The sequence below is a fragment of the Myotis nattereri genome (genome assembly GCF_964212035.1).
Source record: "Myotis nattereri genome assembly, chromosome: 3".
Lineage (NCBI taxonomy): Eukaryota > Metazoa > Chordata > Mammalia > Chiroptera > Vespertilionidae > Myotis > Myotis nattereri.
This window is the reverse complement of record NC_138077.1, coordinates 38,487,434-38,631,612: the sequence shown is the minus strand read 5'-3', so window position 1 is coordinate 38,631,612 and position 144,179 is coordinate 38,487,434. Positions and strand designations below refer to the sequence as shown.

The window sequence follows — 144,179 nt, the reverse complement described above, 5'->3', positions numbered from 1 at the left end:
AAAAATGTTGCAGGAGAGCTTGAATTAGAACCCACTTATATGTACGTCCAACTTGTGTCCGTCTTTGCCTCTGCAAAGAGAGAAACTGCTTCAAATTACTCGTGTCCCTCAGCTGCACTGAAACACACCGCCCCCCAAATCAAAAGGGGTGCCTGAGCACCCTAAAGAGGCTTACACCACGGGCTGCAGCTGCAGGGCCCGGACCCACGCCTGCTCGCTGCGGCCGCGCTGCAGGCGCGAGCTCGGGGATGCGCGGCCGGAGGGTCGCCCTGCCGCCTGGCGGGGCCCGTGGCCAGCGTGGCACCCACGGGCGTCGGCCAGAAGCCGCGGGACCTGCCCGGCCCCGCCTGGGCCCGGAGACTAGCGGGGACTCCCGAGCCCCGATACTGAGGGCCCGGGGAGCCGGGTGGCGGCGTCGCCAGGGGGTGGAACTGCTGCGCGATGGGGGAGGGGACCGCCATCCCGCCGGGAAACGAAGGCAGCGTCTCGGTTTCCCGGACGCCATCCGGCCTTTCCCGCCTCCCCGGGTTGGGAGCTGCGCCCGCACGCGGTGCCCCGCGCCGCCCGGCCGCCCCTCCCGCACTCACCGGTCCCCGGGCCCGCGGGCCAGCCGGGGCGCAGCTCGCAGGCGGCGGGGGGATGGCCGGAGGGACCGCGCAGCTCCGCCCGCGGGCTCAGGGTGGCGGGCGCCGCCGCTCAGGCCCCGGCGCTCCCGGGCGCCCCGCCGGGCCGGCCCGCTCCCTCCCGCGCGCCCCACACCCGGCCGCCAGGCCCCGGGCCCAGCTCCGCGGCCGTACTCACCGCCCCGCTCCGCGCCTGCGCCGCGCACCTCGGGGCCCCGCCGGGAGGGCGGGAGGTGACAGGGTGAGGGTGGGGGCAGGGGACCGGGCCGCGCGGCTGGCTCACCGGCCTGGGAGGGACCACCGGCCTCCAGCCCCGGGGGAGGCCCGGCGCCCGCGCCCCCTGCCGGCACCTCTGCGCCGCCGCAGGCCCCGTCGGCGCGGGGTGCCGCCCCTCCTAGCGGGGCGGGCGATCCATCCCCGAGAAAGGCTGCCCGCGAGGCCGCGCGGGGAATCGCCCTGCCCGCGCCCAGCCCTGCCTCCCTCCCTCCCGCCCCGGAAAAGTGGGAGAAGCGCATCGCGCCAGCGGCCCTTGCCCACCGCCTCCCCCGGGGGACGTGCGAGAAGGATCCTGCGCGGGTGAGGCTGGGCACGTGGCACTGCAAACCCCTGCGGGTGGCAGCAGCCCGCGGGGAACAACGGAAAGGGCAACCCCCGCGTCACGGTGTTACTGACGTTGGTCGGCGAGCCTCACGGGGCTGGAACGCTGTCCCCGGCCGCCCGGGGTGAAACTCTGGAAGATCGCGAGTTATTATTAGGCTGCAGCCGGATCCCTTGGCTCCCGAAATCTTGGTGGAAATAAACATGCAATTATAGGGATTGGATCAGTGGTGGCGAACCTATGACACTGCGCACTCATTTTTTTGGTTGATTTTTCTTTGTTAAATGGCATTTAAATATATAAAATAAATATCAAAAATATAAATCTTTGTTTTACTATGGTTGCAAATATCAAAAAAATTCTATATGTGACAGGCACCAGAGTTAAGTTAGGGTTTTTCAAAATGCTGACACACCGAGGTCAAAAGGTTCGCCATCACTGGATTAGATGATTTGATTCCTTTTCCTTAGTTTCTATGAGCAGATATAGAGAGGATTAAACTAAATAAGCACAAACAAACTTGTGGATACGGGTTCGAAAATGAAGATGTCTGGCCCGGCTGGAGTTGCTCAGTGGTTGAGAGTTGCCCCACGAACCGGGAGGTCGTGGTTAGATTCCCGGTGGGAGCACATGCCCAGGTTGCAGGCTCCATCCCCAGTAGGGGTTGGGGGCTGGATTCCCAGGAGGGGTCCTGCCAGGAGGCAGGTGATAGATGATCCTCATCATTGATGTTTGTATCTCTCCCTCTCCTGAAATCAATAAAAACGGGCTTTTTTTTTTTTTTATTTTGTTTTGTTGTTGTAATCCTCACCTGAGGATATTTTCCCATTGATTTTTACAGAGAATGGAAGGGAGAGGGAGAGTGACATAGATTGGTTGCCTCCCACAGGGGCCCCAGGCCAGGGCCAGGATGGAGCCTGCAACTGAGGAGCCTGCGCTTGACCTGAATCAAATCTGAGACCCTTCAGTCATATGGGCCATTGCTCTCTCCCCTGAGCCAAACTGGCCAGGTCTAAAAACATTTTTTTTTTAAATGAAGATTTCTGTCCAAGAGTGGCCATATATTTAATCTTTCTGACAAGTTGAGATGGTTAGTTCCAATTTACAAATTAGGAGAGTGAATTTATGAGGGTCTAGAGCAGTGGTTCTCAACCTTGGCTGCACATTAGAATCACCTGGGAATCTTGTTAAATTCAGCCAAGGTTGAGTCTAGGACAGGGGTGGGCAAACTACAGCCCGCGGGCCGTATCCGGCCCGTTTGAAATGAATAAAACAAACAAAAAAAAAGACCGTACCCTTTTATGTAATGCTGTTTACTTTGAATTTATATTAGTTCACACAAACACTCCATCCATGCTTTTGTTCCGGCCCTCCGGTCCAGTTTAAGAACCCATTGTGGCCCTCAAGTAAAAAAGTTTGCCCACCCCTGGTCTAGGACCTAGGTCTTACTCATTTTTGTAGCCTCAGCACCAAATTGTTAAGTGGATGAATGATTCCCATGTGGATTATCAGGTGCTCAAGGTCACTGGGATAATCAGGGCTATAATCCGGCTCATTTTATCCACATCCACATCCACAGTGCTTTTTCTGATTGCCACATAGGTACCAACCAACAGCTGGATAGTAATAATCACAGACCTTACTCCAGAATCCCTTCAACTATCTCCCAGGAGGTAAAGCCATAGTTGCAAAACACTAGTTTGTGAGGTTCAACTCTTATGGCCTCATAACTTCTATGTGTGCTCAGCCTAAATAAATGAATATATACGCATGCTGGCAAGGCCTGAATACAGTAGGAAGAGATTTAATGGCATTTTATCCAAGTCTAATTAGTACCTGGCAGAGAATAGGGAATGCACACATGTTTGCTGAATTTATAAAGAGAAGTATGTATGTATCACTCCCTCTTCTTGGCTGGTTGGGTTGTTGCCCAATCTGATACAGTGGAAGCCACAAGGGGGTGTAATGGGACCATTTTAAATTACTGTTTGCTCATTGTAGCCAATGCCAAACAAAACCTTCACATTCTAAGGTTGAAGTTTTATTCCAAAACATACATTTCATAGTGAGAGCAAACACCACCCTCATTATTTAAACAAACAAGCCCACACTATTTACCCAACAAAGTAAATAAGGGCATCCCAGTGTTTACATGTCATTAAACATAATCATGAATCAGAGGCAACTTGAGATTCTGTGAGTATGTTTTTCAGTTTGATTTTTAAATCTTCCTTTTTCTATTCTTCCTCTTGAGAATGGTGGCTGTGAGGATAAAACCCTCAAATCTCAAGAATACCAGTTTGTTACTCTTTCCTATATTCTATTTTAGAATATATACTGAGTGGCCAGATTATTATGACCACTCCATCAGTACAATGAAGTGAATTAGTTATGCAAATGATAATAATAATAATAATAATAAAACCTTAAGAGTATTTGCTTAGGAAGTTTTCAATATTCAGTATTTTTGGAAGTGTCAATGAAGTACTGATGGGGTGGTCACAATAATCTGGCCACTCAGTGTATTTTGTTATATTCTGTTATAACTTTGACTGAGGGGATATTGAATCATCATTCTTTCAACTTTTGGCAACACTTTGTAGTACAGCTTATTTTTTTCCTGATTAGAGAAAGGATGCATGGTTATCACATAATGGAGACAATGGAAGGATATGAAGAACAAAAAGAGAGGTATATGAAGAACAAAAGAAAAATGTATCAATTCTACAACCCAGAGCTAACCACTGGAAACATTTTGCTCAATATGTTCCCCTTATTTTTATATCTCTATCCATATAGATTTGTTTTTTAATTAAGATTTTATTGGTTTATATTATTTTGTAACAGCTTCCCCCCCTCCCCCCATTTCACATAGCATGAACATTCGTTATGCTCTTAATGCTAATTGCACCTTGGGATTCCAATATAAGTGACCATACAGTTAGATAGTGGACAATTAAGTTGCTTCCATCTCTAAAAATGCTCTGCTGCCCTGGCTGGGGTTGCTCAGTGGTTGAGCATCAACCCTACCTATGAACCAGGAGGTCATGGTTCGATTCCCAGTCAAGGCACACACCCAGATTGCGGGCTTGATCTCCAGTGTGGGGTGTGCAGGAGGTAGCTGATAAATTATTCTCTCTCATCATTGATGTTTCTATCTCTCTCTCCCTCCACTTTCCTCTCTGAAGTAAAGAAAATATATTTAAAAAAATAAAAAATCCTCACTCCTTGGGTGAAGACAAAAAGAAATGCTCTGTCAATTTGCTAAGTAAAATATACTATTCCATTTTAATTTGTATTTCTTGTTTTTTTGTGAACTTGAATATTTTCTCATGTGGTTATTGCCATTGTATTTTTGTGTGTGTGAATTTTCAGTTTGTGTCCTTTGCCCATTTTTCTAGTTTTTTAAAAATTAAACTTTTTAGCTTTTTGTCTGAGATATATGTTGTGTATATTTCTTTCTAGTTTTCTTTCTATTTTTTTACTTATTGATTTTGAGAGAGGGAGAGAAAGGCGGGGAGAGAGACAGAGATAGAGAGAGAGACATTGATTTGTTGTTCCACTTATTTATGCACTCATTGGTTGATTCTTGTATGTGTCCTGACCGGGATCAAACCCACAATCTTAGCCTATGGGGACAACATTCTAACCAACTGAGCAACCTGTCCAGGTTCAAGTTTGTTTTCTTTTTAATTTTGTTAATGTTACAAATATTTTAAATTGTTGCAAAAGCAAGCCTATTAATCTTTCCCTTTTCAGGTTCTATTATTGGCTTTATGTTGGAATAATGTTCTTCTACCCATTTTTTACTTTAACTTTTTATTTATCTGTAATTTATTTTAAGATATGAGATAAGAAGAATGCTCTCTTTCGTTCTGTCATAATCCTTTTTTCTTATCTTCCTTCAATTGTATACCAGCCTGAAATTATATTTGTAGTAATAAAATAGCTCCATCTGATGCTCAAGTAACTTTCTTTTTTTTATTTAAGTATGTTTTTATTGATTTCAGAGAGAGGAAGAGAGAGGGAGAGAGAAACATCAGTGATGAGAGGGAATCATTGATGAGCTGTCTCCTGCACACCCCCTACTGGGGAGCAAGCCTGCCACCCAGGCATGTGCCCTGACTGGAATCGAAATGAGTTAGATCTCCTGGTTCATGGGTTTACGCTCAGCCATGGAGCCACACCAGCCGAGTTCAAGTAACTTTCTAGTATTGATTTTCAAACTTTAACTGCACCAGACTCAAAGCTTTTCCTACTCAACCTCAGAGTTTCTAACTGGATAAGTTTGGGCAGGAGCCTGAGGGGCTGCATTTCTAACAAGTCTTCAGGTGATGCTGGCCTCAGGCTTTCCCCATCCCACCCCACGCTAGCCAAGAAGTCCTTCTTACTGTCCCACAGAGAGGCTCTAGCTCTTTCTCAGCGTGTTTCCTCCACCTACAGTCCCTTTCCTTCCTCTGGGAAATATCACACTCATAATTTATCCCTTTGATGAAATCTTTGACTTTCCCAGCAGAAATCTCTGATCATTCTTCAGAGATTTCACAGTATTCGGTACCTTAGTCCACTTGTCACCAGAGATGCATCTACAGTGAAAATACCGTGGCTTAAACTTCAAGTCCCCTCAATTGCATGAACCTCTTCCAAGATGAAGTACTTAATTTTGCATTTATAATTTTATATTATTGCTCCTAAGTTGGCCCCCTTAGTTTGTATAAGCTTCTGTCCTCACAAAATTTGGCCCCACTCCTGTTTATTCTGTTGTGTCTCCACTGACTGTGAATTCTGGTTTTATTATATTACAGTCTTGCCCCGTCTCCCTGCTTAGCACAATGACTTACTAGTACATAGAGCCTCATTCATTTAAAAAAGTGTTTTTAATTTATTGATTTCTTTTTAGAGAGAGAAACGTCGATTTTGTCGCTTCGCTTACTTATTCGTTCATGGGTTCATTCTTGTATGTGGCCTGACCAGGGATACAACCCGCAACCTTGGCATATGGGGAGAATACTCCAACCAGCCAAGCTACCCAGCCAGGGCCCTTCATTTTTTAAGTAAAATATTTATTGCATGTCTACCTATGTTTGGCACTGTACTAGGTACTGGTGATACAGTGTGAGCAAGATAGACATGGTCTTTGCTCTGCTGGTCATTACCATAGGCTAGACAAGGTAGGGAGTGAAACAGCAGTAGAATGTGATGGCTAAGTTGATGTAAGCTAAGAGTCTATGGAAGCACATGACAGGCAGCCTAGCATGGTCTAAGGAGGATGGGGCAGGTAAAGAGTCTAAGCATTCCACTTGTGGAATGAAGTGATCAACTCTTTCCTGACCACTTACCTTGCTGGCACTAATGGCAACCTACTCCTGACTCGGAGATAAAGCAGCTGCAAGATCTAACTGTGATAGCCACTACGGAGGAGGCAATACAAAAATATGTTTTTAGTTACTTTTTAAAAAATATATATTTTATTGATTTTTTACAGAGAGGAAGGGAGAGAGATAGAGAGTTAGAAACATTAATGAGAGAGAAACATTGATCAGCTGCCTCCTGCACATCTCCCACTGGGGATGTGCCCACACCCAGGTACATGGCCTTGACCGGAATCGAACCTGGGACCTTTCAGTCCGCAGGCCAACTCTCTATCCACTTAGCCAAACTGGTTTCGGCAATTACTTTTGTGGCAGTCTTGTCAGGCCACACTGAAAATCCACGTAAACCTGTGAGAACTGTAACTTTTTGTTGTAAGTTCTCATGTCTTACACCAAGGGTGCCACATACTCAGTGGTAACCATGGGAGCTGCTTTTGATGAGCAGGCATATCCAGAAGTTTACCTTTTCCAAACTTTGACTAACTCAAACTGAGTAGCATTGCTTTCTCTGTTTGGGGCAACAGGGAGTCAAAAAACAAAAAGTCATTGTGGACAGAATGAAAGGGGTTCTATGGAAAGTAACCTCACAGGGTGATCAGATCATAAATTCCGAACTGGGCAGGTCATGGTGGGCAGTCACACCCCAGGCATCTAACTTTTTAGTAAGAAGTTTATCTTTACCTTAGGCAAGCTTTGTCCATTGTTACTATGCATCTAGGTTAATACACCTTAGAAATAAGCCCAAACTACCCTCAGGAGAGCACCTAATTTTGTTTACTATCCTGTCATCCATTCCCCGCTTTGCTTCCCCTCACCTCTATGTAATCTTCCGTAGTTCTTTCCATTTCTAATGCACAAGAGAAACTGTTATTCTCCTGAGCACTTGAGACTTGCTCCCCAGCGCATGATGTCAGTTTGGCTCAAATAAACTCATAAAAATTCTCTCCAGGTTTGGACGTTTCTTACATTGACATCACAATTATTTGTAATTCTTGTTAGTCACAATAAAAGTGGGAGGATAGGGTCTCTGTGTCTTCCCCAGTACACTGTATACTTTGTGAAGGTAAGAGTCTGCCTTGTTGATGGCTCATCCCCAAAGCCCTGCACAGTGCTGGCCCAGAGTAATCACCTAACACAGCAGTTCTCAACCTGTGGGTCACGACCCCTCTGGGGGTCGAACGACCCTTTCACAGGGGTTGCCTAAGACCATCAGAAAACACATATATAATTACATATTATTTTTGTGATTAATCACTATGCTTTAATTATGTTCAGTTTGTAACAATGAAAATACATCCTGCATATCAGATATTTACATTACGATTCATAACAGTAACAAAATTACAGTTATGAAGTAGCAAAGAAAATAATTTTATAGTTGGGGGTCACCACAACATGAGGAACTGTATTAAAGAGTTGCGGCATTAGGAAGATTGAGAACCACTGACCTAATAGTTATTGTATGAATGAAGGACAAAAGGAAAGGATGCAAGAAATTTGTATAATATTTGTGTAAATGTGTACAGTGTTGATATTTGTTCAATGTTTAGTCCATTTTGTGTGTTCAGAGTATGTTTAATAGCAAAGGCTTACTTAGTAGGTATTCCTTCTCATTTTTAATTCCCCCCCTAAATATGTTTTGAAATGTGAAATCTTATTTTTTCTTTTTCCAAGGCACAGGCCCCCCTCTCAGGGGCCGAATCCATTCACAAAGAAAAGAGAACTCTTCCTGGGCTCCCGCTGGCTTCTGCATATAGATTGCATGACCTCACTGGTGAAAGCCATTTTGAAATAGAAAAATTGATGTGGAATCTTCAAGGGGAAGGGTAACATCAAAGCAAGCTTAGCTTAGTTACTCTTCGAGCTACAGGATTTTTCAGCTATTTTGAAACCATTAAGAAAAGAAAAAAGATTTAAGGAGGAACATCAGAAGGAATACCGGTCTTGATTTTTCAGTCCTTCCCAGATATAAAATTCCTTTATTGAATGGTTTTAAAATGGATTATGTATCATTGATCTACTCATTAAAATGATGAAGTTTGGTATATTCAAAGGGTAGTTTATTTGGACAGTAATCTCACTAAATTGTTTCCACTTTTAGTCTTCATGCCTTTGGGTATTTTTCATGGCTTTTATAAACTTTTTCAAACATAAACAAGAATGGAATCATAAATGAATTCTCATATACTTATCATTCTATTTTCAAAAATTACCAAACCATACTTTACTTGATTTATTTTTTATTTTTTATTTTTCCCCTTTTGTCCTTTCCCCCTCCTTTCTTCCCTTCTTTCTTCTTATTCTCTCTTTTCTAAAGCATTTTAAGAAAATCCGAGGTCATTTCATTACTACATAATGCTCTATAAAATATGGACTTTATTTTTTAATGAACACAATTTTATTTTTACACCTAACAAAAAGAACATTAATTTCTTAATATCTTCACAGACACAACTTTCACATTTTTTTCAGTTATTTGTTCAAAACAAAATCAAACAAGGTTCATAATTAAATCTATTTCTCATGTCTTTTTAGTTTCAAGTAAGCAGAAAAAATCTTCTTCCTTTTTCCATGTCATTATTTGTGGAAGATGAATTTCTTTACTTTTTTTTTTTTCTTTTGCTCCCTTTTTTATTGTTCCTTTTTTTTTTTTTGCATGCACTATTTTTTTCTTGTGTAAAATTAATTTAAATTTTTTACATTTAAATGTTTTAAATTTATTGCAAACAGAACTCCAAAGATTTGCACTTTAAGGAATCTTGCATCTGTTAGTCTTTGCTAGCTTACAAAAAGTAGGCAGTTTCAAAACAAAATAACTAGCTTTATGAGGGTGAGGGGGAAATTATTCTGCTTTTATTAATCTATTTGAAAATTACTCTGTATATGTTAATTTATCTGGATCCTTAATATTAAACAGATTTAGAGGTCTCATTTTCCAAAGCAAAACAATACATTACTGAGTACAACATAAGTACGTCAGTCACATTTTCCGAGTTTATCACTTTGATACTTGTGGCTTCTTCGCCTGCTTCATTTTTAGCTGTAAGGACTTCTGAAAATTAAAGGCTATATGAAAATCAAGATAAACTGTTAAGAATGAGACTTCCAGCCGAAACCGGTTTGGCTCAGTGGATAGAGCGTCGGCCTGCGGACTGAAAGGTCCCAGGTTCGATTCCGGTCAAGGGCATGTACCTGGGTTGCGGGCATATCCCCAGTAGGAGATGTGCAGGAGGCAGCTGATCGATGTTTCTCTCTCATCGATGTTTCTAACTCTCTATCTCTCTCCCTTCTTCTCTGTAAAAAATCAATAAAATATATTTAAAAAAAAAAAAAAAAAGAATGAGACTTCCAGTTCCCTATCTAGTGTATATATTACCTTCTTTCTTGTGCACCATATCCTGACTGACATAAACATCAGAGTTGTATTTTAATGGTGACTTCTAGCAGCCACAGTATGGTTGCTTCCCTGAACGCAGAGAGAAGAATCTGAAGCTATTGCATTGTTCTGGGTGACAGGTGATAAAGACTTAGAAACAGGGCAGTGAGTGTTAAGGACAGAGGAACATGGTAAGTTTAAGAAGAATTTAAGAGGTAAAATTGTCAGAATTTGGTGATAATAGACTGTTTGGAAGTGAGGGAGAGGGAGTAGTATAGAAAGGATTCCCAGTGTCTGGCTTGTGTGACTGATAAGAGATAAATTAACTGGCATACGGACTGCAGGAGGGAAAAGAGAATGAGTTAAATTTTTGTCTTGTTGAACTGAACATACAATTGGAGTTTGTTAGGGAGGTCTAACACTAGGTAGAAGGGACTGGGTCTGGGAATATACATATATGGTCATCATTCAAATGTCATGGCTCCTATGCCTAATATAGGAGACTAGAGACCCGGTGCACAAAAATTTGTGCACTTGGGGGGGTCCCCTCAGCCTGGCCTGTGCCCTCTCACAGTCTGGGACCCCTTGGGGGATGTCTACCTGCTGGCTTAGGCCAGTTCCCTGGGAGATCAGGACTAAGCCAGCAGTCAGACATCCCTCTGGCAGCCTGGGAGCCCTCGGGGGATGTCCACTTGCCAGCGGGGAGCAGGCCTAAGCTGCAGTCGGACATCCTTAGCACTGCTGAGGAGGCAGGAGAGGCTCCTGCCACGACCACTGCTGTACTGGCAGCCATCAGCCTGGCTTGTGGCTGAGCAGAGCTCTCCCTGTGGGAGTGCACTGACCACCAGGGGGTAGCTGCTGCATTGAGCATCTGCTCCCTGGTGGTCAGTGTGTGTCATAGTGACCAGTCATTCCCAATCATTCTGCTGTTAGGGTCAATTTGCATATTACCCTTTTATTATGTAGGACTAGAGGCCCAGTGCACAAAAGTTTGTGCACTCGAAGGGGGAGGGGGGTCCCTCAGCAGGGCCTGTGCCCTCTCGCAGTCTGGGACCCCTCGGGAGATAACGACCTGCTGGCTTAGGCCTGCTTCCGGGTGGCAGAGGGCAGGCCCAATCCCTAGGTGCAGCCCTTGGTCGGGCTCAGAGCAGGGCTGATTGGTGAGTTGGGGCGCCGCCCCCGTCATGCACAGAGCAGGGCGGATCAGGAGGTTGTGATGCCACCCTCAGTCACGCTCAGGGTAGGGCCGATTGGGGGGTTGGGGCACCGCCCTCTGTCACACTCAAGGCAGGGTCAATGGGGAGGTTGCGGCGCCACCCCCTGTCATGCACAGAGCAGGGCCAATCAGGGGGTTGGGGCGGTGCCTCCTGTCACTCACACAGCAGGGCCCATCAAGGGGGTTGGGGCTCCGTACCCTGTCACGCAGAGCAGGGTCGATCTGGGGGTTGGGAAGCTCCCCCCTGTCACTCACAGAGTAGGGCCGATAAGGAAGTTGGGGCACCGCCCCCTGTCACCCGTAGAGCAGGGCCAATCAGGGGGTTGGGGCACCGCAACTCTCACACTCAGGGCAAGGCCGATGGGGAGGTCATGTCTCTACCCCATCACACACAGAGCAGGGCCCATTGGGGGTGGGTGGGGAGGTGGGGTGCCACCCTCTATCACCCACAGAGCAGGGCCGATCAGGGGGTTATGGAGCCGCCACTCTCACACTCAGGGCAGGGCCAATGGGGAGGTTATGGCTCTACACCGTCACACACAGAGCAGGACCCGTGTGTGTGTGTGTGTGTGTGTGTGGGGGGGGTTGGGGCGCCGCACCCTGTCACACACAGAGCAGGGCTGATCAGGGGGTTGGGGCGCTTCCCTTGTCACGAACAGAGCAGGGCGGATAGGGAGGTTGTGGCCCTGCCCCCTGTCACACACAGAGCCGCAGGGCGATCAGGGGGTTTGGGCACTGCCCCCTGTCACGCTGATCCCAGTGCCGGGAGGCATATTACCCTTTTACTATATAGGATAGAGGTGACTGGAGCTCCCAACTGCTCCTTTTTTTCTTTTGTTTTTTAATTCTGGGCCAGCTTTAGCTCTGGCTCCAGCTCTGAGGCCTCTGCTGCTGAAAGCAGGTATCTGGTTTGTTTGGGTTCTATAATCGAAAAAATGTATAACTCCGGCTCTGAGATCCCGGCCGGCTGAAAGCAGGTTTCTGGGGTTTTGTTTCGCTTCTATATTTGTTACAATGTTTCAAACTGCAAGCTCAGAGGCCGGCAAGGCAGGCGGGGAACGTTGGAGACCTCCATCACTGAAGCAAGCAAGCCCATGTTAGCTTGAAGCTGCCTGGCTGCCGGCCGCCATCTTGGCTGGCAGTTAATTTGCATATCGCCCTGATTAACCAATGGGAAGGGTAGCAGTTGTACGCTTATTACCATGTTTCTCTTTTATTAGATAGGATTATATAGGATGCTATGTTAGATTCATTCATTCATTTACTCATTTATTCTTTTTATAGTGTATTTTCTGCCATTAACACTGTCAAGAATCTGATGTGAGACTGATGTATTTCAGAGGGAAGGGTGTGAGTGGGAAGAGATTAACCAAAAAACTTATCCTATCTAATAAAAGAGAAACATGGTACCACCGCTACCCTTCCCATTGGCTAATCAGGGCGATATGCAAATTAACTGCCAGCCAAGATGGTGGCCGGCAGCCAGGCAGCTTAAACTGAACATGAGGATTGCTTGCTTCAGTGACGGAGGACTCCAACATTCCCCGCCTGCCTTGCCGGCCTCTGAGCTTGCAGTTTAAGAAACATTGTAACAAATATAGAAGCTAAACAAAACCCCAGAAACCAGCTTTCAGCCAGCCGGGATCTCAGAGCTGGAGTTATACATTGTTTCGATTATAGAACCCAAACAAACCAGACACCTGCTTTCAGTAGCTGAAGCCTCAGAGCTGGAGCCAGAGCTAAAGCTGACCCAGAATAAAAAAAGGAAAAAAGGAGCAGTTGGGAGCTTCAGTCCCAACCTGAAAACAGCCCTCAGCCCCTCACCCAGACTGGCCAGGCACCCCAGTGGGGACCCCCACCCTGAAGGGTGTGTGACCAGCTGCAAACAGCCATCATCCCCTCTTCCAGGCTGGCCAGGCACCCCAGTGGGGACCCCCACCCTGATCCAGGACACCCTTCAGGGCAAACCAGCCGGCCCCCACGCGTGCACCAGGCCTCTATCCTATATAGTAAAAGGGTAATATGCCTCCCAGCACCGGGATCAGAGTTGCCGCAAGGCCTCCTGGCACTGGCATCAGCGTGACAGGGGGCAGCGCCCAAATCCCCTGATCGCCCTGTGGCTCTGTGTGTGACAGGGGGCGGGGCCACAACCTCCCTATCGGCCCTGCTTTGTTCCTGACAGGGGAAGGTGCCCCAACCCCCTGATCGGCCCTGCTCTGTGCCTGATAGGGGGGAGCTCCCCAACCCCCTGATCGCTCTGCAGCTCTGGGTGTGACAGGGTGCGGCGCCCTCGCCCCCCCCCCCCCCATGGGCCCTGCTCTGTGTGTGACTGGGTAGAGCCATAACCTCCCCATCGGCCCTGCCCTGAGTGTGACAGTGGTGGCGCCCCAACCCCCTGATCGGCCCTGCTCTGTGTGTGACAGGGGGCGGTGCCCCAATTCCCCTATTGGCCCTACTCTGTGAGTGACAGGGGGGAGCTCCTCAACCCCCTGATGGGCCCTGCTCTGTGCGTGACAGGGGAGAGCTCCCCAACCCCCTGATGGGCCCTGCTCTGTACATGACAGGGGGGAGCTCCCCAACCCCCTGATCGGCCCTGCTCTGTACGTGACAGGGGGTGGCGCCGCAACCTCCTTATCGACCCTGCCTTGAGTGTGACAGGGGGCGGTGCCCCAACCCCCCAATTGGCCCTACCCTGAGCGTGACTGAGGGTGGCATTGCAACCTCCCAATCCGCCCTGCTCTGTGCATGACAGGAGGCGGCACCCCAACTCCCCAATCGGCCCTGCTCTGAGCCCGACCAGGGCTGCACCTAGGGATTGGGCCTGCCCTCTGCCACCCAGGAGCAAGCCTAAGCCAGCAGGTCGTTATCTCCCGAGGGGTCCCAGACTGGGAGAGGGCACAGGCCGGGCTGAGGGACCCCCCCTCCCCCCCAAGTACACAAATTTTTGTGCACTGGGCCTCTAGTCTATATATATATAAAAGTCTAAGCAAACGAACGAACGGCCGAACGACCAAACAACTAGTCCACCAGTTGCTATGATGCACACTGACCACCAGTGGACAGATGCTCAATGCATAGGATCAGGCTACCTCCTGTCTGGATCGGGCTTGTGGGGATTGGGCAGAAACCGGCTATTCGAAATCCCCTGAGGGGTCCCAGATTGCGAGAGGGTGCAGGCCAGGCTGAGGGACCCCACCGGTGCACGAATCCATGCACCTGGCCTCTAGTATACCTATATGCTTAATGCATGGACAGACAATAGTGAGGTGAAGTCCTGTGGTGGGGGCAAGAGCAGGGTGAAGTAGGTCAATGGGGGGAAGGAGACAGCTGTAATGCTTTCAACAATAAAATCAAATTTAAAATAAAAAGAACCTGTTGCAAGTGATAGAAATCCAGTTTGAACAACCTTAGGCAATAGAGTATTGGTTCACAACAACAGGGAAAGAGAGAATGCAACCTCAGAAAAAGGGGTCAACAATACCACGGAACTGGAAAGTAGACACTCAGGAATGGACTAACTCAGAAGACCACAGAAAGCTGACTTCTGTCCACATTCACCAGCCCAAGATCGCCAGGAACACACTTGGAGCTAAATAAATTAATACCTGCTTAATTTCCTGAGCAAAGGAGAACACACCCGGAGGAATCTTGGGAGCATCTCAGTGAAGGAGAATCGAGGAGGAATTCTTAAAGGGACGGGGTTGTGCTGCATGATTCTAAGGAGGGGTTAGGGAAGCAGTGTATCACCTCTGAATGGGATATAGTTGAGAAATGGGGGAATTTCAGCAATTGGATATCTCAGAAATAATTTTTGGGGGGCACTGAAGGAGTAAAACCAGACTGGGGATGTCATTGTCAACAAAACAGCAATCATTTGAAGGAAATATTGTTAGTCATTTTTGCAGCTGTGGTATGGCCTTGTTTATGTGACCTTGTCCAGGTCCCTGGAAACATTGTTTATGTTCAGTTAGGAATATCACAGCCTGATTCCCAGCAGGGCTGATTTTTTTTTTCTTTTTCTCAGATCTAACTGCCTGAGAAGAGGGTAAGTCCAAGAAGCCAGTTTTCAGACTAGTATCCTAGAAAGGCTCAAATAGGACAAAACAGGCATTGGTATGAGTTTGATTAAAAATTTGAGAAATTCTAAATGAAAGTCACTATAAGAAAGCAGTTAGGCTTATTACAGGCCGGTTGTTTGCCCCCCACCCCAAATTCTTCATGGGTTGAAGTCCTAACCCCTATATACTGTTATTAGCAGGTGGAGCCTGTGGGAGGTGATTAGATCATGAGGCTGGAGCCCTCATGTTTGGGATTAGTGAGTGTCCTCATAAAAGAGACCTTAGCCATGGCCAGTGTGGCTCAGTGGGTTGGGTGTCATCCCATGCAACAAAAGGTTGCTGGTTCAATTCCCTGTCAGGGCACATGCCCCAGTTTCCTGCTTGATCCCCAGTAGGGGGCGTGCAGGAGGAAACCAATTGATGTTTCTCTCTTACAGTAATGTTTCTCTCCCTCTTCCTTCTTTCTCTAAGATCAATGAAATTAAAATAAATAAATAATAAGACCCCAGAGAGCTCCCTGTCCCTTCCATTATGTGAGGACACAGTGAGAAGATAGCTGGGTGAAGAAGCCTAATAAAATGGTTTAACTTAAAACATGTACATATGTTACTTTTAAAATATATATATATATATATATATATATATATATATATATATATATTATTGATTTCAGAGAGGTAGAGAGAGGGAGAGAGAGATAGAAACATCAATGATGAGAGAGAATCATTGATTGGCTGCCTCCTGCATGCTCCACACTAGGTATTGAGTCTGCAACCCGGGTATGTGCCCTTACTGAGAATAGAACCGTGACTTCCTGGTTTATAGGTTGACACTCAACTACTGAGCCATGCCAGCCGGGCACAAAACATTATTTAAAAAATCATAATAACTGAGAAAGTAAGGTAGATAGGTGGAAACAACTGGAACCATGGAAGCTCGCTCTCTCTCTCCTGTATTTCTCTGTGTATCTGATTCATATTCCCTCACTGTGGATCAGAGTTATTGGTGCTCGGTGGGGTGGAGGGACTAGGGAGGGTGGTGGTTACCAGCAGACACATCCTAGCTAGGCATGGCTCCTAGCACTTCGGGACTCATTATTCTCATAGCTTTGCCAATTGAGAGCAGAGAACTTTCCCTCAACCTTAGTTAGTATAAGAAAGACTTGCATTTTTTGCTCTCTGGCTCTCTTCTGCATCTGTGAAGGCTACTTTAGTGTCCTTTGGACCCTTCCTCCCAATGTGGATGTGCTTAGTGATTATGAAAACATTTGTAAATAAAGATTTTATTTGCTTGTATTTGCCAACATTTCATTTTTCAGAACAACTTGGAACCTCATAATGCTTTCCAGTGGTAGCAGCTACTATTGCTATTTTGGTAAGGAGATAAAAAAGAAAAAAAACTAGCCCTAGGCTGGTTTGGCTCAGTAGATAGAGCAACATCCTGCAGCCCAAAGGATCCCAGGTTCGCTTCTGGTCAAGGGCATGTACCTCGGTTGCAGCCTTTTCCCAGGCCCAGGCCCTGGTTGGAGGACATGCAGGAGGCAACGAATCGATGTGTTTTTCTCATATTGATGTTTCTGTTATGCCCAGATTTCAAGATCCCCAAGAGCCCACCAGGGAGCCAGTGAGTCCTATGCAAAAGCAGAGAGTCTTTTATTCGAACTAGTTCGGCTCCCCGACCACACTCACCGATACAACGATGCAACAGTAAGCCCAGTGGCAGAGAGCTCGCCCGTGGGAAAAAATGGGGTTTTAATAGGGGGGTGGAGTGAGGGGAGGGGAGATGACTGTGGGCCCTGCCGATTGGCTAGGTGCAAGTCGGGTATGTGGTCATCTCCATGGTGCGCACGTCCCCTGATTGTCAATGGTTAGTTTAAAAAGATTCTGGGCGTGGCCAGCAGAGGCCTGGGCTTCCAGGAAGAAGGTACTTTCCTGAGCACATGGCTGCTGCCCCAACATGGAGGATACGGGGCAAGATGGAGGGCATAGCCCTTGCCCTTTCAGTTTCTGTCTCCCCCCCCCCCCTAAAAATTAATGGAAAAATATCCTTGGGTGAGGATTAATAAAGAAAAGAAAAGAAAAGAAAAGAAAAGAAAAGAAAAGAAAAGAAAAGAAAAGAAAAGAAAAGAAAAGGAAAGAAAAGGAAAGAAGTAGATCAGTGACTAGGTTTCTTTTATACATGTTAGCAAAACACCTTACATGGTACCACATCCTTTCTTGGCAGGAGTTGGTCTTTGTTATTCATCTGAGATCTTGTTAGAAATGCAGAATCTCAGGCCCCAGAATGTGAGAATCATTGTGCCAGATCTAATTTAGGTAGTGGGAGCCACTTCCCAGGTGATTAAGTTGTTAACTAATAATCTGAGCAAATGAATCATAATTCTATTCTTCCTTCTTTATGTTTGTGACTGAGTTAACAGTCAGTGCTTCTCAAAAATTTGTATGCATGTAAATCACTTGGGTTCTTATATTTAAAACTTCTTATGTTTAAATAGTTCTAGAGTTGAGGAGGAAACTGGTCTTGCAAGACTTGTTATCTAAATGCAGAGGCCATGGAACTGTGACCAATGCACTGCCCTGGGTGGGGGAGGGTTGTTGTGCTGGTGCCAGGACGGACCATCGGATGTGGCCTGACACCTGGGGGCCTTCCTGCAGGGCCAGGAAGCGGGCAGGGGGCATATCTTCAAGACAAAGACCCCAGCGGGGGATGGATATATATATCTCTCAACAGGCTCTCTGCATGTTTCTTCACTCTGATTTGGAAATTATTCCCGGAGTCCACTAGTGTTAATAAACAGGGTCCCTCCCTTTCTCTAGGAAGCGGGCTTGGTATTTCTTTGGTCTTTTGCAACATAGTCACAGGAACCAGCAAAGACAACACAGAGGCGTCCTGTGTATCTTTAATGCCGCTTCCCCCAATGGTTACAGTTTGTGTAATTTCAGTACAGTATCAAAACCTGGAAGTTGATATTGGTTCAATGTGTTTGTATAGTCCTATGCCATTTTATCACCTGTGGAGGTTTCTGTAACTATAACCAAAATAAAAATACAGAACTATTTCATAATCACAAAGAACTTCCTTACGTGCATTCATTTGTGTGTATTTGTGTCTGTGTGTAGTTCTAGGCATGTAGATTTATGTGATCAACACCACAATCAAGATTCTGAACTATTCCATCACCACAAAGATTTCTGACTTGCCTTTTTGCAGCCACACCCATCCACTTCCCTCTTCCACTCCATCTCTAGCCCCTGGCAACCAGTAATCTGTTTTCCATTTCTATAATTTTGTCATTTTGATAGGGGGAGACTTATAATCTGATAGGGCACCTGAATTAATCTGAAAAATAATCATATTATTCTATATCTTAGAACACATATACTTATGTTAATAGGGGGTAAAGTTTTTCTTGAGTTTCCTTTTCAAGGCTTGTGCAAAGCGATTGAGGAAGTGACTCAGCTGTGAATGCAGCAAGCAGAACCGATAAGCATGGTCAGGTCAATTCACCAAGAGTCAAAACATCATCTCATCAACATCATCTCATCTCCTGATGACTACAATAGCTGACGTCTGCAGACCCCCAGGGCTGCACGTAGCACCCTAGGCCCTTTCCCCTTTATAATCCTGTTCCCTGCACCTTAATGGGGAGACAGGATTTGATGCCTGTAAGTGTCCTGTCTTCTTGGTTGGCTAGCCTTCTCAATAAATGCCTAATATGATTCAACCCTGCCTTTGTTATTGGACACAGCGACAGGCAGCCCGCGTCCACCAAGGGGTTTCCCAGTAACAATTTGAAGAATGTTATATTAAAAAGTTAAAAAAAAGTCCAAAAAAAAAACACAACCCAAAACCAAAAACACACTCATACACAAACAAAAAGATAAAAAAGAATGTCATATAAATGGAATCATGCATATGTATGAGATTGGCTTCTCCCCTCCCCACTCAATATAATGCCCTTGAGATCCACCCAAGTTGTTGTATGCATCAATATATTGTTCCTTTTTATTGCTGAGTGGTATTTCATGGTATTGGAAGTGCTATAGGTTGCTTAATAATTTATGCATTGCAGAACATTTTGCTTTTTTTTCCAGTATGGGGCTATTACAAAGAAACCTACTATGACCAATCATGTACAAAAATTGTTTTTAAAAAGCCTATTATCTAACCACTATGCTGTATGCCTGAAACTAAACAAAATAATACTGAATGTGAACTGTAATAGGGAAAAAAAATAAAACAAAAGGAAAGAAAAGTCTAGGCTCTAGACTAAATAAATCAGAATCTCAGGGGTGAAGTCCAGGCATCAACATATTTAAAAAGTTTCCCAGCCCTGGCTGGTTTGGCTCAGTGGATAGAGTGTTGGTCTGCCGACTGAAAGGTTCCAGGTTCGATTCTGGTGCAAGGGCATATGTCCTGGTTGCCGGCTTGGCCATGCAGGAGGCAGCAGATCAATAATTCTCTCTCAACATTGATGTTTCTATCTCTGTCTCCCTCTCCTTTCCTCTCTGAAATCAATAAAAATGTTTTTAAATAAATAAATAAATAAATAAATAAATAAATAAATAAATAAATAAAAATTTCCAAGATAATTTCCATGTGCGTCAAGGATTTCTAAAACCTGATTTTGCTTTAGAAGTCTGAAAACATTATTAGTAACCATTGTTATGCATCTGCCCGATGCTAATCACTGTACTCGTTTAAGCCTCTTAATAATCCTATGGGATATTAATTATTATTCTTTCTTTTTATATCAGAATACTGAGGGGTGGGCAAAATGGATGAAGATGGTGAAAGGCATAAACTTCCTGTTATAAAGCAAGTCTGGGGATGCAATGTAAGCACAGTGACTATAGTTAGTACTACTATATTGTATATTTAAAGCTTGCTAAGAGAATAGATTTTAGCCAAAGAACACGCAGGCATAACCCACAGACACAGATGACAATGTGATGACCAGAGGGAAGGGGGCAAGGGCTGGGTGGAGGTGGGCAAAGGGTGGGGGAAATGGGGACATCTGTGATAGTGTCAACAATAAAAATAAAGTTAAAAAAAGAAATTTGTAATTATGACTGGAGGAGAGGAGAGGAGAGGAGAGGAGAGGAGAGGAGAGGAGAGGAGAGGAGGGGAGAGGAGAGGAGAGGAGAGGAGAGGAGAGGAGAGGAGAGGAAAGGGAGAATGAGAATGATGGCTTCAGCTTCTGCTTGTAAATTCAAAGTTTGAGCCTGCTGGGCCTTCCTTTCCTGACTGCCTGTCCTATGGGTTTTGCTTAGATAGCCCTCATAACTGAACAAGCTAATTCCTTGTAATACATCACACACACACACACACACACACACACACACACACACACACACAGAAATGCGAAGGACTAGTGGAAGAAACACTTTTGGGAGTAGGAATCAGGAATCCTCTTTTGGGCATGTTTAATTGGAGATCATTTAAACCTCCAAATGGAGGGGTCAAGTAGGCACTTCATGGCTAATAAACACAAGAGCTGGTGACATAAATGTTGGGAGTCATGATAACAGAGATGCTTATTTTAAACCATAGATCTCATGAAATCAGATGGGATCACCAAGGGAGAGGGTATAGATAGAGAAAATGAGGGGAACCATGACTGAGCCCTGGATGGTCCAGCACGTAGAGCTTCAGCAGAGTGGGGGAAACCAGAAAAGAACACGAGAGAGGAAAGTGGTCCCCGAGGAAAGGGACCAGGGAAGTGTCATGCCATAGAAGTCACGAGAAGACAGTGTTTCCAGAAGAGAGAGGCCATGCAGGTAAACTGTTGAGGACAGTAGTTGGCCAACGAATCTAATAATAACAATAGCTTAGTGTTGACATGGTTCATTTTGGAGCACTTTTATAAATTTTCCCCTCATATTTATGGTCATTACTATCCTTTTTTAAATGAAGAACCTAGGCTCAGATTTCTGGAATTGCTCAAGATTAAAGTAACCACTATGGCAGACCTGGGTTAGAACCCAATTTCTTCATTCCAGCTCAGTTCTCTGATTCTAAGTCCTGGTTGGTATAGGAACCACCTGTGGAGCTTTCTAAACCTACAGACACCCGGGACCCACCCCAAATATATCTCATCAAGGAACTCTGGGATAAGAGACAGGGAACAAGCATTAAAAAGAAAATAAGTACAACTCAACGAGTAGTTCTAATGATAGGAAAGGATTGAGGCTCACCCAGTCTACAGTCTGCTCTGAGCACCATTTAAGTTGGACTTCCTAGGACTAAAGTCTATGCACAGTTTGGTTAACCTAGTTCAGCTGAAACTTTCTTGAACTTTCTCAGGGTGAAAATGCTAATTAACCCAATATGTTAATGCCTCAGTTCAATGTGCTAAGGTGTTTTCTTATAATTAGTCTCCAGCCTCCGCATGGAGAAAGCATTTCCCAAAAGACGTGTTTTTTTCCCTTTGCGATTGAATTTCTAAATTGCACTTCGTTTTATCATCAGGTGAATTTCCATGACCAGCTCCCCCAAGTTGAGAATCACGTAGTGTAGTGAGAGATGGAACTGACGGGAAGGTGTGCAGATAGTCATCTGTACGTTTATGAAATGAAGAGAGTTTCAAAAAAAAATGAGCATGTTTACATTTTACAAAAGAGAAAATTGTGCTACATAGGTAGTTTATACCAGGGCCTCAAACTTATTAAATTATGAGGTTTTTAAAGCAAATTTAGCTGCGCATGTTCACTCACCGACGGGCACTTCCGGTCCTTCTCTAAGAGGTCCTACTGCATCTCTTCTTCTTCCTGGGAGTAGTCAGTCCAGACCAGAGCAACCACAGGACCAACCCTTAGACAGGGCCCCTTAGCAGGATGCTCTTGCATGTGCCTATCATTTGTTATTTTGTCTTTGCCCTCCTCTTCCTCTAAAGAGCTGACTGTACACTAAAATCATCTGTGAGCTTAAACAAAAATTGGTGCCTATGCCCCTATCTCCAGGAATGTAATCTCAACTGCATGGGTTTGGACTTCCACCTCCCCACCTTTAGTCTCTTATCAAACTAATCCATCCTACATATTCCTGACAGGTTAATCCCCCTAAAATCCATCTTGATGAGTTTAAAAGATTGAAGATTAAATGATCTTCTGGTCCTACACAGTTTGACTCAGTGGATAGAGTGTTAGCCTGTGGACTGAAGGGTCCTGGGTTCAATTCTGGTCAAGGGCACATAACTGGGTTGTGAGCTTTGTCCCAGTAGGGGGCATGCAGGAGGCAGCCAATCAATGATTCTCTCTCATCATTGATGTTTCTCTCTTCCTCTCTCTTTCTCTCTGAAATCAATAAAAATATATATTTTAAAAATAATAATTTAAAAAATGATTTGCTTTTTCACACCATGTACAAAAATTAACTCAAAATGGACCAAAGACTTAAATTAAGAGCTAACCCTATACAGTTCTTAGAAGAAAACATTGTGACCTTGGGTTAGAGAATTATTTCTTAGATATGACACAAACGCACAAGAAATATATATATATATCAGCATTAAAATGAAAGATTTTTGTGCCTCAAAGGATACCCCATTTCTCACAGGCTGAAAGACATTTTTTTGTAAATATACATCTGATAAGAGACTTGTATCTAGAATATATAAAGAGCTATTACAACTTAATAATATAAAGATAAATAGGCCAATTTAAAATAGGCAAAGAAAGAGGCATTTCTACAAAGATAGACCATGGCTAAGATGCACATGAAAAGATACTCAACAACATTAGTACTCAGGGAAATGCAAATCAAAACCACAACGAAATATCGCTTCACACCCATTTGCATGGCTCCAATAAAAAAAGATAGATGGTAAAGATGTGGAGAAATTGGAACTCTCATACATTGCTGGTGGGAATGTAAAATAGTTTAATAGCTTTGGAAAATGGTCTGACAGTTTCTCAAAAACTTAAACATAGAGCCATATGACCGAGCAATTTTACTCTCAGTATATAGAAAATTAAAGACCTACCTACATCCACACAAAAAACTTGTACCCAAACATTCAGAGCAGGTTATTCATAATAGCCCAAAATGTGGAAATAACCCAAATGACCATCAGCTGATGAATGGATGAATACAGAGTGGTATATCCACACAGTGGAATGTTATTCACCAATAAAAAGAAATGATGTACTGATGCATGCTACAACATGGGTGAACTTCAAAAACGTTATTCTAAGTGGAAGAAGACAGTTCCAAATGACCATGTATTGTATTATTGCATTTATCTGAAATGCCCAAAATAGCCAACTCTATGGAGATAGAAAGTAGATTAGTGGTTATCTAGAACTGAAGGGGGAACGATTACTGATAGGAGTGTGGGGCTTTGTTTAAGCCTGCAGCAGTTTTCAACCTGTGGGTCTCGACCCCTTCAGTGGTCGAACGACCCTTTCACAGGGGTCGCCTAAGACCATCCTGCATATCAGATATTTACATTATGATTCATAACAGTAGCAACATTACAGTTATGAAGTAGCAACGAAAATAATATTATGGTTGGGTCACAACATGAGGAACTGTATTTAAAGGGCCAGAAGGTTGAGAACCACTGGTTTAAGGGTAATAAAAATGTTTTAAAATTGATTGCAGTGATGACCAACTCTGTGAATATATTAAAAGCCAGTGGACTATACACTTAAAAAAATGACCTTCTAAGTGCTGGAGTGCCACAGCCTGTCTTTTTAAAATTATCTACTAATTAAGGCTTCTCCTCTATTCAAACTTCAGTTTTATCTCCTTTTATTTTCCTCCCTGTACAGTATTAGATGACAGCCAAACTGAACTACTCAAGGTTTCTCCAACAAGCCTTGCACTTCCCTTTCTTCCTGTAATGCCCCACTCAGCCTCTTCTGTCTGCTATATCTAATTCTCAAAAGTCCAGATGTCAGGGCTGGGTGAAAAGGTAAAGGGATTAAGCAACCTCCCCCTCCCCACCCCCTGCCCCCCAAAAACCCCAAACAAAGAAACAAACAAAAATCCCACAAAAACAAAACAAACTCCCTTGGAGTGGAAAGCACACAGTACAATGTAAAGTTGTACACCTGAAACCTATATAATTTTATTAACCAATGTCACCCCAACAAATTCTACTAAAACTTTTTTTAAAAGTCCAAATGAAATGCCTCCCTTTCTTTTTTTAATTGATTTTTTTTAGAGAGAGGAGAGAGAGAGAAAGAGAGAAAGAGAGAGAGAGAGATTTGTTGTTCCACTTATTTATGCATTTATTGGCTACTTCTTGTATGTGTCCTGATTGGGGAGTGAACACACGACCTTGGCATATGGAGACATGCTCTAACCAACTAAGCTACCCGGCCAGGGCTGAAATGCTCCTCCTCCATCTCTGCCCATCTCAAGTCCCATAATATTTTTACTCAATCTTCTAAGTGCTCAGTTATGACAGAATATGGGGAAAAACTTGCCTCTCCCCCCACCTTCTTATCCTCCAGGTGGCCTCCACTTAATTGCTTTCACCTTCTCGTCTTAATTATTGCAAAATATAGTCAATACAATATTTCTTTTCTTTTCTTTTTTTTTTTTTGAGGAGGGAAGAAAGAGTTGAAGGTACATCTGTATTTTTCATTTTGCTTAAGCTGTTTGTAAGAATGTTCATATGTTGAATAGTGTTCATCTAGTCTAGAATCGGATGATCAGGTCAGGTTGACACAACCAGAACATACTTGGGGTGAGAGAAAGCTGGGAGTGATGAATGAAGATTCCAGATGTCGGCTTGTAAAAGTTCCCCTATTTTTTCAAGTGAGTGGGACAGCAGGCACGCAGAAACCATTCCTGAGCTGGGAGTCCTCCCACACCATCTGCTGCTGGCCTCAGGCATGGCCCTGTGCGCCTGCTCGGAGGAGGCTATGGGCAGCCCAGACGGACCCGGACAGCCAATGGCCGAGGGGAACCTGAGGACTCCCCCTCAGGTTGTTTGCCTAGAGGGTCCTCCTCTTCCTTCACTCAGCTTGAAGGGAACTTTCCAGGTGATGGTATCAAGTTCAAGAGGGACCTAATTATTTGTCCTTAATCACGTGTTAATTTTGGAATTAGAATTCTAAGAGGGGAAACAGGAATACAAACCCTACTCAGGCATCTGAAAGAATAGTTGAAGTAGGACAAGTATGCAATTTTAAGGTCCCAAATTTGATCTTTTAGGAAACCTTGAGAACAGAATAATTCTTTTGATTGAATTTACCTCCCCACTCTAAATGTTTCTAAATTAAGATTTGGGGACATTATTTCAGTCTCAGGTTAAGGTATTCTAAACTGAAGTTTGTCCAATGTCCCAAAGCATTACAATTTTTTTAAGTTAAAAATTGCTTAAGTAATACATGCTGTAGTAACAAATTCCAACACTATAGAACCCAACACTGTTCATTATCTGGTTTGTATTATAGCATTTAGCTTACCCTCTTTTGTGTTCTGTAAACAGAAAGCAGTACATATACCGTGCATATGTAGAGAGCATGGAGTGGGATAAACAAGTCCAGACTCTAGCCAGGGTGTTTTCCTTTGGGTAAATTGCTTAATTTCTCTGAGTCAGTTTCTACATCTGCAATCTCCCTTAAAGGGTTGTTTATGAGGATTAAATGAGATAATAATGATGAATGATTTAGCATATAGTGTTTGGCACTGGTTAAGTTTTAACAATTGGGAGCAAACGAAAGAGGTTTATGCAGATGTTCTCTTCTTTACTCAGTTATGGGACAGCAACCATATAACCATGTCTTAGTCAGTTCCCGCAATGTCTAATAGGAGTAGGGGCTGAACAAATATCTGTCAAATAATAAACGAATGAATGAATGATGGTTTATTGAAGTCCCTGATATAAATGGGCAATACATTTTTCAACAGTGAGATTTTATTTTGCACCTTTTCTTTTTTCCTACATGATTTCCTTTTTTTCTGAAGTCGTTTTGCTTGTTTTATATAAAATGTGAATAAAGCTTGATATGCTCTGGATGCTGCAGTTCCCCACCCCGGAGAGTAAGGCGATGACTTTCCTGCCTCGTGATGGAGACTCAGAGGACACAGGGGTTTATCTGTCAGACTTTGCAGTGAAATTAGCATCAGAATCTTTAGTCTTCACAGCAACAGAATGAATTCTTTTTAAAAAAATTCTTCTCAGCCCTCTTTTTCTTTTGTTTTTCTAAATCTATTAGATAAAAATCACCTCTAAAGCTCCTATTTCTGCCCTGGCCGGTTTTCTCAGTCCTTAGAGCAGCGGCCTGCGGACTAAAGGGTCATGGGTTTGAATCCCAGTTGCAGATTCCATAAATCTTGGTTGCAGGTTCCATCCCTGGCCCTGTTTGGAAGGCAAATAGTCAAGGTTTCTCTCTCTGTCTCTCTTCCCCTACTCCCTCCCTTCCACTCTCTAAAGATCAATGGAAAAATATCATCGGGTAAGGGAAAAAATATATAGGTAGATAGATATAGATATAGATATAGATATAGATATAGATATAGATATAGGTATAGAGATAGAGATAGATATAGATAAAGTTCTTATTTCTTCTCAAAGAAAGCCCTTTCCACACAGGAAATGGTATTCTAAATAAGAAACATAAAAGTAAATGAATGATCCTGGTGGAAAGCTGAGGGAGATGAGTGATGCTGTTTAGCTTGCCATGCTCTGCATCCCTTTACAAATATTTTTATTGTAAAATATTGCACATTTGTTCAGAAATGTGCATTAACTTATTTGCACAGCTTGACAAATAAAGTGAACACCATATAACCTGGTATTTTGGTTAAGAAATTAAACATTGTGAGTCCTTTACTCCAATCCACGTATCTATTTCTGATCCCCTAACCCTTCTCCTCTCCTCAGAGGTAACTGTTATCCTTTTAAGATAGTCATTATTTTTTTTGGTTTGCATTTTCATGATGACTAATGAGATTTAGTAGCTTTTCATTGGCAAGTTGATTTCCTGCTTTGTGAAGCATCTGCTCATCTTACTCATTTTTGAATTGGAATGTGTGCCTTTTTCTCCATGGATTTGGCCTGTGTTCCTTTCATGAGTAATATAGGTGGATGTTGATAGAAAGTGGAGTTCTTGGTCATATCCAATCTTTTAAAAAAATACCAGGTGCAGTTTAAGTTATGGTGTGTGTGTGTGTGTGTGTGTGTGTGTGTGTGTGTGTGTGTTCAGTCCATTCTCCTTTTCAGATGTTACCTCCAGCAGCTCACAAGTTTGCTGCCCTTGATGCTGGACAAGAGCCTGGGTAAGATCTGAGTAAGTGCCATCAAGAGAGGGCACAGGAGTCATTTAATGGCGGACATCAAAGGCCCGCTGTAAAGGGAAGACCTCCAGTCAATTGTTACCTGGAAGCAGAGAGCAGAACTTGGTCTCAAAAATCCCCTAATCTGGAGAGTCCCCTTTAATCAGTGCTTGAAGACAGTTCTATTCCCATTAGACCCATTAGCTCATCTGGAAGCTAATGTTTACTTGGAAGTGAGCCAAATGAGAAGGGGAGTTTCGGAAGCAATCCCCTGGAGAAATGCGTCGTCCTTCCTCTAAATAAAGATAAAGAGGAGGAAAGAGAGGAAAGTAGGAGAAAGTTAATTGCAGTCTCCAATACATAAGCTGCGGGAGCACTTCTGCATGGCTTTAAACATTGTTTGAAAAATGCTGATGGGCTGATTTTGCAGCATAATGACTGACAGTTTTTTCATTTGAACTTTTTTTTTCAACCCTGAGGGTTCATCTTAAGAGCTTTATTTTGTTTTAAATAATGTTTGAGCCTGGTTAGAATTTTGCAAAGAGTTATCTTTTCAAACAAAAATGGAGTTACAGCCCTAAGTGGTTTTGCTCAGTGGTTAGAGCGTTGGCCCAAAGACTGAAGGGTCACAGGTTTGATTCTGGTCAAAGACACGAACCTCGGGTGGCAGGCTGGATCCCCACGTGGGGGACGATGTGTCTCTCTCACATCGATGTTTCTCACGCTCTGTCTCTCCCCGCTGGCTTCCACTCTCTCTAAAAAAAATAAACAGAAAAAATATCCTCGGTGAAGATTAACAACAAAAAATGGACTTAGAGCTTTTGGTAAGCTCTACAGAGGCAGGGATTTGGTTTGGGGCACTCAGTGGCTGAGGGTTAGAGAGTGAATCCCAGTGAGGAAGCAGGAATCACCATGGCACACTTGTCCAAGGAGAGACAAGGCTGGGATGGGCATGCGCTTAGTTTGGGGAATAACTAACAAACGCACCCTAGTAGCCCTTCAGTTCAGCAGTGTCTCACTAGCGACGGTCTGATGGGAAGGTCAGTGTTCAGAAGCTTGCGTTAGGTCTGGCTCAGCTGCCAACGGGCAACAACCCTGAGAAGTCACTTAACTTCTCTGGGTTTCAGTTTCTTTGTAAGTCTGCGGGGTGTGGGGTAGGCCCACTCTGTCTAGTAGAGCAGCCATCAGCCACGTGTGGCTACTGAGCACTGGAAATGTATCTAATGTAATTGAGGAAATACTGATTTTTTAATTGAATTTTAATTTAAATTAAACGGAAGCAGTATAAAATATTTTTCCTTTAAACACAACTTCATAACTCTGGTAGGACTGTATTTCACTTTAACTGAAAATTTAGCATCCTACTGAGATGTGTTAGAAACGTAAAATACAGCCCAGCCAGCATGATTCAGTGGTTGAATGTCGACCTATGAACCGGAAGGTCACAATTCGATTCCCAGCCAGGGCATATGCCTGGGCTGTGGGCTCAATCTCCAGGGTGGGGCGTGCAGGAGGCAGCTGATCAATGATTCTCTCATTATTGATGTCTCATCTCTCTCCCTCCCTCCCCTTTCCTCTCTGAAATAAATAATAAAAATAAAATAAAATAAAATAAAAAAGAAATGTAAAACGCACACTGTATTTCCAAGAGTATGAAAAAGTCTGTAGATTATCTCATTAGTAGTTTTTGTGTTGGTTACATGTTGAAACTTATAATATTTTGACATATTGGGCTAAGTAAATGTATTTTTAAAATTAATTTCAACTGTCTCCTTTTTGCTTTTAAAATGTAGCTCCTAGAAAAATTTGAATTATGTATATAGCTCATATTGTATTCTGCTGGATGGTGACAGGCCCACTTGCTAGCTGTGTGATGTTGGGCAAGTTACTTAACCACACTCGGCCTCAATTTCCTCATTTTAGGAATAGAGATAAACACACCTACCTCATAGAGCTGTAAGGATTAAAGGAAAGAGTACAAGTAAGGTGCCAAAGAAAGAGCCTGTGATTTGCTGAAATAAATTCTCTCCAAACATCTCATCTCCCTGATTGTAATTTTTAATACACATGAGGATCATAAAAGAAAATCAGGAGAGAACATATCCTTACTTTTGCCTTGTAACTCTAAATGTGACCTTATCTCAGACGGTCCTAGTTTCAGTGATGTTGCCCCATGGGGGGTTGAAGGGTAGTTTTCTGCGTGTCCCTTGAGAGTTAACTAAGGCCACCAAAGTCATTTGATGACCTCAGCCCCCTCAACAAGACTCGAGCTACTCAAAAGGCTCTCTGATGAACTTGGCACTAAGCTTTCCGATCTAGAAAATGGGGAGAAATTGCCAAGGATTTTTTTTTAAAGCATTGAATCACATGTTGTTTTTACTCTTTAGTGCCAGCCAATCCAGATTCCTGAGAAGAGAAGGAAATGGAATCATCAGCCCTTGTGGACACTTGAGTCACCTGCTCCAGGGCCTGTGCTTGGGGAGCAGATCTGGAAGCTAAGATGTCTTCCTTTGATCTGGTGTTAATTGCTTTCCAAAAGTGCTACCCGGATGCACAGGACAACAGCATGCCGAAATGCCACAGGCACCTGACCCCGCCTGCTGCTCCCTTAACATGGAGAAACTGGATGGCAAGCAGGGTGGATAGAGCCATTTTGTTATTTGACCAGGTTCCCACGACCCCTTGAGTATACCTTTATTCTTGTACCTGTCATGTATAATCATTCCTTTATAGCTCTGTCACCAGCAGGAATATGAATGCCTCTGAAAGTATTGCAAACTCCCAGGAGCGCATTTCACATGGTAGCTGGTGTGGATGGCGCCTCCTGGAGGTGTGCAGTGCCCAGTCCGAGCAACCCGCCGCCCCCCCCCCCCCCCCCCCCGCTGACCCCACCCCAGGCAGCTCTGCTGGGGCTGGGCGCAATGGGTGATTAGCAGAAAAGCTTTGTACATCTTTTATCCTGACACCTGGTACATGGTAGGCGCTCAACAACTATTTTTGAATGAATAACACTGGCCTTACCATTTAGTCTAAGTTTATTTGACCCATTTTCCCAATCTGTGGATCTTTTCATCTAATCCATTAGCCTATTATGATGATGCTCCCTTCCCCACTTTCATCCAGGAGAGTGCTTCAGTTTTCCTCCCAATTATTTTTATTATTGAATGTATTGGGGTTACATTGATTAATTAAAGAGTTCTTCTGTTTTAAAGGATCTTTGTTATTGATGTTTCTTGTGTATCCAGAACATTTTCCAGAAATGAGCTCACATGTGGGGGGAGCTGGCACATTCAGGCTGCTTGGTGCTGCTGGGGTCTCTCCTCCTTGGGGGACTGGGCCTAGAGGGCTGGGTTGTTCCATGTTTGACCCACTTTCGATGCTGAGAAACAGGTCAGTGACCTCTGGCCTCATTTTCAATGTCACAGATGTGGCTCTGGAGGAGAAACTGTTTATATCTCCATAACGTGATAGCGTTGAGTTTGGATCACAGCTGCAGCAAAATCAACCAGAAACAGATACACAGGATGTCAACAAAGTGGGAATGAATTTCAACCATTTTCTTAATTTGGAGGAGTGGGATTGTGGGTGGATTGTCCGTCTTAGATTCTTCTGGATTTCTTCAATTCATACTTGAATGAAGAAAAATTTAGCCCTGAATGCTAATGGTACCAGGGAGCAAAGCTTTCCTGGTTTCCAGATTAAAAGCTCCCTGGTTTGGCGTCATCTCTGAGTTTTCCTATCCCGTTAGATAAACAGCCATTGAGCACTCACTATGCAGGGGACGTGGCTGGCCTTGGGGATTTTCTTCTCCCCCAAATCCTTTCACCTAACACTGCAAGCCTCATGTTCTAAGGAAAAGAAGCCATAACCTCCTATGGTCTTGAAGAAGTTGAGCTGCCCAGACCTGAGTTCACCTGATCTACTTCTTTTTTTTTTTTTTAAATACATTTTATAGATTTTTTTACAGAGAGGAAGGAAGAGGGATAGAGCGTTAGAAACATCGATGAGAGAGAAACATCAATCAGCTGCCTCCTGCACACCCCCCACTGGGGATGTGCCTGCAACCAAGGTACATGCCCTTGACCGGAATCGAACCTGGGACCCTTGAGTCCGCAGGCTGATACTCTATCCACTGAGCCAAACCGGCTAGGGCTGTTTTCTTGTTTTTATGTGACACTATATGAAGACCTCAGGAAATGTAAGTTTCCCTTGGTTACAAATACTTATGTCTGTAGAGAGTTTTTGATTTTACAAAGTTCTTCTACCAACCCTTCTAACAGCCCCATGAAGTTTATGACTATTCTCATTCTACAGGTGAGGGAACAGAGGGACAGAGAGGTTAAATGACTAACCCCACTACACAGCTAGTAACCAGGGGAGCTAGCACTCAAAGCCAGGCCATCTGACCCTACCGTCCTTGTGTTTTCCTCTCTGCCCTGCAAAAGAGAAGGCTCAACAAAAGCAGTTGCAATGTGAACAGGAGCAGGGTGCAGATTCAGGAGATAGTTCAGAGGGCTTAGCAACAGCCTGCAGTGACTCACTGACAGTGGGAGGAGGTGGGGGTGGTGGTGAAGGAGAGGAGATGATTCAGCCTTCCAGCCGTGTGACGAATGGGGTGGATCCTGCTGCCATTAAGACCCAGCTCATAGGCAGAGATAATTCGCAGCCTCTCAGGTATATTCCTTTCCTCCCATTTAGTTTCTGAGCCACTCCTGATGAGACCCATGCAGGACCACCCCCTTTTCCCTCTGCCTTCTGCTATCTGGTTAAGTTCCTTCTTCTGGCCTTGGGATCCAGTGGTCCTACCTCATCCTGCCCACGTGTGGATTTAATGACGCACAACATGAGGGTTAGCTCAGGCTCATTCCATTCACTTTCAATTCATTGATGATTTTATTCTCTGCATCCCTTGACCCATTGTATTATTACAGATTGGGATCCAAAAACATAATTATAACTCATGGATCTAGTCTCATGGTTGGCTAGTGGTCTAACCTTTATGTCTTTTCTTCGACTTCCTCTAGGACTTGGGTTCTTTTGTTGCCAATTTGGACTCAGGGTTTGATGGTCCTGGAAGCGAGTCCTGGTGCTTTGGGTGGCCTGAGTTCAGCACACAGAAAGCTGACTCAGTTTCCACTCCTTAGTCCTAACATTCTGGTGCTGCCTTCAGTGATGAGCTACCACCCTGACTCCTGAAGATCAGCTTGGATGACCCAGCACATTGCTCTGCTTGACTGTCTGAATGGCTGGGGGCCGCTGGGCTTGCCTCTTCCAATGCACTTAGTTTCTGCTTCTCTCTCTTGGTGTCCCTGACATAGGCATCAGGTCTACTCTTGTTCACCTTGCTGACCAAACTTTTCCCACCTTAAAACCTTTGCACTGGCTGTAGCCCTGTCTGCAATGCTCTGTGCCCTGGCCTGGCAGGCTTTTTATTGCCATTCAGGTCCCAGCTTAAATGCCATGTTCCTATTCTGTGTTGCTGCCCTCTTCCCACCTCTTTATGAATCATCACCTCATATTTCTTTCCTCATCACATGGATATATTTGGAATTCTTTTATTTGGGTTCTTGTTTCCTATCTGTTTTCTCACTAGAATGAAAGCTCCTGGGAGGCAGAGGCCTCCCCTCTTAAGCTCAGTGTTATATTGGAAGGCCTAGAACAGTGCATGCTACACAGTAGATGCTCAATAAACAATATATAGCAAGACATGAACGATTCTTGATTGCTGAGACCACATCATGTTTGGTTTATGCCAGGGAGGAGAAGATGTGATGGATTTGTGCAGGCTGAATTGGACGGTTGTCCACTTGGACCTGTCCAGCTCCTTCTGCTGGAGCTGTTCACCTGGTCAGGCAAGCAGATTCCTGAATTCAGCTTAGAATTGTCCTTTCAAAAACCTTCCCTTGCCCTGACCCCCAAAGCAGTAGTAGGCACCCGTTCTTCCTTACCCTGGTAGCACTTCTTTCCAGTATTTGTATGGTTGCTCACCTATTTCCCCCCCAGTTAGAATGGGAGCCTTTTGCCAGCAGGAATTCTGTGGAGCTTGTCTTTGGGGCCTTGAGGTCTAACACATAGTCACAATTCAATTCCACAATTACTTGTGTGGGAATATACAAGTTGGCAAGTGCATTAGTAAACTGGATGTATGAATTTGTTATGCAAGAGATAAGCCAGGCCTAGTGGTGCAATAATAAAACCAACCGATTTAATAACCAGTTATCCAAAAATGATGACACTGAAGAAAGAAACCTTTGAAACTCTGGCCATTCATCTGCAGGAGAGCTCACGCCATTGTTATTGTGTCAAGTTCAGTTTATCCAAGCCATCCTCCTAGTCACATGCTCTTATCCACAAGCCTAGGATAGAAGTACAGAGATTTATGTGTCCTGACTCACTCCAGACAACTCCAGAGTCATGATTCTGACATTCTCAGCTCATGAACAAGTCCATTTTCATCTAACCTGAATTGTAGTCATGAGTCCTGTGAGGCCAACCTCATTAGTCATAAAAGTCTGTGCTGGCAGGGCACCTCCTCATTCTGCCCACGTGTGGATTTAATGACGCACAACACGAGGGTTAGCTCAGGCTCATTCTATTCACTTTCAAATCATCAATGATTTTATTCTGTGCATCCCTTGACCCATTGTGTTATTACAGATTGGGATCCAAAAACATAATTCATTTGGTAATGCCATTCTGAGAGGAAATTTTAATTGTGAAAGAAAATGAGTTGTTTATTCAACAGCCATTTATAAAATGTGTAGTATAACACAGGCATTGTGCAAGGAGTTGAGGACAGGATGAATAAGATCAAATCTTTGTCTCCAAGGAGCTGATAGTCCAAATGGCAATGCCAGACAAGAGGGTAAATTAATTCAGTCTGATCTGGTGAGGGCCATGATAAGGTGAAATCTTGGGGCATGAATGCAAGCTGGTCAGACAAAGGGTGGGAGGCAGCAAGAATAAGACAGGAAAGCATGGACAGGGAGTAGCACAAGACAAATCAGAAGATTCTCTGGGCCATGTAAGGTACCTGAATTTTAACCTATAGACCAGCGTTGTCCAAAATGTACTTTAAATCATACTTACTCTGTGTGATAGTACTCTTACATGGTCTCATGGATAACCAAATTTGGGAAACACTGATTTAAAAAACAGTGATTTAAAAAACTGTGCGTCATCCTGCCATAGCTGTGGGGAGGGGGAAGCTATGCAGCAGGAAACAATACATATGGTCCCATACTTATGGGGCTTCTAGGCCAATGAGGAAAGTAGGAATGAAACAAATGGCTAACAATGATTTTTTAAGTATTTACAAGTGAGAAAAGTCCCAGAAAGGTGACTGTGTTAGAGGATACAGGATAGAGTGGTAAATAACAAGAATTAACATTTGTTTAGCCCATGCCATGAGCCAGACATTGGGCTAAGGGCTTCACAGTCATTATGACATTTAAACAAAGCTGATTTCGGGCAATATATTAATGTGATTTTTGCATTTCCTAGTGTTGGACATGATAATAGGGCATTTTCCAAGTGGATTTTACTACAGGACTCCTCTCTCCGGCGCCCCCCCCCCCCCCGCCCTCCGCCCCCTATGGAAAACCCATTCAAGTCAATGGCAGTTTTGGCATGGGGAGCCATTGAAGCATTATCATCTGGGAAGAGATATAGTTAGATTTCATTTTCCAAATGGTAGAAAACATTAACTTTGTAATCCCGGTGACTCAAAGAAGACCAGAAACTTTAGAAAGAGTTTAGGTGTCCTCAACCTTGCCAGTGAGTAAAAATTACCTTTACTTTTTAAAATACTGAAATATTGACAGGCCAGTGTGGCTCAATGGTTGAGTGTCGACCCATGATCCAGGAGGTCTCCAGTTCATACCTGGTCAGGGCACATGTCCGGGTAGTGAGCTCAATCCCCAGTATGGAGTGTGCAGGAGGCAGCTGATCAATGATTCTCTCTCATAATTGATGTTTCTCTGTCCCTCTCCCTTCCTCTCTCTGTAAAAAAAATCAATAAAGACATATTAAAAAAAATACCGACCTATTAAATCTGAGAACAGTCTGTATTTTTTCAAAGCTCCTGGATATGTAGGAAGCTGGTCACATTAGTTGCCTCTGGACACAGGGACAGGAGCAAGACCCTTACTATCAAGTTGTGAGACATGGTTACATATTACCTATTACAAAACAAATGTGTAAATGTAAAAGCTCTCTAGGGGAAATCCAGATGCATTCAGGATTGAGAACCACTGGGAGAGTTAATTAGTGAATTAACAAAATAATGTGAAACAAATAATTAAAATGTTTATTACAAGTAAGATGTGCTAGAATAGATTTGATCATCGAAGGTTATTAACCTTAAAGAAAGCAACTTTCCAATGATGGGGTAGGAAAGACAGAGCATGAGGGGTTAAGGAGACAAGGAAAATGGATGCGGGGAGCAGAGGCCAAACACGATCAGCTGTTCTCTGGTGGGCAGCTGCAGGGTGGGCTGTCAGAACCATGACCTCTACTCACGAACTGACTAACTGTGGACTTGGGAACATTTGTCTGTTCCCCAGGTTTCTCATGGTAACATAAGAATAATACTAGTTGCCTTGGAGGGTGATGGGAATTTTCCCCTAAATGAGCCGAATGAGAAAGGACTGTAAGTTCATTTGAGTAGACGTGTTCTATTTGATCTACAAAAGATGCTGGCAAACTTTATCAGAAAGTCTGGAAAAGGATATGTAGAGCCCGGCCAGCATGGCTCAGTGGTTGAGTGTTGACCTATGAACCAGGAGATCATGGTTCAGTTCTCAGTCAGGGCATATGCCTGGGCTCGATCCCCAGTAGAAATCATGCAGGAGGCAGCCAATCAATGATTCTCTCTCTTCATGATGTTCTATTGCTCTCTCCTCCTTTCCTCTCTGGAATCAATAAAAATATATATTTTTAAAAAGGAATATATTGAGTCAAGCTTAAAAATGTTTCTGCATTATAATTGTCTCCTTCATAGCAAATACTTTACTCTCCTGAAATGAGATTCATAGATGAAATAACCTATCTACATACATTAAAAATAATGTAATGCTCCAACTACTTTATATAGGATAGAGTAAAGTAAGTTATCATTAAATATGTAATTTTCCATGTGAATTCTTTCGCATGTCTACATCAGTAGCACAATGAAGTACACAGATGCTGACATCTGCATGCACAGTCACCGTGGATGTGACAACTGAAAACCCATTTGTCTGTTTTATTATATTGGCAACTCAAATACCACGAACAGCTTTGCTGATGGTGACTTTCCAAAACGTGAAGGACTTTTGATAAAATTCTGAACAATACAAGTGCACATTTTTCTCCACTTACACAGTACATGCTTTTTTTTTTTTTTTAAACTCAGTGTATATTGAGAAAAATGCAAAGACTCTCAAACACAAGATATTTTGTGTTTATATGGAAAATGGAGTTAGGTTTTTAGCTCCGCTCATTGTAAACACTCCTTTTTCTCCATGAATGTCCAGTGGGACATAGAAAGTTCCATGGCACTCAGGGAAATGCTTCGTTGCGTGGGCCTTCCCTGTGCACTGCAGGACACCTGCCACATTTGGCCATCCACTCCACTCATGGTGACAACCACGAAGAACCTCACAGACTTCCAAAATGCCCCCCAGGGGGTGGCACTGTCCCCTCTGAGAACCACTGCAGTGGGCTGTGACTGTAATTGAAGTGTAGGTTAGGAGAAGCTCACCAAATGCCTGTTGAATAGAATGAGTAAGAATCTTGCAGATCCTCACAACCATCATTTTGAACTTTATTCCACACATTGGAGAGGCTGTGGATAGAAAGGAAGATCGAGACTGGGAAAGCCAGATGTTTCCATCTTTCAAGCTTACCCCAGTTGCTTGGAAGTGGCTGCCTTTAATACTATATGCCAGAGATTTTCAACCCTTTTCATCTCATGGCACACATAAACTAGTTACTAAAATTCTGTGACACACCAAAAATGTATTATACTAGATGCCCGGTGCACAAATTCATGCACAGGTGGGGTCTGGCCAGCCCACCCTAATTGGGGCGATTGGGCCAGGCTGGCCAGGGGGAGGAACTGTGGGTGGTTGGCTGGCTGGCTCTGGTCCCTGCTCAAACTCCTGGTTGAACTTCCAGTCTAGGGGAAAATTTGCATATTAGTCCTTTATTATATAGGATATTTTGCCGATCTGACAAAAAAATAGGTATAATTTATAATTTTTATTCATTCACACCTGACGGTTATTGTTGTGTTGGTGGTTGTCATTTTTTTTATGTGACAATCTAAGGGAAAAGGGGTCAGTGCCCCTCACTCAATAGTCAGGTCTTGCAAGTTAAAAATATTTTTGTGGCACACCAGTGGGCCTGATGCTGAAAATCACTGCTATACAGAGAAAAAAGATGTAAAGCCTTAGACTCATGGCTGGCTCATAGTAAGCTGAATAAGTGTTAGTGATTAGTATTTTTACTCACTAGAGCAGGAAGAACACCTGCAGGAAGGTGATGCTGGGTTCTCTGACACATGCCAGTGCTGATTTGATTAGCAAAGGTGGCTGGAGATAGTCATTAAGATTAAAACACACACACACACACACACACACACACACACACACACGTACAGAAGATCCCATCTAAGACTCCACAAGTGGGTGGCACAGATCAGACTCCCTTGCTGTTTTTCCCTCTGCAAAGAGAATGTAAGATCAGATATGACTTCACTTTTTTCATTTGTAATTTTTGCTTACATCAATAAAAACTACTCAAGCTGAGATGATGGTTCAGTTAGCAGGGGTCCTCAAACTACGGCCCGCAGGCCACATGCAAATACAAATATTGTATTTGTTCCCGTTTTGTTTTTTTACTTCAAAATAAGATACGTGCAATGTGCATAGGAATTTGTTCATAGTTTTTTTTAAACTATAGTCCGGCCCTCCAACGGTCTGAGGGACAGTGAACTGGCCCCCTGTTTAAAAAGTTTGAGGACCCCTGAGTTAGGGGTTTATTTATTCTCCAACACACAAATACATAGACTCCCAAAGGACATAGGCTGTTACAGACTTTTTTGGTTGTTGTAAATGACTTGTGCATCTCTGAACTTGGAAAGAGAAATATAACTCTCATGAACATGGAGAATTTTAGCAACAAAGGAATTTTAGCTATTCTTAGCTGTAATAGGAGCGTGTAATTGAGAGAATGAGAAAAAAAGTAATTTCTCCATTATGATTAGAGGGAGAAATGGTTCTTTTTTCTCTTGAGTAAAGCACCTGTAAAAAAAAAAAATGACCTGGACCCTGGAGTTGGGAATTCATTATGCCAGCATCTTGCAATAATATCCTCTTTCATCTATAAATCTCACAGCAGTTTATGGGCACTAATTAAGTTTCACCATACTCATCCAACTCACACTGAGTTTTATTTACTCCCTTTTTACTGAGGAAAATTAGGGCAGAGAATCTTTACAGAATTACTTGATGTTACAAAGCTGGGATTTGAACCCAGCACCCAAAGACTAGCCCAGAGAGGGAGGAAACCCACATGGTAGTTGGCAGTTGACTTCTGTCTGATGTTCTGTGGAGCAAGAAGTGTTCTCTAGCAACTCTGAGAGGAAGGAATAAGCTAGGAGTTCAGGGAGGGTCTAGGCCAGTGGTCGGCAAACTGCGGCTCGCAAGCCACATGCGGCTCTGTGGCCCCTTGAGTGTGGCTCTTCCACAAAATACCATGTGCGGGCACGCATGTAGAGTGTGATTGAAACTTCGTGGCCCATGCGCAGAAGTCGGTATTTTGTGGAAGAGCCACACTCAAGGGGCCAAAGAGCCACATGTGGCTCATGAGCCACAGTTTGCCTACCACTGGCTAGGGGACCAAGAGCGGGGACCAGAGATCCTGACGTACAATGACGGTACAAGTACCTGGTGTCTCTTACCACCACATGACTGTCTTAGCTTGCCATGCTCCTGAATGGACACAAGGGATTGTAATTTATACCAACCACTCCAGGTTCTTCTGGAGAGGTAGGCTTGAGAGGAGTCTCTGTGTGAATGGGACATTGCTGTAGGGGCACAAAGGGAGTGGTCTGGTATTGGTGGACAGAGAGGCTAGTCAGTTACCAAGTGAAGGAGCACCAGAGAAAAAAACCAAAGGGCAACAGGTTATATTATTTTTTCTCACTTGCCATCTGGGCCCTCGTTAAAAAGAACCAAAATAAATCTATCTGGGCCTATCAGAACTTTTGAATTGAGACTAAAAGTAAGTTAAAGTAACTCACTTTCTCTCTCCATACTTTTTTCTTTTTTTTTTAAAAAAGAAAACGTGTGCTTTTTAAAAAATATTTTATTGATTTTTTACAGAAAGGAAGAGAGAGGGATAGAGAGTTAGAAACATCGATCAGCTGCCTCCTGCACACCTCCCACTGGGGATGTGCCCACAACCCAGGTACATGCCCTTGACTGGAATTGAACCTGGGACCCCTCAGTCCACAGGCTGATGCTCTATCCACTGAGCCAAACCGGTTATGACCTCTCTCCATACTTTCTTAAGGTGAATTTTTAAAGATGGTGCATGAGTATTTTTACATAAATGGAATTAGAATTAAAAGAGGGGAGTGAGCCCTGATCAGTCTGCACTAGGAAGGGTCGCAGGTTTGATTCCTGGTCAAGGGAACATACCTTAGCTGTGGGTTTGCTCCCCACCCTCAGTCAGGGTGTGTGCAGGAGGCAACCAGTTGGTGTCTCTCTCACACATCGATGTTTCTCTTTCTCTCTCCCCTTCCCTCCCTCCACTCTCTCTGAAAAAGCAATGGGAAAAATATCCTTAGGTGAGGATTAACAAAACAAAACAAGCAAACAAACAAAAAAAGAGGGGAATGACCGGAAGCCCCAGTAAAGGCAGGTGCAAATTCTGGGTGTCAAATACGGTCTCACAGGCTCAAAAATTACTATATTTCTGAGGTTAAATCAAATATATAAAAATAGCAGCTAATCATTAATTTCTTCAGACAGAGTTACATACCAAATTGCAGAGGAATTTTTTAGCACATCTAAATCTGAAAACCAGTTATTATATTCACAATGCTAAGTTACAAGCAGAAGGCGGAGGCAAAAATATTCTGATTGCTATCAGTTTTTATTCCAAGATGCAGTTCTTATTCTAAAGTTCACTAAAAACAAGTAGTTTACCAAGGACTTAATCCCTAACTCTAACAAGAAAATAATACAAACCAGAAGTATATAAATTATACCTTTTCATTAAACAATATTAAAATAACTGCAAGAAACAGTTAATATGGGATGTTTACATGGATGTTTATAGATGAGATTATACTCACATTCTTGCTCTCACAAATATTTCAGAAAATGTTAATATCTTTACTAAAAAACATGCAACAAAAAACAAACAAAAAACATAAAGCAAAAGGAGTCCAGCTAGCATTCTATCATCCACATGCCAGTAAGCTGCAATATAATAATAATTGTTTATAATTTGGGGGTTATTAAAAGATCCCAAAATGCCTTTTAGGTAATCAAAGAAAGATACAATGATATTTGATTGTTTTTAACCTTTGAAATAGTTTTTTAAAAATATGTTTTTATTGATTTCAGACAGGAAAGGGGAGGGAGAGAGAGATAGAAACATTAATGATGAGGGACAATCATTGATCGGCTGCCTCCTGCATGCCCCCTACTGGGGATCAAGCCCACAACCAGAGCAAGCGCCCTTGACCGGAATCAAACCCAGGACCCTTCAGTCCGCAGGCTGATGCTCTATCCACCCAGCCAAACCGGCTAGGGCATGAAATAGTTTTAATGGTGAGTCACTCTATGGTCCTTTGGGTCCTGAAAATTTGGGAAATCACGTATGGTCCAGAAGCATCCTCTATCAGAACATGCATGGAGCAGAAAAGCCCATTCTCTGATATTGCACTCTAACAGACACTTTGTGAAAGAGGAAGCGTGGCCAGGGCAAAACATTTCCTCTTTTTATCAACCTTGAACTGAGTTTGTCCCTCACCAATTACATAGGGTCCCTCGGGTCTCAGAACTTTCCGCCAGTGGTTAGGTCTCTATGGCGATGCACCTGGCCGCCGAACCGGAACACAGGTGACAAGGAGGAGGCAGGCCGGGGGAGACACGGGGGGAAGGTCTGGCTGCAGAAAACCACGCAGGGTCTTCCTGAGCTTCTGGAACTGACTGCTCAGCCTGGTCCGGAATCTGCCCCGGACAGGCCTGCCCTCACTTCCCACCTGTCCACCAGGTGGCAGCTTTGGAGGCGGGGTGCTTTCCATGGGTGTCCCGGCGGGGACTGCAGGCTCCCTCTGGGACCCCACTTCCGCTGATGCTTAAGCATCGCCCCCCTGCGCCCTCAGAGGCCATGACTCAGGTGAAGGGAGCCCATGTTGCCCAGCCCGGTGGTGTCATGCAGCCCTTCAGCATCCCGGTTCAAATCACACTCCAGGGCGGCCGGCGGCGCCAGGGAAGGTAAGCCACCACCAGGCTCCCCCACACTGTAAGGGGAACCTCGCGGCACAAGCGGCTAGTCTGGTTACGTCCTCCGAGGGTGCCCACTTGTTGTGCTTCCCAGGGGACCCCGGAGGCGTCCCCAGCAGCGCTGACTAGTGTGGGCTGCATCCTTTCTCTTTGGCTTCCTCCTCCAGGTTGCAAGTTCTTGGAGGCCAGCGCCCTTGCAAACGCATCTCTGGCTCCCCAGCTCTAGATCATGGCCCAGCACAGAGGTGGCGCTGGGTGGAGTGAGAAATGAGGAAATTACTCCCGGCATTTGGCCCCATGGCTGAAGCATGCTTCGGCCTTGGAGTCACAGGCCCGGGTTCCAATCCCAAATCCCACCAGCTCCACCCCTTAACCAGCTGGACGATTGTGATGTCTGTGGGCAAGTCACTTAATGTCTCTCTGCCTCACCCCCTGTGGATGAAATGGGAGTAGTAACAGGGGATAGTAATCGTTGCTGCATGCCTTAGCATGCTCTCTACATGATGCCATCATACTGTCTATACTTTTAGCCATTGTTATTAACCACCTTAAGGGGGGAAGTGAGATAACTTACTTCTTTAAAGAGTTTTAAATTGATTTATTTATTTAGAGAGAGAAAGGCTGAGAGAGAGAGAGAGAGAGAGAGAGAGAGAGAGAGAGAGAGAGAGAAACAGCAATGTGAGTGAAACATTGCTTGGCTGCCTTCTGCATGCCTCCGACCAGGGAATCAAGCCTGCAACCTGGATATGTCCCCTGACCAGGAACTGAACTAGCAACCTTTCAGTACGCAGGAAGACTCCCAACCCACTTAGCCACACTGGCCAGGACTTTTCTTTTTTTTCTTAGACCCTCACCCAAGGGTATTTTTTCCCCACTGATTTCTAGAGAGAGTGGAAGGGAGAGAGGAGGAAGAGAGAGAGAAATATCCCCCCGAACATGCCCCCATCAGGGCTGGGAACCTGCAACCAAGGTATGTGCCTGGGAATCGAACCAGAGACCTTTGGGTTCATGGGCCAATGCTCTAGCACTGAGAAAACCCGGCCAGAGCCAGGGCACTTCTTAAAGAGAGAAAGTGAGATTTAAGGTGTCCTGAGGACCTCTTTTCTCCCCAGGGGAATGCAAAGCAGAGGGGCTGTGAGTCTTAAGCTTCACTCCCCCTGCCTGCCCCTGGGTTTGGGGCAGAGGAAATCAGAAGTGGGCACCAAAGTTTAGAGAAGAGCAATGCCGGAGAGTGTTTGAGGAATGGGCTATTAAAAGCTTTCCAGCCTACTCCTGGGAGGGGCACAGTTCACTCCAGCCAAAAGCCTGGGTGATCTGTTAGTGGTTGAAGTGGCGCTGGGAGCTGAGGAAGTGGAAACAGTAAACATCACCACGGTCATCACATTACCCACATCTGTCACCCTCTAATCACACGCAAGGGTATTTGAGAGAGAGAATGCGAGAGAGTGAGATATCGGGGTTTGACGGATGTGGGAGGTTGGGGGAGGAAGGAAGACAGACCAAAGAGGAAAGAGATAGAGGCAAAAACACTTGTCTCTTAGAAATGAACTAGTGCTTTTGTGAAAAGACAACTAAAGCGAATCACTGTATGGCAGACAATCAAATGGCAAGCTTGCAATGGAACAAGTACTTAACATAATTAACCAGATAGAAGAGCAGTTGTGTCCTCCCCGAAGCATTACAGTATCCTATATTCACTTCTGAAATGCACATTTGGATTATTGCTCTCTCCTCTTACCAAACTCGATGAACCACGTTGACTTAACCTCATTTCCTGTTTCAAAAGAAGTTATTAAATAATTACAAAAATAGAAGGGTAATAAAAATTACCCAAATCTCTTCTGCAACATAAACAAATTACAGGGAAATATTACTTTAACATAACACAATGTTTAGAAATCCCATACACATGTGAAACTAGTGTCAGATGAATTATCAAGCTTTGATGAACCACAGCTTCTTTCTAAGGAACACTTTTTGCTCATGTTATAATGTTGGAGGGAGAGGCTGCTGGCATCTGCAGGATCACAGCCAGATGAGCATGTTCAAGGGCTTTGAAATTGAGTTTGCTTCAGGCTAAGCCAGAAGGCACCTGTAGTATCAGGAGTGTGAGAGTCAGTTCTGTCTGCAGGGGAGACAGCAGAAATGGGGTGGATACTGCCTTGACTGAATAAAACACCTCCTGGTAACACACTGGTTACAAGTGGATATGTATTGCTGGCAAAAAAGGAGTAAAAGTTCTGTTTACTCATCTCTGGCTAGAGAGCAAAATTAGATCACTCTTAAGTGTTTTGAGGTCCTTGGATGAAAGGTGCTTATACATACCACAACAGTAATTACAGGGCTGTTTATGATCTCAGAAAACTTATTCAACAATAAGGAAATGATTGAGGAAATTATGGGGTCCTGGCTGGTGTTGCTAAATGGTTAGAGCATTGGCCCGAGAACCAAAGGGTTGCCGGTTCGATTCCAGGTCAAGGGCATATGCCTGGTTGTGGGTTCACTCCCTGGCCATGGTCAGGGCACGAGTTGACGTGACTCTCTCACATCAATCTTTTTCTCTCCCCCTCTCTTCCTTTCACTCTATCTAAAAATCAATGGAAAAAAATATCCTTGGGTGAGGATTAACAACAACAACAAAATTATGGCATATCCTATTGTTGGAATATTATTATGTAGCCAATAGAAGAGTTACAAAGCATTGCTGCTGACATATTATTATGTTAAGTGAAAAAAACAAGATTAAAAATTTTTTCCAGTGTTTAAAATAATATAGAGGAGGGGAATGGCCCACTAAGTGAACAGTAGAATTGTGGGTGATTTTTTATTTTCTATTTTTTCAAATTTTATAAAACGAACATTACTTTCATAAATTCTTTGACATTTGTTGAGGCTTTCTTTATGGCTCAGTTGGTGGTTAGGTCTCGTAAATGTTCCATATATGTTTGAGAAGAATATATATTCCATAGAGCCTGAATCTCTACCATTATAGCTGCATTTGTTTAGCTTCATATTTTGTTAAGCCTCTTAAAATGAAATTACCTCTTAGACTCAACTGCCTTGTGAGAGGGAACAGCTAATCAGGGAAACTGATCACAGGAAGTGGTGGGACTAAGGCAAATGGGAGAACATGCTCCTGTCCACAGGGGCAGCCTCTGCTCGGCATGGCTGGCTGTTCATAGGCAGGAATGTGGACCTTGTGATGCAAAAAATATTTTCAGGGGGAATGTGCACTAATCCTGAAAGATAAGCAAGTTCATAACATTTATTTACATAAAACAAAAGCTACTTTTACAGGTAATTCTTTTCTAGCCATTGATTAAAAAGGTCTCCAAAGACTTCTACCAGGTAGCATTCCTTAGTTTTGTTTGTTACATTCAAGAAAAAAATTTATAACACACCATTTTAGCATGTTTCGATAGACTTTTCACCAAGTTCTGAACATGGGATCTCATTGTATTGCATGGGACCTGCTCACAACCCTTAGGGAGGAGCAGATGGGATCATCCCTCCACCCCCCCAAGGGTTGGTAAATGTTCCAACTTCTTTAGAACTGTCTCTTCCCCACTTCCTCCAAAGGACAGCCATTTCTACCTCAGGGAGGAAGAGAAATACAGACCACAATGGTGGAGACCCACCAGATGAGCACAAGAAGCTGCCGTCCAGTGCTGGAGAGGACCGAGCCATGCTGCTAGGGTTCACAATGATGGGCTTCTCAGTTCTAATGTTCTTCTTGTTTGGAATAACCATCCTAAAGCCTTTCATGCTCAGGTAAGAAACGAAGAAAGATAGACCCAGAATTTCCAGTCCAGATCAGATACAGGCACAGTGGTGGAGAGGCGGGGGCTGGCTTTGGCTCCTGCAGCCCTTCTGACCGTGGTCTAGGACAGGGATGACAGACTCACTTGCTCCTCTCTCCGTGCTGGCAAGCAGCTGGGTGTGGAGCAAGAGGTGGTAAGAAAGTGAAAGACATTTCTTGTCTGCTCCCCAACTCCAATCTCAAAAATACTTCCAACAGCGAATCCACAAATTAGTCATGTAGGCAATAAATCCTTCCCTTAATGTGCAGATATCCTAGGGAAGGCTTAATTTAAGCCTTCTACATGAGCACAATAGAAGTTTTTGAGTCTGAGTTTTTTGAGTTAGATAATGTCTACCTGGCACATAGTAGTTGCTCAGTAAATATGAGTTCCCTTTCTTTTCTTTTAATTAGTTTCCTTATTAGATACATGTAATAATAGTTACCATTATTAAATATATAATACTATAGGCCTGGTGCATGAAATTCTTGCACCGGGTTGGGACCCTAGGCCTGGCCGGTGATCTGGGCTGGGCCGATTGGGGCCTTCCAGCTGCTGGCCAGGGTCTTCCTTCATTTCTCGCTGCTCCCTGGTGGTCAGCACACATCATAGCGAGTGATTGAACTTCCGGTTGAACTCCCAAGGGGATCATTTGCATAGTAGGCTTTTATATATAGATATGACAAATATACTGTTTTATTCTATTTAAAGCTAGAGCAAACCCATGATGGAAGGAAGCATTATTTTAATTTTATAAATGAAAAAGCCGAGGCTCAGAAAAGCCAAGTAACTTGCCTAAGGCAACAAAGCCAGGAAAAAATCTGTTTGTCATTCTGACATAAAGACTTCTGACCTCCTAAGACTTAAGCTTGCTGCAATGAGGGGACGGGGAGTGGGCGTTTTGATTAGGGCAGGACAGGAGCTGTTTAAATTTGGAGAATGGCTCACAAAACATGAAGTGCTTTGGGGGAGGGCCGCCCTGGGAATGCAAGCGCCATGGGGAATGAAAAGACAGGTCTAGGAGTTCAGTGAAAAGGTGTCACAGAAAAGGAATTTTTAAGATTCATCTCCTGCCATTCCAGTATTAACATTATTCAGGCAATAATGTGGAGGTGACCATCCACCAGAGTGCATAGCCCACTCTTAGAAGGCTCCCAGGGGGATTTTCTACCCGGTATGAGCACCGGAGAATCTGTTCTGCTCTTGGTCAACCTACTTGTTTTAACTCCACGGACACCAGGCATCCTGTATCTGGTTGTGTTGCTTTTGTTGCTTTTGCTGCTAAGAAGCTCAAAGTCAAATTTGTCCATTTCCCATAATTATAAGGGATCTTAGGATCTGCGGGTCACATGGTTGCTGATCACACTTGACTTCATTCTAGCTTTCTACTTTCCTTTTCCTGTTACTCCACTTTATATCTACCTATGTACCTAATTTCTACCTAATCTGCATTACATATGTAAACTATGTAATATCTATGTAAATGGAATAAATATGTGTGTGTACGTGCGTGTGTGTGTGTGTGTGTGTGTATGTGTGCATTGCAGGTCAGAATATTTTTTAAAAATGTGATATATTTGGGAGATGGTTTGAGGATACCACCTGCAAATTGGCACCAAGCTGTTGCTCATATTTAAAATTTACTTTTCTAAGCATTTATGGAAATTGTTTAAAGGAATTTAGGGAGTGCTTATCTCTCCCTTGCCTTGAAATCTTGTGCCACCAGAGATAAGTTTTACACCCTAATGGGTGATAGTTACACCTATGCCCACTCCCTTACACTCACATTCCTCAAATGATGGATTGTGCTTATTTGTAGACAAATAGACACACAATGCTATTGAAAGAACAGGCTAATTTTTTTTTTTTTTTTTTTTAGTCCTAAATACACCCCTGGTTCCACCTGGGCTCATGCATAGGAAAGAATATCCCGCTTTCTATATTGGAGCTTCCTGAAATCTTCAAGGAAGGTTCAAATCATACTTCATCTGTCACATAGTGAGCATTTAGAGAGCTTAAGTTCTAACTAACACAGATAAGCATATAACTATAAACAGTTAAAGATGCCTCATCTAAATAAGTATAGAAATTAATTTTGTGTAAAAGCAGGCCAATGCTAAACCTGCAAGAGAACCTTTCCATTTTTGTATTTTCACTTGCCCAATATTTTACTGTTGTAGGCCACATTTAGTAATTTTTTAAAAAATTCCCTGGGCCTTAAGATCATGTTAAATTGCATCATGTGTCTCAGATTTGTTATATTAATAAAGCGAAATGATGACTGATGGTCAAAGATCGTAATGGGAGTGCACTGGTACAGCTAGCTAAACAATGCCTTTCAAATAGTCTGACTTAGGGTTTGCTACTCTAACTCCTTGTTATTAAGGCACCAGGAAATAAACACAGGGACCCACCTGGAGGTGATTGTGAGGATGCATGAGGAGCTGCTCCTATACATTCAAAACATATCCTCTTACCCTCACTTGTTCTCTACTTAGTTCATACATATATGTCCATTCTCTTCAACCTCACCTCAGTCGTCACAGGAATTTTATCTACCACTTCTCATTGCACCTATGACATTCTGTGTTTGTCACACATACCCAAATTCTCAAGGAATGTTTTCCAAATAAAATTTAATTCAGCACAACACTTACCGAGCCTTCACTATGTGGGAGGCATTGTGCTTTAGGCTTTGAGGAACATAAAGATGAATAGCATGTAGGTCCTGACCTCAAGGAATTACTGACAGCAAAAACACAGTGAGTTTCCAATGAGAGACTGCTTGCACGATTTGCATTCGCCTCTTTGGAAGTAGAGCGGGTAAATGGAATTGTGCTTTGTTACTAGAACTTTTGGAGGCTGTGTTGACTAAGAGCCCTATGGTTGGACTTCTTCCAAAGGGTGCATTTTAGGATCATGAGGCGTTATGACATGATTTCTTTGAATATATTTTTATTGACTTCAGGGAGGAAGGGAGAGGGAGAGAGATATAGAAACATCAGTGATTAGAATCATTGATCAGCTGCCTCCTGCATGCCCACACTGGGGATTGAGCCTGCAACCCGGACATATGCCCTGACTGGGAATCGAACCATGGCCTCCTGGTTCATAGGTCGACGCTCAACCACTGACTGAGCCACACCAGTTGGGCAGACAATACAATTTCTGAATGTGGATCTTGTTGGTTACAGTACTTAGGGTAATATTGATCAAAGTATGGTTCTCCAAATACATGTATCTTAAAACTGTTAAATAGATTCCTGGGCTTCAACTCAGATAAACTGAACCTGAATCTCTGGGGCTGAAGCATAGAATCCACATTTAAAAAAATATTATATATATATATATATATATATATATATATATATATATATATATATACTTTTATTTTAGAGAGGAAGGGAGAGGGAGAGATAGAAACATCAGTGATGAGAGAGAATCATTGATTGGCTGCCTCCTGCACACCCCACACTGGGGACTGAACTCTCAACCCAGACACGTGCCCTGACAGGGAATCGAACCATGGTGTCCTGGTTCATAGGTTGATTGATGCTCAACCATTGAGCCATGCCGGCCAGGCTGGAATCCACATTTTAACAAGCTCTTCATTCTAACAAATTCACTCAGGTGATTCTGAAGTTTGAAAATCATTGAGGTAAGGGTTGGTGTAGTGAGAAATATGCCAGGAGGGTCGTAATTGAGAAGGGACTTGGAAATTTGCTGCTATTTATTTCCTGTCTCTGTGTCCTCATTGTGTGCCTTCTATGATGGTCCTACATTACCCGAAATAGACAAATGCCTCAGGTTAGCACATTAGAAATATAAAACTAAGTTTTCTAGAGGGTGAAGAGCATGATTTTATTTTTTTCCACATTGGAGCACTCAGAGAGAAGAAGCGAACTGCACTATTATCCACACATGTATCACGGACGATGGGATGGACTGCGCTTTCACCTGTGGTGTGGACTGCCAAGGTCAGGGCAAGTACCCCTGTCTTCAGGTGTTGGTGAACCTCACCCATTCGGGCCAGAAAGCTCTCCTACATTATAATGAAGAGGCTGTCCAGATAAATTCCAAGGTGATGTTCTAATGAAAAAGTTCTAAATACAGCAATCCTTCCAGGCCAGACTGTCACCAGCATGGTGCAGTACCCTGGGCCACCTCTAGGGATACATCTGTTTCCTTCCAGTGAATGTTTTGTAGTCGTCAAATCAGGATAAATGAAGCAAAAAGCATTCTTGGAGGGAAAATGGGGTAAATAGAAAGGGGAGAGATTTCAATTTCATAAATTGGTGTCTAGAATTTATAGGCTGAGCCAATGACCAGAGTCATTTCTGGGTGGTCTTACTTTTGGAGGTCCCACTCCCTATCATATCACAGTCCACCCTAAATCAAGCAAGTAATTTTTCTTTGAAGAAAATATGTTTTTATTCATTTAAGACTGAGGAAGGAAGAAGGAGAGAGAGATGGAAACATCAATGATGAGAGAGAATCATTGATCGGCTGCCTCCTGCACCCCCCCTACTGGGGATCAAGCCTGCAACCCAGGCATGTGCCCTGACTGGGAATTGAGCGGTGACCTCCTGGTTCATGGGTCAACACTCAACCACTGAGCTACGCTAGCTAGGTGCAAGTAATTTTTCTTATCAGAGAAATTTAAAGGATTATTACAATTTTGATTTTATTTATTTTTGTTAATCCTCACCCGGAGATATTTTTTTCCATTGGTTTTTAGAGAGTGTAAGGGAGGGGTGAAGAGAAACAGAGAGGGAGAAAAACATTGATGAGAGACACATGGATTGGTTGCCTCCAGCACATGTCCTGATTAGGGCTGAGGATCAAAATTGCAACCCAGGCATGTGCCCTTGATTGGAAATCAAACCTTTTACCCTTTGGTGCATGGGCTGATGCTCTAACCATTGAGATGTACTAGCCAGGGCAATTTTGAGTTAATAAGTTGTTCAATTGGTTCAGATGATTTAAAGTGTACCTTTACACCTAACAAAGTTGAGTTAGATTAGTTGACACCTTACATTTCGTTGTCTTCACTTAATCACCAATTTTAATCTGATGGCTTGTTTTCTATTTCGGATGTAATGATTTTTAAGGTCTCAAACATTTTTAAAGGCCATTGGCACAGTGCTCGGAGTGCCAAGTGGGTGTGGTAATAAACCCCAAGCTTTTTTTTTTTTTTTTTTAAATCAGCTGATAGAGAGGTCCCTTATCCACTGGCTCTGCCTCCCAAGAAACAGAGCCCAGGTGGGGCCCCGCTGTGTGGGCCCAGGACAAAAGCCTAAATATGCTAATCCGTTAGGGAGAGATTTTACTACAGGACATCAAGACAAAGACAATAGAGGGATCAGTAGGTGTTGAAAGCACATAGAGCTCAATAAATATTTGTTGAATTGACAAATGGATTGACTTACTGTCCAGGAAGAGGATGAGGACCTGCATGTCAGGAGCGTGGTCCTTATGAAGTTGGCCATGGTCTCTTCTGCAGTGTCTTTTTTAAAAAAATTAAATCTTTATTGTTCAGATTATTACAGTTGTTCCTCTTTTTTCCCCCCATAGCTCCCCTCCACCCAGTTCCCACCCCACCCTCTGCCCTTACCCCTCCCCTACCACTGTCCTCATCCATAGGTGTACGATTTTTGTCCAGTCTCTTCCCATACCCCCCACACCCCTTTCCCCCCGAGAATAGTTAGTCCATTCCCTTTCTATGCCGATTCTATTATATTCACCAATTTATTCTGTTCATCAGATTATTTATTCACTTGATTTTTAGATTCACTTGTTGATAGATGTGTATTTGTTGTTCATAATTTGTATCTTTACCTTTTTCTTCTTCTTCCGCTTCTTAAAGGTTACCTTTCAGCATTTCATAAAATACTGGTTTAGTGGTGATGAACTCCTTTAGCTTTTTCTTATCTGTGAAGCTATTTATCTGACCTTCAATTCTGAATGATAGCTTTGCTGGGTAAAGTAATCTAGGTTGTAGGTTCTTGCTATTTATCACTTTGAATATTTCTTGCCACTCCCTTCTGACCTGAGGAAGACACTCTTGGTGTACCCCCTTGTGGTCTTTGTGCACAGTCTTGTTGTAGTTAAGCCTTGATTGTTGTTGGTATCACTGGGAGGAATTGACTTCCAGGCCAATTGGCTGTGAGAATCAGCTGTGTCTACAGTGGGAGAACTTGTGTGCTGGAGACACCCTTCTGGGGTAAGACTTGCTTCAGTGGGGTTTTGGTGCTCACTGAGTCTGCCCCCTGAGTGTGTCCCTTATGGATCAGAGGAGTTGTAATCTGGATGGTCTCACTCTGACCACTGGGTACACTGGCTCTTGGATCTAAGGAGGTGCTAATTTAGCCTCTGCCTGAGGCTACGCAGCAGGAGCTATGGAGAGATCTGCAGATTCCTCTTCTTTGTTTGGGGTTTGGAGGTGCCTAGATGAGGCCCAGCTGTGAAGCAATACAAGCTGCTGTGGGGCCTTGGGCCTTCTTCTGGAAGTTCTGGGTCTCTCTGACCCAGCTGCAGTTTGCTAGGTAATTTTCAGGTTGCAAAGGGCCAAGGCTTTCATATGCAAAAGCCTCTGCGCACAGCTTGGGTGGGGCGGGGGCCTCAGGGAATCAATAGGGTGGAGCAAACAGCTATGGCTGCTCCTCAGTCCTACCCTAAGAGGCCCCGTGTCTCAGTGTCCTGGTAATCGCTGCAAGCACCTCTGAGAGAAAGCCTCCCTAGAGTTCCGACCGATGCCAAACAGTCCAGTTTCTCCCCGTATGTGTCTGGGTCCCCAGAGACTCGCTCGGAACTGGAGTTCAGAGCAGTCAGGAGCTTGGCTGGCATGGCTCAGTGGTTGAGCAAATGGATTGAAAAAGACAACCGTGTCCTCAGTTGCCAGCCCTCTCCACGTGCGCCTCCGTACCTCTGCACTTTACTTCCGCACCTCCTCTGAGTCTCAGTGTGCTTTTCTCTTTCCTTCTAGTTGTAGAATTTCCACTCAGCCAGACTTCCTGTGGTTCTGGATGATGTCTGTTTTGTCTTTTAGTTGTATTTTTGAAGTGGTTGTGCGAGGCAGCAATTTCCGGTGTTTACCTATGCCTCCATCTTGGTTTCTCTTCTTTTCTGCAGTGTCTTGACTCTAAGAATACTTCCCCATGGCCCTGCTTAATGCCTGGAAATGGCCATTTCATTCGGTGCCCATCTGCCAATCCTTCCCCCTGAGCTATGTAGTAGGTTTCATCACCTTGAGATGGAAACTCCCTAATAGCTTCATTTTGAAGCTATTTCAGCATTAATACTGTTAAGTGCTTGATATTGGTAAGAGTGTCCTCATCTTTCTTCCTCCTCCACATTCCTAGTGCTTTTACACACCTAAGTGCCACCGAGACAGGAATGACTTGCTCAACAGGGCTCTGGACATAAAGGAATTCTTCGATCACATAAACGGGACTCCCTTTTCATGTTTCTACAGTCCAGACAGCCAACCTGAAGATGTCATTCTCATAAAAAAGTATGACCAAATGGTTATTTTCCACTGTTTACTTTGGCCTTCACTGACTCTGCTGGGTGGCGCCCTGATTGTTGGTATGGTGCGGTTAACACAGTACCTGTCCCTCCTATGTGAGAAGTACAGAACTGCATTCAGAGATGAGGCAGGTGGCAAAGTAACTTATATAGAACAGCATCAAAGGAGCCGAGCAATCTTAGGATGGTGGCCAAACTGAAGTCCTGGCCTTCAGATACCTGCAGTTTCTGCACATGAAGACTTGATTATGCCTGCTTACGAATTAACCATGAAGTGGCAGTAAAGTATGATAAAAAACTTTTTTTAAATATATATTTTTATTGATTTCAGAGAAAAAGAGGGAGATAGAAACATCAATGATGAGAATCACGGATCAGCTGCCTCCTGCACACCCCTTACTGGGGATTGAGACCCTACCTGGGGCATGTGCCCTGACCCAGAATCAAACCGTGACCTCCTGGTTCATAGGTCGACGCTCAACCACTGAGCCATGCCAGCCAGGCAAGAAAAACTTTGAAGAATCTCACATGTATTCTATTTATTCTGTAAATACACACAAATTCACCATCTTCTCTACTCCAAATCTCTGCACGTGAGCCAAAGAAGCACTTTTTCTTCCCACATGGCAAAATGAGCTCAAGGTAGCTGTCCTTAATTTCAGCTCTACCTAGAACTTGTCAATGTGGAAATAAATAATGAGGCTATTTAATCTATTGAGCACTGGACAACTAGCCTTGTTCTATGTCACACAATTCACATTAAAACATTTCTCAAAAAAATTCTTGGTGAAGAACAGTTCATTCACTATAGGAAGATAGTAATTTGGTGATCCCCAAAAGTGTGGCCCTACCATTTCAGTTCACCATTTGTGATAAAGGAGGGAAGGAAGCCACTGCCTGGAAAATTCAGTAAGTTTAGAGTTATTTATACTTAACCTTACCATGTACCATGTAACTTTTCTTTCGGGTACAGTTTTTAGTTACTTATGCTTTCCTTAAGCTCACTTTATTCTTCGTGTACATTCTGGTGAGAGGGAAAGATATGGCTAGAAATTTGTTGTGAAGTAGGGATAAGTTGTACTGGATGGAATTTAGCATTCATCTCAGATAACCCCTGTCACAGAAAAGTCCCACGTGGATACTCAACAATGGCCCTTATATTAAATGTTGAGTCAACCGTGGTTATTAAATAATGAATGTCACAAAACCCTCCCAACAGGTGCTTTCCAGGTCAAGCTGAATATGAGTTGAAAACAGTTTGTTCTGAAAACCAGTGTGCCTTAAAGTAGCTTTAAAATGTTACTAAAAAATCTTACTTGGTGGGCGATAGAATGAGACTTTTGAAGCAACCCTTTTTTATGTAGATGTAACCAAACAAGAAACTTTGATTCAAGCCAATTTAATGCCTTTTAGAAATTAATTTTGTCATAAATTACTAAAGTGAATAATAAAATTGGGCAATATCGACATGCACAGTTTTGGCATTTTCTCTTTTTAGTGTGGGATAGTGGAGAGAACGTGTCTCAGTGTGTGATTTGAGTTGTAGATAATAATTACAACTTTTCAAGTTTTTGTTTTTGGGCAATTCAGCTGAATTGTTAGAGCCTCTCTCTTCCCATCTTTAGAATGGGAATCATCTCTTCTTTTATGGGGCTATTGTAGGGATACACAAGATATAGAATATATGAAACACCTAGCTTAGTTTCTGGCCCCTAGTAGAGGTGCTTAAAAATCTTAGTAGAAAACAATCTTTTGCTAAGTTTCAATGTTCAGCCAGCCTTATTCCTCTTCTGGCCACATGCCCACAGGAAATAAAATCAGCACCTCCAAGGGATACCTGCACTCCCATTGTTCACAATAATCAAGATATGGAGACAGGCCATGTGCCCATCAACAGACTAAAGACATGGTGATGATAGATATATAATGTGTGTTTAAGTACATACAATGGAATATTATTCAGCCTCTAGAAAGGAGATTTTGCCCCAGCCAGGTGGCTCAGTTGGTTGGAATGTCGTCTCACGCATCACAAGGTTGCAGGTTTGGTCCCCGGTTGGGCGTGTATGGGAGGCAACCTATTTGATGTTCTCTCTCTCTAAAAAAAATCAATAAACATATCCTCGGGTGAGGATTAAAATTTAAAAAAAGGAGATCCTGCTATTTTCAACAACACAGATGAACCTGGCAGGCATTATATTAAGTAAAATAAGCCAGGCACAGAAAGGAAAAAAACTGCATTCCACCGCATTTGTGTGGACTCTAAAAAAGTCAAATACATAGAAACAGAGTAATATGATGGTTATTAGGAGTAGGGAGGTGGGGGAAATGGGGAGATGTTGGTTAAAGGATACATATTTTCAGTTATAAGATGAACAATAAATCTAGAGATTTAGTATACACATGATGGCTATAGTTAATAGTGTACTGAGTACTGGAAATTTGTTGAGATTTCAGGCACTCTCATCTCACACACAGTAACTGTGAGGTGATACATTAATTAGCTTGACTGTAGTAATCATTTCACTCTGTATATCAAATCATTATATTGTAGACCTAAAATGTATACAATTCTTATTAAAAATAAAAGGAATTCAATCAGCCTCAGTACCTTTCATTGGACAGCTGGTATAGGGGTGAGGGCAGGAAGCTATGGGAGAGGATCCTCCCCACCATCTTTGCTAAAAATATGCATGTAAGGTCCAGAATGTGCTGTTTAAAAGGCTTATGTATACCAAAGACTTCCCTGTAATGAAATATACATATGTATACACATTTAAATCTTTCTTCAAATTGAGTTTCTGTAGTTTTCTTAAATTAAGGGCACATCTCTATTCTATTTTTTAAAAAAATATTTTTATTGATTTCAGAGAGAAAAGGGAGAGATAGAAACATTAATGACGAGAATCATTGACCGGCTGCCTCCTGCATGCCCCCACACTGGGGATCAAGCCCACTAGCTGGGCTCTGCCCTGACTGGGAATCAAACCGTGGACTCCTGGTTCATAGGTCGATGCTCAACCACTGAGCTACACTGGCCGGGTTCTATTCTATTTCTTAGTAAGTTTGACACCCATCTAACAATATGCAATTCTTGGGATTTTTCTCCTAACAAATTCAAAATCACTAATCTGAAACCTAGAGTGTGTGAAAGTGTTGAAACCACAAGTGTTTGAATTCCTACCGTTTTCCATTTGTATAGTGGTTACTTGGTTCATCTTAGGAAAGACATATTATGCTTGGAGAACAAAGTCAATTTAGAACAATATTAATTCAAAGTCACTCAAATCACTTGGCAAATAAACAAAATGTAAGAAATTATTTGCTGTTAATTTTTTAGAAGTATTAAGTGTCAATGCCCATGTGCATTATGGGTCCAAAAAAGTTCGCACTTACCTTTTGCAAGGCTTATATTAATTAAAAGCAAAACCAGTTTGCTTCTAACCTACTTTCTAGGTTCTGTTCTTCAAGTGACTTGAAAAAAGCCTGTTTACACATACAAACATATTTATACATTCATGTATGTGTATACATATATTTCTGCTTAAAATACAAGCATATAATTTTTCATGCTTAAAGGAAGTTAATATTTAAGCAGATATTTCTCTAATATTCATCACTTTACTGGGGCAGAAAAACTGACTTTGAAGGCATAATAGTTTCAGGTTTTCATTCAATGTTTCTCAGTCATTATTGATAAGAACTCAAATTCAGCTAAAATTTGGTGATTAGCAATACTGGTTTGCTTTTAAGTATTCAAAAAATGGCAAAATATACTTATCACAGTTTTTTGTTTAAAATATAAAATATATGAAACACTAAGGATTACTTGGACACAAGTCAAAGTAATTTTCTTTTTTTTAATAAACAATGTGATGTTACAGACTCCGAAGTTAAAGAAAAGCAGACATTGACAGTTTCTGATGAGCACAAACAGAAGTGCAGGCACAGGCCAAGCTTCTTGCTAGGAACAGCAAGACTGGGAAGAGGTCTTAAATTTAGTGACACTATTATTCTATATTCTCAGTACAATAACACATGCATCTTGCTGTGTCAAATACTTTTTGGGCCATCATTAAAGGAACATTTAAAAACATTTTTCTCCTAACGAATGCAGTATACCACAGGACTTCAATTCATTGAATGACAAAATAGAGTGAGATCGATTTGCTACATTAAGTGGGGCTAAAAAGGGTGGTAGGAGCTATTTTTAAAATTCCCAAAGTCAACATTTGATGGGTTAGTAGTCTTTTGGTAGTGCCACATTCCCCAAGCTGTTAAAGTGTTATGTTCCAAAAGGACACATTCTTTTAGGTTTTATTCAACTTAAGTACAAGGACAAAATCATATTTAAACCATTGATTGCATTTGAAATCAGAGGAAGGCCAACTTCACTGACCACTCATAGGAACATACATTAAATCTGGTAAGGGGCCGTTTCTTATGAAATCAATAGATAATGACCACATTTGGAAATTTACACTAGAATTAAGGAGTTCAGTCTTATTAAAGATATTTTGAGAAAATATCAAAGTTGGTTTTCTGCCTCCTTCCTAACTTAGAAGTATTAACGAAAAATTTTTCACTTAAAAAATGTACATGTCTCTTAGCATAACCACAAAATTATTGTAGTGACAAATTAAATGATTTCAGATAGATTCATAGACCTGAATAGCTTACAAAGTACATTTAAAAAGCCCCTTTCCATACTTACCAACTTGTGGAATGGAGTCTACGTTAGTAGTGAAAATCAGTTACCCAACTATACTAAATGTAAAAGGGACTGCTTTTATTGTTTTTTTTTTTTTCCCCTTTCCTGTTGAAACTTATATGTAATTGTGTAAAAATTAAGTCAGAAAATTTCCTGATGGCTCATAACTGTCACTATATGCTAGCCAGCATGGCTGTAATATTAACATATCTAAAATATTAACATATCTAAGCAAAAGGAATGGCGCTGCATTGATAAAAAGGAAGTGCAAAACTTTAATCAAGTGGAATACTTGAATGAAATAAGCTTATTTAAAAACTACCATCCCAACTTGGGAAACTCCTAATAAATTCTAAACTCTTCTGAATTTTAGAACCTGGATGTTTACATCTTTTATAAAAGATGCCTCTTGACTAGAACTAGCAAGCAGCGTGTATACAAATAGAAATGTGTGCACATATACACACTTTAATTTCACTAATAATTAAGAAAAGAGAACACAACTAATTTTAAATATCAAATTCAAGAACCTAGTACCATGAACCTCCTAGCACTATGCCTTTGCCAAATGGCTGGAGCAATGATTAAATTTTTAACCAATTTTTTTTTCTTAATGTCTCCAATGCCATTAAAAACGAGGCATGCCAACTTTGACTATAAATCTCAAATACAGTGCTCTGCAAATTTCGGTAATATCAGAGCCTAAAGTATTGGATTGTGACTCATCTATTGTTTTTCCTTATTAATCTTCTGAGGTAGAGTTACCAATCTAATTTTATCAGGACCACAGTTACCTTGAGCTAAGCCCTAGTCTTTTCAGAAAGTAAACATAACGTTTAACAGAAAAGAAAAAAGGCTTTCCAGGCCATGGCACATAAGATTCATTTACAATTTTTAATGTAATAATTAAAAAATAAAAATGGTTTGTGTTTATATTTAAAAAAAAACAAAACAGCCCAGCTGTATTATTCTGTCACCAAGAATGATTATCTGAGTATCCTGTCAATGCTGAATCTTATAGTTCAGCCTTCACAATCCCATCCTTGATGAAGGGTTAATTCCCTTGTGGTATGCACAATATATTCTCACAACTTTCAGCCTTCTTTCATGCCACATCTGAGCAGGATATGAAGAATGTAATTCATTCAAACAACTCCTCCCTGTTTTGCACCCACCTCACCCCTGATTCCCCTCTTCTCAAACACATCTGAAGTATGAAAGTTGTTTTTAAATAGTAGAAGCACCACAATCCATTAACACCATATATGGCCTTTCCATTGAAATACTACAGTGATGTCCTGGACATCAAAATTAATTTTTTAAGGTGGATTCTGAGTGTGTGGGTCCAGCCCAGGTCTGCTGTTGGTGCAGGCAATGAAACAAAAGGAACTTTATAACATTCACAAAAAGTTAACCTGCTGGCTTTAAACTAATGCTAGGAATTAAATTTCTCCAAAGAGCTGGCAAGCATAGGCAATAGCCAGGATATGAATTAAATGGATTTACAAAATCATTAAGAAACAAATTCAAGTTTATATGCTGTGAAATTTCCATGGTGCCTTTAGAATAGATGGGCTGCTCATAATTTTTTAAGAATGCCAAATCACGGTTTTTGATGGAAAAAATACAGTTGGACTGTGTTTTACCTATGTGAAAATTACCAATCCACTTAAAATAAAATCCAAGAGGGTATATACATTCTAATCAAGTCATTGATTATTTTCCTGACTAATAAGAACTACACTTTACACAAAATACTTTATCAGCAGTTGTTTTCATCAAAAAACCAATAGTCATAGTTTCACAGTTGAAAAAGTTACACATTAAAATATTTTACAATTCATTGTATATTCACCAGGTTCCATTTCCTAAAGGGCTTGTAATATAAAGCAGAGTAGAAGGGAAAACCTCAAAGTTGATTACTTTGACACTAAGTTTTACACAGGACACTAAGAACCACAAAAAGCTTAGGTTCTATCAGAAAATAGAGACCAAATTCCATTCTTGATTAAAAAATCCAATTAGAAACATCTTTTAAAAAAACACACCAAATTCCACAATATGATTAACAGATTTCAAATTAACAGCAGTGTAAAAAATTTTAAAATACACAATTTTGTATAGCTGAGAATGTAACAAAAAGTTAAAGCATGATTTTCGAACAGTGGGTTATTTCTTGCTAGAATGTGTTTAAAATTAGGTCTTACTTTCTTTAAACCTACCCCTCCCCCCCTCCAAAATAGTCACTGAAGGAAATATTGCTCAAGTGACCAAATGAAACGGTAGAGCCAACAGTTATACCACATTCAATGACGTATGGCTGGCCATAGGAAGTGATCAATTGGAATTGATCTCTGATACTAAAGTACCTGGAAGCAACTATGTTGTCATAATTTAAAACATCCTAGTCTCCCATATAGCATTTAATTCAGTTTTTGGTTCTTTGTCTTCTGAGAACCACCTGTCCCTTTTTTCTTATTTTTAATGCTGTTTGCTTAAACTCTGCTTGGATTTGTTTAATATTTACTTTGCTTTTAGCTAGACCACTTAATCTCTATTCTTTATAAAATTTGTTTAAACCTCTCAGACTTAATTTGGTTGTAATAAGTCTTGAAAATAAATGTCAATGATGAAATATGGTATGTGGCATGTGTTTTAATGGTGGAGAGGTCCCAGGGCAAGTGGACTAACTGAATTAATGTGGAAAGAGCAAAAATTGTATAAATTCTGTGCAAGGAAGCTCAAAGCTTTTTTGGCACTCAGGTAAAACACGGTTGGTACTGTTAAAACTTCACTTTCCACCAACAGAGTCTCAGACTTGTATCATTTCAGTGAGTTTTCCTGTAATCAATTCCTGATACAGAAAAGACTGGGATGGTAGTATGTATTATAACTGAATAGATCTAAGACACAAAATATGAATGATTTAGTTTTAATAAGTTATGAAATTTTCTGCAAAAGAATAGATTGTTTTCCTGCTTAATAGAGTTTAAATTCTTCTGAACTATTCCAAGACAGTTTAGAGAAATAAGTTCCCCATATCTTCAAATTTATTTTTCCTCTTGGCAATATTATATACATGCCTTAGTGAAGTACCTAAATCTTCAATAATTACACCCTTTAAGGGTTCTAAAATAGCCAAATATTAAGAGTATTTGTATTAGAGTCCTTGTTCACTATTCAAGACTATAGGTAACTGATTTCATAAGTGAAGATATTTTAGTGATGCTGTTTCACTAGAGTATACAATGTGTGCTCTTTATAAAGTTGTATTCCAATAATATGCCTAATCTAGAAAACTGTCAGTAAATTATTGCACTTTCTCTGGTGTGGCACCTGAACATTTGCTAAAACTATTTCCTAGGGAACTAATCATTCATTTCAAATACTGAGTAAAATATCAGATTCTGGAGTGATGACTAGCTTTAGCCCCTACATCTTGGGTTAATGTTTTTCAAATGTTTAAGAATGTATCCTGTGCTCAACTGCAATTTAATGAAAATGGAGAGTGAGCCCTGACCACTTGGAAATGGGACATAATCCTGCTTTTATTATTGAGATATTGGATAAATAGCCTGAAATGGTAAAAAGTTCATGGTTTCTATTTCCCCATATTATAAAGTATTATTCATGAGCATACCTCTGTAGAGGGTTTAAGCAATCAGGAAGATACTCTAAATTGTATTAATTTTGGTAACTAATTTCATATGATTGAGGCATTCTGAACTATAAAAGAGGATGGAAGATGGGGGATTCATGTAAAAAGAGAAAGAAAAATAAGGATAAACTTTAATCTGTTTTCTTTAAGTAGTTATTCACTAGTATTGGTATAAATGGGATAGTGCCTGAGCCTTCTCCAAAGACCAAGAGAAGAGCTGACCATTGCTGATATGAACAATAAAAAATTTGGGGTGCAAAACAATGCATGACTATGGGACAGATCATGAAATAAAGAATATATATTAATGATAGTTTCTATAATATAAATAGCCTTTAATAAAAAAAATAATCTTTTTAATAACATTAATACTCACTTCTATTTTTCTGGAAAACATGCATGAAAAATGTATTCAATTCATCAATTGCAAAAGGAGGGGAAAAAATCAACTTAAGGTGAATACTGTACAATTCTGAAGCAGGAACTATTCCTGCTCATTCTTTCTCTATGATTATTTTACTTTATGGGCCCCCAGAATTTCCCTGGGAAATAAGAATCAGATTCTTGCAAATACTGTCCAGAAAAAAACCCAAAATCCACCCTATAACAGGTCTCATTTGTGACTGCTTCCAAAACTTTGCAGATAAGACCCCAAATCATCAAAAGGTTTGATTAAAAAAGAAAAGTCTCTGGTGAAATCTCAAGAGTCCCTTCCACCCCAAGCATTTTTCTTCATTAAACAAGGAGTCAAAAACCCACTTCAAACTATAAGTTGAACAGCAATGAAAAAAAAAAGTAAGAAATTTCATTATTTCCCATCTTAATGTAATTTAACATCAAACTCCAGTTTACCTGGACCTAATGCAATAATAGACTTTGCGTGTCCACATTTCAAAACATAGAACATTTGCAAGACAAAAAAGAGCATCATTCTTTTTCCTTCTCCATCATTTCTATATATTTTGGGGTTTTTTTTGTTTGTTTTGTTTTTTAAAAAAAGATACAAACAATCTTCAAAGTTTACCTTTTTGGACTTAAGGCATAACATTAAATTGCGCATTATTCTAAAGCTTAATTTTGAAATGAACTAGTTTAGTGCTATCAAACCCTGTTTGCATTTGCATTATTTAAATTATATAGTATTTTATTTCTGTTCTTGCTGTAAATTCTAATGCTGTTCTTGGATTGTGCAATTCCTATGCAATCAGTCTTTGCCTGTTGACAGTTATTAACAGTGCAGACTAGAATCCAATATCGAGCTTTCAATTTCTTAGTGATCATTCAGTTCAAAGCATGCTGCTTAATTGTGTGGAAGATCCAATCCATTTTTGTTGTCCAGCCACCATGATGTGCATCATTCATTTGTTTCATGAAATATTCCAAAGCCTCTTGCTCAGTTTTATCTAAAGCTAGGGTCTTTCGAATGTATGCAATATCATCAAAAGATTGTAGTTCTGGCATCCCAGAGCCAAGCATCATTGAGAAAAGATTTATGAAGAGATTGGCATGCTGCCGGATAGCTAGATAAGCTTTGTAACACATCTCCTGAAACCTACAAGTAATAAGAACAAGTTGGTTAGTATGAAGCAAATGGCATTAATAGCTTCGGGGCTCTGCTCAAATGTCACCTCATTAGAGAGGCTTCCTTGGACAAACATATAAAAAATAACATTCCTGCCCTAACCGGTTTGGCTCAGTGGATAGAGCGTCAGCCTGTGGACTCAAGGGTCCCAGATTCGATTCCGGTCAAGGGCATGTACCTTGCTTGTGGGTACACACCCAGTGGGGAGTGTGCAGGAGGCAGCTGATCGATGTTTCTCTCTCATCAATGTTTCTAACTCTCTATTCCTCTCCCTTCCTCTGTAAAAAAATCAATAAAATATATTAAAAAAATAGCATTCCTCTCCTCAATCCCTTTAATCCTACACTAGAACGTAAACTTCATGCACCCAAAAAGGCTTTGTTTACTGCTTTATCTTCAGTACCTACAAGATGGTATGGCACATTAGGAGTTTAATAAGGATTTATTAAATGCATGAATCAATCCATTTAGGGTTTAGTCTAGGGCCAGGACTGAGTTATAGATAAAACAAAATTTTATAAAAGGTTTTAAAAGTACTTTAAGGATTAAGATAAACTACTTATAGTTGACGGAATTCCTCAAATTGCATGACTAAAAAATGTCTTAAGCACTATACATTATTTGTCAATATAGAGAAGGTGGAGTCCAAGTATTTTAACAGCAGTAAGTAAACGCTTAATGTATTAAGAAGTTTAAAGATCACTTTCCTTTTAGACTTTGACTAAATAGTTTTTTCTTCACTGCATTATACAATAAATTAAAATATTCAGTTTATACTCCAATGTTAATATAACATCTTTTATATATATTAATTGAAAAATATCAATTGGTTTGATATAGCAGCAAGAATTCTTCATTTTGTGCTTTTGATTTCTTGAGCTTACCTCTCAAATTCTCTTGTCTTGGTGCATTCCTGGGCTCCTTTACTAATCACTATTAAGAAATCTTGTGTCAAAACAAATGGCACACGTTCTCGTTTATAACCAAATTTTTTCTTCTTGTGATCCAAAAAGTGTCCAAAATCTATATGGAACAGCTTTCAAACAGAAAAAATTATGTTAGAGTTTGATAAATGCAGAAATATAATATCCTGAATTAACAAGTTTAAGAACACCAAAACGGTTGAAAAGAGAAAGCTATTACTTGTCCATCATCTTTAACCATGATGTTGCTATTGTGACGATCTCCAATTCCCAAAATGAAGGTAGCGACACAATATCCAGCACATGAACGTGTAAACAGATCAATGGCTGCATCGTATCTACAAAGAAGAAATAAACTCTTTATGAGTTCTGTGGAAATACAGAGTGATCCAGTCCAAACTGGGAAAAGAGGGTCAAAGTCTGTATTAAAGCAATGAAAACAATCACTGACATTAGGGGGAAGAAGTAATTATGTCCAAAAAAGTGAGAAGTTTTGAGATTCTAAAATTTTCAAAGGTTTCTAAGGAATTTCCAGATACTCTCAGACCAAAGCACAATTCTTATTATAGTGAAAAAATACTTATTATGTCATTAAAAATATTTTTTCTAATTGCTATAACAATAACCCCAGAAATAAAAATTTTAATTTGCAATGTTAATTTTTCTAAAAAAGAATAAGCAATAAGAAAAACACCTTTCAGATAGCTATGCTGAATGTATAGGATTTCACTAGGTAATAAGCAATTCTGATCATTTAAACACAATCTCATATATGTCAAAGGTTGAACATATTTTTTTCCAAAGTAAGTAAGCTGCTTTCTCTGGTCTAACTCAGAAGTATATTCAACCGTTAAAAGACGTGTCTGACAACAACGTAGATTACACAGGAAGCTAAGAATGACACTCACATTTCCCCTTTGTTCTTGTCCTTGAGCCATTGGTGCAGCGTGTGGCTGTTGAACTGCAGGGCCCCTTTCAGGCCCCCTTTGCACTGGATCTGCATGATGGTGTGAGAGTTTCTCACCACCTCAATGAGCCCCACACAGTCCCCAATGGACAGGCAGCCATAAGGCAACATTCTGGAAAAGGATCGAAACATTTGCAGTTAAAGGACGGAATTTTAAAATAGCAAAGATTTTAACAGGCTAGTACATGAAAATTTGTATTTGCAAATTTGTAATGTTACTCCCTTAACCTTATTTTATTTTTTTATTATAGTACTAGAGTCCTGGTGCACGAATTCGTGCACCGGTGGGGTCCCTCAGACTGGCCTGTGCCCTCTTGCAATCTGGGACTCCTCGGGAGATGTCAGACTGCCGGTTTCAGCCGGAAACCATCTCCCGAGGGATGTAGTAGTGCATGAAGCGGCAGGCGGCCAGGTAGGAGCCTGGGCTGGGCGCCACACCACTCGCTCCTACTCATCCCGGCCCCATTGTGCCTGCCGCCGCCTGGTAGCGCTGCTGCGGAGGTGGGAGAGGCTCGCACCACCATAGTTGTGCTTGCCAGCCATGAGCCTGGCTTCTGGCTGAGCAGTGCTCTGGCTGTGGAAGAGCAGTGACCACCAGGGGGCAGCTCCTGCATTGAGCATCTGCCCACCTGGTGGTCAGTATGCATCATAGCTACCGGTTGACTGGTCGCTCAGTCATTCAGTCACTTAGGCTTTTATATATATAGGTGACATTCCTAGAAAAATCTTCAAAATGATCTGCCATCATTTATTATAACCTTGAACTGAGAAAACATTTACTTGTATAACAGCAAAGCATTAAGAAAATTATTATGGCAATTAAAATTTTATAAACATTTGTAGCTTAAAAATATGAATTTAAAGATGTTTCATTGACATCTAAATAATACTTAAAGGCAACAGTTTTAAATTTTTGGTCTCAGGACTTGTTAATATCCTTAAAAATTACTGTGGATTCCCCAGAGTTTTTATTTATATGGGCTATATCTATTGATGTTAGAAATTAAAATGGAAAAAATAAAAATTAAAATATTAATGAATTCATAAAATAATTATAAAATAACAAGCTATTATAAGGTAATATAAATAACATCTATTATGACATAAAAGACTGTATTAAAAAACTTAGTGAGAAGAGTAACACTGTTTTACATTATTTCAAATTTCTTGAATGTCTAGCTTAACAGTATGAGCTGAATTCTCATATATGCTTCTGTATTCAATCTAATGCAGTATTTTAATGGAAGGAAGCTTAGAGTTTGAGTCCGCCTACCTCTTTACTTAGTCAGCTCTTCTTAAAGCTAACCATGAATAATCAGATCCAAGGGCTTAAGAAATACCCTGAAGCACATGACACTAAATTGTTTGTGAATCTCTCCCTCTTTGAGGTTCTGTGAATCACTTACTCTGGTCCTCCTACTCTTTTGAACATTTTTCTTATGGAATCTTTTCTTCTATCTGCTCTGGTAAATACAGGAATTTCTTAAGGCTGTACTCCTGCTCATTCTCTTATTTATATTTTATTGCTACTGAACGTGCTCATAGTTTAAAGAGTCACATAGTCCCTATAAGGCTAGTTAGGAAAAAACAAAACACCACCAAACAGACTCACCATAATCCTGAATCTAAGTTTTGCCAAGAATAAATAAAAATGTTATCATTTTATTTAAAATTAAACTTTAAACAAAAATTTTAACCTTAATTTAATTAAATTTAAAGAACAATATTTAGAAAATATTATGACTTAAAAACTTTCTAAAGATCCAATTTACTTTCCAATGACCAAGCTCAACTTTAGATGCTTTTTTTGCAGTCACTAATTTACAATTAAATATCTTTTATTACCAGAGTTATATAGTTAAATCTTTCCTCTACTGTCTAGTTCTGCACTCTCTTTTGTACTCTACTCCCCTGGGAGTGGTGGTAGCAGCGGCATGTGGATCTCTCACAACAGGAAATTATACCAAAAAAGGAAACCTGATTCATATAATAGGAATTGTTTTTGGAAAGCAGCAGGGATTAGGCAAAGAATAAGAAATTAAGAATTAAAGTTGATAACTGAAATTTGTAATTTGGCAGGTTACTTGAGATGTCCATTTTTCTTCTTTGCAATAAAAGGGTTCTATTATTTGTCACTGATACACTTTTATATACAAGCTATTCTTAATCTAGAAGAAGCATACAAATAAACCCTAATCTAGCTAGCGTTGATTCCTATCTCTTATGCCCACTTACAGACAAAATTCTTCTGGAGAGGGTGGCCTTTGCCTGAAAGATCCTAGATTTGCAAAGTAAGAGAAGGAAAAACCATTAGAAGCAAAGGTCACTAGAAGATGACGCATGAGAGAAAACTTGGAGATAATACTGGTGATTGTGGAAGGCTGGCCAGAAATCCAGAAATCAACAGAATGGTAAAAGCTTTAAGATTAGTTGCTTTCATAAATTTTTCTGCAAAACTGATTCAAGACTAGAGAATTTAGAAAGTTTTAAAATTAGAAAATTTAAAGTTATGAAAGAAACTTTCTTCTAAACTCAACTTCTGAAAGACAACAGGGGCCTTTTGTCTCCTATGTCCTGTTCCTAAACAGACACTCGCAGATGCAATCTACCAGCTTATAAGAAAGAGCTCTTCTTACTTAGCTGAATCTCAGTAGGTATTGTAAGCCAAAGAGGAGGAGGACAAAGGAAAGGAACTAGTGTTAATTACTGCCCCATACTTTTCTTTACAGATGTATGCCTCTACATGCTTTAAAATTAATATTTACGAATAGCTTACTTTTTTAGAGTAATTTTCAACAAACATGATGCCTTATTGGTTACCTACCGAAGATCAAGACCTTGATTTTGCCAGATATTTTCCATAATGCGAATAATTTGGAGTGTTAGCATATCTTGCCGCAAATCTGAAATTCAAATAATATGTACTACCACTTAACGCCATAAGTACACATTTGGGTATCATGCATCACATTGTTTTCAAATGATAAATAAATAGAGCTATGTTTACGCTTCAAAATAATCTATAAGGAAGCAATATTTTGACTCTAACCCATTTCTAAAGTATCTACATAAACTCATCTATATAACAATGTAGGATAAACTATTTTCCAAACATTTTAAATTAAAACATTTATTTTTTTGAATTCTTAAATGTGAACATGTTTATATTTAAACATTTGATTAACTGAATTCAATGCTGAAATGTCATTTCCCCAATGGAAACCCATCAGTGACCCTCACTCTGCTCCCCCACAGCCTGTTCTCCAAGTAAATTAGGATCTCCTTTGACATGATTTCTTAGCAAACTACACTTTTCCTTTGTACCATGGTTGTAATTTTATTTTTATAATTATTTGTCTTACATCTCTCTCTTCTCTGCTAGAATGTGACCTTTAAGAGGGCAGGGATTCTGTTTTGTTTATTCTTACAACCCCACTGTCTAGCACATCAAATGTTTATGGAATAAATGGACACTCTCATAGCTAAACAAATGATAGAAACAGATGCAAGCTTTCTGATTCTAAACCAGTACTTCTTTTCAATAATTATACATACATATTCTAAAGGCCAAGACATCTGCTTAATATTACACATTTTACCACATGCATATTCCTTAAATAGCTTTCAATAGTCTTCATGGTTCATAAATATCCTGTATATAAAAGGACAGCTAAATTCATGCATCATAGGTTCATTAATACTCTTCCTTACCATCCCCATTTTTAAAGATGATCTCATTGTTCTGAAAGAGTAACTCTGACATGATGTCTGGGTTCTCCCAATTCAACCACAGTGGCCTTTTTGCAGAGGACATAATTCGACACTCTTCAAGCCTTTAAAATAGTTAAACACTTTAATAGGCACTTTAGCTTTATTATTCTTTACCCTCAAATTAATTTTAAAATAGCATAGCTTTCTAAAGTGTTATAAAAATTTTAAAGTTTCTACTTGATTTTATTAATGAATTCATTTCTAAGGGATTATAAAGAGAAAAGCTCAGTTGGTTAGAGGGTTGTCCTGATACACCAAGGTTGAAGGTTCAATCCCTGGTCAGGGCATATATAAGCGACCAATGAATGAGTAGATTAATTGGAAAAGCAAATTGATGTCCCCCCCCTTCCCTCCCTCCCTTCCTCGCTCTCTCAAATCAATAAATAATTTAAAAAAGTAAGAAATATTAAGCTTAAAAATTAATTACATAATAGCTTATGAATTTTCAACAAACATAGGGACACATTATTAGTTTTTTTTTTCCTATTCACATTCTTTTTTTTAATCCTCACCCAAGGATATTTTTTCCATTGATTTTCAGAGAAAGTGGAAAGGAGGAGGGGGAGGAAGAAAAAAAGAAAAACATCAATGTGAGAGAAACATCAATTGGTTGCCTCTCACACGTGCCCCAACCTGGGCTGGGGACTGAACCTGCAACCCAGATATGTGCCCTTGACTGGAATTGAACTCGCGACCCTTTGCTGCGCAGGCCGATACTCTAACCACTGAATAACGTCAGCCAGGGCCACGTCGTTAGTTTTACAGATATTACATTCCATTTCTTATCCTATGATACAAGAAATTCTGGCTCTAGAGTGTTTTAAACTCCATTATTAAAGTAGTAAAACTCATTCTGAACTTAAGAAAATTTTGTAACTCTTACTTTGTAGGGTAGGAGAATGGGAGAAGAAAGCATATACAAGGTGGGTAAAAAGTAGTTTTACAGTTGTTTGTATAGGAAATAATACAATAATTAATAAATAATACACAAATAAACTGTGTTTCATGTATTCACAACTGTAAACCTATGTTTGCCTCACCCTGTATAATGGAATATTCTAATTATAATGGACTTTTTAAAATATATATATTTTTATTGATTTCAGAGAGGAAGGAAAAGGGAGAGAAACAGCAATGATGAGAGAGAATTATTGATCGGCTGCCTCCTGCACCCTCAAACTGGGGATCAAGCCCACAACCTGGGCATGTGCCCTTAACCAGAATCGAACCTGGGATACCCCAGTCCACAGGCCGACATCTATCCACTGAACAAACCAGCTAGGGCTAATTATAATGGACATTTTGACTTTTCTCAAGATTTTCTCCAAAGAGGGTACTATTTAAATATATAAATAAAACTTCCAATAAGGTACCTTACCTGAGATTTCCTAATTGATGAGCAGGATTTAGAGGAGATAGAAAGCCCTGTAGAGCATCCATGAAATCTGGTCGCCGCATCTGCTCAACTAAAAATTTCATCTGTACCTGATAAATTAGTGTAATCGTGATTAGAGATGAACTCATAAAAGATAAAACTAACTGCTAATTTCTTTTTTTTTTATATATATTTTATTGATTTTTTACAGAGAGAAAGGGGGAGAGATAGTTAGAAACATCGATGAGAGAGAAACATCGATCAGCTGCCTCCTGCACATCCCCTACTGGGGATATGCCCGCAACCCAGGTACATGCCCTTGACCGGAATCGAACCTGGGACCTTTCAGTCCGCAGGCCGACGCTCTATCCACTGAGCCAAACCGGTTTCGGCATGCTAATTTCTTTTATACACTGGAACCTCAGCCTTTGAATTGATAGCTTGGATTGGCAGCATTCTAGTTAGATGTGCTTCTGTAACACAGAGCAGACAAACTCAGGCAGAGGCGAGAGTGACAGCGCTGTGCACCTCCCTGTGAGCAGAACTCTGCTTGATGACAGAGGCAATGCTTTGGCTCTATAACAGGGTGTGGTCAACTACAGCAGGTCAGTGGCCAGATTTTGTAAATCAAATTGAACTGAATATAGTCATGCCCATTCATTTAGACTTTGGCTGTTTTCTCACTCAAACAGCAGAGTTAAGTAATTACAACAGAGTCCACATGGCCTGAAAATCTATTTATTATCTGGCCTTGTAAGAAAAAGTTTGCTGACCCACTGTTGTAGAGGAAAAGCTATGGAGACATCATGTTCACTCTCTTTCTGTTGGGTAGAAAAGGTCAAGGGAGGCTAAAAGGAACTGCTGGGAAAAGGACTTGTAAAAACATTTGTTACACTGAGTCTCACACTATACTCATGCTCTAGCATAGAGTTAGAAAGGAACATGCTTTTTTAATCAGTTCAAAGCAGAGCCCAGATTGCTGAGCTATCATGCAATAATTGCCATTTTATTTTAGAAAACCTCTATCTATTGAAAATGTAAAATATTAGTGGGGAACAAAAAAGAGTTTAGGACTTCATAATAAATTTATATTCATGCTGGATTTTAGTAACAAATCCCCGTCCCCCCCTTCCTTACTATGTATGTATAAGTGAATAGCTAGAAAATGTAGTCATCACTGACTAGGGCTCTTGATAATGTAAAGGCATTTCTTTCTCTGTCGCTATCAGCCCTAATGTTAGCACACTGTTTCCTGCACTTTACCATTGTTATGATAAAATACAAACCACACAAAGTAACTGCCTTTAGTCCTATGGCTGGGGCAGTGCTTTACATCCCCGTGACCATTCAGTAACTTCCAATTTGTATTTTTTAACCCGTTCACTTTTTTCAATCATCCCCAACCCCCTTCCATCTGACAACCATCAAAAAGTTCTCTGTATCTATTAGTCTGTTTCCGTTCTGCTTGTTCAGTTGTTGCTTTTTTTTAGATTCCACAAATCCTATGACTGTGTTTTTAGTTCCCTATCACAACTCCATGTAAGCCAATAGTAATCTGAGTAGCGAATTTCATGTTCCTAATTAATCCACTGTATTATGGCCAATCTGTTATATAAAATTCCAGTTTAGAAAAAAAATGCCTATATTTACTAATTTAACTAATATCTAGTTTCTTTTTCTTATCTCAGTTACAATATAAATCTAATAAGCGTTACTCTTTCAAAGCAGTCTAGTCCCCTCTTGCTCACAATTCCAGCATCAGAAACAGTATAATTATTTTCTAAGAATCTACATTTAAACTTATATACCACAACTTTAATAAAATCAACTCTGTGGCATTTAGATTAAAACAGTAACTATTTTTTTTACAGGAAGTAGTATTTTTTCAAGCAATATTAATGAAGATATTAGAAAAATTAATCCAGTACTGTTAATTTACATTCTGTGTACTTTGGGGACTCACTAATAAGCTGGGATTTTTTTTTTTCATTTCATTAGAGATGAAGTATGATTTCACTTTTAACTATAAAATATGGTGGAATAAAGGATAAAGAATAGGAAGAGCTCATGAAAAACCTTCATATTTCATATTCCTCAGAAACTCTAAGCTTGATTGCACTTGACTAAAGTGTGACATATTCACTGAGTAACTGAGTCCATTTAAAACTCTGAAATGTAAACACTAATTTTCTTCTACTCATTTTCAAGGTCATGACTAAAAGAGTAAGTGACACAGAATAGGAAAATTTATTATTTTTATTTTTTAATAATTCTTTATTGTTGAAAGTATTGGAAAAGTTATTTTTAAAAGGATTATATAAAAAAGGAAGAGAGAGAGAGAGAGAGAACTAACATTTACTGTGCACTTCCCATGTTCTAGGGACTGTGACAGGAGCTTTGCATATCTCATATAATTTAATTATCACAACAACATTATGAAGAAAGAATTATTCCCATTTTACAGATAAGGAAGATGAATCTCAAAGACTAAATAATGTGTCCAACATTACACAGCCAAGAGCCAGTGGAAATGGATACAAATCCTAATATGCTTGATTCTAAGACCCATGATCTGCATATACAGAGGTGGGCAAAAGTAGGTTTACACTTGTTCATATGGAAATAATACAAATAAACAATACAATAATAAATAAATATTATTTGTGTACTCACAATTATAGACCTACTTTTGCACACTCCTGTACACTGGGCTCTCAAATAACCCTGCCACACTGCAATAAAGAGTTTTAAAAACAAACTAAAGAGTCATATACCTTTTGAGTCTCATCCTTCTTCTCTTGTTTGAGAATGTCAGTTAAGTTGATGAGCTTTTCCATAGCCTCGACTTGCCTGTTCAGGTGCTTCAAATACATCCCACATGCACGGCAGTAGGATTCCAAAAGCAGGCCAAACCTCTGACTAACTGTTTTATTGTGCATCTCAGATCTAGAGAAACAGTGCAAGATTAAAACAAAAAGGACAATACATACACATACACACACACACACACATATTCTCAAATGAGTATATATATATATATTTAAAATTTTTTTTCTAAAATGTTATATCATACTAACAATAAAATAATTTAAAACCTATCATTCAGAAGCAGAGCAATCGAGAGTTTGATAGTTCTTCAAATGTTAATGTACTAGCTTTTAGGTTTATTTCAACTAATTTTTATAAACTAATCTCTCAGTACAAGATATATAAACATGAACAAAGGGGAAGTAGGAAAAAAATATAATGAATAGGGAGGGAGTTAAGAGTTCAGTGAATACTGTTTGACTCTGCTGGCATACATGTTCCTTTTCTACACTGTCTCAGAATTTAAGTTATTTTTTTTTGGGGGGGGGGGGGATGAAATGAAATTTTATTAAGCAACATAGCTAAATACACAATAATTTTCCAAATATGATAAAAACTATAAATCTAGAAATCCCAGAAGCTCAACTAACCCAGCCAAAAGGAAATTAAAGAGAAACATCCCCAAATAAATTTGTTATTTTAAACCCAGCTTCTAGGTTTCATTTTAAATTTTAACATTTAAAAAACCATGTTAACTACAAATCTGTTTTTAAATTTAGAAAAAAGTGTTTGGTTTGTGACCCCCTAACTTTGAGTATTAGGTATATCTTATTCTACATAATTTTTTCTATTCTTAATTAGCTTCTTTTCTAATGAGAAATTTGAGATTTTTGTTATTATTCTTCTGAATTCCAATTCCAAGGTAAGATTTTTTTCTTTATTTTGGGATATTTTAATCCACACACACTGTGAAACCAAATATACCATTAATCAACATTAACCTAGCAAATTTAACTTCACTTAAAGTAGAATCACAGTCTTTAAAATATTTCAGCTCTCATTCCTGTAGAAAATTCAGTTTTGAATTTCACTGTTTATTTAATTCTAAAGAGAAAAGGTTGAGGGGAAACTCATGATTGGTACCACATATTTTCAATATGGGAAATTCTTCCAGACAAACAAAAGCTTTCCTATCTAATAAAAGACAAAAGGGTAATTAACCATACCTCCGCTACGCTTCCCATTGGCTAATCAGGGAGATATGCAAATTAACTGCCAACAAAGATGGCGGCCGGCAGCCACGCAGCTGAAGCGAGCAGGAGGCTTACTTGCTCCAGTGATGGAGGAAGCCAAGGTTCCCCGCCTGCCATGGCCCGGCTCTGAGCCCAAAAGCAACGTTTCAATTATAGAAGCTAAACAAACCCCAGATACCTGCTTTCAGCCAGCCATGGCCACGGAGGTGGACCCGGCTCTTAGCTCCAGTGACAGCAACTAAGTTTCAATTATAGAAGCTAAACAAACCCCAGATACCTGCTTTCAGCAGGCAGTGGCCTCAGAGCTGCAGCGAGCAAGGATGGCAACAAAGTTTCGATTAAAGAAGGTAAATAAACCCCAGAATTTAAAAAAAAGAAAAAAAGGAGAGGCTGGGAGCTTCAGTTGCGGGCCAGCCTGAAAACGGCCCTCAGCCCCTCACCCAGACTGGCCAGGCACCCCAGTGGGGACCCCCACCCTAAAGGGGGTGTGGCCAGCCTGAAAACAGCTATCAGCCCCTCATCCAGGCTGGCTAAGCACCCTAGTGGGGACCCCCACCCTGAAGGGGGTGTGACTAGCTGCAAACAGCCATCATCCCCTCATCCAGGCTGGCCAGGCACCCAAGCGGGACCCCTACCCTGATCCAGGACACCTTTGAGGGCAAACCAGCCAGCCCCCACCCGTGCACCAGGCCTCTATCCTATATAGTAAAAGGGTAATATGCAAACTGACCTTAACAGCAGAAGGACTGGGAATGACTGGTCACTATGACACACACTGAGGGGGCAGACACTCAATGCAGGAGCTGCCCTCTGGTGGTCAGTGCACTCCCACATGGGGGAGCTCTGCTCAGCCACAAGCCAGGCTGATGGCTGCTAATACAGCGGTGGTGGTGGGAGCCTCTCCTGCCTCCTCAGCAGCGCTAAGGATGTCTGACTGCAGCTTAGGTCTGCTCCCCGCTGGCAAGTGGACATCCCCCAAGGGCTGCCGGGCTGCCAGAGGGATGTTTGATTGCCATCTTAGGCCCAATCCCCCGGGGAAAAGGCCTAAGCCAGCAGGTGGTCATCCCCCGAGGGGTCCCAGACTGTGAGAGGGCACAGGCTGGGCTGAGGGATTCCCCGCCTCCCCCCCCCCCCCGCCCCCCGTCCCAAGTGCACAAATTTTTGTGCACCGGGCCTCTAGTAGTATATAAGTACGCATATTTATACATAAAGAAAGTAATATGTCTGTAGATAATTTAATGGGAAAATAATTTGACTTACTTTAAATGCCAAAAGAAAAAGTGCCCAATCCTTTGATTAGTCAACGCTTTTTTGAGTAAAAATCTCACAAGCAGGTTATCCAAATACTGTTCATATTTCAGGACCTATGTGTTTAAAAACAAACAAACATAAAACAACTTTACATCAACCAGAGTCAAATTCTGCATGGTTGGAATTAAAGCTAATTTTTTAGAAAGAAAGTAGATACTACTGGGTGACAAAACTAATTTTTAAAAAAAGCATAAAATCAGTTAATACAGTAGAGGTTTTGGAAGTTGCATGGATTTAGAATAAAACATAATTTTTCTTTTTTACATTATTTTACCTGTACTAGCTGAATTAGATACTGAGAAAGTTTGTCATCTGTTAAATATTTTTCTAAGCATCGAACAGCAAAACTTCGAACCATAGGGTCTGGGTAGTTGCAGTCCAGAAGCTCCATAGCTTGTTCAGGTTTGATTGGAGGCCAGTCTTTTACCAAGCAGTACATCTGTGCATGAGAAAGACCACAAATCATATTTTTAAAGGAAAGACAGTTGTGAATGAACCCTTCATTTTAAAATTAGTTTAGATAAAAGTCCCCTTATAAATTCAGTGCTTAAAATGTTCAGTTCTAATTAATTAATTTTATCAGTGGAAGCAGTCTGAATGGTATTTTTCTCTACTATATTACCATTATTAATTAACTTAAAACAGTCTATTTCACCTCATAGTTATGCAGACTTTGTGAGAGAAAACAATCCGAGCAACAGTTATTCAGGAATCTCAAACATGCATTTACCTGAGCTACTTCATCTCTAGAATTCCATTTAACAGACAGAAGCAATTTGGGTAGAATTTCAGGGATAGTTACACAATAGTGTCTGTGTGGAAAAGATAAAACAAAATAAAAAAAAAATTCTTGCACGTTATTCATAAGGCCTAGATGTCTAAATTTCCAACTATGCAATCTTTAAGAAATTCCAAACACTTAACATTTTATCATTACTAGCCTTCCTTAAAATCAAAAGAAATCAGTGTTTTAACATTTTGTTGCATATATATATGTGCATAGATACTTAGATACAGTTATAATGGCAAGGGAGGCAAAAGAAAAATCCAAATGGAAGGCAGGTACTTAGGAAAAATTGTGAATTTATTTTATAACACTCTTTATGTAGCTTCTTTTATTCACCTACTTAAGCAACTTGGACCATGAGAAGAGTCACCACTTCTACTGTGGTCACGGGAAAGAATTTATGTTTTAAGGAACTTCTGCAGAAACGCGCTGCAATTGCTTTATTTAAATAAACAGTGTCACCAAGTAGTACGATAACTTCTTCATAAGTAAAAATAAGGCATTACACTATTACTTTGAGGAAGTGTAAGAAAAAAAGGAAAATGAAGGGAACTCATAAAAATGGAAACATCCAGTGGTCGGCAAACTGCGGCTCGCGAGCCACATGAGGCTCTTTGGCCCCTTGAGTGTGGCTCTTCCACAAAATACCGACTTCTGTGCATGGGCCACGAAGTTTCAATTGCACTGTACATGCGCGTCCACACGTGGTATTTTGTGGAAGAGCCACACTCAAGGGGCCAAAGAGCCACATGTGGCTCGCGAGCCACAGTTTGCCGACCACTGATAGACCAACTAAATTGATCAAAAACAACAGGATATTTTTTTGGGATCTTGAATTTTATTAAAAAGCAAAAATAAAAACCAAATCCTAAAAAAGGTGCTATCAACTTAGAGAATTTTTTTTTAAAAATATATTTTATTGATTTTTTACAGAGAGGAAGGGAGAGAGATAGAGAGTTAGAAACATCGATGAGAGAGAAACATCTATCAGCTGCCTCCCGCACATCCCGCACTGGGGAAGTGCCTGCAACCCAGGCACATGCCCTTGACCGGAATCGAACCTGGGACCTTTCAGTCCGCAGGCCGATGCTCTATCCGCTGAGCCAAACTGGCTTTGGCTCAACTTAGAGAATTTTTAAAAAAGCATTCAATGTCCAAAGTTAATACCAATGCAGCATGATTCTTTCTAGAAATATTGCTCTATATCTACAACTTTAAAAAAGATGTTTGTATAAAAAGTCATGTGTATTATGCTTTATTTAATTTAATAGGTATGGTAGGAAAAAAGGCAAGATCAGCCAAAGGCAATTCTTTATTTTCTTCTGTAACATAAGAAATGGAGACTCTTCATCTTAACACTTACCTGTGGCTCCAAAGAAAATCTTTCTCCTGCTCAGTGATTTCAGAGAGAGGATCTCGGGTACAAATTGCTCGGAGCTGTTCTTTATCATTTTCCCTTAATTCGTTGTCTCTAGCTAGTCTGTTACTCTGTAAAATAAAGTAATATCTTATATGATTTTCTCTGCTATATTTTTCATGAGTGATCCACATAAAAAAAGACAGAAAACTGTCAGTACATTTTATATTGCTTATTAACTGCTGTGAAACAGTTTACTATTCCCATGATAAGACTTTATTTTCATGAATAGGGAAGAATCAGCTCAAGACAGTATTTGTGGAACAAATCCAGTAACTTTTTTTTCTTCTTCCAGTAACTTATTTGGTTAACATTACCACCAACCACAGAACAGTAACTGCTAAAGTTAGTCAGGGGTAAGAAACTGGATACTAGGCGTTAGTAGTGAATAAGTTATAATGTTTCTGGAATAAGAGAATATGAAATAGTAATATAATAAAATTAAAATGTAAATGCTTTCATAATGGTTGCTTGGATACATCCTAATAGTCACTTTTAGGCTTTCAAATTTAAAAAGTAAACATAAATAAGGGAAAAAAGTAGAAGCAATATCCCCATTAAAACCATGCACATTGCGTGTTTGGAAACCAAAAACACCACAACTTTTGGTACAATTCCAAGTAATGTATTTTTTTTCTTTAAATGTAGATATATTAACTATGTAATAAATAATTATGAATTCACATTAATGTATTATAAAAAAAGAATTATATATCCTTTAGAAAGGGTTACACATATTCCTAATGGCTAAAATGAAAGTAAACATCCATGCTACTAAGTTTTTATACATTTAAACATTGTTAATTTATCTAACAGCATCAAGAAATATTACTAGCACATATTTACTCAACAAATATTTATTAAAGCATGGACTGTGTGCCTTGTCTTGTTCTTACTGTTTGGGGTCATAAAATTATAAAAGAACCTGTATTATTAACAGGGCCATTGCTACAGTGGAAAATTAAATGAACAAATAAGAAAAATATTGGAAAGTTGATTTAAATACTCTGGGTGATGTAACAGAGAGTGACTGAGTAACTACTTTAGACTGGGTGCTCAGAAATTGCCTCTGAGAAGGCATGAAAACGTAATATTTAATTGTAATCCAAGTGACAAGGAAGAACCATCCACATTGAGATCAGGAAAAGACTATTGCAGAGGAAGAACAAGGAAAGTGCCTCAGGGAAAGAATGCGCTTGGTGAGAAGGAGGCACAGGAAGAAGGCCAGTGAACCTGAATCCCAGTAGGTGAGGGAGAGGAGTGAGAAATTTGCAGGTCAGGGTAAAAGGTTTGGATTTTATTTTCAGTGGAAGTTAGTTAAACAATGAATATCATGATTTGATTTATGTTTAATAAAGATCATTCTGGGTCCTCTGCAGGGGGAGGGAGACCAGTCAGGAGGCTACTGGAATAATAGTTTGGGTAAGAGATAAAAAATGCTTTATTCTCAATTCACCAGGAAAAGTAGTCATTACCACTTACCATCTGGGTCCATGGACTTTTAATTCTTTTGCATTATTATTATTTCTTTAATATATTTCTTTATTGATTTCAGAGAGGAAGGGAGAAGGAGAGAGAGATAGAAACATCAATGATGAGAGAGAATCATTCATTGGCTGCCTCCTGCTGGCCCCCTACTGGGGATTGAGCCTGCAACCCAGGCATGTGCCCTTGGCCGGACTCGAACCGGGTACCCTTCAGTCCACAGGCTGACGCTCTATCCACTGAGGCAAGCCGGCCAGAGCCTTTTGCATTATTTACTTATTTTTATTTGTTTATATTTTTAATATAGAATAACTTAGAGAAGAATAAGTGATGGTGAAAAACAATTATATGACAACTGGATAATAATTTAAATATAATAAAACCAAGGTTATTATTCAAAATAAGCAACATCCCTTGAATGCAACTAACTACTTGCTTATCAACTGTCATGCATGAGCCTGGACATATTCATCTTGTGCTGGGGACCAACCCCAGCAGGTCCAGGGGTCCCCAAAGGTGTGGACGGAGTCGGCGAAGAAAGAATGACATGGAGACAGCGTTCAGTTGATCAGCAGCCTAGCCAGGATCTCTAGCCAGGATCTCGAGCCAAGTTCTGGTCTGGATCTCCAGCGAAGTTCTGGTCTGGATCTCCAGTGAAGTTCTCGTTAGGATCTCCAGCCAGGTTCTGTGTCCAGGTTCTCCAGCCAGGTTCAGTCACCAGGTTCTAGTCAGGTTCTCTTGCCATGTTTTATAGTCAGGTTCAGTCCAGGATCTTTTGCCATGTTCTCTTGCTAGGTTCTGTCTCTAGGTTCTGTTGCCAGTTTCTGTCCAGGATCTTTTGCCATGTTCTCTCCAGTGAAGTTCTTCTGTCTCTAGGTTCTGTGTAGGTTCTCTCTTCTAAGTTCTGTCTTGTTACATCTGTATTTATACCAGTTGATTCCAATCCTATCAATCTCTATTCCAAAGGTTAGGGCGTTTCTTATCTCCATTCCAGGGAGTAAAGATTATGTAGCTTAAGCATGATTGTTCGTAGTTAAAGTGATTAATTACCCGCCTGGCACTTAGTTAAGAGGTTTTATTCCCTCCTTAACTTCAGGGGAAAATCCCTACCTGGGGAAACAACCTTTCTCAGAGACCTTGGTTAAAACACATAGTGCCAAGAAGGTGAGCAAACATATTAAGAACAGTATGCCATATATGCCAGGCCCTTGAAACAGCAAGCATGGACCGGCTCCCGGCAATCTTGTAAATACTAAGTCCAGATTTTAAATACATATCTAATAAGTTCTAGCTTATCATTACTTCTGGTTCTTCTCTTACTCACATGTCAAAATGCAGCATTTTTGAAAACTTTGATGCCTCATAATTTTGTTAAAGAGAATGCCATCTTCTTTGCTTCATATTTGTAAAACATTTCTATTTTTACACTTACAGATACCAATCAGAATAATGGATCCAAGGAATTTTTAAATTTCTATATCACCTTTTTCCTTCCAGTTACAGGTATAACTAATTGGATAGGGATATGAACATGTCATGAGAATTCTTACCAGTATTTCAACCCTAACTTAAAATTTAAGGAATTCCTCCTCATTTATAACAGAACTAGAGGCTCGATGCAGGAATTTGTGCACAGGTGGGGTCTGGCCAGCCCGCCCCAATTGGGGCGATCATTAGATAAGTTATTTAGACTCCTTATGCCTGTTTCTTTACTGGTGAAATAAGGGTTAAAATAGTACCTACTTTACAGAGATTACTTTTAAGATGAAATGAGATAATATATGAAAAGTGATTGGTATGGCATTGGGTACACAGTAAGCACTCGATAAATATTAATAATCATCATCAAGGAATTATTTTTCTAATTCATTGATTTAGTGAGAGGAAGGAAGAGAGGGAGACAGATGAGGTGGGAGGGGGGGAGAGAGAGAGCAAGAGAAAGAAAGAAACAGCAATTTGTTGTTCCACTTATTTAAGCATTCATTGGTTGCTTCTTGCAGGTGACCTGACTGGGAATCGAACCTGCAAATTTGGCTTGTCAGGACGATGCTTTAACTAACTGAACTACCTAGTCAGGGCAGTTATCATAAAGGAATTAAACTTATAGAATAGTGGCTACATACTTCAAGAAAGAGAATCTCTTTTTAATGTCAAAAAAGTTAATTTTAATTGTACTTTCAGTATCTGACAAAATTCAGTAATGATTTTAAATTTATTTGTACTTAAAATAGCCTTTCTATATCTTTGAAAGTGCATAGGCAGAAAGGGTAAAGGTTATTATTATTCTTCTTCAGTTTACAAAAGGGATTGGTAAACTCCCTATTGAAAGTTCCTAAATGTGGGATTGCTGGTTGCCCCTGGGTGCTGCTGTTATTGCACCAGGAATATGGAAAATATGATAGGCATATTTCAGGACCTCTTGGTCCATATTCGATTGGTTGGTCTATCTATGACCTATAACTAGGTCAAAACAAAAGTGATAAATTTGAAAATTAGAAAAAAAAGTTAACAAAGAACAAAAACATCTTCTCTTAGCACTGACACCTTTGTCCTTGAGAAATAAGGAAGAGTTAGAGTTAATGGTTCCTACACCATTATTTTGTAGTTCCAAATTTACGGCCAAGATCAGACAACTAGATCAATATTTAAATCCTATTTTATAAATATGCTTTTCTAGGGGACTGAGCTATGGTGGTGAAGCAATGTCCTCTGCTTCCATGCTCACCTAACAATATATTTATACTTTGGCTCAACTTCAAGGTTACTATTTCAAAAAAGTCTTCTCTGAACCCAATATTAGCCTTTCTCTCCCATCCCTCTGTTAGCCATTCTTGGCACACTATTGCTTTTTCCTTCTTGGCACTTATCATAATCTATAATCTTATATTTTTGCTTTTACCTGCTTAATATCTATTTTCACCATTAGACTACATACTCAGTGGAGGTCTCTTTAGGTTACAACGTTATTGCCTGGTACATGTCATACATTAATGGCATTCAATTAGTATTTGTTAAATGAAAGCAGGCTAGAGCTCTGAAAAGTAAGGAGAGGTAGGGCTGCAGTAAAAATATTAGCATATAGAGAATTTTATTATATTGCAATACTGTCCAAGCACCTATAGTAGCTATGCCAGTGTAACTAAAACATATGAAACCCCTTCTGTATAAAGAGTATGTACCCAAATCCACTGATTATGGCTGATACTTAAGAAAACTTAGTGATTTGTCTTACCAGTCCTGCATGGGAATAACTAAATCCTGCTTCTCGGGACACAGACCAGTTGGCATGCTCTTCAATCACTGACATATCTGGAAACTTTACCACACTGCTGCTGAACCAGTCAAACTCCATCTCTAAGCATGGGGTTTCCTAAGAAATAGAATAAAAGTTATTACATATATATTGTGTTTGTTATAAAAAAAGAAAAAAATTCTAATTTATAATAAGAAAGCTTACTTTATTTGGATTTGACCCAGTAACACCAATAGGATTCAGCAAATCTTCTAATCCATGAGGTACTGGCCAAAGATTCAAAGCCATTTTTCCAGATACTAGAGTATCTGTATAATCAAACAAGTTTATATTTCCCCACGCCAATGGACAGTGTTCCTTAAAACACACAAACAAACCGAAAAATATTCACTATTCTTTGGGTTAAATTATTAAACCTGTTTCAAAACTCTTTTCTTCCCCAGAAAGGAGAATTCAACAACTATCTCCATAACAATGTCTACAATAAACTATATTAATTTTTACAAAGTATAAATATCTCGCTTTCCTTTTTCCCATTTGAAATAACATGTATTTTCTCTAATTATTATTATTATTAGGAAATATAAACCAAAGCAAGACAGATATTTGTATGTAGTCACTTAACAGATATTTGTGTGTAGTCACTTGGCATATTCGAAAACTGTACCGGTATGACCAGGACAAACTCACTATTTATAAATAAATTCTAAAAACTTTCACAAGATATTTTTCTATGATACATTAATTAAAATTTTTTAAATTATTTATTTTAGATAAAGAAAAATAATATCCATTTCTTGATAAAAATTCAATATGCAGTATAATTTGGAGTTTCTAAAGGTGAATATAATTTACCTCTTTAGCACCTTTTCGACCTTTAACAGAACAAATGGAAAGGCAAAGCCGAGCAGCACGAGGAAGATCAGGAATGTATATGTCATAATTCAGCCATTCATTCCACCTATGTAAAATTAAAAAAAAAAGAATTTATTCCCCCCAAAAGGCGTTTATCCAGAGCATATGAATGACTCCTACAAATCATAAAGAAAAAAATAAATAAAGTGGAAAACAGGCTAGAGATCGAATGGAACAGACATTTATCCAAATGGCCAATAAACATGAAAAAGTAGTCCATATCATTTGTCATCCAAAAAATGCAAAATAAAATGTCATGGAACTATCACTATACAAGAGATTAGCTAAAACTATAAGGATTAATGATATCAAGGAGTGGTTATAAAATGTGTAGTTTCAGGAAATCTCATATTCTGCTAGTGGAGGTGTAATTTATACAACCAATTTGGAAAGCATAATGTACTAAAACTGACCTATGACAGCTCTACCTCAAGGTATAAAATCAAAGAAATGCATGCATTTGTGCCTAGAATGTTAACAGAATTATTTACAATATTCCCAAACTGCAAACAATCTTAATGTCTAATAGACTAGATAAATTGCAGTATATTCATATAATGGAGTACACAGTAATGGAAATGAACACCAGCTATTTACATCATGGATGAAATCTTAAAAACATAATATTAAGTGAAAAAAGACACAAAATACCTACTCCATGAGTCCATTTAAATAAAATTCAAAAAGCCCAAACTAAACAATTTTAGAAGGATAGTAGCTACCTTTAGAGAGGAGAGAAGACAAATGGTCTGGGAGAGGAGATGAGGAGGGGGGGACTTTTAGAATACTGTTAAATGTTCCATTTCTTGACCAGTGTAGTGCTTATATAAATATTCATTTTGTGATAACTCACTAAACTCTGCAATGTATACTTTTGTCTATTTATGCTATATACTTTCACACCCTCCTCCCCAAATTAGTTTATAAAGAGGCAAATAGAAAAGGGAAACTAAGTAAAATGAAATTTCCTATTATGATTACAATGATATTTAATTACTTTTATAGATGATGCAGTTTTATTCATTTAAATAAGTCAGTATTAAATAAAATGAAGGATATGTTAACAGAAAGTATTTTAATTTTAGAACTATTTTGCAAGTAAAACTTGACATTCATAATAAGAATAAAAAGTTACTATAAAAAGTGATAATTTTTTCTCAAATTTTAATAATAAATTCCCTTCAATTTATTGGATATTACATGTGAAATAATGTCTATATTTTATTTGGTGGACATCTGTAAAGAGCCAAGCAAAATACATAGTTGCTATTTCTTTAAAAAAGATTATAGTAATGGTTAAGAGTATGAACTCAGAAGTCACACTACCTAGAGTAGAATCTTGTTTTTACTATTTTATTACATGTGCAACCCTCACTTTGTCTGTTTTCTTGCCATGGAAATGTGACTAATAATAGTGTCTACTCTCATAAAGTTGTTGTGAAGATTAAATGAGATAACAAAAGTAAATAAATTAGAAGAGTAACTGGTCCAAGATAAAAGCTCAAGTGCTAGATAATGATTTTAAAAACTTTTTAATTGGCTTCTTCAAAATTCTATTCTGTTTTTGGTCACAAATAAAACAAGACTTAATTAACAACAAAATGGTATAAAATTTTTAATTAGCCAAACTAAGATATAAAACTTTATTAGTAAAATAAGTTCTTATATTCTTTGCTTGATTATGGATAAAGATTAAAAAAATATGATCCACTTATATAGAGTAGGTATGTTTAAAATGGGGGAACTTAGCAAGAAAGAATTCTAAAGGATAAAGAAACAATGCTGCCGAAACTGGTTTGGCTCAGTGGATAGAGCGTCGGCCTGCGGACTGAGAGGTCCCGGGTTCGGTTCCGGTCAGGGGCATGTGCCTGGGTTGCGGGCATATCCCCAGTGGGAGATGTGCAGGAGGCAGCTGATCGATGTTTCTCTCTCATCGATGTTTCTGACTCTCTATCTCTCTCCCTTCCTCTCTGTAAAAAATCAATAAAATATATTTAAAAAAAAAAAAAAGAAACAATGCTTATGGAGAGAAGAAATATTGTGGAATTTGATAAGTTCACAGTAAATGTACCCAGGGTTTTTTATTTATTACTTCTCAATCTCTAGACTTGCTCAGAGTTAATGGGAAATAGTCTATATACTTTCTAAGAGAGCTATATCCTATGAATGTTGTTGTTTATAATACTATGCAAATAAAGCATGTTTCTTCTCAAGTCCACACACAGAGAACAATTAAGTTCTTTATTGGCAATAGTTATATATATATATATATATATTCCAAACTGATTCTGATTTTGGGAGAGAACGTAACATTTATGAAGAAATCATATGGTAATTTATCTAGTATATGGGAAGTACAGTATTTGGAACAATCAATTTCAGAAGAAATTTTTAGTATCTACTTTTCATTCTAATAACTTCATTTTCTTTTATCTCTAATTTTTTTTTGTAAATACAGAAAAGTTTACAAATTTACTAAAATATTCATACTACTACCGGAGGGATTTTATCTTTTAGACTAGAGAATTCTTAAAGAAAAGATAACCAAATATAAGTACTTTTCAAATAACTTTAGTTCACTAAAATTTTGACATTATAATCTTAGATTGTTAAATACATTTACCTTTTACTTGTATAAAGCTAGTTTATTTTTTGGTTTTGAAACAACTAGAATAAATGTACCCAATATTATTTTGGGGTTTTTGCTTGTGGCTCGTTGAACTCCTTAGATTGTTGGTTTTACAGTTTTTATCGAATTTGGAAAATTCTTGGCCATTCTTTACTCAAATATTGTTCTGCTGTTCCTTTCACAACCAAATCACTCAACCTCTGACAGTGATGCAGTATGACTGGGAAATAAATTTTGTTGTTCTAATAAAGATTGTAAAAGATCTTGGGGTTGTTTGTTGTCACAGCATAAGTTCTAACATGAATGACGTACTTTCTGACCTAATGGTTCCGGTAGGGTGAGGAACTATTTCCCTTTCTCCAGGCAGAAAAAATTACCAACTCTTTGAACTTGATCCAAACTCTAGAATGGTGGTCACCTCTAGCAACTTAATTACAAGATCAAAATTTTTTCTTGATTCTCTTAGAATCAAGTGTAAATGATAATAGAGATAAGAAAAGAATAAAATGCTAGGTTTATGAATCATCAGTACCAATCATCAGTATATTTTGTTCTCTCCTTGATACAATAGAAAGAGAATCAGAAAAACCCTACAGATAAAATTTTACAGAAAATCAATAAAGTGATCCTGTGATTTGAAAGTCCTTATGTTCTATATGTAAATGTGTGGCAATTTCCTTGACTTGTATAAAGCCAATGATGGAAATTGTATTACTTTTATTTATTACATTGCTAAACACTAATATGACTTATGAAGATAGAAGTCCATATACTTCCTTACCTAGGATTGGAACAAGGTACTCTTTGAGTGTTCACATTATCACATAAGGGTTCTCCTCCATGGTAGATACCTGTTCGAACATAGATCTAAAAAAAAAAAAAAATGTATGTGTATACAAATATATACAAACATACATATATAATACAAACACACATGTACACATAAGGGGACAAAAGTAAGTTTACATTTGTTTTTATGTAAAATACTACAATAATTAGTAAATAATAACACAAGAATAACTGTTTCCCCCTGGCCAGGTAGTTCAGTTAGCAGAGTGTTGCCCTGATATGCCAAGGTTATGGGTTCCTTTAGAAGTCTCTGTTCAGATGTAGCTTTTCAGTTCTCCTTTTCTCACATATATAAGAAGTTAATATTGATGCAGGCTCTTCACTAAAATTTGTTGCTGTTTCAGGGGAACATCAGACTAATAAAAATCAATATAGGCCCACCTTTAGGACAGGTATGGAATTCAGCGTTCTTCATATTTTAGAAAGATAAATTGGTACATATACTAAACATTATTCAATACTATTTGAAGTTAGAACACCCATAAATATATTAATATTTCTGCAACAAAACACATGCATATTTATAGTAGTGGGATAAATAAAGATACAAAAAAACCTTGGTTCAAGTTGGGCCAGGTTTTGATGCCAAATATATTCTGTAAAACTTTTGGTTTTAAGAGCTTAGAATTGTGAACGTTAGAACCATTAGGATATTAGAATTAGGGATATTAGAATGATAGACAAAGGACCATAAGCTGTGTAATAGCAGAGGTAGATGGGTGGTTTGCTAGCCACCTGAAAACATACTGCAGCTCAATAGCTCATTGGTTCAATAAAAAAGTTTATATAAAATCCTATGTAATAAAGAGGTATTATGCAAATTGACCATCACTCCAACACACAAGATGGCCGCCCCCATGTGGTCAAAGATGGCCACCACAAGATGGCCAGCAGGGGAAGGGAGTTGGGAGGGACCAGGCCTGCAGGGGAGGGCAGTTGGGGCAATCAGGCCAGCAGGGGAGGGCAGTTGGGAGGGACCAGGCCTGCAAGGCAAGGCAGTTGGCGGTGATCAGGCTGGCAGGCGAGGGCAATTGGGGGAGACCAGGCCTGCAGGGGAGGGCAGTTGGGGCTATCAGGGAAGCAGGGGAGGGCAGTTAAGGGTGACTGGGCCTGCAGGGGGGGCAGTTGGGGGCAACCAGGCTGGCAGAGGAGGGCAGTTAGGGGCAATCGGGCCTGCAGGGGAGCAGTTAGGTGTTGATCAGGTTGGCAGGGGAATGGTTAGGGGGTGATCAGGCTGGCAGACAGAAGCGGTTAGGGGCAATCAGGCAGGCAGGCAGGCAAGCGGTTGGGAGCCAGCAGTCTTGTATTGTGAGAAGGATGTCCCAGATTGGAGAGGGTGAAGGCTAGCTGAGGGACACACACACACACACACACACACACACACACACACACACACCCATGCACAAATTTCGTGCACCGGGTCTCTAGTAATTTATATAAAATAATAAGCAACAACACGACTTTACCTTGTCAATGTCTCGAATATTTACATTTACATAGGTTGCACAAAGAATTTTTATTCTGAGTGCACTATTTATACCCCAAAGGGATTTTGTAGAGGTTTCTCCATTCATATATGGTGTAGCTGTGGAGATGCGTCTGGAATAAGATGGCATTGTAAAACAGTCCATTGGCAGTTGCGAGTAAAGGCTTTCCTTAGCCATGAGCATCAAATTGGGCATCCTCCCAAGCATTATACAGCTTCTTATATACTGTAAAAGATTAAGGGAGATGGGGAAAAGCCATTTTTTAAATAAGGTTTTTCACTTTAAAAGCACCATGTAAGAGTATTATGAGAGAATTTACATACTAATCTGCAAAGGTAATAATGAAATCAAACATTTTAGACCACATTTCTTAGCAGTTGCTTCATTTAACATTTAAAATACATATCTGGGCCCTAACCGGTTTGGCTCAGTGGATGGAGCATCGGCCTGCAATCTGAAGGGTCCCAGGTTCGATTCTGGTCAAGGGCATGTACCTTGGTTGTGGGCACATCCCCAGTTGGGGGTGTGCAGAAGGCAGCTGATTGATGTTTCTCTCTCATCAATGTTTCTAACTCTCTATCCCTCTCCCTTCCTCTCTGTGAAGAATCAATAAAATATATTTAAAAAAAATAATAAAATACATATCTGGGAGTTAGGTTATAGCACAAGATCAACCAAGCCCCTATTGGAATATAAACTGTATAAAAGAAAAAAAAAAAAGAGGTCGGTTTTTGACACTTTAGTTCTACCCTTAACTGTAAGAAAAAAAAATTACAAACAAGGATCAGAGGATACTCAATATAAAACACTGCACTTGTTAAAGGAAAAGCAACATCATTTAGAAAGCTTCTATCATTCTATATATTAAGTCATATTGATGTCCAGTATTGATTATGGCAGTAATCCAAGAGTTACTGCCCCCTTGCTCTTTTGTTGCAAAATTCCTTGAGAAACATTTGTTTTGCTAAAAAGTGAAACAAAACGAAAATAAGAGGAGACTGATAAAAATATAGGATGTATTTAAAAATATATTAAAACACATTGTTTGATCTATGAAGTGGTAGTTAGAATAGAAATTTCAAATAGAAATGCTACTGCCCTAGCTGGTTTGGCTCAGTGGATACAGCGTCAGCCTGTGGACCAAAGGGTCCCAGGTTCAATTCCAGTCAAGGACACATGCCTGGGTTGCAGGCTCAATCCCCAGTAGGGGGCGTGCAGGCGGCAGCCAATCAGTGATTCTCTCTCATCATTGATGTTTCTCTCTCTCCCTTCCTCTCTGAAATCAATAAAAAATATATTTAAAAAAACGACATGATACTTCCAATTTGCTAAAAAAAAATGCTACTATGTACATATTATAATAGCCTATTTTCTTACCCATAAATCCACTAGACTGTAAGCAACCTGAAGACCAGAACAATGTCTTGCTTGGTATTATAAATCAGTACTTAGCATACACTTGGTACAAGTATAGTTGCTTCTTATATGTATTTATTAAATAAACAGAATAGAGAGTAGGGTAATATTAATAGTATATCTTCACAGTAATAGATTTTTTTGAAATGTTTAATTACTGCTAGTGTCATTGCTTGGAAGGAGATAAAATACGCCATATTTTGGGGTCAGTGTAACTGACAATGTTTTTATGTTTGTCTTTTTTTGACAAGGGGACATTTATGTAATTGCTTTCTTGCATATTCAAATGAATACAATAAACCCTTAAAAAAAAAAAAAAAAAAAGGCATCCTTAACCGGTTTGGCTCAGTGGATAGAGCGTCGGCCTGCAGACTCAAGGGTCCCAGGTTCGATTCCGGTCAAGGGCATGTACCTTGGTTGTAGGCACATCCCCAGTAGGGGGTGTGCAGGAGGCAGCTGATAGATGTTTCTCTCTCATTGATGTTTCTAACTTTCTACCCCTCTCTGTAAAAAGTCAATAAAATATATTTTTTTAAAAAAGGCATATAAAAAGCCTTCTGTGCAAGTTTCATGGTATTTAAAATTCTTATTGGCTAATAAAAGTATTTCCACTATAGAACTGGAGCTGTTTAGAAAAGCATATGATGCATTTTTTTTGCATGCAGAATACCTGAAACATTGTACTTACCTTATAGCACAATTAAACAGTCACCAAATCAAATGTTTGTATCTGAATAATGATATAACTATTGTTACAATTGCAAAACCATTAATCAGCTTATCCACATACACAGTCAGATCCCCAAATATTATTACATAAAATTTAAAGAAATAGCATGTTTTTTTCAAATTAAATTAATCATCAATCTAATTAAATAATTATTGCATAAAAATAAACTAGTGAATATTACTTAATAATATTAATTTCTCAAAATGTATGTTCTAAAAATGCAGACAACAGTCCCCAATGTGATTACTTTTTAAATTTAAAATTAATATTTTTGAAACTTGTTACTCACCTTATATTGACTCAGAGGATATTTTTCTAGGAAGTATTCATCACATCCACACACTTTTAAAATATATTTGCCCTGATATTCTAGAACACAAAGTTTTAGTTGTTCAGATGATAGCAACATACTTCGAGTTTTTTTCCTGATTGCTTCAGCAATTACTTGTTCTGGCACATAATCATGGTTGATTTTCAGAGTATACTTCTGCTTGTCATTATTTGGAGAAACTATTACCCAAATCACCACTATTATTTGCCCTATAAGAGGAAGACATTATTAGATGTAATCACCATATATACTTCATTTTCAAGAGACAAATTTCAAAAAGCATGCACTACCATTCTTCTAACCATAATCATTAATGACTTATAATCTAACTAATTAAATGCAGGTAAATCTTCAGATCTTATAGGGCTGCCAGGCTATGTCCAAATCTCATGTTTTATGGCAAGCATGCAAAATTGACTGATGGGTCACAAGTATTTGAGACCAATATAATTCCATTTTAAACTGCATGGCATACTTCATGGATACAACCTCTGTGAAGAGTGACTCATGATGGTATACAAAAGGTTCAGAAGTGGCAGAGTTTTTGGTAACTATGGGAAAGAATCATGGAGACTTAAAGAAAGATGATAAATCAGAATGAGAGAAAAGATGGGGGAGGAGGGAAAATAAGATGCATTTTCTTGATTTGTTTTCTTTTAAGATCAATTAAGCCAGGGGATTAAAAAAAAAGATGATAAACTAGAAAGATTAAAACTGTCAGAATGGGCTGGGTATTCACAGTACAATTTTTTCCAACTATCTTATATGTTGGAAATTTTTCATAAAGATTGGGTAAAAATAAAAGAGTGTTTGTACCATTTTAAAAAGTATGCTAGAGTAGAAAAGAATTTCAAATAAATAAAATGTTATATTTCATTAAACTACTTTGAATAATATGGGTAGAATAGTAGTAAGATTTAACTTATTTTACTAACAGAACTTTATATTTATTAGTGTGTGCGAGTTAACCTATTCTATAACTTTAAATTAAAAACTTCACTTTGGCCCTGGCCAGTGTGGCTCAGTTGGTTGGAACGCTGTCCCATACACCAAAAGGTTGGGGTTCAATTCCCAGTCAGGGCACATACCAAGACTGCAGGTTCCATCCCAGGTCAGGGCGTGTACCGGAGGCAGCTGTCAGATGTCCCCCCCCCGAAACCCCCCTCTCCTCTCTCTAAAATCAATAAGCATGTTTCACAGGTGAGGATTAAAAACAAAAATAAACAAACAAACTTCACTTGGTTATCTTGAAAAATACAGATATTTATCTGATATATTTTCATTTCAACAAATATATAGTTTATATTTTTTCTTGTTTATTTAAATCTAGAAATCAATATATTAAAATGTCAAAAGTCGCCGGAACTGGTTTGGCTCAGTGGATAGAGCGTCGGCCTGCGCACTGAAAGGTCCCAGGTTCGATTCTGGTCAAGGGCATGTACCTGGGTTGCGGGCACATCCCCAGTAGGAGATGTGCAGGAGGCAGCTGATCGATGTTTCTCTCTCATCGATGTTTCTAACTATCTCTCTCCCTTCCTCTCTGTAAAAAATCAATAAAATATATTTAAAAATAAATAAATAAAATGTCAAAAGTCAATCTCATTATGATCAGATTTAGTATACCTAACATTAAGATTAAGAATTTTTTTGAATATATGATATATATCAAGACGATGTAGTTTTCCTAAAATTTCATAAAATGTGTGTCTATTTATACTTGTTCTTACATGTGAAATGATAATCAGCTATAATTCTACAGCAAGGAATGTCAAACTCAAAGTTCTTTAGTTTTATTCTGAATAAACAATTCATCCAGGGCTCAGCACCATATGCACACAATTCATTCAATTAATAAGTATTTATTTGTACACAAGTTGTATACTTGGCACTCAACTATATCTTGTCAGTATAAGCAGTATCTGACTTCAAGAAGCTTATCATCTAATTGAGATAAAAAATACTTTAAAATAGAGACATGATAGAAGTTTTCACTATAGTAACCAATTATGGTAGACTGCAAATTTTCTTACCTTTATCTAATTTATTATATATGTGTTTGGGCAATTCTGGTGAAGATTCTACATTTGGAGGATAAACATACATTGCTCTACTGTGAGGTGAATTAAGATCCCTAAGATCCACAGCTTCTTTACAAACATTCAGAATATTTCTTCGGAAGTCCTGTACTTCTGGATCTTTAACCATGTCAAATTCACACACTGGCATGCCGATAGCAAAGCCTTAAAAAATTATAGAAAGAAAATAATATTCTATTAAATACACAGTATAAACATGTTTCTTATAAATAGAAAACTTGATAGATTTGGAAGATCACAATAGAATAAAGAAGTTTCTCTGGGTTTAAAAAGTTTTTGATGAACACATATAGTAAGAGTTGACAAGGACTCAAATATTTTTAATAAACATTATATTTAGCAACTTGGAGCAAAGGCAGCAAACATTATCCATATCGATTATTTTTTAGAGAATAATAAAACAAAACTGGGCTATAACAAATCTAAGTCAACTATACAAATCATACTTCTTAAAGAAAACTTTATAAAAAATACCAAGATGTTAAAAATAGTTTCTTAATCCAATAGTAAAAAAATACTTTAGTTTTGGAATGATTCTTATTTAAAAATCTATTTAAGATTACAAAGGTAATTAACTGGTTCAAACAGAGATATTTCAGTGAGGAGAAAATAAAGTTGCACAGTTATTTGCATTTAGAATAGGATGACAATGACATTTAGTCAAAAATTTTCTCATACCAATTTCTCGATTGAGGATCTTTTCTTCACGGTTGCCTACTGGCTCAATTACTTTTAAAAAGGGTTGAAAGAGCCGAAGATCACAAAGCCGTCTTGTTTCATCAAAAAATTCTTCCCTTTCTGCTTCTTGGGTAACACTTACGAAAATGTAAGAAGATTCATCTTGAAGAAGTTGATGGAGAGGGTACTTTCTTGCTTCTTTAAATAGTTCATGCTTTATAGTTACTAATGTAGCCTCACGGAGGCATTCTAAAGTCACTATCATTCCATTTGGTAGTAAACATTCTACTAGGATTCTTGGGGGCATCAAGTGGATGCCCCACAGTTCACCTGATGATGGTCTTGGAGGCATTGTTCCGATCCTTTATAAGTTTTACATATAAAACTACTTTAAGGAATTAGATGTGTGGCTGTCCCAAAGCAGAAATCTAAACCAAAGAAGGAAAACACATGTTAAGAGAAACAAGTATAAAAGAATAGATTTATGGCATTATTAAGTGTAAAAACTCATTTTCCATAGTTTGAATTAATTAGGATTAGTAATAATAATTTATCTTAAATATTTTGATGGAGACTGTTGCTCCAAATTAGGCTGAAGGAATCGATTGCAAAGCAGAAATTAGAAAAAAATCACTTGTATTTCATTTTATTTAGTAAATTCATTTAATAAAAAACATTTTATATGAATGAGTTTTTAACAATCAGGTCTTATCAAGACAGAAATGAGACTATGGGAAGAATGAATTAAGTTGTAATTGAACCCAAAATTTCCATCACCTATCACCGCTACCATTCTCTTCTATTTTATTAAGCAGAATCTGGGCTAAAAAGGAACCTTTATCATGGGCCAACTGCTCTCATTCTAAAGATGAGTAAAGCAAAGGCTTAGAGAAGTAAAACCTTTTACTTTTTCTCCCCAATCTCCACTCTGTGGTAATGAGAAATTATATAGCTTAATATTTTCTTCTTTCTTAAGAATCTTTGGCATTCTTTTTTTTTTTTTAAATATATTTTATTGATTTTTAACAGAGAGGAAGGAAGAGGGATAGAGAGTTAGAAACATCGATAAGCGAGAAACATTGATCAGCTGCCTCCTGCACGCCCCCTACTGGGGATGTGCCCGCAGCCAAGGTAAATGCCCTTGACTAGAATCGAACCTGGGACCCTTGAGTCCGCAGGCCGACGCTCTATCCACTGAGCCAAATCCGTTAGGGCTTTTCTTCTTTCTTAAATCAATCTTTGTAATTCCCTCTTGTTTACTGATTATTTTCTAAGTGATATCTTGGACCATTATGTTTTTAAAGTATATTAGGTATATGGTCACTCTAATATAAAGTGCCATCAATGCATTTTCCTTGAGATGTGACCAATTGACAATGATCCATCCACTTCATCAAATAACCTAGTCCTAATACCTCTGATTGAAATGATCTACACATAAAGGAGATCCACTGACTCTCTTTGTCAGTACAATGTTCTAATCTTGTTAAGCACTTGTAATATTTATCTATCTATCTATCTATCTATCTATCTATCTATCTATCTATTTATTTATTTTTATTGATTTCAGAGAGGAAAGGAGAGGGAAAGAGAGATAGAAACATCAACCATGAGAGAGAATCATTGATTGGCTGCCTCCTCCACACCCGACACTGGGAATTGAGCCTGCAATCCAGGCATCTGCCCTTGACTGGAATCGAACCACAGGCTGACACTCTATCCACAAAGCCAAACCAGCTAGGGCAAACACTTGTAATATTTTTAAAAATATTAATTATCATTATGATTTGAAGCCCTAATTTTTTAGATGTCCATAATCTTGAGGGGATCTTTTGGAAGATACTGTCAAAACCAGAAAGCACAAGTTTATTTCTTGTTGTTTGTGTTTATTTTTTAATTTTACTCAGCGAGCTAAACTGTGAAGGTATAAAAAAAGGCAAAGTGAGAGACATTAGGAAAATAAAAAAGAAATGAAAGCTGGAGAAATGAATCAAAGGTCCAGATAATTTACTATATTTGATTACTACAGGCACTGGGGACAATAGCTATAAATGACACTTGGTTTATTCACTAAATATGTATTGGTGCTGTCCCCAGAACCATGTTAGGTGCTGGGAATGTAACGATGAGCAAGACACATGACCCTTCCCCTCACAAGACAAAGTCAAGAGTGGGAAGATTATGTGTATGTTGGGTGTGGGGTAATTAAATTCACAGATATGAAACAGAAAAACATGTTCTCATGGAGAATGCCAGATGCTATAAAAGCTCATAGTTGTCACTTGACTCCATGGAAATTGGGGTAGGGAGGCTTTCACAGGAGGTAACATATAAACTGAATTTTTTAAGGATACGCAGGTATTAAGCAAACACAGTAAGAGGTGAGGAACCTGTTGCATCTAATCCAGAAATCTATCTCTGACTCCTCTATGTCATACCTATCAACATCCAAGCCATCAACAAATTCCGTTAATTCTATCTCCTGATCTGTCTACACTCCTTCCCTATCACTTTCAGTACCTTGGGTCAGGCCACTACCATTTCTTGTCAGGACCACTGCAAAGGCCTAAGTGGTCTCCCTGCATCTAGGTTTGCTCCCGAAAATGCATCTTTCACCTCAGTGTGGCTAGAGAGAGCAACAGGCCTACTTTGGGCTTTGGGCAGCCATTTCTACTGTACTAGTTCTTAGTTACAAACAAGTGTTTATGGTATGCGTCAGAGTTTTAACATAATAAAGAGGTGAGTAGAAATAGAAGTAATTTCAAGCCTTACCCTGCCTCTGGAAATATAAAAATTGGAAGACAATCAATAATATACAATTATTTTTTAATATTTAACATATTTTTCTTCAAATTTAAGAGACCCACTAAAGTTATAGGATTTAAAATATAGTTCTCCTGTTTCTTACATTTTTCAAAGAAAATTTACTGTCTAGTAAAAAACCAGATGGATCTGTGTGTATAATTTTAGAAGTGACTTAGGCTAAGATTTTTGAAACATACAAGAAATTTAAAGAATGCAAGGGATAATGCCAAATGACTACTTTTAAATGATGACCTGCCTGCACAAAAAGTTCAAATAAAAACAAAACCAAACCACGAAAGACACCAAAACAGCAGCTGTGTTTATAGTTTTCTTTGTTGAATGGCACTAACAGGTCTATGTTATGAAATCCTGGGGGCAATTATTTCATAGAATAAATAACAACCTCCAGAGTTTCATATGCTACTTAAGAATTAGCAAAAGAGAAGTCTAGTATAGTAGACAGATCGTTGATTCTAATCTTTATTATAATATAGTATATTTATGGGCAATTAACAACTATGAAATACTCAAAATACACTCTTCTCATAAGAGAATAAATACGATCATAGCCATAAAACACTTGGCGATCCTGGAGGGCAGGCACTGGTTGAAATTATGGTCATGTTATACAGAAGAGAGAGGATGCTTATCTGTCTTCTTATGTCAAGCCTTATTCTGCAGAAACCATTATCTCAGAGCTCACATGAACAGAAGTGTAGAAATATAATGCACTTAGGAAGGCAATAATCCTTTTTAAGATATGTATTGCTATTTTTACATATAGGGAAACCAAAGATCAGAGAAGTGAAGTTATTCACCACCAGATATGGATTTTTGAACTTATGTCTAGGTGATTTCAAAGTACATGCTGTTATTTGGGCTTCAGTTATGGCCAGGTAATACTCATTGGTGGTGAGTAAGAGAATGGGCTCTAAAGTTACACTGGATTCAAATTCTGGCTGCCTTAATTAGTTGTGTGGCCTTGAGAAAGTTTAATTCATCTCGCTGAACTTCATTCTGCCCCCTCCCCCCATTTGTTAAATTGGGATGATGGTAATATGTTTTTCCGTGTACAAGACGCTATTTTTTCCTAAAATTGTTAGACTGAAAATTGAGGAGCGTCTTATACACGGAAGTCAGCAGAGGAGGGAGCTGTGAAGGTGTGTAACTGCCCATACTTTGTCAAACAGGCTTCCTCCAATCACAAGCCTTATTGTTATTGACGTCAGTTGATGCAGTAATTGGAGGTGGAGGTGGAGAGTGCACAGATGCAACAGGGACCAGAGCATTCTGAGCCCATAAAGATGTCAAAAAAGAAAAGATAAATACTAGTAAGCGATTGTCTTACTCTACAAAATTCAAACTGAATGTAATCAGCTATGCAAAAGAGCATGGACACAGAGCTGCAGAGAGACAATATGGACCTCCTCCCACTGAGTGTATGATCAGACAGTGGAGAAAACAGGAAGAACAATTCCTTAAGCTGCTAAAAAAGAAGAAGGTCTTAAGAGGAAAACCAGCAAAATGGGCAAACTTGGAGCAGAGGCTTAAGACTTGGGTTATGGAGCAGTGCCAGGGTGGCTTATATGTGTCAACCAAGCTTATTCAATGTCAGGCAAGAATATTTGCAACAAAATGAACACTGTTGCTTTTACAGGAAAGGCAAAATGGTGCTTCACTTTCATGAGAAGAGAAGGGTTTGGCCATGAGAACATGAACAAAGTTAGCTCAGAAAATGCCATCAGTTTATGAGAATGATCTCACATATATAGACAGTGACTCAGAAGACAGCAGTGATATAATAAAAGTTGAAAAACTTGATATGACTGGAACTAATAGTGATGAAGAAGAGAGCAGTGATGCAACAGAGGCTGAATAAAGTGGTATGCTGCACAATATCACAGTACTGGTATGTAAACATTACATGTGGTAATGACTAAATAAAAGTGTGTTCTGTTTTATGTTTAAAATATTGATTTCTTAATTTTGGGTTGGAAAAGTGGGGGGCGTCTTATACATGGGGGCATCTTATACATGAAAAAATATAGTGTATACTTCAGACTGTTGTATTAGACAAGGTGATATATGAAAAACATATAAGCAAAGATATCTGCCCAGTAAGCACCCCATAAATGTGTTAAATATTACTATTAACAAACCTGTAAAGCATTCCTATATTATCTTTTCAAGCTATTGTGAATTATTCAGGACTGATATCAGATAGGGATGGGAAAAAGGGGTCTGGGTTCTTTTACTGAGGGAGGCAAATAAATAAGGAGCTTCATAAAGCTGTGCCAACTTCAAAAGCTGAAACTTGAAGAGCACTGGCAATGCAAGGTTCACAGACAAGTTTGGAACAGTAGTGAGTGGCTCAGATGCTGGTACTTTGCAGCTGCTTCTACTTCCCTGGACTCCTAATATTCCTATTTAAATGGTACAGCTATCTACAGCTTAGGTGTGAGGAATCCCTTGCTTTCCATCCCCGCCAACCCCATGTTTTTGGAGAAATATCTGTTTGTGCTAGGCTCCTGGCTAAATATGCTATGAAAACAAAGTTAGATAAGATGCTTTCCCTTCGGTTGTTGAAGGACTCAGTTTATTGGGGAAGACAAAACACAGAACAACTTTAACAACGGGAAATTGTTATGAGACAGAACATAAACTTGGAAAAAGTCACAAGAAATCTCCAATTGCCTGAGGAGGTTAGGGAAGGCATCAGAGGTAAAATTTAAGAAGAATATTACAGATTAGTAGAGAGTTTGCAGAGAAGGGGTGGCTGGAGCATGGGAGATCTAGAGGAGGGTGTTTTAGATTGCCACATGAGTATGTGTGCAAAGTCACAGATCATGAAAGAATGTAGCCTGTTACCAGCAGTACAAGATGTTTTTTATTGCTTGAGTCTGAGTGCATGGTAATAGGGAAGGTATGTGACAGGGAAGGTGGGGTGAGAGGTAGGCAGGGGACACAAGAGTCCACCTTAAGAAGTTTGAATATTACATAGTTCATCCTAAGTAAAAGCGAGTCCCTGAAAAGTATTCTGAACAAAAATATGACATGAAACTTTTATGATTTTAAAATTCAGATTTCTTTAAAACTTTGCTTTTCAACTATAGGATATATTCAAATAAGTTAAGCCAAGGTATAAAAATATCTTCTCAATTCTCTGAATTTGGAGCAAAATCCTTAAAGTGAATAAGTCAGAGCATATAATATTTTCAGTAAAAGGGCCTTTACATTATAGAAAATTAAATGTTAATGGAAAAAGTTGAATTATCCAAACTCGAGCGCATAATCTATTTACAAAGAAAAATAACTTATTTGAAAATTAAATTTAATATACAAATTTGCATTTTGGAGGTTTGAGGTCACAAAAATGTATCTGCTAAAAATAAAACACTTTAAGAGTCAAGGAACACTCTATGGGGTTTTTGAGTTCAGAATGCCAGGGCTAAATGTTCATATGCTGACAAATCACAACTATTCAGAACGCTTAGGAAATAAATTGGTTTTGCTTATCCTAAATTTTTATACATCTATTGATAAGTTATTTCAGTGGGGCAATTCTATTTTCTTTTTTTATATCCCTACCTGAGGATATTTTTTCCATTGATTTTTTTAGAGAGAGTGGAAAGGAAGAGGGATGGGCGGGGGGGGGGGGGGGAAGGGAGGAGAGAGGGGGGGAGAGAGAGAGAGAGAGAGAGAGAGAGAGATGATAGATAGGTAGGTAGATAGATAGATAGATATTGGTTGCTTCCTGCACACGTTCTGACCGGGGCGGGGATTGAAGCTGCAACCCTTTGGTCTGATGCTATAACCACTGGGCAAACTGGCCAGGATTAATACTATTTTCTTAAAAGTGTATATATAAGTCACCATTTACCCTTTTCTTGAAGAGTCCTCATTATAAAACTAATTACTGTGCTATACTAAAAGACAATATAGCAAAGTTCTTCAGTATTATCAAAAGGTCTGAGGGTATTTTTGGCCCTAAAACCAACAAACCCAGGTTGGAGATGGTATTTTTTAAATTGCTCCTATCCTTTGTTTTATAGCAGCTAATGGTTGTCCCATGGTAGTCCTCAGCTGTGGCTAGCCGGCCTGATGATGTAGCCTCCTTTTCTATTATTCATTTCTAGACAGCATCAACACTTGACCACCATTTTGTAACCGTCTATAAACAAAAGGCCACAGACCACATGATGATATGAGAACCGCTCCAGCACGCGCTTAGGAGCACAAAATGTGTAACGGATACTTTGCTGATCAGATATTTTTGTTTATTTCCTTGTTCTGACATTAAAATTACTGTTTGGGCAGGAGGCACTGAAAGTCTCTTGGTTCTTATGAGGCCTGAAGCTGCATTTATTTCTTGGGCTGGGTGTGTATTAGCAGTCCAAGTGGAGTAGATGGTTTTGCTCAGCAAGAGTAAAGATACCTTTAAGTCCAAAAAAGAGCAGAAATGAACAGCATAAAATTGTCTCAGACTCTCCACTCTCATTTTACTTTTAATGCATTGGGCAATTTAAATTTTGAACATTTTGATGTGCACTCTTTTAGTCCAGTAAGACAAAAACATTTTGACAATTTGTTTTATTAACTTCGTCTTTCTTAACTTAGAATGGTATTTCCAGATTTCATTTAAAGCAAGGGGTATCAAACTATGGCCCACAGTGCAAATCCAGCTTATTACCTGCTTTTGAAAAGAAAATGTAATTGGGACACAGCCAATAAACTGTGTTATACATTGTCAATGATGCTTTCGCACTATAACAACAGAGTTCAGCAGGTGCTATAGAGCCCATGCAGCCTGCAAAGTCTAAAATATTTACTACAGCCCATTATAAAAAAAAAGTCTGCTGACTTCTGACAAACTTTATTATATTAGAATTACCTGATATAAATGGGAGAATTTCCAAATGCACAACAGCTAATAAGTTATCCCCAACCTTACCTTTGCAAGCCTACACTTGCAAACTAAGTCTTTTAGGGGGAAAACAAACAAACAAAACATTAATTTTAGCCAGTGAAATTAAAATCTTGAAATAGAAAGTTTCTCAGAAGTCACTTAATTGGATATTTTCCACTGCTGGGAGCTCATTACTTGATATAAACATTTTTCCTAAAGTTATTCCTAAAGATTGCTATTCCTAAACTTCATTTAATCAGTTCTGTCTGCCTTCTCTATCTTTTCACATACTTGACAGCGATAAGAATTTTCCCTAGGTCTCTTTACCCCAAATTCCCTTCGCTATAATGAAAGTGAGATAGTTTATCACCATCTTCTTTGTCTTCATTAGATGTGTTCTTTTGCTTAAATTCATCTCAAAATGCAGCAACAAAAAGCTAATACAATACTCTAGAGTCAATGTCACCAAGGCAAAGAGTACAAAAAACTATTACTTGACTGTAGATTATCTATATCAGGGGTCCTCAAACTACGGCCCGCGGGCCACATGCAAATACAAATATTGTATTTGTTCCCATTTTGTTTTTTTACTTCAAAATAAGACATGTGCAGTGTGCATAGGAATTTGTTCATAGTTTTTTTTTAAACTATAGTCTGGCCCTCCAACGGTCTGAGGGACAGTGAACTGGCCCCCTGTTTAAAAAGTCTGAGGACCCCTGATCTATATATATAAAAGGCTAATGTGCTAAGTGTCTGACCGGTTGCTATGATGTGCACTGACCGCCGGGGGAAGATGTTCAACGCAGGACCTGCCATGACACACACTGGCACCTCAGGCCTGGTGCCCACAAAGCAACACTCAGCTTCCCTCAAGTGGGACACAGGCCCTGCCACCACCCCGGAGCGACAGCCCACCAATAGCAGCTGACGCTGCTGAGATGCCATGGTGCAAACTGCAGCCCAAAGCCCAGCCCAGCCTGGAAATGGTAGCTGTGGGCGCCGGGTAATGACGTCACGTAGCAACGCCAGGCTTCCTCTCCCTAGTGACTAGCCTCCTACAGTTTCTTCAGCCCAGGAACATGATTTACTTTATAGCTAGGTGCAAACATTTCACACTTTAACCAAATGTCTGTGAAGCATTTTCCTATGCCTCATCTCATTTGATCCTCACAGAAGTCCTCGAGTAGGTAGATAGGAGACTTGGTGGAATCCTATTTTCTTTTCATTAGCCAGAAAATGGAGATTTAGGAAGTTTAGAAACTTGACCTGACTGAAAAGAATGGTGGACCTTGAAAATGACTTCAGGTTTTCTCACTGTGCAGAATACAGTCAAACACTGCTGCAGTTAAATATTTTACCCTTTGTTCTCCCTGTGTGATCTATAATAATAATCTGCTTCATGTTGGTATTTACTGCTGTGTTGCTGACAATTACCTGAAAGAGAAGTTGGGGTGCTTCACTGGGCTAGAAAAAGTTTAGCTGCATCAGAGAACAGGTCTAATTAAGCAAGTTTATTCTATATATACTAGAGGCCCAGTGCAGAAAATTCGTGCGGGGTGGGGGGTTCCCCTCAGCCAAACCTGCACCCTCTTCAATCTGGGACCCCTTGAGGAATATCTGACTGCCCGTTTAGGCCTGATCCCGGTGGAATCAAACCTAAACGGGCATTCGAACATCCCTCTCACAATCCAGGACTGCTGGCTCCCAATTGCTCGCCTGGCCTGCCTGCTTGCCTGATTGCCCCTAACCACTGCTGCCTTCCAGCCTGATTGACACCTAACTGCCCTCCCCTGCCGGCCTGGTCACCCCTAACTTCCCTCCCCTGCAGGCCTGGTCCCCCCCCCCCACTGCCCTCCCCTGCAGGCCTGGTTGCCCCCAACTTCCCTCCCCTGCAGGCCTTGTCCCTCCCAACTGCCCTCCCCTGCTGGCCTGGTCCCCCCTAACTGCCCTCCCCTGCAGGCTTGTAGCCCCCAACTGCCCTCCCTTGCTGGCCCGGTCACCCTTAACTTCCCTCCCTTGCCAGCCTGGTTGCCCTTAACTGCCCTCCCCTGCTGGCCTGATTGCCCCTAACTGCCCTTCCCTGCCGGCCTGGTCACCCCCAACTGCCCTCTCCTGCAGGCCTGGTCGCTCCCAACTGTCCTCTCCTGCAGGCCTGGTCCCTCCCAACTGCCCTCCCCTGCTGGCCATCTTGTGTCCACATGGGGGCGGCCATGTTGTGTGTTGGAGTGATGGTCAATTTGCATATTACCTCTTTATTAGATAGGACTACTGGCCTGATGCACGGATTCATGCACCAGTGGGGTCCTTCAGCCTGGCCTGTGGGGATAGGGCCAAAACCGGCTCTCCAACATCTCCTGAGGGGTCCTGGATTGCGAGAGAGCTCAGGCCAGGCCGAGGGAGCCTATTGGTGCACGATCAGGGCCGGGGAGGAACCGTGGAAGGGCTCCAGGGTATGTCCGGCCCATCTTACCCAGTCCTGATTGGGGCGGGCCCGCCAGGGAGGGCCGCGGGAGGGCTCCAGGGCATGTCTGGCCTGTCTTCCCCAGTCCCAGTTGGCCAGACCCCAGTAGCAAGCTAACCTACCAGTTGGAGTGCCTGTCCCCTGGTGGTCAGACTGCTCGAACGAACAGTTGAACACTTAGCATACTAGGCTTTTATTATCCCATATAATAAAACCCTAGGTGGTGTCATGCCCTTGCGTGATCCCAGCCCCGCCCCCCCCCCATTTGCCCTCTGCAGGGGAGGGCAGTTGTGCACAGCGGAGGTGGGGCCCGGTGGCCACTCCACGCAGTGAGGCCTGGGGATCCTGCGGCTCTGTTGCACATGGAGGAGGCCTGTCCCTGCGTCTCCGCCACCTCCCGTGGAGGAGGCGGGTCCCAGTGAAGGAGGCGGTTCGCAGCAGGGAGGGCAGTTTGGGGTGATCAGGCCGGCAGGGGAGGGCAATTGGGGGCGATCAGGTTGGCAGGGGAGGGCAGTTGGGGGCGATCAGGCCAGCAGGGGAGCAGTTAGGAATCAATCAGGCTGGCAGGGGAGCAGTTAGAGAGTGATCAGGCTGACAGGCAGAAGCGGTTAGGGGCAATCAGGCAGGCAGGCAGGTGAGCAGTTAGGAGCCAGCAGTCCCAGATTGTGAGAGGAATGTCTGACTGCCTAAACTGGCAGTCGGACATCCCCAGAGGGGTCCCAGATTGGAGAGAGTGCAGGCCGGGCTGAGGGACACCCCCCATCCCCCATGCACAAATTTTGTGCACTGGGCCTATTGTATACGATAAAAGGCTGTTGACTCACACATGCACGATACATATAAAGTTCTCGCTGGTGCCAATTGCACGCTTGTGTTTTGATCTGTCATTGTTGATCGTGAATTTGGTTGACACTTCTATTATAGAGAAAGGGCGAATAGCAATATTAAAATATTTCTTCTAATTAATTTCCTTTCAATGTGCACGAATGCATGCACCGGGTCACTATGGTTTCTATAAATGCAGCCTTACACTGCAGAGACTTTTCCTTACTTTTTCAGAGAGGAAGGGAGGAGGAAAGAGAGAGAAACATCAATGATGAGAAGAAATCATTGATCGGCTGTCTCCTGCATGCCCCTTTCTGGGGAACAAGCCTGCAACCTGGGCATGAACCCTGACAGAGAATCGAACTATGACCTTCTGGTTCATGGGTCAATACTCAATCACTGAGCCACACTGGCTGGACTGACCTGATTACTTTAAAATATACATAAAGTGATTGAAGAGGGTAAAGGTGGTCAAATATATGGTGACACAAGGAGACTAGACTTTGGGTGGTGAGCACACAGTGCAATCTATATATATTAAAGCCTAAGCGACGGTCTGACCGTTGCTATGATGTGTAGTGACCACAAGGGGGCAGACACTCAACACAGGAGTGGAAACCACAGGCATGGAACCATGGAACAGACTGATGAATCTCAGAGGGAAGGAGGGAGGGCAAGAAAAGATTAACCAAAGATCTTATATGCATACTAGAGGCCCAATGCACGGATTTGTGCACTGGTGGGGTCCCTCGGCCTGGCCTGTGGGGATCAGGCCGAAACTGGCTCCCCGACATCCTCCAAAGGGTCCTGGATTACAAGAGGGTGCAGGCCAGGCTGAGGGACCGCACCAGTGCACGGCCTCTAGTATACCAGTATACATAGTATATAGAATATATGTACAATATATAGAACTGCACACTTGAAATTTATATAATCTTATTAATGCTGCCCCCAAAGATGTAATTAAAAATATACATAACGTATATTTCAGATACTTTAAATTCTGGTTTTAATTTCAGAAGTGCAGTATGTTTCAAATAGTTATTTGTATTTAAATATCAATATTATATGTTCACCATAAAAATCACTAAATATAAGAAAGCTATATTGAAGTGTACACTTGCAAATTTAGGGGATATCTATACTGACACCATTGGCAGCTTAATCATCTCAAACAGCCACAATTTGCTAAAATAAGCAGCTTGTATTTTCTGGATAGCTATGGTCTATAAATATAGAAGCTGCATAAATGTTTATTGAATGACCAAAGGTTTACAAATACTTACATCTGATTTAACAGATACATTTATAAATATGTATATTTAGATATATGTTGACAAGATATGTCCACCCTCATTCTCAGACAGGTCAACAGGAAAACATTAACATGTAGTTTTGTGGCTAACTCAGTTGTATCTCTTTATTTGTTCATTAACTAGAAAATAAGATTTCCTGTTTTGTTTTGTTTTAATTACCAAATAAAACCTTAGTTTAGTTTGATTTAGAATAAGAAAACAAAACTTGCCTCCACACTTGCTACAGAAATAAAATGATTAAAATCTGGATTGGTAATTCTATGATCTGACTACTTTCCTTAAAAGTTACTTTAAATATTTCCAGAGTTAAGTACTCCCTTTAAAAAATGTTACCCAGCCTCTTACATGTATTTATATAATTATACCTTAATACATTCTTATTAAAATTATCTACATCTATATTTGACTTCCTGCTAGACTGTGAACTTTTCCAAGATAGGTCTTGTTCTGGGTCAGTCATCGTAGTCCTGGAGTATAGGGGAATAAGTAGGAAAACTAAATTGTTGAAATTATCTCAGGGAAAAGGTAGCAAGGGTCTGAACAAAAAGCAATAGTAATAGCAAGAAAGAGTGGATGAAGATAACTTGTAAAAAATAATCAAAAGCATTGAGAGAATAACTGCATCTGAGGGATAAGAAGCATGATTTTTACACTACAGTAGATATGCATGGAAGCAAGTGTCTTTCAGTATAATTTTCCTGAGCCCCAGTTAAAGCCTCTAAAAATTCTCTTCCTCCAAGAGTCACTGAGCTGTTGTTGGAATGAGTCCAAAGGGACAGCTGTAATATACACTAGCTCTGAAGGATGAGTATTATCTATTTCTTTCAAAGTGCTGTCCTTCACTGACCTTTACAAGCTAACCATGAGAAAACAGCTTTAACTCATCCTTTTTAGTAATTAAGAGAGACCTTAAAAACCTCAGGGTAGAAAATAGTTTTCATGACCAATACGTAGAAAATTCAAATCCTTTAGTAGGAGATGCAATTCATTCTCACTATTAAATTCATAGTGCGATGAAAGATGTTATGAAAATACATTTCAGAGTTTTAATGAATTAGTTAAGACAAGGGTCCCCTAATATCAGGTCCATGGATGGGTTTAGAAAGAGTCTGTGCTAATGGATTTTTAAAAATAATGACAAACATTTAAGGTCTAAGCCAGTAATGTCCATACCAATGCAGACTTTTAATTATCAATAAATGTGAATAGGACTTTATTAAGGTGGGTTAAAAGAATCCAGTATGAGTAGCAGAATCAAAAGTGGTAAACAAACGTAAGACCCAGTAAGAAGGTGCAGATTAATAAATAATATTAGCTATTAGATACACTATGAATTTTAATGAGAAAAAGATACTTTCCTTATAAAATAATTACAAAGTAGTATCTTTTATGTAAACAGAGAAACAAGACAATGAAAACAGAAGCCTATTTATGCACCTGACTGCCTCCATGAAAATTTAACCAATGAGATCAATGAAAATACCAGCCCAGCAAGCAAAATAGCCTACTATAAAGGAAATGGAAAATATGAAGAGGGTCTGGAAATACTAATCCAATTTCCTGCTAAGCAAAAATGTTAGCTCCAAAGGAAGATAAAGAGAAATGAAAGCTCAAAACTTTAGAAGTAAAAGTTTAGAACCAAACTTACTACTGATGATAACCAAAAATGGGGCACAAAGTCCTATGTAATTCCCTTTGACAAATGAGACCCATGTCCCACATACTTCAGGAATAAAATCCATTTATTACTTGGAATTACACAAATGACGCCAACCACACATTGTTCCTTTCTTGATTGATGGATTCACTTAAGAAAAAAGTATGAAAGGGCTCTACTTTTCAGCTTAAAGTCAGTATTAGAACTAATTCTCCTCTCTTTCAAAAGTCTGGAGGCTTCGCCAAAAATAACTTCACTCTTTCTTGCCCCAATGAAGCTAACACCATCCTGGACTTGGCTTATTTATAAAATAGTTATTTCCCAGATGCTGTTATCTAAAGAGAAAGAAGAGACAAAAGAATACATCATCTAGGGTCTGGCTAGATAAATTCATGAAGAGTTTAAGAATATAGAAATTCAACATTTTAATGAAATTAAGAACATCTATAAAAAGGTAATACCAGCAACATATCTTCCAGCTTACTTGACTTGATTCTTTTAAAGACCTGTAATAAGCAAGCAAAAGGCAAGATGTTTCCATAAGCCATCGGGAAAGAGAACGTCTTTCCCTGAAGTTTATCAAGTGTCCTTTCCTCTTGTGTTTCTTTCTGGTATAGAGTAATGCCTTCATAAGCCTTTCCATGGTTTTGAATACTTCAATAACCTTCTTTCAAGTCTTCCTGTATGGGTGAGGGTGCATGAACTTTTGGAAAACAGATGCTTCACACTGTTCCCTTTGCCTTTTTCTCTCTTCATCAAAAATGAATAGTTACCTTATTTCTTTTTGTCATGGGATGAAAACAATTTAGTCATTATTGAGACTTCTAGTCAAATTCTAGTCCTTCTGGTGGTACCCCTCCAGGGTCCATATACATTAAAACTTGTCTGCCCCCCACAGATAAACATTATAGTCTTTCTTGACAATGGCAAAAGGTTAAGTCTTGCATACCAACTCTATACCGCCATTATAAGCAAAGTACAACTTGGGTCAGCTACAGTTCCTCAGTAGAAACTGTCACTCTATTTCCTTGCACAGAACAGGCAGTTTGTGTGCACAGAGAAACAAATAAACGAACAAACAAAGTCCAAAATGGGAAAACAGTAAGTTTTCAGTCTAGTTCAGTGGTCGGCAAACTGCGGCTCGCGAGGCACATGCGGCTCTTTGGCCCCTTCTGTGTGGCCACGAAGTTTCAATCGCACTGTACGTGCGTGCCCGCACGTGGTATTTTGTGGAAGAGCCACACTCAAGGGGTTGCAGTTTGCCAACCACTGGACTAGTCCAACAAAGATGGAGCTAGCAACTTTGGGGCTACTAGTAGATACAATACACTCACTTAATTGCATCCAGATATATTTCATAGGTCTCTTTGCTTTGGAGTATTTTTTTCACTTTTGACCAACTCAACATCCCAGACTTAATGTATCTTTGCTATCTGCCAGAAGGCCAAATTGACTTGGGAGAGAGAATCAAAGACCAATCATAAAGCTCCATCACAGTCTCTGGTCTTCAGTAGATTTTCCTATTTCCCGAGGCCACATGTCATAAAACTGCAGCTATGTGTCTGTGCCTATGACTACATACTACCATGCACAAACAATGAACAAAGAAGATATTCACATATCATTGCTGTCACTGGCTATGGCAAGGGTAACATTTTCAAAATGAAATGACAAGATCTGGCCTGTGCTGCAGTGATTACAGTGGGGATTCTGCCAATACTGGCAGGCTGAGGAGGAAATGTAAATGGACTCCATCAATTTGCTTTGAATCAGGAAAACAGTCTGCTAGTAAGTGAATCAAATAAAAACATTCGCTTAAAAATATGGAGTATCTCTTGAATGTGTGTATCAACCTTACACAGGGCCATGCTAGTCTTCTGTTGTCATCCCAATTTTAGTAGTATATTCTGTGGAAACAGGTATTATCCAATGAACTTAACCAAAAACACCAGAAGGACCTTGCTTTTAGTTTAATTCATGCCAAGGCATAATCCCAAATGGCTACATTACATAATTATGCACAAGTGGACTACAGTGTCATGAAAACATATTTTAGTTTACAAGGTATTTAATTAGACTGCAAAAATCTATCTTGAGATGCATTGAGTATCCTTGGTTATCATACCAATACTTAGGTCCCTGACATTTTTGTCTAAGTTATTTATCGACCCATGCTATTATCCCTTTTGACCCCAAATCACAATCTCAACCTTCGTGTTTGACCTCATTTCTTTTCTTAGAGGTCATTATTGTAATCTCTTCAGGTAGTGTTTCTCTTATACCATACCTATTGATAAAGTATTGACATTCTTACAAATAGACACAAAGAAAAGAATGTATAGGGCATTAAAATGTTATTTCATGAAACTTCACTCAAACTGGTCACAATGTTTATTCTTTTAAAAATATATATATATTTTTAATTGATTTCAGAGAGGAAGAGAGAGGGAGATAGAAACATCAATGATAAGAGAGAATCACTGGTCTGCTGCCTCCTGCACACCTGCATTGGGAATTGAGCCTGCAACCCCAGCATGTGCCCTGACTGGGAATTGAACTGTGATCTCCTGCTTCATAGGAATCTGATGCTCATCCACTGAGCCGCACCAGCCAGGCTTAATGTCTATTCTTAATCTGCCCATTTCACATGCCAAATTTATTGGTTAAAGCGAGTATTCCCCAGTTTTACTTAACTTAAGCAGATGAACACATAAAGAGCTACTTGCAAATGTTCCATTTCTTTAGATTAAACTATATTATTTGTTCAGAGAACACTACCCAAGTATATCTATAGGTAACAATACATTTCCAGATGGATGCCACAACATTGGATGAAATATAGTAGAAACTTGATTTTAAAACTTTGCTCTTTTAATGAAAAAGACCAAACAATAACATTATATTTTGATGCAATTGTTTGCCATTTGCTCCCTTTCTGGAAATAACAGAATATTTTAATATTACACTAATAGTGAAAAACCCTATTGTGAGCAATTATTGACCAATTTCAATAGTGATTTATCATCCTTCAGTATTTGATCTCTGATAAAAGGGCTACTTCACTAAAGCAAAATTTGAAGTAATGTAGCAATCAGATAGAGGGTAGCTTAATTTCAGTACAAGTGTCACCCACCCAAGATGTGAGAAGCAGTCCTATGAATGACTGACAACAATGTGGAGCCACAGATAAATTTTTTATTGATTTTAGAGAGAGAGGAAGGGAGAGGGAAAGATAGAAACATTGATCCCCCTACTGGGAATTGAGGTGGCAACCCGGCCACATGCTTTGACTGGAAATTGAACCTGAGACCTCTTGGTGCACGGGACAATGCTCAACCAACTGAGCCACACCGGCTAGGCAAGTCACAGATACTTTAAAAAATACAAAATTTTTTAGCTATTATAATATGGGCAAGGTTATTTCAGAATGTACTTAACAATGGGAGAGAAGGTTACAAGACAGTCTTTACTTTGCCCTTTCAAATATTTATTGTTCACTTATACTTGATGTAGTACAATGTACCAAGCACTTGGGAAATTATAGTTACTATATCTTAAAATGAAAGCAATGAGAATAACAAACTGAAATGGGTGTAACTGTGTAAAAACGGCAACATAAATTATCAGTAAGTACATTAACATGTTCATTCATTGATGCTCAATATGTCATCAGCTGACCACCTAAGGCATACGGTTAAATAATAAATTACCTCATAATAATGCAGTAAGTTAAAGTGCTTCCTTAAAAATGTATCAACTGATAAAAACTTTTAAATTAGTTAACATGTCATTATTCCAACAACTGCCTCACACATTATGATTCATTAGCTAATTTTGATGAAATTATAATAAAAGCACAGAGGGAGTTTAAGTTTGAAAAAGGAAACTTAAAAATACAAACCTTCCCTGGGAAGTAGTATCCCAGGAAGGGGCATGACTGCAAAGGTTGAAGTGAAGAGATAAGGGGTTGGAGAGAGCTGTAGGGATCATCAACAGACACTTTTGTGTGTGTCGCCCCATAATGGCTATTGCAGCAATGGACACATAATGGAGAATTTTGATATGATGAAAACTCAGAGTGAGAACATCTATTTTAGTACTTAAAGGCACACCCACAGCTCTAGTTCTGAAATTGGAAGATTAGGTTAAAACTGGAACATAAGCTTTTAACTTCATCTAGTAAATACCAATAATCTCTATTTGATCACTATTTATGGTCTAATGTGATCATAATTTGATACTCTCGTACCAATTGTGAGGGGCAAAAGGAAGAGACAGGAAAATTTGTTTATAATATTTTCACTGTCATTATTGGAAGTCAGAAATTTACCTTCTGTCAAAGACCCTCAAAATGATAAAGTTTTTTTTTTAAGATGAGAAAGTATGGGTTCTATTTTTATAGCTTAATTGACAAAAATCCTAATAATTTGCTTATTAGTTTAAAAAACCTACTTTCACATCTCTAGAAATTGACTAATTAAAACTCATGCTTGGTTTCTTTGTTAAAACGGGTTTTACAATACTAGTGTTCTTACCCATTAGTAGTCTACTCACAACAGTATCACTAGCACTAAGATACAAATAACAGTGCTGTATTTATGACTGCACTTCAGTTTCCACAAAAGCAAAATTCCGAGAAAAGCATGAGTCATTATCTCCAGGGTAAAAAAAAATAATGTTTCTTTGATCAGAATATGAAATGTTACTGAAACCAATAATTTAGACTAGAAATTCCTTTTCTGAATAAAAGGAACAGAATGTTTCTTTTCTCTATGTGAACACTCCAAAACTAGCTTAACTGTCCATCTGTCTGCTTTTACTACTCTCTATATCTGGTGTGTGGTGACAGAAAAAAAACCTTGAGTCTAGCCATTTTAAGTCCTGGTCCTTATTTTTTCTGTCCTGTCAGGATGTTATTTTCTCAGGATAAAATATATGCGCCACCCTTCCCCGACCCCCCCACCCCCAACACACACACACACACTCTCTCACTTCTCCCTTACTATTTGGCTCAGCATCTATTACAAAGTCATTGCAATACACATAGAAAATATTCTAAAAGTGGATATTTCCATAATATTAAATGTTAAAAAGTTTTCAGGTTCATATTTTATATCTCATCTTAAAATATTTTCCTTAATACCCGGCCAGTGTGGCTCAGTGGTTGAGTGTCAATGTATGAACCAGGAGGTCATGGTTTGATTCCCAGTCAGGGCACATGCTTGGGTTGCAGGCTTGATCCCCAGTAAGGGGCATGCAGGAAGCAGCCAATCAATGATTCTCTCTCATCATTATTGTTTCTATCACTCTCTCATTCTCCCCTCCTCTCTAAAATCAACAAAAATATATTTTAAAAAATAAAAGAGCATTTTCCTTATTAAAAGGTCAAAGTTACAAAGGTAAGGACATATTGATGCCATCAATGATGTAATTAAATCCCCCCCCCCCGCCCCAAACTCCTCAACAAAAGTCAAAATAATCTTTCTATGATAATTTTTCTGGCCTCCTTTATTCTTTTGTTGGTATCTCTTAATCTATTAATTATTCAAATGTGGGCATTTTTCATGACATCACTGCTCTCTCAATCTCTAAGGTTAGACTCTTTGGAGTTATCAATTCCTCTTGCATGATGTCATTTCCACCCATTAAATCGCCCTCAAATTCATCACATTTTTTTTTTCTTTTTAGCCATCTTCTCTATCATGTATAAACCCTAAATAGTTCTCATGTGTAATACTGGCCTGTCTCTAATTCTACAAGCATTCATTAGCAATTGTTATCTATAAGACATTGACAATTAAAGTGAAGGCATGTGTAATGAAAAAGAGAGGGAAAAATATCATTCATACGTATACAGTAGAGAAATGAATGTGAAAAGGACAGAGTTCCAAACTTTATTACCCAACCTATAAGAAAGAATGTAGTAATTACAGGAGAAAGTGTGTGTGTGTGTGTGTGTGTGTGTGTGTGTGTGTGTGTTTAAGGGAGTCACACTTAATAAATGAAAAGGATTTCTGACAGGTACAGAATGAGGAGAAGGGCAGAATGATAAAGTGGGCAGTATGCACTAAGACAAAAAGACGTGGAAGCGCACATTATTCACTTTCTCCCTTCCCCAATTCATTAACCAGTGTCATTAGAGGATTCCCACTCCCCAATTCATTATCCACAGTGTCATTACATACCTAATCACACTGCTACCTAATTAAAATGATATAGTGACTTTAATATCTACAGATTACGTATGTCTGAAACTCAGAGCCTCACCACAACTATGCTCTCCTCTTCCTCTCTCCCCACCCCTCAACCCCCTCCAAGCTCTAACCTTATTGGATCAATCTTCTTTTTTGCATTTGTAAATAGGGTCTATGACTTTCTTTTACATCTATTTCCATTTGTTGCTATTTCCACCATACCTATCCTTTAAATTTAGCCCAAATGCCTTCCTTTCTCATTAAAACTTGGTTTATAATACCAGATTAACTTCAGAATAATTTTGTTAAGTTCAAAGAAAGATCAAAGCAAAACTAGGTGGCATTTTGATTGAGAAACTTTTATCTATACTAATTTAGGGAGAACTGAAATTTTCACAAGATAGTCTTCCTATCAAAGTATCTATTTTCACTTATCTAAGTCTATTTCTCAATGTTCCTCAGTGGAAGAATATTCTGTGTTAATGGATTAGTAGAATCAACATCATTAAAATGTCCATACTACCCAAGGCAATCTACAGATTTAATGCAATCCCTATTAAAATACCAACAGCCTATTTCACAGACCTGGAACAAACACTCCAAAAATTTATATGAAACCAAAAAAGACCTTGAAGCAATTCTGAGAAAGAAGAACTAAGTTGGAGGAATCACAATACCATATATCAAGGTATACTACAAAGCCACCATAATCAAACCAGCCTGGTATTGGCACAGGAACAGTCATATAGATCAATGGAACAGAACAGAGAACCTAGAAATGGACCCAAGCCATTATGCTCAATTAATATTTGACAAATGGAGTCAAGACAGTCTCTTTAAAAAATGGTGTTGGGAGAATTGGACCGATACATGCAAAAAATTGAAACTAGACCACCAACTTACACCATACACAATAACAAAGTCAAAATGGATAAAACACTTAAATGTAAGTTGGGAAACCATAAAAATCCTAGAAGAAACCATAGGCATCAAAATCTCAGACATCTCTCATAGAAATATGTTTATGGACACATTTCCTAGGACAAAGTAAACTAAGGAGAAAATAAATGGGATTAAATCAAAATAGAAGGCTTCTGCACAGCAAAAGAGACCATCAACAAAATGCAAAGGGAGCCCACTGTATAGGAGAACATATTTGGCAATGATACATCTGACAAAAGGTTAATATCCAAAATATATAAGGAACTCATACAACTTAACAAAAGGAAGACAACAATCCAATTAAAAATGGGCAAAGGACCTAAATAGACACTGCTCCAGATGGCCAAGAGACATTAAAAAAATGCTCAAAGTCAGTGATCATCAGTAAGTTGCAAATTAATATGACAATGAGGTATCACCTCACACCTGTCAGAATAGCTACTATCAACAAATGACAAGAGGTGGCGAGGATGTGGAGAAAAGTGAACCCTAGTATACTGCTGGTGGGAATGCATACTGGTGCAGCCACTTTGGAGAACAGTATGGAGTTTCCTCAAAAAATTAAATATGGAACTGCCATTTGACCCAGTCATCCCACTTCTAGAAAAATATCCTAAGAAACCCGAAACACCAGTCAGAAAGAATGTATGTACCCCTATGTTCATAGCAGCACAATTTACAATAGTTAAGATCTGGAAACAGCCCAAATGCCCATCAGTAGATGAGTGGATAAAAAAGCTGTGGTACATTTATACCATGGAATACTAGGAAGCAGTAAAAAAGAAGAATCTCTCACCCTTTGAGACAGCATGGAGGGAAGTGGAGAGTATCATGCTAAGTGAAATGAATCAGGTAGAGAAAGACAAGTATCACATGATCTCACACATATAGGGAATCTAATTAACAAAATAAACAGATGAATGGAGTGGATCCAGAGACATGGAAGCATAGAACAGAGTGAGGCATCTTGGAGGGAAGAAGGATAAGGGTGGGTTGGAGGTAATTGACCAAAGACCTTGTATGCATATATGCCTAACCCAGAGATGCAGACAGTGAGGTGGTGAGGTCTGGGGTAGCAGGGGGAGGGGTGGGCTGGAGGTGGTTGAAGCAAGGAAAAGGAGGACATATGTAATAGTTTCAACAATAAAGATTTTTAAAGAAAGGGAGGATGGAAGGATATAGTGAGATGCTGATAAAATATGGTAGCAAAGTGAAACAGTAGCAGGAAATTTCAAAAATGAAATTAAAATGCTCAAGTTTACTTTGATAATCTTCAAGTCCAGTGACTATCAGAGAGGCAATTCTTCAATTCCTCAAATCCTCTTATTGCTTACTAATGTATAGATACAACTTAATATTTGAGAGGGTTATTATAGCTATTTGCTTTTTATAATTTTTTTAGACACCGAGGAACTCTATTTGGAAATCTTTATAAGATATAACAATTTTTCTTTTTTAAAAATTTGTTTGAATTTTGTTTTATTGCTTGAAGTATTACACAGAGTGTTACATGTCTCTTTTTTTTTTTCTCCCCTTGACCTTCCCCTGGCCTCCCCTACCCCCCAGTGTCTTGTGTTCATTGGTTATGCTTACATGCATGCATACAAGTTGATCTCTTACACCCCCCCCCCCAACCCTCCCAGCCTTCACACTGTACTTTGACAGTCTGTTCGATGTTGCTCTGCCTCTGTATCTACTTTTGTTCATCAGTTTATAATGGTCTTAATTATCAATAAACTAGAGGCCTGGTGCACAAAAATTTGTGCACTCGGGGGGGGGGGGGGTTCCCTCAGCCCGGCCTGTGCCCTCTTGCAGTCTGGGACCCCTCAGAGGATAACCACCTTCTGGCTTAGGCCCGCTCCTCAGGGATTGGGCCTAAGATGGCAATCAGACATCCGTCTGGCAGCCCGGCAGCCCTCGGGGGATGTCCACTTGCCAGCAGGGAGCAGACCTAAGCTGCAGTCGGACATCCTTAGTGCTGCTGAGGAGGCAGGAGAGGTTCCCGCCACCACTGCTGTGCTGGCAGCTGTCAGCCTGGCTTGTGGCTGAGCAGAGCTCCCCCTGTGGGAGGGCACTGACCACCAGGGGCAGCTCCTACACTGAGCGTCTGCCCCCTGGTGGTCAGTGTGTGTCTAGTGACCAGTCATTCCCAGTCTTTCTGCTGTTAGGGTCAATTTGCATATTACCCTGTTATTATATAGGATAGAGGCCTGGTGCATGGGTGGGGGCCGGCTGGTTTGCCCTGAAGGATGTCCTGGATCATGGTGGGGGTCCTGCTGGGGTGCCTGGCCAGCCTGGGTGAGTGGCTGATGGCTGTTTGCAGGCTGGCCACAGCCCCTTCAGGGTGGGGGTCCCCACTGGGGTGCCCGGCCAGCCTGGGTGAGGGGCTGATGGCTGTTTGCAGGCTGGCCACAGCCCCCAGCCCCCCAAGCTCCCAGTGGAGGCGAGCTGGAAGCAGGTATTTGGGATATATTTATCTTCTATAATTGAAACTTTGCTGCCTTGAGCGGATGCTGCAGCCGGCCAGAGCAGACGGGAAGCTTGGCTTCCTCCATTGCTGAGGCAACCAAGCCTCCTACTTGCCCCAGCTCCGTGGCTGCCAGCCGCCATCTTGGTTGTGTTAATTTGCATATAGTTGCTCTGACTGGCTGGTGGGCATGGCTTGGGGCATAGCGGAGGTATGGTCAATTTGCATGTTTCTCTTTTCTTAGATTAGATGAGTGAGATCATGTGGTTTTTTTTCTTTCATTGATTGGCTTATTTCACTTAGGATAATTTTCTCCAGTTCCATTCATGCTGTTGCAAATGGTAAGAATTCCTTCTTTTTTACAGCAGCATAGTATTCCACTGTGTAGATGTACCACAGTTTTCTAATCCATTCATCTGCTGATGGGCACCTAGGCTGTTTCCAGATGTTAGCTATGGTAAATTGTGCTGCTGTGAACATAGGGGTGCATGTATCCTTTCTGATTGGTGTTTCTGTTTTCTTCGGATATATTCCTAGAAGTGGGATCACAGGGTCAAATGGGAGTTCCATTTTTAACTTTTTGAGGAAACTCCATACTGTCTTCCATAGTGGCTGCACCAGTCTGCATTACACCAGCAGTGCACAAGTGTTCCCTTTTCTCCTCATCCTCTCCAGCACTTGTCGTTTGTTGATTTGTTGATGATAGCCATTCTGACAGGTGTGAGATGGTACCTCATTGTTTTGATTTGCATCTCAGATGATTAGTGACTTTGAACACGTTTTGATATGTCTCTTGGCTTTCTGAATGTACTCTTTTGAAAAATGTCTATTTAGGTCCTTTGCCCATTTTTTGATTGGATTGTTTATCTTCCTTTTGTTAAGTTGTATGAGTTCCCTATAAATGTTGGAGATTAAACCCTTATTGGTGATAACATTGGCAAATATGTTCTCCCATGCAGTGGGCTTTCTTGTTTTTTTGTTGATGGTTTCTTTTGCTGTGCAGAAACTTTTTATTTTGATGTAGTCCCATTTGTTTATTTTCTCTTTAGTGTGCAATGCCCTAGGAGCTGTATCAGTGAAGAAATTGCTTCAGCGTATGTCTGAGATTTTGTTGCCTTTGGATTCCTCTAGTATTTTTATGGTTTCCTGTCGTACATTTAAGTCCTTTATCCATTTTGAGTTTATTTTTGTGTATGGTGTAAGTTGGTGGTCTAGTTTTTCAAGTGTGTAGTGTATTTCAAAGTATGCTACCCTAATTTCCATTTTCTTGATTTCAGTTCTAGAAATATTGGCAGAAAAAGTAAAAAGCTGACAGCTGGGTATAAGGATATTATAAGATGACTCTAATTATCTAAAATGTTTCTTTTAAAAGAACAGTTGCTACTAAATATTTCATTGCTAACATTTGGCTTAAGCCATAGCTACATGTACTCTATGGCATAGTGGATCTGAACTTTGCAGCTGGTGGTTGATTTCCATCAACACCTAAAGACTGAAGTTTAAACTTTGAAAATCAAGCTTTAAAAAATATGATGGAAAGCCACTGAATACTTACACTTCTGTTACAGAATTAGATGTTACCTATATAAATATCAGTTGAGTTTAACTTTTAAAAAGTATTTGTGTCTACCCCATTAGGTCCCAAATTTCTGCAAGAGATACAAATAAGTACCACAAAGCAGAGTAGAGGAGGTGGTTATGAAACTGAAAGACAGTTTAATATGCAGTAATTAGTTCCTGCTTTGGGTGAATAGGTATTATTTTATAAAATAGGACTGATGAAAAAGTTTATTAAAATATCATTGCTCCCCAAATTGATAAAAGATCAATTAATATGTAAGTGGGGGGATGAGGAGAGGGGAAGTGAAGCTTAAAAAGGAATATGTGTGTGTATTATTTTACTGTGATATTGTACCTTTCCTGTAAAGTTCAAAATCAGAAAGGAAGACAGATTTCTTGGGTATAAATCTCAAGTCTATACTTACAAGCTGAGTAATTATAGGCAAATGCTTAATAATAAGAGACTTATTTTCTCACTAAAAAATTAGACTAATCACTACTTCCTTCCATTCCTTATTGGATTGTTAAATCACATGACAAACATTATGCAATTATTCTGTGCAAGGATTATGATAGAGGGACAAGATACATCCCTGACCTCAAGAGGCTAATAGTCTATTGAGGAAGACACATATGTAAGTAAGCAACACTTTGTGTTTGTTGTAATAAATAGAACCTAGGGAAATACAGAGGAGGGAGAGATCCACTCCGCTAGGAGAACTGAGTCCAGGAATACTTTATACAGATTACTAGAAGCTGAAGACAGTGTGCCAGGTTCACAGTTATTGGGTAGAAACAGTCATAATAAAAGGGGTTCTGAGCGGCAGGAACTCGGGCACAACAAGCACACGAGTCTAGAAAGGCCAAGGTAAGTCTGAGGCAGTTCAAAATGGCTGGGTTGTAAGGTGTTCAGAGAGGAGGAAAAAAAAAAAAAAAAAATATATATATATATATATATATATATATATATATATATATATATATATATATAACATCGCATACAGAAATATGGGCTAGTACCAAACTATGAGGAGAACTACAGTAAACTGACGAGCTTGCACTTTATTCCAAGGTCAGTGTTCCTCAAATCCTGGTCCTGGGATCACATGCATGAGGACCAAGAATGGGAAGGCTTGCCCTGACCGGTTTGGCTCAGTGGATAGAGCGTCAGCCTGAGGACTCAAGGGTCCCAGGTTCGATTCCAGTCAAGGGCATGTACCTTGGTTGCAGGCATATCCCCATTGGGGGTTGTGCAGGAGGCAGCTGATCGATGTTTCTCTCTCATTGATGTTTCTAACTCTCTATCCCTCTCCCTTCATCTCTGTAAAAAAATCAATAAAATATATTTTTTAAAAAAGAAAAGAATCCCCAGCCAGTGAGCAAGATAATTACTCTTAAGAATGGGAAGGCTTGTTAAAATGCATATTCCCAGGCCCATGGATCCACAGAATCAGATTTTGTAGGGTCTGAGTAACTCATTTTTTTTTTCAATTTCGTTGCTTTTTATTAAATATGCTTTTATTGACTTCAGAGAGAGGGTGAGAGGGATAGAAACATCAATGATGAGAGGGAATCATTGATCAGCTGCCTACTGCACATCCCCTTCTGGGGATTGAGCCTAGAACCCCAGCATGTGCTCTGACCAGGAATCCAAGGTGACTTCCTGGTACATGGGTCAACCACCCAACCACTGAGCCACACCGGCCAGGATGGGTAATTCACACTTTGATAGGTTCCCCCAGATGATTCTTATATACCCAAGGCTTGAGACCCAGCAATGCAGGTGATAAGGAATTACTGAGCTTTAATTTTTTGGGTGATATTTTGCCAGCTGTGTAAAAGCAGTGTCAATCTCTCTCTTCTACAGAACCTATTTATTATAGCATATTCACAAAATCCTAGTTACTTACATGTCTCCTAATTTTGGCAGCAGTGTGGAAAGTAAAAGAGATAAGTGGATTGATTGGGATATGCAGTGATATGGAAAGGAGGAAACTAAGGCAGTGACTATGAAAGGATGGAGGTGGCATCAGGAGACATTTCTAAGAAGGAAAACCCAAAACTTGATGATCAGCTGGAGTTGATAGGTCAGAGTCAAGGTCAACAGAAATTTATAATTTAGGTAAGTGATGTTATTAACAGAAAAGGATCATACAAAATAGAACTGTGAAAAAATTCTGAATTCTAGAAATCTAAGTGTAAGATAGTATTAAGGTTTCTTTCTAGAGTGCTTCCCACACTTTTCTTAATTTAGATGTAGATTGTATTCAGATTTCTTTCAATGTAAAAGTAATTCATGCTTACAGAAATTCATTCACTTAAATACAGACTGAAGTGTCTATTAATATCTAGGACTGTACTCTGTACCTACTCGAAATACAGTGGTGCACAGAAGAATGAGGAAAACAAACTAGTGAAAAACAAGCCTGAAGTAACCATTATTACCATTTTATAATGTATTCTTTTACAGCTTTTTTTCTATGCATATTGGCTTATATACTTGTGCTCAAATAGTATAATAACTTTCTATTTTTGCTCTTTTCACTTCAAAAATATATCCTCTAATTACTATAAAGTCTTCATAAACAATAGTCTTGTATGACTACCTATTGCTATGGGAGATAACAGCAGCTTACTTGTTGAATATTTAAACTGTTTAAAAATTTCCACTATCTTATATAATAAAAGGCTAATATGCAAACTGTCCCCTCAGGAGTCGACAGACTGGGAGTTCAACCGCTCGCTATGATGTGCGCTGACCACCAGGGGGCAGCGCAGAATGAAGGAAGGCACCGGCCAGCAGCCAGCAGCCAGCAGCCAGGAGAAGGAAGGCCCTGATTGGCCCTGATCACCGGCCACGCCTAGGGACCTACCCGTGCACCGTGCACCAGGCCTCTAGTTATATATAATGCTGCAAATGGAAGTATGGGATTAAAATATCTTAATTTTAAAGGCACAAAAATTACTGACTTGCTTTCTAAAAGGACTAAATCAATTTATACTGCCAATAGAAATACCTGAGCAAGCACATTTCATGGCACATTCACCAGCAACACCACCATCAGAAAAAACATATTGCTAACTGAAAAAGTAAAACTATATCATTGCATTTATAAGTTTCACTTCTGTGATTATCTATCTGTGAAATTGGGGAGATTCCACTGGGCTGAGGGAGGGGTCCACGCTGAACAACAGGCTCCCAGCTCAGGGTTCCAGCTCTGTAAAAAGCAATAGAGATTGTGGCTAAGACAGAGTCTGTTGGAGTCCCAGGCAGCTCCTCTTAAAAGGTTTGTGTACGGACTTACTCGAACTCACTCCCCTTGAGCTCCAGCTGGGGCAGCAGCTTGAAAGGCACCGGGGAGACATATGATGAGGAAATGAATTGTCTGGCAGGAGGGCAAGAGCTGTGTATGTGTGTGGAGAGTGGGAGGCGGAGGGGGGCAGTGGTGGGGGCACGCACACAGCTTTCTGCCATACAGAAGTGCTATCAGAGGCCCTTTTCTGAAACCCCTTCCCCCACCTTCCTACAGAGCTGGCAGGTGGGAGCCATATCTGAGTCTTCATTTACATGGCTCACACTGTTTGCCCACTCTGGTGATTCCCTGAGACCCCACCCAACTTGCTGGCCCACCCAAGCTGATTCCTGTGGTTTTTCCATATGAATAGCCTGTCTCCATTCATGTTTCAGACTTCCCTAAAATCTCTCGTATAAACAGCATCTGGCCTCAGTGTGCCTTGTTCCTCTCACTAAGTGGCCCCAGGCCTGGCACTAGCAGCAGATAGCCTTGGTTCCCACCTTGGCCTCCACCTGGCACTTCCAAGCACAGCACAAGTAGCAGCCATTTTAGCCCATGCCTTGAGCAGAGCACAGGCAGTGGCTGATCTAGGCCTACACTTCCCAGGAGGCCCCAGAGCCAGTGCACCCAGTGGATAGCTTCAGACCATGTCAGAGCACCACCCAGCTGCCTCCACAAGTGACACACTCAAGGGGCAGACTCAGCAGGCACCAGAGCCCTGCTTAAGTAAGTCCTACTCTGTGGAGTGGGCCCTTGCACAGCTGATGCTCCTCCACAGTGCTCAGTGGTCAGTGGTTAGAGCTGATAGGCCTGGGGGTAAATCCCTCCCATTGACATGCCAACACCAATCAAGGCTCAACTACAACAGAAGGGTGTAACAGCTCACATGTTGGGTAAGGGGGAGGAACACTTGGAGTGCCCAGCTTGGAACCTATAGAACAACTACTACATTAGGCCACTGTACCAAGCCTGGGAGACATAGTAGCCCTACCTAACAGACAGAAACAAACACAGGGAGGCTGCCAAAATGAGGAGACAAAGAAACATGTCTCAAATGAAAGAATAGAACAAAACTCAAGAAAGAACTAAAAAAAAAAAAAAAATGGAGACAAGCAATCTACTAGATGCAGAGTTCAAATCAATGGCAATAAGGATACTCAAGGAACTTCAATAGCATAGAAAGACACATGGAAACCATAAAAAAGGACCAGTCAGAGATGAAGGATACAATAACTGAAATGAAGAACAATTTACAGGGAACCAACAATAGAGTAGATGAAGCCAAGAACGATCAGTGATTTGGAATATAAGAAAGCAAATACACCCAATCAGAATGGCAAAAAGAGAAAACAATCCAAAAAAAAGAAGAAAAAAAAAAGGAGAGTGTTAAGGAGCCTCTGGGACAACTTCAAGCATACCAACATTCATATCATGGGGGTGGTGGAATAAGAGAGTGAGCAAGAAATTGAAATCCTATTTGAAAAAATGACAGAAAACGTTCCTGACCTGGTGAAGGAAACAGACATATAAGTCTAGGACAGTGGTCGGCAAACTGTGGCTCGGCAAACCGCGGCTCGTGAGCCACATACGGCTCTTTAGCCCCTTGAGCGTGGCTTTTCCACAAAATACCGGCTCTTCCACAAAATACCGACTTCTGTGCATGGGCCACGAAGTTTCAATCGCACTGTACGTGTGCGCCTGCACGTGGTATTTTGTGGAAGAGCCACACTCAAGGAGCCAAAGAGCCTCATGTGGCTCTTGAGCCGCTGTTTGCCCAGCACAGGTCTAGGAAACACAGAAAATCCCAAACAAGGTAAACCCAAAGAGGCCCACACCAAGATGCATTATAATTAAAATGCAAAAAGGTTAAAGACAAAGAAAGAAACTTAAAAGCAGCAAGAGAAAAGCAGTTAGTTACATACAAGGGAGCTCCCAGCTGATTTCTCAACAGAAACTTTGCAGATCAGAAAGGAGTGGCAAGAAATATCCAAAGTGATGAAAAGCAAGGACCTACAACCAATATTACTCTTCTCAGCAAAGCTATCACTTATAAACAACAACAATAAAACATATAAAGAGCCTCCCAGAAAAAAAAGCTAAAGGAGTTCATCACCACCAAACCACATTACAAGAAATGTTGAAGGCTCTTCTTTAAAGTGAAGAAGGAAAAAGATCAAAAGTATAAACATTAAAATAGAAATAAATACATGTCTATCAACAATTGAATCTAAAAATCAAAATGAACAAACAAACAGAATAAAGACAGACTCATAGATACAGAGAACATTTTGATGGTTGCCAGATGGGAGGGTTGTTGGGGGATGGGTGAAAAAGGTGAAGAGAAGGAGAAATACAAATTGGTTATTAAAGAAAATCACGGGGATGTGAAGTACAGCATAGGGAATAGAGTCAATAATATTCTAATAACTATGTATGGTGTCAGATAAGTATGAGATTTACTGAAGTTATCACTTAGTAAGTTATATAATGTCTGATCACTAGGATGTACACCTGAAACTAATATAATGATGTATGTCAATTGTAATTGAAAAATAAAAAATGATTAAAATAAAATAAAATTATTTTTACTGCTAATATTTATCACTATAAAAATGAGTTTGAAAACATAAATTTTTCTTCCTCTGCTGTCATGTATAGTTTGATTTCAGATTTGAGCTTTATAGCAGTACCTAATTTCAATCGTTTTCCCTACAATTCTTCCCATTAATGCTACTTTACATTTGATAATGCACTCCAGAGTCTACATTCACAGAATAGTTACCTATTTAGCAAAAAGAACTCCAAGGTTTTTGCACTTACAAAGACATTAACTTCCTAAGGAAAAACAAACATAATTCACTGCTTTTAGGTAAAGGCAGTAAATTGCTTCAAGATGGAATACTACTTTCAGCTCTACCCCTGCAGTAAGTCCATCAGAAAATTACTTGAAAAAGTACAATCTCTGAAAGTAAAAATAAGCCACAGAAATATGCTTAGCTTGTTGAAAGTGAGTATATACCCCAACAATTTTTTGCTGGTTAAAAATTATACAAAAGTTGAAGGTGAGTAATTTGAACATTTATAGAAACAACAAATCAATAGCAAACACCATTAGTTTTCTGATCAAGGACAATGATTTTTGTCAACTATTAAAGTATTTGTCTGCACAACAGAGGATACATCTGGAATTATGTTTCTAACATTACAACACTTTTTCTAATAACCATCTAGTGGGATGAGTTACCTAGGGAAAATATGGAACATAGTTTCCTAGAAGTCTTTAACAAGGACAGTAGCCAGTGGCTATTAAGAGTGCTGTGACAGGTTTGCTGGCCTTTACAACCCTGGCAACTGGTGTGCAATGGATGACCTACACTCCATGCCTGTCAGTTATTAAAACTGCTCTCAGTGCTAGTAAGTAAATGGCCATGCCTGCAGTAAGTCCGAGTCTCCAAAGTCACTGGTGGTTTCAGAAAAAAAAAAAAAAAAAAAAATTCCCGTCCATTTTTTCTGATGGCAGCTTGTCTTGACCACAGAATTTCACATAAGGACTTTTAAAACATGTGCAAATTTAGCCCAGCTGGTGTGGCTCAGAGGTGGAGCGTCGACCCATGAACCAGGAGGTCACGGTTCAATTCCCAGTCAGGGTACATGCCTGGGTTGTGTACCTGGGTTGTGGGCTGGATCCCCAGTGGAGGGTGTGCAGGAGAAAGCCAACTGATGATTCTCTCTCATCATTAATGTTTCTTTCTTTCTCTCCCTCTCCCTTCCTCTCACTCTAAAATCAATAAAAACATTTTTTAAATGCATACAAATTTGTAAACAAGCAGATAAAACTATTTTAGCCTCTGAAAATACCACAAACTGAGATAAACTATCCTCCCTCTAAGAAGTGGCTTACTTTCATCTTCTATGAAATCAGAAATAGACTTAATGTTTTTATTTTATTTTTTATTGATGAGAGGGAGAGAGAGACAGAGCGAGAAGAGAAAGAGGAAAGAGAGAGAGATTTGCTGTTCCATTTACTTATGCACTCATTGGTTGCTTCTTGCATGTGCCCCGACTGGGGATTGAACATGCACACTTGGCGTATCCAGATGCACACTGAGCTACCCAGCCAGGGCTAGAAATAGAGTTTATACTACTAATAATCTCATAGAGTTTGGGAGTTGTAAAGAGCCTTAGAAATTTTGCAGATGAAGAAACAAGTGCTGAAAGGTTAAGATCTAAGACCAAACAGCTAGTTAATAGTTCAATACAGAACCCAGATTTTCAGATTTCTGATCCAGTGATCTTTTCACCATAGCATAAGCCTATCAATCTTTGTAAAAAATGTCTCCAAATATCAATAAAAATATATAACTAGTTAACAACTTTCAGAAAAGTATTTATATGCTTCAAATCTATACTTAATAAATGATTAATTAAGGCTGGCACACAGAAATTTACCTGCTTTTCAGATAGTTTAAAGGATATAGCTAGTAAATAACAGAAACGTATTTGGATACTCAATTACGATTGTACTCCAAAAACATCAATGCTTACTGATCACCTACTTTTGGGCATCATGCTGAAGAAATAAGAATGAATAGAGCCCTGCTGGTGTGACTCGGTTGAGTGTTGTCCCATGCACCAAAGGCCGCTGGTTTGATTCTTAGACAGGGCACATGCCTGGTTTTTGGACTTGATCCCCAGGAGGGCCATGCAGAAGGCAGCAGATTTATGTTTCTCTCCCTCCCTTCCTCCCTCTCCCTTCTATTCCCTCTAAAATAAATAAAAACACATTTAAAAATATTGAATACAAACACAGCCTCCTCCTGTAAAAAAATTTATGCTTAAAATTATCTTCATAATATTGCCTTAGATTTTTATAGTGCCTTATAAGATATATCTCTCCACTGAGTCTCATTAACTCCTGGTGAGTTAGGCAAGGGAGAAGTGATCAGAGCAGAATGATTCTGTCCTAATGCAGCTTTTTTCACATTGCAACACTGACTTCTTTGGTTTCCATTACACAAATATTTAAACTCATAAGTGTACCAGGTAAGCCTGGTTTGTAAGAATTCTTACTCTTTTTTAAATCCCACGTTTATTTCAAATGGCAATGCTGCCCCTGATACAGATTCCTTTGTTAACAATTGCAATTATATGCTAAAAGTTACTGAAACTTAACCTCTTATAAATGAGTGTAATTTAGATAAATTATCAAGCTAACTACTAAAATGATACAGAAGAAATGAATATTTAATTTTCAGGCCAAATACGAAACATGTTATTCTTATATTAGATATAAATTTAAAATAATGATGATCATATATATATTATTTCTTAAATAATTTTATGCACTTTAGGATCATTTAAATTATCTCATTAATTAATTATATGAGTTACTTGACAAACAACATATTACAATTCCTATTGTGTCAATACAGAAAAAGAGGCAAAGATGTGATACAATCTTCCTCCTCTCCCCCATACACAAATACAAAGTAGCAGTTTGGTATTGAAATTTAGTTTCTCAACAATCCAGATCAGAGCTCCACACAGCTTCATTTTTAAAAAATATTAAACTTGAAGGAAAAGTTCTAAGCTACTACTTTTATTAGCAACTTACAAACTCTTTATTGAAGCATTTTAACTTTAATTTCTTAATTGACTGATTTTAGAGAGAGAGAGAAAGGGAGAGAGAGAAACATCGATTTGTTGTTCCACTTATTTATGCATTTATTGGTTGTTTCTTGTATGTGCCCTGGCCAGGACTGAACCTGCAACCTTCAGCATACGGGGATGATTCTCTAACCAACTGAGCTACCTGGCCAGGGCTGAAGCATTTTAACTTTAAACTCCCCAAACTGTATAATTAGGGAGAGGAGAAAGAACACCTAAAACTTTCTCAATCAGGATCAGTTGATTCATATAATAAAGGATTAAATGTGAATAAGATACATATCAGTATATCTAAGTTTGAGCCATCTTTAGAATGATGGAACTCTCAAGCCTTCAAGTTGAATACTCAGACTTCAGTTTTGCCTCACATTTCTTATTTATACCCTAATACTTCGGTTTCTCTTACCCACAGTTTTTAATTTTTATTATAGTATTTTTCCCAAAAAAGGATTGTTAAAAAGATGTCCTTTAAACATAAACTTAAAACAAACTGAGGCAAGTCAATATAATTTATACAAAAATTATCAAGATATCAAGAAACTTCAGCAGAGATATTATTACATTGTGTGTAAGGTAACTTCTAGGCATAATTATTTCCCAGGCAGGTTGACTAACACCTTGGTGTTTGACAATGGAATGGGATTCTAATAAAATGAAACTAAAAGCCAGAGAGGTTTTTGGCCTCTCCCTAGTCACACCTGTAACACTAGCAGTCAGCAAAGTGGAAAATAGGATTTATTACACAAACCGAGTATGTTATCTCAGCTAAGTTCATTCATTAGCTCTAATACCTCTGAAGGGGAATGGAAAAGAACCTTTATTAAAACACCTGATCCAGGATAAAAACTCTCTTGGATCTATATATCTCATTTAATTCAAAAAACAACAGCTCTATCGAGTAGCAAGTACTCCCATGAAGCAGGCAGGACATCTGTGCAAAGTAATCCTGCCACTAACTGTAAGAGCCAGACTTTGAATCAAGGAGCTTCAGATTCCAAAGCCAATATTTTTAGTACTCACAGGGTTTTAAGGCTAAAACACTAGTACTACATAAAACATTAGAACAATTCTTTTGTGTTACAGATGAGAAAACGGAGGTCCAAAGATCATGAGACTTGCCTAAGTACATAACACTTACGGTGAAACCGGGATTTGAATTCAACTATCCTGATTTCCAGTGCAGTTAGTGGATAATGCTCTTTATTTCTGCGCACAGGAGTGTGTGAGTGTGTGTGAGTGTGTGTGTGTGTGTGTGTGTAATTCTCTCCTCCCCTCAAAATACATATAGTATATGTACATTTTTATTGATTTCGAAGAGGAAGGGAAAGGGAGAGAGAGATAGAAACATCAATGATGAGAAAAAATCATTGATCGGCTGCCTCCTGCACGGGACCCCCTACGGGGGATGGAGCCCGAAACCCGGGCATGTGCCCTTGATCAGAATTGAACCAGGGACCGTCAGTCCGCAGGCTGACGCTCCAGATCATCCACTGAGTCAAACCAGCTAAAGTGAGTGTCATTCTTGATATAATTTGCATGTAATTTATAACATCGCACCTCCGAATGAAATTTGTATGTGTGACAAGTTCAAGGATGTACATTTTTAGTGACCAAAATTATTAAATGTGTTTGGCAAGAATAAAACTTAGTGTTTATAAATTATTACATATTGTAAAGTCAGCTGCCAATACGCTTGTTTATTCAGTTAATAACGTGCCTATTTTATACTGGCTACTGTGCATGGCAGTAAGAACACAACTGTATGTGAGATAAACGGGGTCCCTATCCTCTTGGAATTCACATCCTGGTGGAGGGTACAGACAAATAGGCAATTATAATGCAGTGAGTCAATGCTATGATGGTGAGAGTACAGCTGCTATGGGAACAGGAAGCAGGGACACCTAACCCAGACTAGACTTTTCAAAGGAGGTGATAATGAAAGATGAGTAGGAGTCAGCGAGTTAAGGATGGGGTATGGAGTGTACATATACTTCAGGAGAAGCTGTAGAAGGGAGGAGAAATGTACCTAGAGAGATAAGGACCAAATCATACAGCTCCTTGAAAGCAAGGACTTTACAATCTTGTCTATTAGAATTATCTGGGGAACTTTAAAAGCAAACAAACAAACAAAACAGATGTCTTGGCTCCATCTTAAACCAATTAAATCAGAATTTCTGGGAATGAGACTCTGACACTGGTATTTTTCAAAAGGTAACCATATGATTCTAATAACCAGCTAGGATTAAAAACCACTGTTTAAGCTATACAGGGAATTAGAAATATATTGCAAATAAAAGATTATCTTAACTAAACTTCTGTGGGTCCCTAGTTTCTTTATCTACTAAGAAGCAGGTTAGAAGTGGTATGATATAGTAAAAGGAATCACAAAACATTGGTTTTTATCAATGAGTCTGTCATTTTGACACCTGTCTGGCCTTAGATTAAAATATCATTTCTCAGAGATAGTAATACTGCCTTACTTATGGGATGGTTGTATAGCTCAGGATAAATAATACTTAAGAAAACAGCTTGATAACTGTGCTAGTAAAATATAAACCATGATACTACAAGATTTAGGCTGCTAAAGTTGCCCAATATTTAAGGTCATAAATATTTTCACCAGAGATGAAATAATTTATGATGCTTCATTTAAAGAAGCAACCTTACGTTGGCAATCAAGATGCTAAATAATAAAATAAAGAATGATTCTTTAATGCTACTCTAGTTGCTAAAGAGATCAAATGGGATTAAGTTAGCTCTTCAAATAAACAAATCAACAAAGTAAAAGTCTTTTTTAAATGGTACTATGAATGTTTAAAAATCTTTATTCAATAAAGGGTACTAACAAGGAAAGTCACACACAAAGTAAACTGTTTTAGGAAAAAAGTTATTATGATCTACATTATTATATAAGTATTTTATTTATAAGTTTAGATTTTTTGTGTGTTTTGTTTTTTTAAAGGGAATAGTTATTTGGGATGGAGAGGATCTTATCCTGACAGGAAGGAAGCTCTGCCTCCAAGAGGACTGTGCCACATACAGAACCAGGCAAAGCCACTGCTCTTTTACAGTCTCCTTTTTATATATACCTAGCCCCACGAGAATATACACTTTCATGTACAGTATTTATATTTAGCGACATCTCTTTAATGCTACATCCAATTTACTTATAATTTTAAAAAATTAGATATATAAAAACTGTTCTGCATGTAAATGTGGTTCATTTTTAATTCTTCAACTAAAACTGATAGCAATGCCTTTCAAACTGTATACTCAGTCAATGATAAACTTCTGAAAAAACTTATTGATGAAATTTTATTTAATTTTATCTGAAAACACAAACTGAGAAAACGAAAAAACAAACAAAAAACCTAACACACATACACACACACATCACTGGATCATCTTCAGATAAAAATGACACTGCAGAACAGTTCATCTGGTATTTAAAATTTTCCAGAACATGTGATGTTCAGATAGAGAGCTAGGCTGTCAACCAGAATTCAATAGTTCAGTTAAAAAACACACACACACACACACACAACAAACTTAAAACTTGAACACACATATTAACAGATTCCAATGCCGTCGTTGCTTGTGTTCTAATTCATCCAAATTCAGTTGGCAACATGGTATCCTAAGTATTCCCAGGTCTTTTCTTAACAGGCAATCCAGCACATAAATTGTGCACAGTGCACTAATGTAAGCAGATAACCAGAGAATCGACTTTCTAAGCAGGGAAACAGGCGACCAGTACCGCCCGCAGTGGTTCCAATGCAGCCGTAGAAAACACCCGACTTGAGTTACCAGGAGTTCACCTACCCAAGTTTTCTAGGGGTTCTCCCAGGCTTCTCAAACTACGACCCAAAACATTACACCAGCCCATGTTCTGCATGTGCACAAAGGCGCAGCGCTAAAATGAGGAAGCTTCACCGCCGCCCCCCCCCCCCCAAAAAAAAACACACCCGAAATCACAGCTCTATTTCATTAAAGAATGTGCCGGCTGTTTTCCACACGCTTCCCCTTATTGCGCCCCCTTTCCCTGCAGGGAGCTATGTAAACAGCTCTCCAGTTATTGACATCTAAGAAAGTCGCTTTCGATTCCCAAGTCTAGGAGCCAGCCGCCACCACCACGGTGCCTTCAGCATCCTAAAATAACCCTAAAATAACCCTCCGGGGCCCGGTCACCCGCGCTGCCCCGTCGCCCCGAACCACTTCGGAGTTACGAAACCAGCATCACAGCAGAGGCTTGGTGAGGACACCAACCACGAGACAATGTCTCACTCAGGTCTATGAATGAAAAGATCCGCACGTTCGATTGTCACGGTCAAAAGGGGGTAAAAAAGGAAGAAAGAAACAACCTCGGGAGGAAGGGTGGGAGGGGAGCTGCGGGGTGGGGGTGCGGTTTTCCTTTGAGCCCCAGCCGGGCGATTTAAACCTGGACGAGGCGAACGCAGGGTCGCGGGCTGGCGGGGCCGTAAGTCCGCAGGTTTGACAGCCCCTTCGGACCAGCTCGCGGCTCCGCGCCGGGGTCCCGCCCGCCCCGGGACTCGCGGCAGCCCCGCCACCCGCGGGCCGGGTGGGCGTGCAAGGGCGAGGGGGACCGAGCTCCCGGGCCCGGGGCGGCGGCCCTGGGCGCACTTCCTCAGTTCCCAGCCGCCCCATCACCAAAAATGGGAGAGGAAGGAAACAAGGAGTGAGGCAGCGGCGGCGGGGAGAAGAGAGGGAGCCCCGGTGTCTGCATCTGGGTGAGGCCAGTGGCAGGCCAGGCAGGGGGAGCGGCGATCGCGGGCGAACTCGCGGCGGCCGACAAGCAGGGGCGGCCCCCGCCCAGCGCGGCGGGCGCGCCCGAGAGTCCCCGGCTCCCACCCGGTCCCCATCCCCACGGCGCCCGCGCCCGGCGGGTCCGCGCTCTACTCACGCTCGGAGCTGCTCCAGCCTCCGCGGCTCCAGCCGCATCGGGTCCCAGCCCCGCGGGCGGCGGCGGCGGCGGCGCCGAGGGAGAGGAGAGCCGGCGGCGCGGCCCCCGCCTCCGGGCCCCTCTCCCCCGCCGCTCCGGAGCTGCCCGGCCGGGCCCGAGCCCTGCCTCGCCGGCCGCCCCAGCCCCAGCAGCCGCGGCGGCAGCAGCCCGAGACCTCAGCGGCCGCGGCGGCGGCACCGGAACTGCCGCTTTCTCCTTCTCGTTGCCTCTCCGGGCGAGCCCCCGCCACACGCCCCCGCCCCCGTCTCCTTTCTCTGTCACCCCTGTTTTTTTTCCCCTTTTGTTTCCAGAATAAACTTTATTGGTCTCCTTTTCCGCTCACATCGTGTAAACAAACAACGAGCTCATCCCCACCCCCTGGCCTCCCCCCTCCTCGGGCTGAGGAGGGTTGGAGCCGAGGAGGGGCGGGGCCTCCGTGCCCCGGAAGCAGATGCGCAGCGGGGAGGAAGTGAAAGTGCTGAGGCCGGGAGGGGGAAGTGGGCACCTCGGGTGACAGCGCGCGGGTGCGGCTGCGCCGCGCTTTTCCGCCCGGAGTTGGGGGCGGCGTTGGGGCAATTTGGCTGGCGCGCGCGGGTGGGGCGCGACGCCTTTTGCCGGGGTGAGGTGGTGTGTCATCCTCGGACGGCGCGCGTGTCGCAGATCGCTTTCCTCGAGCATCAGGCGGGCTGGGGTAGGGAGAAAGAAAGGCGGGTACCGCGAGCCAGGGAGTGAGTTCATTCACGTTATGCCCGTAGAGGAAGTGAGGTTTCCTCCTTCGGGGGCGAGAGAAGGGGGCGCGGTGGCTAACCGCCGCGTGTCGGCGGCTAACCAGAAGTGGCTCTCGATCTTAGAAAGAAAGCCTTTCGTAAACCGTTGCTGCACGCCCTGCCTTCTGCCATCGAAAGGTTAAGTTGTAGCCCATCCCGGAAGGAATGCACTGCCACAGCTTTCTGCAAGACTTTGACTCAGGGGAGACCTTTTTTTGCAATGCTCCCGCCCCCCCCTTTTTTCCCCCCAAATTTGAATCAGCTTGTAGGATGTGCTAGTGACTACTATTCGGAAGGCGTGCGGGTTTTTCGCGTCGTGCCCACGGAGACATGAGGACATGGCAGTAGATCAGAGATTCGGGGTGGTGCTTTGGTGCTGCATACCACACAAGCCTCTTTTTGCTCCCGAGCCCTGTCATGGGATCTGTTGCCTTTTGAGATCCCTACCGCTTAGGGCCCAGTTTTCTCCGAATTTCTCCCCCTACTGGTCTTTCATTGTATTGAAAAGGCATAGGAGCAGTGCTGCGAGTCCTCAAATGTTGGCTCTCCCTTGAATTTTAAGAGGGGGACTTGAAAGGGATCCACCCCAGAAATGTTACGGTCCGACTTGCCAAGCAGAGCTACGCCCTGACACCACACATTCAAACCCAGTTGTAAATGAGATCCATTCCTCTAAGTGGTCTTAGTTTGATTCGGCGGTGTTTCTGTATTTCTCGTGTTTTCTTAAGCTCTGGTTTTCATCTCACATTCCAAGGGTCTATATTTCTAAATATTTTTCTCAACCCAGTGTTTTCCTCCGTTTCAGAACACTATGTTACTCCAGAGCATGCATATAGATAACATGGAATTCCTACTCCAAGGAAACCTTAAGGCAGCATTTCCCAAGTTGTGTTTCCAAGCAGAATCTCATGAGAGATTACTAGGTAGTCCTTGGTGGGGGAAAATTCTTCTAGGTATATTTTTCCTTCTAAAATATAATTTTTGAGGGTTTTTTTTGTTTGTTTAATACATCTGAAAAGAATGCATATACAAAGAATTGAGACATGAGAGAGCATTGGTTCAACACTAATGAAACTACAAGAATTAGGATTTGGGGAGGGTGGAGAATATTACCTAAACGTGTTTAACAATGTTGGAAACTGCAAACAAAATAAGCTGATCAAATCCCTATTAACACTTATGAAGAGTCTTCATAAGACTCTCTCCATGGTTTTTATTAAACTAGAGCCTCAACTGGCTGTTCTAGGGTTCCTCACGTAAAACAGAAAGAAGGGGATTCCCCTGACTGGTCCCCATGTTGTTAAATGTTCTCCCCACCTTCACCCCACCCCTAGCTTCTCCGTGAAGCAGGCCTCCATCCTCATAACTTGAAGAGGATGTGAATCATCCCACAGACACCTGTCTTTTATCAGTCCTCATATATACCAGGTCTTCAGCTGTGTTCTGGGAACACCATGTCATACACTATTAAGCTGCACATCTATGCTAAGCATTTAAGACAATGACTGACAAGGAAAAAAACTTTTTTTTTTAAATTATGTACTTAATCCATTTGGTATATTTCCAAAGGTGCAATACTTGTCTTCATTTACCAGTGAAGGAAGTGAGACATTAACTTCAGAAAAAAAATCAGCAAACGGCTAACAAATTTCTTGAAAGTCTGTCACCGTATACAGTGCATCCTAGAAAAGAGGAGGGGCAAGACCGGTGCCGCCCACTTTCATGAGTTTCATCCAATACTGAACCTACTCAAGGAGGGAGAGAAAGGGCAACTTTCAAAAAGGAGTATGTTACTAAATGAGGCATTGACTATACTCCTTCCTAAGAGCACCTAAGTGGGAACATGTTTTCTAAACTAGATTTAGAAAGTGGAATGTGGAAAGTGGAAGCACTCCATCCTCCTCACCTAACTAAAGGGCTGTTCAATGGTTAATGAATTTTTTTAAAAAATGACCAAATAAAAACAAACTCCACACACACACACCCCTCCCTTCCCACCACAAAAAAAAAAAAAGAAAGAAAGAAAGAAAGAAAGAAAAGAAAACACTAGATGTCTCAGCTCACTCTCCAGAGTGGAACCCGGGAACAGCTTCAACAACCCGAAATAGTCTGTTACAGGGTCATCACAAGCATGCCTTGCTTTTAAACCAAACAAAAAAACAAAACAAACGCTAGTACTGATCACTTTTCTGACAATACACAAGTACTCAAAATTAACTAGTATTGAGAGGGGGAAAGGGGCCATATCTATGGGCCTTGTTTCACGCGAGTGCATGTGGGCAGGTACAGGGCATTTGTCATTATTGCAAAAACGAATTTTAATTTTTAATCTTTAGTTTGATTTAAACATTGCTTTTAGTATGATGCTGAAACCAGCTGTGCAGAAGGGGCTCTGGAGAGATGTTCATGGCAGCACACACCCGCGGCTCTTCTTCGGTTCTGGAGGCTCCAGGGCAGCCAATACTGCTTCGTCAAATACAGTCTTTAGGCCTTTTTCTGAGAGTGCATAAACACTGCAGAACACGCCACATACCTGACAGCCTTCAGGTCACGGGCCAGCTTTTCAGCAGTCTCTGGAGTGGTAGGTTTCTGTTTGTTCTTGGCAAGTTTCTCAATCGGAGAGGGGTCATCTCTGAGATCAATTTGGGTCCCCACAAGCAAGAAAAGAGTCTTTGGACAATGGTGAGTTATCCCAGGCACCCACTTTTCTTTCACATGTTCAAATGAGGATGGAGAGAACACTGAAAAACAGACTAGAAATACATCTGTTTGTGGATAACTCAGCGGTCGTAATCTGTCATAATCCTCTTGCCCTGCAGTTTCAAAAAGTCCGAGTATATGGCTCTCCACCAATCATAACTGTGACTGCATAGTTGTCAAAAACAGGGGGTACATACTCAGATGGAAATGTGTTTGCTGTGTAGTATATCAGAAGACATGTTTTACCCACAGCACCATCGCCCACAACAACACACTTAATTGTCTGCATTGCTGAAACAGTTTTATATCCACTTTAAATATTTCAAATCCAACGATGACCTCAGCCTCTCCCTGAAATATAATTTTTAATAAGAAGATGCTAATTATGTTATGATTTTTATGTGATAATCTGCCTTTTTTGTTAAATATTGTTTTTATTAAATTTATTGGGGTGACATTGGTTAACATGAACATACAGGCTTCAGTAGTGGGTTTCTATGTGGGTTTCTGTATATTCCACCGTGTGCCCACCACCCAGAGTCAAACCTTCTCCTGTCACCATATGTTAGGACATGATAATCTGCCTTTAAGAAATCACTTGTCAGCCCTGCCCGTGTGGCTCAGTGGTTGAACATTGGACCTTTGAACTAGAAGGTCCAGTTCACATCCCATCGGGCGTATGCCCGGATTGGGTCGTGTCTCCATCCCCAGTAGGAGGCACGTAGGAGGCAGCCGATCAGTGATTCTCCCTCATCATTGATGTTTCTATCTCTCCTCCTTTCCTCTCTGAAATCAATAAAAATATATATTAAAAAAGAAATCATTTGTCAGCAGACAATGCCATACTTGTTACTTGAATATATGATTAGTCACTGGTGCAGGAGTAGCATTTACTACCCAATTCACAGTTGATGCATTTGGGTTATTTGCTGACCATTGCTTTATTACGTGCTTTATCTTGCTTTCAAAGGTGTTTGCACTATTATGATAAAACTCATTGCTCAAGGTCCTAAGACTACAAGAAGAATGTTTTACAGGAAAAGTTGAAATAGCAATTCTCAGATCTTACATCAAGCAACAAAATGGAATTCTTCAGAATTAAAGAGTTGCCACCTAAGTTTTCTAAATGTCCAAGATGAAATTATTGTTCCATTCTAACACATTGCAGATATGTTAACAGTTTCTTGCCTTTTGGATTTATTTCCATTGAAAATGATGACTGATAGTCAAATGTGTATTGTGCACCAAAACATTCTCTAATAGCACTTAAGTCACTACTAATCTTGGAAGTAATTTGGAAACAAAGTCAGCTTTGTTATGTAGCAATATACTCTGGGTGAATGAAGTTGCCAAGTTAAACAGTGAAAATATACCAAAAAGTAACAGTGAGCTACTTTATAGTACATTGTAATTCAGTTATGGTCAGAAAACATACTTTTAAAGTTTCAGTTTTTTTCAATTTGTTAAGATTTGTTTTGCCCCAGAATGTCCTATGTGCACTTATTAAAAACACACACACAAAAAAAAACACCAAAAGCCAAAAAACATTTAATGTGCATTTTTGGTCAATTATGTCAAGTTGGTTAATAACATCGCCAGGTCTTCTATATTCTTACTGGTTTTCTCTACTAATTCTATAGTTTCTGGGAGAGGAGCATTGAAGGCTCCAATTATAATTGTGGATTTGCCTCTTCTTTCACGTCTGTGTATTTTCACTTTATATGTTTTGAAGCTCTGTTACTAACACATTTAGAATGATGTTTTTGATGAATTGATCTTTTATCATTATGTACTATCTCTCCTTGTCCCTTGTGGTGTCTTTGTTCTGCAGTCTATTTTGTCTCACATTGATATAGACATTCCAGCTTTCTTTTGATTAGTTTTTTGTGATATATCTTTTCCTGCCTTTTTTTTTCGTCTTTTTATGTTGTATTTAAAATGGTTTACTTCTGGGCAACACATAGTTAGGTCTTTAAAAAAATCCAATCTGATCATCTCTTTTAATTGCAGTGTTTAGATGATTTACATTTAATGTAATTATTGATATGGTTGGATTTAGGCCTATTATTTTATTATTTGTTTCCTCATTTCCCTTGCTTTTTTTCTATTCTTACTTTCCTGCCTTCTTTTGAATTGTTTAAATATTTCTTAATATTACATTTTAATGTATATATTGTCCTTTGGATATAGCTAGCTCTCTCTCTCTTTTAATTATATTTGCTCTATGGCTTACAATATACATACCTAAACTTTTACAGTGTACTGAGTGTTAATATTACATCACTTCAAATAAATATAGAGAGACACCTTACTACCATATAGGTTCCTCTATTTCCCTCTCCCCCCTGCTCCACTAACTAACATGTTGTAGTTGGTATATGTATTATATTTATTTATTTTAAAAGCTTTTATAAGAGTTTATTTGAGCCAAACTGATGACATGCCAGGGAGTAAGATCTCAAATGCTCCAGAGAATAACAGTTTTATGTTTTTGAAAATAAGGAGGTAATGTACCTGGAGCTGGGGATTGGATTACAGAATAATTAACAAGATTATGTGCTTTCTTGAGAGTTAATACCCCCTTTGAGAGGTATTACTTCTGGTATTTCAAAGGTGTGTTAACCTAGATGCACAAGAACAAGAGACAGGGCTGGCTTAAAACCTTTCACTAAAGAAGTTATGACTACCTACTATGACTTTCCCTGTTAGGAATTTATGATCAGATCACCCTGTGAGGTTGCTTTCCATAGAACCCATTATTTTCATCCACATTTATCCATTTTGCTCATAAATCAATCTGAAGGATGCTTTGGTGAACCAACATTTTGATCTGATAGTGTGTTCTCAAAGAGCTAGGAAGGCTCATTCCCAGGACAGGTCAGTGTCAATATCCTGTTGTTGACTATTGGGGATGGGGCAATACTATAACCATGGAATCTGAGTTAAGGATGACTTTTTCCCAAAAGGGAAAGGCAGGCAAATGAAAGGCAGTCAGGTCTTATGGCCTTCATTGCAAAAAACATTGAATCATTTCTATCCTGTCAACTATCATGATCCAAGTTTAGCCTTCTGTCTCATTTTTCTCTATTTGGCATTTAGTGTAACATTTACATAAGCCATGAAAAGAATATTAATAGTTATCTTATACATGTTCAGTAACCATAGAAAAATCCAAAGGGTAAGCATAGTTGTTATTACAACTAATATCTTTAAAGGCAAACAAAATGGATTCTGAGTTCAGTATCAGTCCATCGGTACTCAGGCCTTGTTGATGTCTTGGGATAGCTATCTGCGTCTGGTATCTGAGGCTTCTTGTCCTCAAGGAGCCTTGGATGTTTATGGACAGTGGTAGATGTCCGTCTGAGGTTATGAGCCTGACAAGGTCCCTCCTAATGAGGTTGGAGAGTGTCTTTTATTTGATATCCTTTCCAATAAATAAAATCTCCAGGTGGCAGCCCTCCCAGGATCTCCTGTGCCTGTTCTCTCTCTCTCTCTCTCTCTCTCTCTCTCTCTCTCTCTCTCTCTCTCTCATTTTGTGCTGGAGGTTTAAGTTTTGAGCCCTCCATACTAATTACTTGAGACAACCTCACAGAGGTTGGCAGGGAAGAGATGGTGTCACTGTCCCCTTTGGGGCAGCATAAATGATCTTTAAAGTCTTTGTCTTCTGGGAGCTCTCTGAAAGGAAGTGGTTACCAACTTGGCATTTTCTTGTTGTGACTCTGTCAAACCTTGGTAATAGTGTAAGATGCCTCTTTTTAAAAATGTCAGCTAATAAGTTCCTTTATATAAGTCCAGTTTAAATGCACTGCGATGATGTCAGGGAGCCAGGAAGAACCAAAAGGCCATCTTGGGTTTTCCATAGCCCCGACTTACTCGTTTAATTTAGTTTTTTTTTTTTATTACTTATTTTTTTTATCCTCACCTGAGGACATGTTCATTGATTTTTAGGGAGAGAGAGAGACATCAATGTGAAAGAGAAATATCAATTGGTGTCTCCTGTTCTCACCCCAACTGGGCATGGGACCCAAAACCCAAGTATGTGCCTTGACTGGGGATTGAACCTGCAACTTTTTGGTGCATGGAACGATGCTCCAACCAACTGAGCCACCTGGCCAGGGCTTATCACTTGTTTTACAATGTTTCCTATGCAATTTCAAATCTTTTGAGGTGTTCCAGGGGCTCTACATATAGAGATGTTTTTAACCGTTAAAACACCCTTCAGAAGCACCTCAAAGTTGATCCTACGTATAATGAGATGTTTAACTCTTAAAACCTCAATTTCTAATTAAAACTGAGAAGTAAGCAATTTGCATTCTTTAGTTTAGAAGTTTTATGAAGACATTTTAGTTATTTTTAAATATATTTTTATTGATTTTTAGAAAGAGAGGAAGGGACAAGGATAGAAAGATAGATACATCTATGAGAAACATTGATAAACTGCCTCCTGCACGCCCCCTACTGGGGATCGAGCCAGCAACCCAGGCATGTGTCCCTTCCAAGAATCGAACCGGTGACCTCTTGGTTCCTGAGTCAACACTCAACCACTGAGCCACACCAGCTAAGCTATGAAGACATTTACAACCTCTAGAAACATATCTCACAGACATAAAAGTCAGTTATTAACATGGACTTATTTTTATAAAAGGCAAAATAAAGACATGTCTTTTACTTAAACCAGCAAACTTAAACTAGGTTTTATTTACTAAGGATTAACTTTAGATCATGTGAACTTGAAAAGCATGAGTTAGTTTATTTTTTTCAATCCTTGCAAGCACTTGCCTTTAAATTGATTTTAATAATAGCATCCAGTGGAATAAAATTATCTAACATTTACATCATACATGCATACATAGACACATACAAACAGAATACTTGGATTCAAATTTTGTTTTGGAGGCATTTGCAATCTGTATATATCCTTGATAAGTCAAGTAAAAATAAGGACAGCCATTATTAATAACCTAAAGAATTGGGATGACACCTATAGGACATCATAGGTTGCTCCATTTATCTAAATCCTCTTTTTAAAGATTTGAGAGACCAATTAATATGCTTTCCATGCTTTCTGCCTAATTTATAGGAAGCTTTTATAACTATGCATGCAAAAGATTAATTCATTTTTAAAATGTTGTTACTGATTTTTAGAGAGAGAGGAAAGAAGAGGGAGAAGGGAGAGAGAGATAAAAACATCAATGAGAGAGAAACACTGACAGGCTGCCTCCTGCATACCCCCTACTGGGGATCGAGCCCCCAACCTGGTCAAGTGCCCTGACCAGGAATTGAACCAGCAACCTCTTGGTACATGGGTCGACGCTCAACCACAGAGCCACACCAGCTGAACCATAAGATTAATTTAGAAGTATCAAAGGATCCTCATCTGGCCATCTTAGTGCTAATGGAAGGCTGACTGTCATGAGGCTTATTGGCCTCAGAGGCACAATTTCTCATGGTATTTATGAGATCTGTCGAGACTGAAAAAAACTAGGGGAAACCAGCTCTATGTCCATATATCCAGATGAGCCAATTCGGTGAGTATCCTTCTAGGGCTGCTTTACACCCTAAAGAAAGTGTTTCTGAGGCAGATCCGCAAAGACTTTTAGTTACCTAAGAATTCTTGAGCAAAGGCCAGTGAGAGCTTCCTGGTGGCCACCGAACCAGGGAATGGAACCCTTTCTAAGGTCCCTCTCTGCAGGTGAACCTGTTTTAGGATGTTGTGCTCTTCTCCCCAGGGCTCCTCCCACTGGCTTCTCGGCTTCTCGGGGATCAGCTACACTGCTGCACTGATGACTCCTGGAGCCCATCTGTGGATTCAGAGATCTGAACCACTGCTGTCACCCCATTGCCTTTTCGGGTTGGGGAGGCAAATGTCCTTTCTCTTTCAGAGCTAAAAAAGCTCAGTCTCTCATTTGACCAGCAAAAAGTATTGTTCAGATTCTCAGCTATCTAATTAAAAAACCAAAATTAAGAGCAGCTACCTATTCCCTCTCCTCTTCCTCCTCCTCCTTCTCCTTCTCCTTATCCTTCTTCTCTGCTTTCCCTGGGTTATCTCAATCCTTATCCACCCCAAGGATTTTCTAAAAACAGCTCAAATAAAGTCATGGCCTGCTACTAAAAGCAGAGGCCCCAAATTCCAAGAGAAACTCACCTCAGTTCACCTGATAGGAAGTAGGGAGTTGGCAGGGCATAATGGGCCATTCCTCGTATTTTAGTCCTGGTCCAGGTTCACAGAGTGGTTCTGGAAGTTTCTTCAACATAAATGCCCAAACCTGCAGAAAATTTTTATAAGAGCTTATTAGAGCCAAACTGACAATATATGCCAGGGAGCAAGATCTCGAATGCTCCCCCATATTATATTTAACAGTTTATTATGCTTGAATGAAATCTATTGTTTTATATAATAAATAAAACATTGCAATAAAACTGAAATATCATTTGACCCTCTACCCAAGCCGCATTCCAATTCCCTCTTTCCCACAACCAGCCTCTATTTTTAATTTGATATTTTTATTCTTAGTTTTACCTGCATTTTTCTTCTTTTTTAATTAAATCTTTATTGTTCAGATTATTACATTTGTTCCTCTTTTTTCCCCCCATCACTCCCCTCCTCCCAGTTCCCACCCCACCCTCCGCCCTCACTCCCCACCCACTGTCCTCATCCATAGGTGCACGATTTTTGTCCAGTCTCTTCCCGCATCTCCCACACCCCTTCCCACCCCCCAAGAATAGTCAGTCCATTCCCTTTCTGTGTCCCTGATTCTATTATAATCACCAGTTCATTCTGTTCATCAGATTATTTATTCACTTGATTCTTAGATTCACTTGTTGATAGATGCGTATTTGTTGTTCATAATTTGTATCTTTACCTTTTTCTTCTTCTTCCTCTTCTTAAAGGATACCTTTCAGCATTTCATATAATCCTGGTTTGGTGGTGATGAACTCCCTTAGCTTTTCCTTATCTGTGAAGCTCTTTATCTGACCTTCAATTCTGACTGAATAGCTTTGCTGGATAAAGTAATCTTGGTTGTAGGTTCTTGGTATTCATCACTTTGAATATTTCTTGCCACTCCCTTCTGGCCTGCATAGTTTCTGTTGAGAAATCAGCTGACAGTTGTATGGGTACTCCCTTGTAGGTAACTGAGTTTCTTTCTCTTGCTGCTTTTAAGATTCTCTCTTTGTCTTTTGCTCTTGGCATTTTAATTATGATATGTCTTGGTGTGGTCCTCTTTGGATTCCTTTTGTTTGGGGTTCTCCGCGCTTCCTGGACTTGTAAGTCTATTTCTTTCACCAGGTAGGGGAAGTTTTCTGTCATGATTTCTTCAAATAGGTTTTCAATATCTTGCTCTCTCTCATCTTCTGGCACCCCTATAATTTGGATGTTGGTACGCTTGAAGTTGTCCCAGAGGCTCCTTACACTATCTTCGTATTTTCGGATTCTTTTTTCATTTTGCTTTTCCGGTTGGGTGTTTTTTGCTTCTTCGCATTTCAAATCTTTGACTTGATTCTTGCGCTCCTCTAGTCTGCTGTTGGGAGTCTGTATAATATTCTTAATTTCAGACAGTTGTATGCTTAATTTCTAGTTGGTTCCCCAATATAACATCGAGGGTCTCATTAGATTTCTTGAGGATCTCGCTATATTTATCGGTGGTCTCACCAGTCTTTTCGAGTGCCTTACTAAATTTATCGGCGGCTTCTAGACAGTTCCTGAGAGACCTTAAAAGTGTGGTTTTGAACTCTATATCCTCCTTTTCTGACATTTGTGTCCTGTTTCTTTGTCTCCACATTTTTTTATGCTTTCTTGGTGCACCCCCTAGTGGTCTTTGTGTGCAGTCTTGTTGTAGTTAAGCCTTGATTGTTGTAGGTAACACTGGGGGGATTTGACCTCCAGGCCAACTGGCTGTGAGAATCAGCTGTGTCTGCAG

General features: G+C 40.1%; 3 protein-coding genes and 1 pseudogene across 4 annotated transcripts in view; 1 reads left to right on the top strand and 3 right to left on the bottom strand.

The window, feature by feature from the left end:
- Positions 1-938, bottom strand: part of ZNF639 (zinc finger protein 639) — a 10,180-nt gene extending 9,242 nt beyond the window's left edge. The window contains exon 1 of the mRNA XM_081085720.1: positions 802-938. The gene's annotated coding sequence lies outside the window, so the exon portion shown is untranslated. The remainder of the gene's footprint in view (positions 1-801) is intronic.
- Positions 939-41,910: 40,972 nt separating this feature from the next.
- Positions 41,911-57,561, top strand: KCNMB3 (potassium calcium-activated channel subfamily M regulatory beta subunit 3; the record flags this gene model as incomplete). Its single annotated transcript, XM_081085939.1, has 4 exons — positions 41,911-41,972; positions 45,561-45,752; positions 49,664-49,862; positions 57,177-57,561. The coding sequence occupies 4 exons, from the start codon at positions 41,911-41,913 to the stop codon at positions 57,411-57,413; spliced, it is 690 nt and encodes a 229-aa protein (XP_080942065.1). The 3' UTR covers positions 57,414-57,561.
- A 4,428-nt stretch (positions 57,562-61,989) lies between these two features.
- On the bottom strand, positions 61,990-94,165 carry PIK3CA (phosphatidylinositol-4,5-bisphosphate 3-kinase catalytic subunit alpha). The gene is made up of 20 exons (XM_081085938.1): positions 93,738-94,165; positions 92,994-93,203; positions 90,922-91,172; positions 88,466-88,711; positions 86,932-87,017; positions 83,462-83,567; positions 82,811-82,963; positions 82,586-82,723; positions 77,815-77,939; positions 76,395-76,476; positions 75,939-76,103; positions 75,614-75,717; positions 73,067-73,238; positions 70,296-70,402; positions 68,858-68,979; positions 67,971-68,049; positions 65,088-65,258; positions 64,400-64,517; positions 64,141-64,292; positions 61,990-63,226 (listed from the first exon to the last, which is right to left on the bottom strand). The coding sequence occupies exons 1-20, from the start codon at positions 94,087-94,089 to the stop codon at positions 62,956-62,958; spliced, it is 3,210 nt and encodes a 1,069-aa protein (XP_080942064.1). The 5' UTR covers positions 94,090-94,165; the 3' UTR covers positions 61,990-62,955.
- Positions 94,166-135,892: 41,727 nt separating this feature from the next.
- Positions 135,893-136,549, bottom strand: LOC308517096 (cell division control protein 42 homolog; annotated as a pseudogene). The gene has a single exon. The product of its transcript is annotated as a cell division control protein 42 homolog (transcript).
- Positions 136,550-144,179: the final 7,630 nt, after the last annotated feature.

Excerpts from the sequence above, each read along its gene's own strand:
- PIK3CA (XM_081085938.1), bottom strand. The coding sequence starts at position 94,089 with ATGCCTCCAAGACCATCATCAGGTGAACTGTGGGGCATCCACTTGATG. Across the intron at positions 91,173-92,993 it reads ATATAATAAATTAGATAAAG|GGCAAATAATAGTGGTGATT; the intron begins GTAAGAAAATTT and ends TTCCTCTTATAG. Across the intron at positions 88,712-90,921 it reads ATCCTCTGAGTCAATATAAG|TATATAAGAAGCTGTATAAT; the intron begins GTGAGTAACAAG and ends AATCTTTTACAG.